General features: G+C 41.1%; 1 protein-coding gene across 2 annotated transcripts; it reads right to left on the bottom strand.

Moving 5' to 3' along the window:
• Nucleotides 1–42,671: 42,671 nt before the first annotated feature.
• LOC124777525 (macrophage mannose receptor 1-like) lies at nt 42,672–112,526 on the bottom strand. Of its 2 annotated transcripts, none has more exons than XM_047252973.1 (6): nt 112,408–112,526; nt 89,488–89,646; nt 69,523–69,553; nt 64,207–64,458; nt 56,008–56,400; nt 42,672–43,016 (listed from the first exon to the last, which is right to left on the bottom strand). In XM_047252973.1, exons 2-6 carry the CDS (start codon nt 89,623–89,625, stop codon nt 42,850–42,852), a joined length of 981 nt encoding a protein of 326 aa, XP_047108929.1. In that variant the 5' UTR covers nt 89,626–89,646; nt 112,408–112,526; the 3' UTR covers nt 42,672–42,849. The 2 variants fall into 2 exon arrangements, with proteins under 2 accessions (XP_047108929.1, XP_047108928.1); XM_047252972.1 differs by lacking the exon at nt 112,408–112,526 and adding an exon at nt 106,726–106,843.
• Nucleotides 112,527–144,179: the final 31,653 nt, after the last annotated feature.

Here is a 144,179-nt window from a genome sequence, read left to right as displayed (position 1 = left end):
TGAGGGAATGACTTCCATGGTACCAGAGGGAGCGGTAGAGGGCAAAAACTGTAGAGGAAGACAGAGAGTGGAATACGTCAAGCAAATAATTGAGGATGTAGGTTGCAAGTGCTACTCTGAGATGAAGAGGTTAGCACAGGAAAGGAATTCGTGGCTGGCCTCATCAAACCAGTCAGTAGACTGATGACCAAAAGAAAAAATAAACTGTAAAGAAAACACAGTGGAACAAGGACTGCTGAGTGCTAGTAAAGATGCAGGCCTCGTTCTGTCACAATGAAGAAAGCTCTACATCATTAAATTTTCTGGTATCTATAAATAATTCAGTTATCTATTTTTGAATATCATTGTGAGAAGGACATCTGTTTAGAAAATTTTTGCACCAATTTGAAGTACTTCCAGAAGACAGCATTCACAGCAACCTGTGTCATCAGTACCACAGCATGTCATCTGAATTAAAAATGTCCCTTCAATGTTTCAATGCTTATTAGACAGAGCACTTCACGGGCTGAAACCAAAGATATGTATGTTATCTTTTGACAACATAATACATTTTCAAGAAATGTAAAAGACCATCACTACAAGCACTTCTGAGAACCAGGGCCTGTCTGTTCAGTGGGGCCAGGATCAGTAAACTACACAGCTTCCAACAGTGTGGCAGAAATGTTCAGCAGACTCACAACAGCGTATCCTACACTTAGTATACATTAAGTGTCATTTTGCTCAAACAAAAGTTGATTACCTCAGGCATATTACCAGTCAAGAGTGAGTAAGAGTGGATAATCTTCTCATGTCAGCCATGCATGGTTTCGCAACACCACAGACAACAAAACATTTGCAATAATTTCTTGGCCATCTAACTTTGTAAAGGAGTTTGCTGAAAATGCATGATTGTTAGTTTGGTTACTTCAGAAGGAAGTTAACTTTCGGGGGACATCATAATGTCAAGGGCCATTTCATAAATTGAAGGATATACTGATATCTGATCCTGTATTAGTGTTTCCTGATTTCGAGAAACAATTTCATACTTCACTGTGATGCAAGTAACAGTGTGTTAGGCTGTAACCTGAGTCGAAATTAGAATAGAAAGGAACAACCAGTGGCGTACACATCTAGAAAGTTGAAAAAGGCTGAACGGAATAACTCAAGAACTGAAAAAGAGCTGTTAGCATTAATTTATGGAATTTTTTATTTTCGTTGTTATTTTTATGGTAAGAAATTTATAGTGGTAACAAAAGGTAGCCAAACAGTATGTAACATTTCACTTTGTGACTAGATGAAAATTCGTGTGTAGGTTTGCGACAAGTATTCACCTCAAGTCGATCCCTTCATGTATTTCAGAATGTGATTTTCAGGTAATTAATAGATTTTGTCACATCTAAGCTTCCCTCACGGCTCATATTACAAAATTTGCTGTACGCTGCGATTCCACTGTAACGGGATTAAGATACCTTGACTACAAGTTTGACAACGAGCTACAGAGTGATGAAGGTTCTCCACATTCCAACCCTGAAGTTAATTTGAAATACTCCTAACATCCCAATCACAACCGATCTGCACTTTGTGTCCAGTTTGCTGGCGACCGTTGTTACTGGATGCAGCTACGTTCAGGTCTTGCGCTTCTTTCATGATGAACTACGACTTCTAACTAGCTACAAGAAAAAGCAAAAAGAAAATTTCTAACATCAGAAATTTTAATCGTGAAAACTGAATGAAAGTCACACACATATTGGGAAACGGAGTGGGAAATTGTACTGAAGGAATTTTTTAAATGTGACTATAGGAGTAACCAAAACAGTTTCCACGGAATGTACATGATGGTTGCAAGATAATATCTGTAAGGTTCTACGATACAGTTGGCAGTTTTATTAAGAGGTATGACTGTTTACACGAGAGGGGCGGGAACAGATAAAATAAAAATATCGTTGCACCAGATGCTTCGAACTGAATTACCATTATTTTGAAACGCAGAACATTTATTTTCAAGGTACTGTACCATACTTTTTATTCGAATTTATCAGTTCTCCTACAGCACGACTTAGATGAAACAGTGGAAACCCATCTACAAAACGGCTGCGTGGCAGTGATATACAGGCAATGCATGTGGTGGTAACATTGTGCCTGCAACACCATCAGGTGTGTTTATAACCTATTAACTACAATAACAAACCAGGAAGTATCCTCTGAGAGAAGCCTGAAAAGAACGTCGGTGAGTGACAACCTCTCTGTGCCAAAGTGCAGAGTAACTGAGGGCACAACAAATGTGTTAGTGGGGATTCTACATTGCCTCTACGGCAGTCGTAGAGGCGCCCTGCAACTTAAAGTTCCATAATGCCGGAGACCCATTAAGAAATTAAATAAAAGAAAACGTCAAATAAGCTCAGATTTCTAGAAGACCCGCGCTGGATGAAGGAATTTTATTTGTCCGACGTTGCAGTTTTCGAAATGAAAGGAGTGACATTTATGTTGATGAAGGAAGTGACTGACAATCTGTAATGATGATGGGCTATCACCCGCCGACGCGTATGAGTGGTTTCTTTGAAACTGAATTTTCGTGGATCCCAAGTGACTGTAGAGGCCAATTCGGGAGTTACATATTTTCCACTGTTCTGTTGGGAACTGTCTGCGTAGCATTATTAACCCCCAGAGTTCCCGTTGTTTCCTAGAATTGCGCATATCAGTTAATGTTTTCCGCCTCAGCTACTCGAAGCGCTAAATTCCTACTCACATTTTGCGATACTATACTGGAAGATTAATTGCAGTAATTTCCCAGTAACCAGATTCATTTTGACAGCTTTTCATTTTGTCCTTTAATAAATCTTTTCTGTTGTCTTCCTAGTTTTCTTTGACCATCCTTCAACCGGGAACACATAATTTGTTATGGTAGACAGGATTCAGGTATGTGAACTATTTGGACCGTGAGACGGAGGTGCTGCTTCGTGATCATGGCTTAATGCTAGCAAAGTTTGCTTCTTCCAGAACACTGATGTCACTGCGCCGACCTTGCCATTACACCCTTAAGATCCTTCTCTCGCAGCAGTAATGGAATTTTTCCAGACATGGTTTGTGGCTTCAGTAAGTAGTCCAAACTTCACACCCATATAGCTGTAGTTTGGTATACTTAGACGTTAACCTGACGTCATGGTGATTAAAGAACCATACCTGAAGTCGATTAAAAGCCGTACTGGAACATTTGAGGTGATGTATTTCAACATCAATATTTGCATTTGCTGAAAGATGGCTGCCAAGGTGTGGGAGGAGTTAGTCATGGACTGTGATTCTTGGGTGTATGGCGATGGTACGTTGATATAGAATCCGCATCTTCTAGAAATTAAGGCTTAGTCCATTACTCGAATATGCTCCATTAAATGCATTTAGAATTGCTTGTACATCTTCTTCTGAGTTGGCAAGAAAGATATTATGACCTGCATATTGAAATTCAGTGATGGTTGTAGTGGGAACATCATTCTTGGCCAGCAGCCTAGTGAAGTTGAAGAAACCACCATCAATCCCGTATCTTAATTCTACGTGCTTTGGCAGCTTTCTCTCGACGAGATGAAGTATGTTTCTCACGAATATTGAAAAAAAGTAGGAGCTATCAGAAAACCTTGCTTCCCTCCTGTTATGACTTCGAAATTCTCTCCAGGGCTATTGCTGGCAAGAGCCATACCTTTCATGTTATCGTGCAGCAGACTAATAATGTTAATGTACTTCACAGGGCAGCCTATTTTAGCTGAGATCTTCCACAAGGTGCCTCTCTTGACTGAGTCGAAAGCCTAGACAAGATTTGTGATTGCCATGTACAGAGCATGTTGTCGTTCTTTGTTCTTTGCACTTCTTCTGCGTTTGGCCCAGAAAATAATGTCTTTGATACTGTGATTAGGTCGAATTCCACACTATGTACAACGTGTACATAGGGTGAAATCATTCAAAGTACTTTTGGACTTGATGTAAACTAGTGTTCCATAACAGCTTGCCGCGCTTTATTAGCCGAGCGGTCTTGGGCGCTGCAGTCATAGACTGCGCGGCTGGTTCCGGCGGAGGTTCGAGTCCTCCCTCGGGCATGGGTGTGTGAGTTTGTCCTTAGGGTAATTTAGGTTAAGTAGTGTGTAAGCTTAGGGACTGATGACCTTAGCAGTTAAGTCCCATAAGATTTCACACACATCTGAACATAACAGCTTAATATTAGGCAAGTTTCTGACAGTCGTTTGTTTTGTCACTGGAAGGTTAAACTACTCAGCAATGGGTTTTTTACTGAATTGAGTGGCAAGAGAAGATGTTAATGTAAGCTGGAACTACAGGCGACGGATTTTAATTTCTTCCTTCTCGTCAGCTGTCTTCCAGGATGGATGCTCCTCCAAGGTTCTCAGCCCCTTCTGCCCGACATCAATGCTCCTACGTTACCATAACTGTGTCTCAAAAAATGATAAATGTAGTTCATCGAACTGCTACAAAGTTTGGAGTTTGTATGGCTCTAAGCACTATGGGACTTAACATCTGAGGTCGAACTGCTACAAAGTTTGGAGTTTGTATGGCTCTAAGCACTATGGGACTTAACATCTGAGGTCATCAGCCCCTAGACTTACAATTACTTAAATTTAACTAACCTGAAGACGTCACAGACATCCATGCCTGAGACAGGATTCGAACCAGTGACCGTAGCAGCCGCGTGGTTCCAGACTGAAGCGCCTAGAACCGCTCGGTTACAGGGGCCGGCGAGTTTGCAGTTTTCACCACTGAAGGAAATATGCTTGCGAAGTTTAAAAACATGGGAGTGCATTGTAACACTACAAACTTTCATAATATTTTTTTAAAATTATGTTAATCACGAACAAAAAGCAATTTATGAATGTGCTACTGTATTAATTTGTTTTGATAACTAGTTTTCGGCTTATAAGGTTCGAAAGCAGCACTGGAAACGATATTACACATCGAGAGTGAGGCACGAGCCGACAGTAAATGTCATATTTGACAGAACAGTGGTAGTAAAAATATAAAGGAAAAACAAAGAAAACATAAAAAATATTAACACTAAACTCGAACAAACAAATGCGTATTTAGCATCTTCTGCTGGAGTCAGACAGAGGACGCCGTTGTATCCCCTCTAAGCATTCCCCACGAAAGAGGACCAGCTGCCTGAACGGGGCTTTGTTGACAAGGACTATGCATAGCCTCATATGATTTCTCATGCACTCATACTCTGCCCTGGAAGTGCACTGAGTCGCCAGAGCCCTTGTGACCCTTTTATCATGTTTGAATAGTGCTGTGGCGCTCTTTCTGCGTCCTTACTAATCGCACTCTGTGCCAAGCAATTAGTAGAGGTAAAGGTGTGGAACGATGGTTTCTTTACCGTGGACTGCGTACTTTGTTCTAGATGATATGGTTGTTAATCAGTTGTCGTTCATCATTGAATTCTCGAGTATTTCACTGCACTTTCTATGTCAATTCGCTGCTCCCACTGTCATAGTCAATGGTACCAACTACTATCAACACGTTGTTGTTTGTCGGAATTGACTTTGGTTAGGACTGGTTGAGATATTCACGGAACATATATTTGCTCAGAAAGACACAGAACTGGAGGTAGAATGCTGCAGTGTCAACCACGGGCACGCACGGGCGTTCTGCCTTAGAAAATACAACCCAGCCATCGCAACATTCTGAGGCGAGCTAGCCAGGCGAGGTATGGAAACAGTTGACACAGTAGTACCCTAGCAAAAGAAGGTGGAAGCTTATCCCCACAGGCAGCCATGGAAGTGTTGGGTTTATGAGCTACAAGGTTCAGCAAAGACCTCAGCAAGCTTAGTCCGAAAGCATATAAATACCTAGCTAAAGTGATCTGTTTTAGTTCTGCAACTCCACCACCACAGATTTGTGGCGCTTGGAGGCACCATCCAGAATGCTGTTTGTGGACAGTATTTCGATTCTGCGACACGACAGTCCGCCTTGAAATCCATGGGAAGTGAGGCTGCCGTCACACTGGGCCTGCACGGGACATGGGAAGCAGTTTGCTGGCCATTACAGCACTTGTCCAGTGCCTGCTCGACAGCGCTGGGGGCGAGCCGTGTATTGCAGCACTCACGGGTAGCTATTGCCCTCGAGTGCTGCAATACTCGGCTCGCTACAGCTGCCAGCCAGCGGGGCCAACGTCGCCACTGACAGAGGCATGGGCGTCATGCGCCACCACTCAGCTGACGCCGCCCTATGTCAAAATTCCCGGATGACACACACAGGGAGCGGATCGACATCTCAGCCACGCTGCTGTTGCCTCTACTAACCATGGCAGGGAACGGTAATGAAGATTCTTGTGAGCGTCTGGCTGTTTTTAAGGCACCACACGGTGTCCCCTTGCGCCACAAATCCGTCAGTCTCCTTCAACTGGTGTCAGAGGATTGACGTCGCCTTTTCAGTGCAACATCTTGATCTACAGCCCACAGTAAGGTGAGTCAAGTATTTTAATTGTTGTTAACAATGTGACTTGATCATGAAAAAGAGTCTTGACTATCATGCTCTCTGTAATGTGAATATTGTTATAAGTAACACGCCAGTGGATTTATTGCACTTTAGAGGTAATGGGGGTCACGGTTGTCTGTGTACCTACCAGAAGTACTAGACAACTTTGGAGGTCATTCACTATCACGTACAGAATCAGTAGCATTAGTGTGTATCGTGTGTATTATGAGCCATGGCTAGACGGTGTCGAGAATGGAAATTGTTAATGATTAGGCATAAGAATTAAGTTAATGTACAGTCTAGATACAGCCCTATAAATATAGAAGTGGTGTGAGGAATCATAATGGCGTCTAGGATGCGCTGTCTGTAGCTGGGGGCGCAACTTATACGAGCTATGGCGACAGCAGCAGCCATCTTGAAATGCACCATCTTGGATTTAGGGTGAGTGTGTGAAAGGGGAAGGGGGTCACGTGATGCATGATTTTGAACTACCTCTTTCTTAGGATTACACATGTGAAATCTGTTTAAAGACATCTTTGTTTGTGTAGGAGTTATGGTCTGTTAAAGTTTAGGACACTTGTCAGAGTTATGACCTTCATTTCGCTGTACACTTAGTCGGTGTCTATGTTTTTTTGTCTTTTTTTGCCAGGCCTGCTGAACATGTCGCAGGATCTGTGGGTCCATAGAGGTACACGCCTCCTCAAACGCCGGTAAAGATTGGCTACAATGTTGATTTTTACCTCACACACAATTGATTTTAAATGTCCCCACAGATAAAAGTGAAGAGGTGTAAGATCAGGGGGGGGGGGGGCATTATGTAGGACCTCTCCTGCCTGTCCAGTGAACTCCTGAATATTCATCGAGAAACAGTCTGACTTAAAGTTGCTTAGTGGGGAGATGCACCGTCTTGTTATAAGAAGGTTGGGAAATCAGTCTGAGGATTCAACAGCGTTGGAAGCACATAATCACGGAGTGTGTAGAAAACCTCTCCCCATTCAAGATTTCATCGAGAGACACCGGGCCCACGATTCTTGTGTCCCAAATCCCAAACCAAACCATCACTTTTTTCACCACCAGCATTCTTGCAGGGATCCACCCACGAAGGCTTTGCATCTGACAAATAACGATGATTCTCTTTGTTCTTTTCTCATTTCACATAAAAATTAGCTTCGTCATTGAAAACTACCTGTTATATGATGTATGGATTCTTGTTACACTGATTCAGAGTCCATTCTGCAAACTGCACTCGCCGGCCAGGATCATCCTCCGAGAGATGATGTTACAACTGTAACTTGTATGGGTGCCATTGTTGTGTGCGCCATACACAAAGAACAGGACGCTGACTGACACCCAATGTTACTGATAACCAGCGCGTACTGCCACAATTGCCGCTGCGGTAGCTGTTCTTGGACGTCTACTGCGTGGCTTGTCCACAACAGAACCTGTTGCAAGGAATTTGTCTAATTAACTTGGATACTGTCATAGGTGAAATGTCATTTCACTCAGCAGCAATCACGCTGATTAACACAATTTTAATCCATTGCTGCTGTGTAAGTGCCATTGTGGATCACCTGCAACAACAAAGAGAACTGATCATGTCTTTGCGATTTCAGATTTCAACAGGTCATAACTCCCACACAAAAAACGATATCTTAAAACAGATTTCACATATGTATTCCTGAGAAAGAGACAGTTCTAAGTGATGTGCCACATGAACCACTTCTCATTTGAAACACGTAACCCAAATCCAAGATGATAGATTTCCGCCGGCCGGTGTGGCCGAGCGGTTCTAGGCGCCTCAGTCTGGAAACGCGCGACCGCTACGGTCGCAGGTTCGAATCCTGCCTCGGGCATGGATGTGTGTGATGTTCTTAGATTAGTTAGGTTTAAGTAGTTCTAAGTTCTAGGGGACTGATGACCTCAGCTGTTAAGTCCCATAGTGCTCAGAGCCATTTTGATAGATTTCCAAACGGCTGCCACTGACGCTATAGCGCCTATAAGTTGCGCCCCCACTTACAGACGCCCGTACCATACGCCATTAAGATTCCTCACACCGTTCGACTTTTATAGAGGTGTATTGAGACTTATGCCTCACCCTGTATTTTACTTCGTGTGTCTTGTAATTGTTGGTGTTTCAAAATGGGCCTCAAGAAGGGAAACCTTAGGACGAATTAGGGACACCCAGAGATAACAACCAGAGGCAGTTCGTTTAATATTGTAAAAAGTGGCGTATCTGAGGGTGGATGATACGGTCTTGCGTAGTCTGGTGGAAGCGCAGTCACCACAGCAAAATATAGATACACCGAAGCAAGCTTTCTTGCTTCTATCTCTGGTCAATCCAATGAGTACGTGCCAGCTTTCGTGGAGGACTCAGGCAAGAGGCAGAGATGGTTCGGTGGGCTGCCGCGGAAGTTTGGAAACTAGCAAATTTAAGAGAAATAAAATCTTATGTAGGTCATAAGGAGGCTCTCACGCAATTTAGGAAGGGGCTACTTCAATGATACGCAAAGCAAAACAGTACATTTAGGGAAATGTTGGGCATGGTAATGATTAGGCAAATAGAATAGGAGAGATAATTTATCGTACATGCGAGCTGGGGCAGAACACCATGGTGAATGAAGTAATTTTAGCGAAGGCTAAGCAGACGGTGCTTGATGCATTTTTAAAAGGTTTTCCTTCGCTAAAGTCAAGTAGAGTATCTACAAGGGCTCTGGTCAGTTTATACTCAGCGGTTTGGCTGACAGAATGCAAGTAAACAGATACGTCAACTGGATTTCATGCTAGAGGGACATTGCTTTCAGCCAATATAAGATGTTATAGATGTGGGCGGACGTAGCATATGCGGAAGTAATGTCACCAACCACGAGATGCTAACGTAGAGGCAGAGTTCAACATAATGGCAACGGGAAAGAGACAGATGATTAACGCCAACGGGAGCCCGAAGTACATCTACGAATGTTACTAGTAAAATTAGACACTACTATGTCGGATGAAAAGGTGGATTGTGTGGTCACAGGAATAGCAGGGCACATGAATTGCAGAATATTGTTGGACGCAGGGGTGATTCTGTCGTTTTCCAGTGGAGATCTGGTGGAACATTAGCAATGGCACCTAAAACGCTATAGATACGTGTGTTGCGTGATTGTTTTCCTGAACGAACTCGCAGATGGATTGAGGAGAAACCTTAGCAGAAAGGGCTGTTGTCTGCTGAATGTAGAAACTTTTGAGATGGGAAGCCTCGAATCTTTGAAATCTGTGGGACGCCGCTGAATGTGTAGCTGTTACACAAAAACTTTGACCAAGAATATAAGACGGACAGACGGTGGTTCACAAGGAGCTTTTTCCCAGAGTGACTGCGAGCACGGCAATGCCGAAAGGAAGAGGCTGGAAGAGCGAGGAACTAAAATTTCTGAAGAAACTGTTAGGAAACATTTCCCTGGTAAGCCAACTTAAACATAGTCCAGGGTAGGGAAACTGGAACTCTTAGACACGCCTTTTTCCTGGTCGGAAATTGCAAGAAATAGAATCCAGACAGTCAAGGCAATCTCCTAACGAAACATGATTTAAAGCGAGGCTTCCTTGACGGACGACGTAGCGCGGGACACCTGACACGGCTTGATTCCTGGACGCCTTGCAGAGCTTCTCTGCAGGTTTTCAGCTTATGACGCCAGCTCAGAAAGAACGATTCTGGCACTACCACAGAATGTAGTCGCAGCACTTCTTCCTCACCAACTTCAGTATGGCGAGATCGAGCCGCGTTGGCATGATATGTGGGGAGAGGCATATCTGTTCACAACTTCAACGTCTTAGCTCTTCTGTCTATCGTTTTATCTCTTGCAAGTCATGCAAATTCCACAACAGGTGCGCGGTGCTATCTTTCACAATGCTACGAGTTGCCTACAGCAGTTCTATCCTTTACCAACCAATTTCAAGACGGTCACTCAGTAGTTAGTTTCAGTATTTTCACTGACCCTTACGTCAGATTAAGAGATCTGCGTATGCACAGGTTACCTTATAAGTAATGATGGCACAGGATGCCTTTATGAAATATTATTAAGGATTAAGCATTTTTAATATAATTGTGAACGTACGCTGAGGTGACAAAATCCATGAGACAGCGATAAGCACATATACAGATAGCGGGATTACTGCGTACACAAGATATAAATTCATTGGCGGAGCTGTCATTTGTACTCAGCTGATTTATGTGAAAAGGTATTTTGGCCGAACAACGAACAGATTATGAGCGCGGAATGGTAGTTGGAGGTAGACGCATGGGGCATTTCATTTCTAAGATCGTTGGGGAATTCAATATTCTGAGATCCACAGTGTCAAGAATGTGCCGAGAACACCAAATTTCAGGCATTATCTCTCACCACTGACAATACAGCGGCCGACGGCCTTCACTTAACGAACGAGAGCAGCGGCGTCGGCGTAGTTTTCGGTGCAAACAGACAAGCAACACTGGGTGAAATAACAGCAGAAATCAACGTTGGACGTACGATGAACCGATTTGTTAGGACAGTGCAGCATAATTTGACGTCAATGGGCTATGGTAGCAGACGATCGACGTGAATGCCTTTGCTAACATCACGACGTTGCTTGCACCGCTTCTCCTCGGCTCGTAACCAAATCAGTTGGACCCCTTCTGACTGGAAAACCGTCGCCTGGTCGGATGAGTTCCGATTTCAGTTGGTGAGAGCTGATGGCAGAGTCTGAGTATGGCGCAGACCCCTCGAAGCCATGGACCCAGGCTGTCGACAAGGCACTATGCAAGCTGGTGGTGGCACCATAATGGTGAGGGCTGTGTTTTACGTGCAATGGACCGCATCCTCTGGTCCGACTGAAGCGGTCACTGACTGGAAGTGATTATGTTCGGATACTTGGGGATCATTTGCAGCCAACAACGGTGGAAGTTTTATGGATGACAATGCGCCACGTTACTGGGCCACAATTGTTCACGATTGGTTTGAAGAACATTCTGGGAATTGCGAGGTATGAATCCCATCTGTAATTTATGGGATACATTCGAGAGGTCAGTGCGTGCACAATAGTACAACGGTAACACTTCCGCAATTATGGTCGGCTGTAGAGGCAGCCTGGCTCACTATTTCTGTAGAGGAGTTACAACTGAAACTTCCCCTTTGAATGTAAAGAAAGACTGTGCTGGTGAACTTCTACGTCATTTGATACAGAAACAGCTGAGTAAAACTGAACGTACTCAGACAGTTTTCTCTTTACTTATTCTGATCATTTCTAAACTGACGCGCAATATTTTAGCGCAACGCAATCTGACTTTTAATAATTCCTACAAACGAATAGCCCCGACTAACAATAACCTGTATCCTTCATGTATCACTTACCTCACAAAATTCTTCGTTACTCGAACTACTGCAATGATGCGAGCGCCAATGATGCCAGCTAAATAAAAGATTCTAACTACTGAAGACCCTATCTACTGATAGGCATATAGTTAGCAAATGAAAGATTTTGATAGAGAACAAACAACGTGTTTACCTTAATAGTGTTTAAAAGTCATAATATATGTATATGTTCTTGATATCTATTTTGACAAATTTCCTTTTTCTGACGAACACAGGTCCAGATCGTCCGCTCATATTAACATCTCAGAACTCTGGCGTCTCTCTCCGCACATCCACCACTGCTGGCGGCTCACCTCCAACTGCTCAACGCTACGCGCTGTTCACAATCAACAGCCCAACACTACACTAGCGAATGTTCCAACAATGAGTCCAACCAGCCACAGACTGCACACAGCACAGTCAGCGATTTTCATACAGAGCGCTACGTGGCGTCACCAACATAAAAACCTAAACAGCCTACTTACACAACTACGTTTTGAGTCCATGTCACTTCGCGCTGCTTCACTATGTCAGGAAAATGGAGATCCGATACGATATTAGAAGGAATCCCATGATTCTGCTCTCCTCAGTGTTAACTGCTCTCCTCAGTGTTAAATCAAATGATTATTAATTCACTTTCATTCGTTTCAAAACCACCTAAGCATGGGGTGGGGTATAGAGATGTCGCGTAGATATTGGTGTGGATACAATTCGGCTTAGACAATGTGTAGCGATAGTGCCAGGCGTGAGTAACAGCAATGACGTTTATGGGGTGGGATTTCTTGCATCAGCATTGTGCTAAAATCGATCTTTGGCAACACACGGTGGAGCTTGACGGAAAATGTTTCATTCGGTCCAAACAGCTGCCAGCGTAGCATTGTCGCGAAGTGTGTCTGTGTCTATCGAGTATCAAAAAGCATTTAAACCACGTACAGTCACACTACGATTAGACTTATGCAACTGCGTACACTCTTTGACACAAAACCTGGTCAGCGTCCGACCGCCGCAGAATGTAAATCCGCGCCAATCCTGGCATGTGGCAAATAAACTGGTTATGCTGATAATACTCAAAATCATGCCATCTGCCGGTAGTTTGTTTAAAGTACATTTTATGGAGAAAGCAGCGGTCTTGATAATAAGTATGACTAAAAATAAATACTGTAGCGTCCTGAAATATCTACAAATTGTCCAGTGTATAGTTGCTCTGTTCGTGCATATCCGCTAATATTTTTAATAATCCTGAAATGTACCCACTTTTTGCAAGAAACTCTAGAGCTACCAACCAGAAAAATTACGAAAGGAGAGTTACTTGAATTATAATTTATTTCAACGTACATAGCTAAATCCAGTAATAGCTAATACTGGACCCACAGTAGGTATATTTCTACCTGAGATACAGTGTCCCCAAACGTATCGTTGCTGTGCTGCTGACAGAAACATGTCAGATAATTTATTCTGTGCTTCTGTGTCTACCGTAATTATTACATTTATAATGAGCTATAACGAGACCTAGTCGCAGATCTCAGAATAGGAAGCGCAGTGGCAGGGAAATGAAAGACACCGTATGTACAGTGTCACACAATAGTAGGGTACGTTTAGCCTGTATCTTAACCTCCGACATTGCTGCCATTTTCATTAATAGCATACAGGTGTAATATATAATAGTCAACAACTGTTTATCAACTTGATTTCAGCTAACGGACATATATGTGGCATATATGTGGCAGGCCAAGAGTTCTAGTTCAAAGTAATACCTACTTGATATCCTGCAAAAGCCTTCGAAATGTGCACTAGGATTTTAGAAACAACCTGTATGTCCTTAACATTTTCTTTACTTTTTTAAAAAAATTATCGAAGAGTTCGGGAAACCTCATTTCTCTGCTGTTATTATTGGAGATTGATGATACATTTGCCACAAGACTAAAACACAAAATTTTACTACATTGCGAATTCTACGAACTAAGTGTAAGGCAAAATAAATGATTTCCCCTCGCTGCATGACTGTCAGCAGTATAAGACATTGTTGGTCCGAACCGCCGAGTAGGAGGTGTTGCTCGACCAGCAGAACACTAGCTCAAATTCAGGTGGCGGAGCAAATTTTTTTAACCGTATTTGGTGAGACATAGGTGGAAGGTTTGTCGCTTCGCAGTCCTGAATACCAGCCTGTATGCTGATCCTAGGGTTAAGACGAAACTTCGTCACAATGTCCAGTGAAAAGAGGACATGTGACGCAGTGTGTAGTACGTCGAATATGCACTTCATGTTCGGTGCTTCCGTTCAGGCTATAAGTTTCGGCCTGTTCTTCTTTGCCTTGCAAGGTACATATCATAAATGAGGACAATACAGGGCGTGGTACGGCATGTGGTGAAAAGTACATGCGATACGTATGTCATCATCATTTCCAACTGCATTATACGTGAGAAGCGTATTTTCGTTATACAGCCTTAGCTGTTGTGAAAGATGTATGTGGTGGCTGTGAAATGCTTTTTAATTATTTTGGTGCTTACGATCTCAAATGTACAAAAATAATTGTTTCCATAACACACGAGTGCTATTCGCAAGATAAGATCCGCTAGGTCGTGAAATGGAAACCGCATTGAAAATGAAAACTTTTTTATTTGCAGCAGTTTGCTACACCTTCTAGATACTTCTCTACATAGTAACCGCACCGATTCAGACATTCGTCGTAGTGTTGTATCAGCTTCCCAATACGTTCGTCTTTATGCTGCTCTGCTGTTTGTTATCTGCGCCAAAATGCCAGCGGTTTGTGTGACCAGAGATTAACGTCAGAGGAAGGCAAGTTCGGGTGTATGGTGGGTGGTAAACAACTTGTAACACCACAGCTCTACTGATTTAGTTTGCCTTTTTGTTTTATTTAATATTACATCATTGAGCTTATGTAAATGTTGTTGGATTGAATCCATACCATGGGAGTGGTTATTCTTTTCTCCGTTATAAACTTCATGTCTTTTGGAATGTGGGAAGTTTGACCTACGTAATATATACGATATGATCAAATGATATGTTTGTCTTTCTCACTTAATGTCTTTGGTTATCTTTGAGATTGAATAATTCTGATAAATAATTTTTTGTAGAAATACCAATACGTGCAAATGTTCTGTTTTAATTAACATGTTTGGCTGTTGTTATGTAACTGCTGATCCTCACTTAGGGTTCTTAGTTATTTTGTATGTAAAAGGTGTTGCGGTTCCCCTCGGGAACGGAACTGTGTAGCGCGTGCAAAGTGTGGTTGGCCTAGGTAGAAAAGTTGGAACAAAGAGTCAGTCGGGGACGAGCTACCAAACTAACAACTGCACATGTAAAAGTTGTATATTGTGCTGGTGCCGAGAGAGGCTTTCCGTGCCGCTTTCCAATTCCTCGGATGGATGGATGAAGAGCTGGAATTATTCTGAAATTGGTATCTATCATCGCCACCAAGAAATGACAGAGTCCAGCACTCTACCTGTAAATCCACCTACCAACATGCAATCGCCACCACATTGCGCAACCACTGTAATGGAACACTATAATAATGTACAGTGAAGGATCAGCTCATTGGATGTTCAGTGTACTCAAATACAAGATAATTTTTAACTGAACTCTTGTACCCGATTTATCCTCAGTCACATATCAACTTAGGGTCCCTCCCACGCTACAGTGCTTACCGAGTGTCCTTTAGTGAAAGAAAGTTAAAGTTAATGTGGCAATAGAGTGAGCTAAAGTACATGATGCTTGCTGAAAATAGGTTTTCTATTAAAACTGCTTATTAATATGTTGTTGCCAACTTCAAAATTAAAAGTTCTTAAAACTGAGGCTTATAAAGTTTTGCTTAGTAAATGAGCACATTACTGCCTGTTGTAAATCGCAAAAGGTGAGTCAGTTTCTTACAGATATGTCAAGTTGTGTTCTACTGCAGTAAGAGTTGAGAATTAATATCTTGTTTCTTTAGCGTATTGAAAGTGTGTTTGGTATGCTCTGCTACAGTGGTCAAGATTAAGGCCCCCTCCACAGAAAGTAGTTCAAATGCACAAAGTTACTTAATTTTAGCAAGTTTCAATTACTCTTACTATTCAAATCAAATTCTGTACAATATTGGGTTCCTACTGTGTAGTAAAAGTGCACATTAATGTTGTAACAGGATTCATAGTTTGCCTATTGTGCTCATGCTACATAACGATTAATAGAAAGACAAGAATCTATGAAAAAAGTAACTTCTTTATTCAAAAGACAGTGGGAAGTAATCCGTTAGTGAATTCCATTTAACTTTCATTCTAAATAGAACAGTATTTAGCTGAGAGAGACTTTAACCTGTAACCAGTTCATAATTTTGCAGTGAACTACATTTACAATTTTATGTCAGCTAGGAAAATGTTTGAAAAGTAATACTGAACCTATGTCCAATTTATGATTCTACATTGAATATTAATATTAACGTTGTAAAGACCATTCAGTTTGAATAAGCCCTGAAAGTAATAGTGTGTATTGTTATCTGTTATATTTATGCAAATAGTTTGTTCTGCTCTGTCAGCTTCCAATCTTACCATGAACATATGCAGGTGTCAGAGTTCATTGCACTCGCGTGTGGCGAAGTACAGGTTGTGTTTGTCCGTTAAAGTTACTCATACTTATTTTCTTGAACAAGAATGTTAATAATTATCTTGCCTAATTAGGCTGGCGATCGTTTTCTTTATTCTTTGAACAGTGTGGATAAGTAAAATATTATTTGTTACTGTTTAAATATTTAAGTAATTCCGACTTTCACTTCCGATAAGCCACCTCCGTTAGGCACAACACGGTCAACATAACGAAATTCCTCTCAGGGGGTAACAGTGCTCTGTTGCTTTATACCATAATTGCTTTAACAAGATAGTTTTATTTCACGACCTGCCTCCAACTTTAAGGTTATGGTATAGCAGTAACGGACGATTGTGTTATAAACTCCCATCGGAAACGCTTCAGAGACGTTCTCGTTTCCCCTGTGCGGTCGACAATTGTCGAGAAGGAGGAGGAAGTGCATGACAGTTACGTTATGTGGGGTTGCATGAAACCACGTGAAACCTCGCAGCAATCACCTATACTTGGGTGAAGACACTGTTGTTCTAGGCATCTTTATGTGCTCACTGTGTGCTCAGAACTGAAAAGAGTGACATGACGCGGTCGACAGGCATACTAGAGACACTGCCCAACACATCTGTCCAAAGCTTCATCGGATTTTCACCGTTTCCATTTCACGACCTACTGGATCTTACTTTCCTAACAGCCCTTGTATTGCGTCATTATTTTAGTGTGTCCTAATCTGATTTTGTTACATACATTTAATCTTTACTTACACGTGGCATATGGTGTCGAGGCCGTTCAGCCGATTACGACACTAACACACCATGCTGAGGTAAGAAAAGGGATACCACACGTCGTTTTTCATTAACTCGTACGTACGAAAGCACCTGAAAAAAGATCACAATGTCGAGCTTCAAACAAAAGATTCAGAATCATACAGCGTTGTCATAACACCGTACGTGGTTAGCAATCTTTGAAGAAACCACCTTCAACGGAATAAGTGCTGTCAAACATCATACTAAACGCGAGACATAGGTTTCTGAATCTGTGGGTCTAGAGCACAGCAGTCAATGGAAATGAAGGAAGAAAGATTCAACGAGAATCAACACAACATCTGCCTTAAGCGATTCAGTGCAACCAGAGAAAATCTAAATATGGACGGTCCGCCGGGTATATAAACCCATTCTCTCCAGAAAATGAGTGCAGCGACCCAACACTCATGCCATCAGACTCATGACAGCGTAAAGATAAGATAGCCATATACTGCAGACATATATACACTGCGCAACAGAATGAAAGGATCACTTTTTCTAAACCATGTAATTGTCTCCTACTCAGACGCATAAGTTTGAAATTTGGCTCAAAGATGCCTGCAATCTTCCTCTGCAGCGGTACAATAGCGTTGTGTCCTCTGGTCTTACCCTCGGGTTGGATGAGATTTCATACATCAAGGTGCCGACACATGTGAAAAAAGCGCCAGAGTTCAGAAGTTCATGTGACTTGTTATGTTGGTTAATTATGTACCATTGGCATCAAATTTGGCCACAGTTCTGTTCAAAGTCACCGTGGACTTGTCACTGGGTAGCAAGGTCGTCACAGTCTCTCTTACCCACATTTCACCTCTTCTTTTGACACCTCTGCGATGGAGTTCAGAACAGCGACGCTCAGCGTTGTAATGACACGGTTTATTAATGACTGGCTGAGGAAAACATTTAAACACAAAATGCCTGAAGGTGACATAAATGGCGTCAATGAAACCACCTCTTTTCTGGGACGTTGATTCCCATACATTCCGCAGTCGAAAAGGACAGTTCACAGTGCGCTGAGCAACAGGAAGACTTTCTAGACGACCTTTTGACACTGCTACACTCTCGGACGTTTCAACCTTCTGGACGGTTAATCTGGAGCGGCATCGCCACTGGACATGATCGCGCCACTTTGCAATGCAGTGCAATCGCAAGTTTTGCTCTCGTGTGTAGGCTGGAACCTATAGGGAGCATTCAAACCCATTCGACAAAATCCGAACGTGATCCGAAGCAGCAAAATGTCCTTATGCTTCTTCTGTGTTCCTGTTTCACGCCGTACTGTGGCGTGGCCATGGAGGGCTGCGACACTGACATATGTAGAAAGAAAACCAGTTTGTTAAAGCCCTTGGTGGCACCCTCTCAAATTTAATGGGAACTTCAAACATGTACCTCTACAGCAAAAACAATTCAGTAGCCCAGGACATCAGCAATGGTTGACCGCTTAACACACCTCTGAGGCCAGCTGCCTAATGCAGGTGCGTAGTAGGACTTGCAGGCTCTTTGCAGATTCTTTCTGTAGAGGCACATTTTTAAAAGATTCAGTAAGTGTGTGCGGGTGCCAATGAGGGTTTTGCTGAACCGGGAGGAAGAGGGTAGGGGTGGGTCCCTTTGTCCTCTTGCTCATGCCTCAGGAGGGTGTGAAACAGGAGCACTAAAAAGCGTCCTGGGTCGCGGTTTCGAACCTCGCCGTTGGTTAATGCGTCACCCTCGTTCTGCAAATGTCTTGTCAATTAGGGCAGACAGCAGATAATGTTTCAAGGCACTCTCTAGCTCTTGGAATGGGAAACTGGCCCTAAAACGCGGAAGAATCAGCGTTGATCAACGGTAAGAGAACCCGAAAGGAAATGGAAACCACTACATAAAGGACACAAATTTCTACATCAATATGACTTGCAGCCATGACGATCTCGATCTCTCCGTTGGCAATAAATTCCCGAATAGTTATCATTTCAGGTCTCCAGGAGGGGACTCCCAAGGGGGATGTGACCATGAGAAAAAGACTGAATATCGAACAAAGGGTAACGTTTAGCGAATCGTGGTGTCAGAAGTTTGAACATCGTAGGGAAGTTACAATATACGAAAAGGGAAACGCGAAGTATCAATCTAGATATAGTAGGAGTCGGTGAAGTGAAATAGTAAGAAGGCAAGGCTTTCTGGTCAGACGAATATTGGGTAACACCAACAGCATCAAAAAATAGTATAACGGGAGAAATGGGAGAAGAACTCTTTATGAGTGGGAAGGTAGGGCAGAGAGAGAGAGTTACTGTGAGAAATTCAGTGATAGATTTGTTTTCATCACAATCGACGGCATACCAACACTGGCAACGATGGTTCAGGTATACGTGCCATCGTCACAAGCAGATGATGAAGAGACAGAATAATTACATCAAGATGTTGAACGTGCAATTCCGTACGTGAAGTGAAATGAAAATTTAAGAGTCTTGGGAGACTGGAGTAGAAGAAACGGTTCCAGGAAAATATGGGCTTAGTATTAGGAGTGAAAGAGGAGAAAGACTAAATGAGGTCTGCAATAAATTTCACTTCTAATAGCGAATAGTATCTTCAAGAATCACAAGAGAAGGAGATATACTTAGCAAGACGAGATACGAGAAGATTACCTCAATGTCAGGCAGAGATTCCAAAATCAGATATTGGATTGTAAGTTGTATCAAGGAGCAGGTATAGAATCACAGCAGAATTTAGTAACGTGAAGAGTTTGCTGAAGTTTGACTAGTCGGGAAAAATCAGTGCTTAAAGCAGTGTTATGCTGAACAACTAAAGAATGAGGAGATACGTGTTTATAGGTATTACCATAATGAATAGCTCAGTAAGCTGTTCAATTGAAGGGAAACCGACGTCTCTAAAAAGGCTATCACATAAGTTTAAAAAATGTAGATACAAAAAGTTAACTGCAAAAGACCATGGATAACAAAAGAAATGCTTGAGTTGATCGACGAAAGAACTAAGTACAAAAACGTTCAGGAAAAACTGAGTAATACAGAAATACAACTCACTTACGAGCGAAATAAATGGCAAGCGTAGGGAAGCAAAGGCGGAACGGCTTCATGATAAATGTGAAGAAATCGAAAAAGAAATGGTTACCGGAAGGACTGACTTAGAATATAGAAAAGTCAAAACAGCCTTCGGTGAAAGTAAAAGCAAGCGTGATAACTTTAAGAGTGGATGGAGATTTCCACTGTTAAATTTAGAGCAAGGACGCATAACTGGCAAAAAAAAAAAAAAAAATTGAAGGCTTCTATGAGGGGGAGGATTTGGCTGATGTAATAGATGAAACATGAGTCAACAGGGAAGAGATACGGTATCCAGAATTAATCAGAATTTAAAACAGCTTTGGACGACCTGAGATTAAATAAGGCAGAAGAGATAGACAACAATAAATCGGAATTTCTAAACTCATTGAGGGGAGTGGCAACAAAATGAGAATTTACGTTGGTATGCAGAATGCATGAGACTAGCGATATGCCCCCAGACTCTCTGAAAAATATCAATCACACAATTCCAAAGACAACAAGAGCCGACATGTGCGAGAATTGTCGCACAAACAGCTTAACAGCTCATTCATCCAAGTTGCTGAAAAGAGTAATACACAGAAGAATGGAGAAGAAAATTGAGACTGTTAGATGACGATCAGTTTGGCTACAGGAAGGGTAAAGGTGCACAAGAGGAACTTCTGACGTGACAGTTTATAATGGAAGCAAGACGAAGAGAAAATCAAGAAACGTTCATAGGATTTTTCTACCCGGAAAATATCGTTCGATAACGTAAAACTGTGTAAGATGCTCGAAATTCTGGGGAGAATAGGGGTTAGAGGATGAGACGGGAAATATACAATATGTACAGCAACCAAGATAAAAAGATCAGATTGGAAAACCAAGAGCAAAGTCCTCTGATTAGAAAGAGAGTAAGACAAGGATGTAGTCAGTCGCCCCTACTGTTCAATTTATACATCGAAGAAGCAATGACGGAAGCAAAAGAAAGGTTCAAGAGTGAAAATAAAATTCAAGGTGAAAGAATATCAATGATAAGATTCGCTAATGACGTTTCTGTCCTCAGCGAAAACCAAGAATAATTAGAGGATCTTCTGAATGGAATGAACAATCCAAGGAGTACAGAATATGGACTGACTAAATCGAGTAAAGACGAAAGTAATGAGAAGAATGGAATAAACTGTCAAATGAGTACTGAATATGGATTGAGAGTGAATCGAAGAAAGACGAAAGTAATGAGACGAAAGTAATGAAAAGAATGGAATAAACTGTCAAATGAGTACTGAATATGGATTGAGAGTGAATCGAAGAAAGACGAAAGTAATGAGAAGTGGCAGAAATAAGAACAGCGAGAAACTTAACATCGGAATTGGATATCAACGATATCACATAGTAGACGAAGTTAAGGGATTCTGCTACGTAGGTAGCAAAATAATCCATGATAGACAGAGCAAGGACGACATAAAAAGAAAACCAGTACTGTCAAAAAGGCCATTCCTGGCTAAGAGAAGTCCACTATAATGAAACATAGGCCTCATTTGAGGACGATGTTTCTGAAAATGTATACGTTTGAAGCACCGCATTATATAGTAGTAAAGCGGGGATCGTGGGTCGACCGGAAGAGAAGAATCGAAGCATTTGAGACGTCGTACTAGAGACAATTTTGAAAATTGTGTGGACTGATAAATGAGGAATGAGGAGGTTCTCCGGAGAATCGGTGAGGAAAGGGATACGTGGAAAATACTGTCATGGAAGAGGGACAGGATGGTAGGACGCCTGTCAAGACATCAGGAAATAACTCATAGTACGAAACGGAGCTGTAGAGGATAAAAACTGTAGAGAAAGACCGAGATTTAAAGACATGTAGCAAATAATTGAGGACGTAAGTTGCAATTGCTGCTCTGTGACGAAAAGGTTGGCATAGGAGAGGAATTCGTGGTGGAGAGCCTCAAACTAATCAGAAGACGGATGACTCAAAAAGGTGCTAATTACATCGAAAAGAAATTGCTGATGAAAATTTTACAACTGTTTTTTTATTGTAAGTGTTGTGTCTTTTAATGAAAGACTGTATTTCAGTAACCAACTCTGTTCGTCTATAGTGGAATCAGGAAATGGCAATGCAGGTGCATCCAGACTGTAGATATGTGTCTCTTGCTACGATGCCCCAGAGACGGGCTTGCGTTTCGTCATCGTGCAACGAGGCCTGTTATCAAGCCATAGCACTGATAGAATAAATCATATCCTTCCTTGTCGCAGGTGGACAGTCAGCAAACACCCATTTGTCCAAACATTGCGTTTCTGGCGCCAGTTTCCATAGGTCGTCATTTTGATCTTTGAGTCGACTCCATTGCTTATTTGTCTTCTGCTCATCTTTGGCGGCTCGGATTTAACGACAGCGCGTGCGCTATGCTGGGGAGGTGTGTCGGGATCGGCGTGTTGAGTCGTGAGGGCAGATCCACCGCCCATGGTGATTTGGTTTTCCTAGAGGTCGGAAGGACAAGTCCCTTCGAGTCTGTTACAAGCTACGCCGGCCGATTGAATTGGAGTCGCCGAGTTGCGTCGGTGGGTTGCGTACGGCTTAATTGAATATGCCAGTGTACTAAAAATCCTTTGGAACTGATTTCATTGTTTATCACTTACTTCGGTGTCGTGACTAACTATCTTGACGGCAGTTGAGGTAGTGTGGGTACGCCCAACCAACCGACATGAAGCGTGGTTAAAGACGTAGCTAGAAGTCCAACGAGTAGTAAGTCCGGCTCTGGCGTTTCAAGACACGCCGAGATACGGCCTCTATTCTACCTTGTAGTTTATTTGGTAGTTTGGCGTGTAAATGTGCACCGAGATAATTCTTGTCATCTTAACTTTAGGGCATGATTTTTAGCGAGCTTGTTAATCAAAGTTTAAGGCCTGGCACAGGCCAAGTAACTCAGGGAGGCTAATTTGTTTCTGTTCGGTTGTATTGATCACCTGTACTCTAGATAAGATTGTGTAGTTTATGTCTCAGAATATTGTCTGCTGTTGATGTGTGTTGTGTTACAGATAACTGGCAGCGGTCGACGCGAGCATACTGGGAGCAGAGCACCATAGGGGCAGAGAGATATTTAAGGCCCCGTCCTCTCCTTTACATCTTGGGTTATGTTGTCACTGTTGCGTGATTCAATCTTTCGGTGGAGAATTATAGCATCTGAAGTTCAATTTCCGTGCAAAGTTGAGTACATTTCTCTGTCATTTCCTGTCTCGTGGATCTCTCGTATTGTTCTGAATCCTTGGTGTGCTCGCGTCTATCGCTAATGCGCACACAATATTGAAGCAACCTCATTTTAGGGGTATTGTCATATGGTCATGTTCTAGTTGTAATCATTCTAAGAATATTGTTGATTAATCAAATGAGTAAGTAAATTTGGAGGTCGGTTTGGTCAATTAAAGCACCTCCTTAATTGTTTTAGTCCTTTGTAAATACTTTTGTTTAGGAAAGTTGGCTAGCCAAACCTTAAAAGATCAGTGTTCTTACCCTTAATCTGTTCCTCAGCTGATTGGAAGTAATGAGAGTTCTGATGGGAATTGTATGGACATTTGTACTATTTAATTAAAGCTTTACCCAAGTATATTTACCTAGTCATATTCAAATTTCAAGTTTTATGGGTCTTGTTCCAGTTAAAGAAATTTATTTGTTATTTGTCCAAGTGATCTCGCCTTGTAAGGCAGTCTCCTGTATTATTGTGATTTTATAATGCTTTTGATTGTAATAAAATTTGTAGCAACTACAACGGATTAATATTGTGATTTTGGTGTGTCACTACCATTACACATATAGCTGTATTTACACAACTACAAATTTCGTGCTGTGAAAGACTTTCGTGAAGAACTATCCTTCAGGACAGTCTTCTTTTGACAGTTAGTGATTGGATAGCGATTTATTAATCAACTGCTTTCACACCAACACTTTTAATATGTACGTGTCTAAGCAAAGTAAACTCTTCAGATATTTCTTGTAGTAAAAAATTCTGAGTAGTTTCTTGCAGAGTATTAATAACTGCAATACTATTTTTCGTTTCTTACAAAGCTCCTAATGTACCTAAAGCATGAGAGTTGCAAGAATGGCTGTCAGTTTGTGATAAGGAGTACGACACCATTGAGTACGACACCATTTCTAGCAGCATCTTAAATATGCCAATGTAGGACATTCAGACAAAAACAGATTTGTATTTTTAGGTCTACACATTCTCGTAAGAATGACGCGCCTCCGCACCATAGGTCAGTAACTCGCACATCCGACAAGTATCTCTAGTCTCGGAGGTAGCCGGTTCAATCCCTATGCAGAAAGAAATGTTCACCGCCGGTTTTTGGCCAGGAAGTGATCACGTGAAGTTCCTGATCACCGTCACTATTAGTGATGATTCGTTGCTCACGTTTTTTGGTTAGGTTCGGCGGCCTCCTTGGTGCTATCCGGATGGAGATGGCTATGTGCTGGCATCAGATAGACCTCTCTCCGTTCTGTCGTCATATAACACGGACACGACGCCATTTCGACGTACTCGCAAACACCATTATGAATGGGGATATTTTGTGTGGAGGGAATATACCATTCAGGATATCCCAGCCAACAATGTCATACGACCATGGGTGTCCGCTAAGAGAAGCTAGATGCTGAGCGTTTAACCCCTCCTTGATTCTGGCGCTATGGACTTTATTACAAAACGGTCTCGCAGTTCTGACAATCATTGTTTGAGATGGTATAAAATCGCTGTAGTGGGAAGCAACTTTTTTCATTTTATATTTATTTATTTATTTATTTTTGAGAAGTACTCATTCAGCGTTTCGCTTCGTTACTTTTTATTGTTATCCATCAGGATTTTTTCAGACGTTCTGATTTAGTTTCGATTTCAGATTTTTAATTTCCAGTGACAGACTAACTTTATTGGTACACGGATGAAAATATTTCCGCTGAATAACTTGTTGAATACCCTGCAGTTAACTAAAGAATAATGTCATTTCAGATCGTTGAATGAAAATGCTGGCATTCATATTCATAATACAGATATATGTTATATTTTACTGAAATAGAAGGAATTTTAAAATCTTCGCCCTCTTGGGTGCATTGCTGCGGATGCCCATGTATACAATAATTTCTTTCTTTCTTTCTTTATAAGTTGTTGCGGATGGATTGACAAATTATGAATCGGTAACCCTGCGATTGTAGTTGTTTATGAGATACACAATATTTCAAAGAATACGAAAAAGTGGCACATTGTACTTCCACATTTAATATATTGTCAACGAAGCAACAAAGACTGGAATTTACAGAAAGTGTTATTGATAGTTACGAACTGCTGCGTTGTATTCAGCTTATTTAAGGCAGCACGTTCAGCGAATTTTAGTGACAAATAATTCCGTTTTTTGTGATGTTTTCGTTACTCTTATTCAGAACATGAGGTACATCTTGTCCTCTTCTACTTTCAGAACATGAGAAATCTTTTGTTCACTGGCACTATAGTTAATAAAACGCAGCCCAAACGACAAAACTTCAGTATTGGATGTGATACAATGTAATGGTGGCGAAAGAATTCTGTTAACCACGGTTCAATATCTATCAAGAGAATCATGTAAAGACGACAAAATAAATTCCCAGTCGTCAAATTTGAAGAAGACATCCCACAGATCCAGTGTATGGAATAGAATGCTAAACCGAGCTAACAATATGTGCAATAGGGAAACCTAAAGGTAAGAAACTGTGATGAATTAAAATGAGGGCGCGCAAAATACCTGATGACCTCAGATGTTAAGTCCCATAGTGCTCAGAGCCATTTGAACCATTTTGAACGTTCCACTTGTCACACAAACAATGACAAGAGAGAGATACAAACAACTTCTGTCCGTGATTCACCTGAACGATTATCTTTCTATACCTAAGAACAATACAAACAAATTGTATAAAATACACCCGCTATTACAGCGTTGAACGAAAACTTTCAAAAACTACGGCTTCCAGATCAGATTCAGAGTTTCGACAAGAGTATTGTTCGATATTCCCTAAAACAATACAGTCCGATGAAGTCAGTGAACCGTGGGTACAAGCTTTGGTGTCGTACAGATATGTCAGGTTACATCTACGAATTTGATGTCTACCACGGTAAAACGTCTGATAGCGGCAAAGAAAAGTTCGCACTTGGTGGAAGTGTAGTGCAGAAACTGACAACCCGCCTTCACTACAATAATTATGTAGTTGCGATGGACAGTTACTTTTCTTCTGTGGAGCTTTTTGATTATCTAAAAACTAACGGTGAATTTGACAGTCAAACCTCGGAAGAAGGAATTACATTTTTCAAATGAAAAGACATTAGGAGTACATGTTTTATATCTAATTTTCATGGAATTGAAACAGTTAATATAAAACGGAAACAAAAAGATGGTACAAAAACTGATGTGACGGCCCCAGTTACAATTCAGCAGATATGCTCCGATCCATTTATGACAGCGATTGTAAAGCTTAGAAGTGGTAGCACCGCCATTGATATAACACTTGTGAATACATACGTTATATATTCTGATTTCAGTGGGCGAATATCTATCCTTCAGTTTAAGCATATGTTAACTCAGGGACTTCTGACAAAGGTAAAACAGTTTTGAAGAAAAGAGGAAGACCAAAGCAAGAAAAGTCTCCCAGCTCTTTACTGAATAAAACGAAGAAGAAAGGTTTTCCACCTTCACATGAAATTCTGACACAAAATTTCGGACCTCATTGGCCAAATTTTGTTGTAAATCATGCTAGATATGCTATTCATAATATAGAGTCAAGGCCTCGTTCTAAATATTATCACTGTAAGGCATTTTTGTGTGTCAATGAAAGGAAAAACTGCTTTAATGAGTATCACTTTTCGTGAAGTAATGTTTGTTACTGTCCGTACCGTTCTGACCTGTAGGGATTCTCAAAAAATTTTAGAATAAATTAATAAAATTTGCACAATATTATTTGATTTGGTTTCCCTTTATTTCCTAACAACTAGAATATCACATAAAAATTTCGAAATGTCAGAGCCAAAAAATAAATCATCAAGCCATAGAAGATTAGTGGAAACGCATGGTATTCAGGCATTTGAAGTATATACAATGAAATGTTTGCAGCAACACTGGGCGCTGCATTGCAACTTTCGGAATGTAATTTGCTATTGCTACATTTCAGTAATCGTTGGTATGAGATTACAAAGATGTAACTCTGTACTTAGTATCTATTGTGGGAGCTACGTCCTCTTCGTGTTAGTCTGTGATGTATTGTTTGAGTTCTGGGTGAGCGGACAAAGGGTTACTGTCTGCCACGCGGAGAAGCCTGGGGCATAGGATTAACGTTTGCACAGTTGTGTTCCACAGTGTTGAAGTTACGTTCGCTGTCGAACCCTGCGATCTGCAGACGATTGTTGGTGAGGTGGTGAGATGAAGCTATGCCGTGTGCAAGAGGTGCACACTTGCTACACGATTTTGTTAGTTATTTTCGAGAAACGTGAGCGTCATTATTAACTGTTTGCTTGATTCGCATCGCAAATTTGCCATAACTTTCATGTGCCGGACCTGCGCCCCACAAGCCGACATCGGGTCTTTGTGTCTTTCTGAAGCGTTTTCGTTTCGAGGTTCAGTACAGAATCTGCTTGCTATTTATTCATCTGAATATTGGTATAGTCAGTTTATGCACCCGCCCTTTCAAGGAATCTTAGCGATCTGTATTGAACTTGATGTGTTTGATTTTTTTACATATTGGAACTCTGTGTACATGCACGAGTAGTAAATGCGTTACTGTGAACTGCTTACTTTTATGATTCCATTTATGTGAGTTCATAATTCGATATTCCTTAAATTCCATTTTCCTTGCCATTCATTTTCATATTTAAACTGTTTAGGCTAACTTTATAGTCAATATATGATCGTACAATTCTAAACGTATAATTTGCCTTCAGAAGTTGGTAGTATTTGGTACCTTTCTTACTGCAATTTACGAAAAATCGAACAGCAATCGCTAAGGATATTACACTCTATATTCCGTTGCATGATTTCCACCCGAACTGTAGGTCTCTATGATGATGCTGGTGGTAGAGGCTGAGTGCTCTGTTCTACAGAAAGTGTGTTTGTTCGATACTTCCTGTTTGACTACCATTATAATAAATTGCCTCCTAACTGTACAATGGCAGGATGTTAGATTTATACTTGGAAAAGGAAGGGAGGTAAGGGAAGATTCCAGTTAGGTTAGATTACGGGCATGCAGAGTTTCCAAAATCGAGTATTAGATTGTAAGGCACACCCAGGAGCAAATGTAGACTCAGAGCACAATTTAGCACTGATGAAGAGTTGGCTCAGGTTCAAGAGACTAGTCAGAAGGAATCAGTGCGCTAGGAAGCGGGATACAGCAATCCTAAGGAAGAAGAGAGAGATATGCTTCACGTTTCGTGAGGGTACAGATACTGCGATAATGAATGCCTCAGTAGGCAGTTACTTTTAAGAGGAATAAACATCTTTAAAAAGGACAGTCACAAGGTTCCAAAGAAAAAACGTAGATAAAAGGAAGGTAAATACGGAGAAACCATGTGTAACAGAAAAAATACTTCAGTTGATCGACGGAAGAAACAGGTACAAAAATATAAATCACTTAGAGATGAAACAAACAGGCAGTTCAATGAAGCTAGGGCGAAACGTGTACATGGAAAAATATAAAGAAATCGACAAAGGAATCATTGTCAGAAAGACTGACACAGCATGTAAAAAAGTCGAAACAACCTTCGGTGAAATTAAAACCAAGAGCGGTAGTATTAAGAGTACAATGGGAAATATACTGTTAAATGCAGAGGAGAGAGTGAGTATGTCAAAAGAGTCCACCGAAGGCCTTTGTGAAGGGGAGGACTTGTCTGATAACGTGATAGAGGAACAAACAGGAGTCTACAGGGTAGAGATAGGGGATCCAGTTGTAGAGCCAGAATTTAATGTATGACTTAAGATCAAATAAGGCAGAAGGGATGGATAACATTCCCTCAGAATTTCTACAATCATTGGCGGAAGAGAAACAAACCAGTTATTCACGGTGCTGAGTAGAATGTATGAGAATGGCGGTATACCATCAGACTTTCGGAAAAACATCATCCACTCATTTCCGGACATGTGCGAGAATCATCGCACAATCATCTTAACAGCAGGTGCAGCCAAGTTGCTGACAACAATAATATACGGAGAAATGGAAAAGAAAGTTGAGATTCCGTTAGATGATGATCAGTTTGGCTTTAGCGAAGGTAAAGGCACTAGAGAGACAACTCTGATGTTGCGGCTGATTTAGGAAGCGTGACAATAATAGTAATAATCAAGTCATGTACACTGAATTTGTCTATCTGGATAAACCGTCGGTCAATTTAAAATGGTGCAAGACGTTTGAAATTCTGAGAAAAGTAGGGATAAGCTATAGGGATAGGCGGGTAATATATAGTATGTATTAGAGCCAAGAGGGAGTAATAAGAATGGGAGACCCATAACGAAGTGTCCGGATTGAAAAGGATGTAAGACAGGGATGCAATCTTTCACCCCTACTGATCAATCTATACATGGAAGAAACAATGACTGAAATACAAGAAAGATTCAAGTGTGGGATTAAAGTTTATCGCAAAAGGATATTAGTGGTAACTGTAGGGCCCGGGTTTTAATGACAAGGTCATTTTTTTCTGAACTATACTGTGAATTTTAGAACAATTTATACACAAATCTAGGCATTTTAGTGTCGAAAAATGTATTTTAATTGTACATGTAAAGTCATATTTCAACAAATTTTAGTAATAGGTCATATTGCGGATAACGTTTAATATAATAGGTCATATTTCCGTCAACTTTTGCCAAAAATGCATATACCGTTTTTCTCATATCTTACGGGACACACGAATAAGAAAATGAATATGTTGCTCACGAGACAATATTTAACGTGCTATTATGAAAGACAAACAGATAAATTAGTACACAGCTTTATTTCTCAGGACTGTAGCAGATATTCGGTGTAACACAACAGTCGTTTCGCGAACATAAAACATTGTTGCGCAGAGTCGACAACACGCTCTCAGAGCCAAAAAAGGCGGCTTCTGCCGTAATAATCATCGCAGTCACACAGGTGGTCCCAGTAACCAGTTTGAATACAGCCTTTACCTTGTTCAACATGCCTAAAGCGAGCAAAAGATCTGGCTGCCTATAGATGAAACTACGGATATTAGTGGGCGATATATTGCAAATGATGTTGTTGGTATTCTAAAAGTTGATGGCCCTGGAGATATGTTCCTACTAACGTGTGAAGCTCTCGATAGAGTAAACAATTCGACGATTGCTGTTTGACAAATCTCTGAAGCTACTGTGGCCGGATGGTGTGAAAAGAGACAACGTTTTGCTGCTTGTAACAGATGGTACTTCATATATGGCTAAAGCAGCCAAAGGGCTTCAGATTCTCTACCCCACTATGGTGTACGCCACTTGCCTTGCACATGCGTTCCACAGAGTTGCCGAAGAGATGCGATCAAATTACCCTGACGAGGACAAAGTAATTTCCTGTGGCAAGAAAATCTATGTGAAGGCTCCGCTACGTGTGCAGAAATTCAAGGAACAACCACATTCAACACCCCTCCCACCTAAACCTGTTATTACACGATGGGGTTCTTGGCTTAATGCTGCTGAGTATTAATGCACCAACTACACCCAAATAAAGACAGCCTTCTGTGAGCTTGATAGCGATGAATCAAGTGCTATCAAAATTGTGAAAGACGTTTTTACAGATACATTGTCTCGAAACTTGGCATACATCAACGCCAATTTTTCAATAATATCAAAAGCCATCAAACGACTGGAAGCTGTTGGCTGTGCAACATGTGCAGAGTGAGTTGGGTCGAGCTCGTGGTCATGTGGCTGACAAAGTGAAAACCAAACTGCAAAGTGTTTTCCAACGGAATCCTGGATATTCTACACTGTGCAAAATTAGTGACAGTCTTTCAGGGAATGCTGCAACATTTGAAGATACTGAAACAAAACTGAACTCCAGTGACCTGGCTGCCTTCAAATACGATCCAGTGACGTCTTCTGAAGTGGAGAGGAGCTTCTCCAGGTACAAAACTATCCTCAGCGACAACCGTAGATCTTTGACAATGGAAAACCTGAAAATGCACCTTATGATCCAGTGCAACTTTGCAGATACTGAAGATTGACATAAGGTATTAAATAATGTGAAACGCTTTAAATACTACGTAGAAATAAAAACATTGTTTTACTGTTTCGATAGATTATCTTTTCACTGTACTTTGTGTTTAGAAAATGAAACATTCAGACATTCAAAAAATAGGTGCAAATTAGCCCCTAACACTATAGAAAGAATGAACTATATTTACAGTATTTTGAGAAGTGAGTTTTGTATTACTTTATGGTGATTAAAAAATTAAATAAGCAAACAAGAATGCTTTAAATAAACTTCTATTAAGTCATATTTTAATTTTTAAGCTCATATGTATGTAAGTTTTAGGTCATAAATGCTTGCATATTTCACTGTTTTTTAGGTAATTAAAACCTGGGCCCTAGTGATAAGATTTGTTGCTGACATGGCTGTTCTCAGTGATAATGAGGAAGAATTAACAGATCCGCTGAATGGAATGGAATGAATGAGTATAGAACATGAATTGAGAATAAATCTAAGAAAGACGAAAATCATGAGAAGTTGCAGAAATAACAATAGCGAGGAATTTAAACATCAGGACTACTGATCAAGAAGTTGGTGAAGTTAAGGAATTCTGGCACCTAGGCAGCAAAATTACTCATGACGGATGGAGGAAGGAAGAGAGAAAAAGCAGACTAGCAGTGGTACGCTATTCAGTGGCGCCGAAAATGTGGTAAATTGGAACATGTTCAATGGTATTTTGAATTTAGTGAGAAAACGGTACGTATCTGGATATGAGTTCTTTATACCAAACTTAACCGACTTGGTCCCACTACAAGCCCTCAACGTCTGCAAAGTAAATTTCGTTATGTCTTGTGTAAGTCAGTACATATGGATAGCCGTCGACGAAAAGACGAATTTTTCTCGTAGTTTCAGTGGCGGTTTCGTAGCTGGCGAACTCAAAGGGGAAGAGCCCTCAAAACCAAAACTGATTTCTGTCAAAGTGTTGAACCAACACAAATCACATCATCATACAAATAGCTAGGAACAACGGGTATAACACACATGTGGTACACAAGCTCAATCAAAAAATAAAAACACAAATAAAAAATAAACACAACAGTTCCACAATACAAAAGAACTCACAAGCTGAAAACTTACAAACACACTCAACAAACACACACAATGACATCACCACACAGAAAAGAACCAGATGGTACACCATGACCTACACACATAAACTAACACACAGAGTTGCAAACATCCTAAAGAGACAGGGCTTCAAAATAGCATATAAGCCTGGGCAAACCCTTCAATCACACCTAAGCCAGCCAGCTACCAAGAGAGACAAATTCCAACAATCAGGAATATATAAACTTGAATGTCAAAGTTGTGATGCAGTATACATAGGCATGACATGCAGGAATTTTCAAACAAGATACAAAGAACATATCAGATGTTGGAAGTATGAAACAAACCATTCCACATTTGCAGAGCATTTAAAACACTACAACCATCATCCTACAAACATGGAACAAGAAATGAAAATAATGAGGATAAGCAACCATGACAAAAATCTTATACAAATGCAAGAAAACTTCCACATCCAGAAAACCATAGCAGAAAACAAACATGTGATAAATGAACAAACACACATCAGCACAGGCTCCCTACTACACTTAGTAAAGGAAATGATAACATAAAACAAAAAATAATAAAAAAGAAACTCTTCCCCACATCATCTGGAGACACACACACACACACACACACAGCAGTATATAAACACCAAAATACACACACAGCACAAAAAATATATATCACACCAAAACACACACACACACACACACACACACACACACACACACACAAACGCACACACAAACGCATACACGAACAGACCACAGATACTTCAATAGTGACACTCATAAGTTTGGCAATAACATTCCATCTTTGGCAAAAACATTTGACAGTCGGCAACAGAAACCAAAACATTGCTTTAAAACAAGCGTTCAGTGCATAGTATTGTGGAATGGGGAAAAAATCCGCAAATTGGTGTTCATAAGAAGAAGAACAACACCAAAAATGCAACAGGAGTGTAATATGTAGGAAATTGTCCACGCAACCTGTAAGTACAGTTCAAAACATTACTACTTAATAGGAAATACCAACCACCAGAACTGTTTATAACCTATAGGCACAATGACAAAAATGTAAATAAAATAGCTAACATATGTACATATTCCAGGCCACTGATGATGCCTTGCAGAAAATAAAGGCGAAACGCGTATGCCACTAAAATTGTGTTTTATTCAGTTGCTGTCAGACGATCCATAAGTAAAAAATTATTAATATACCGTAATATTACACGCAACTGAGGAAGACAGGACTATAAAAGTTGAAGATGTCAACACAAATCATTTCATTGCAGTACATTTGTGAATGATTGTCTTAAGAGAGTTGTTATCTGAAGAAATTAATTCGTGTTTCGTGGTACTTTCAAGTGTATACTAAGGTAATATAGTAGGCTATGGTAGCTGATCTGAGTAGATATTACTGTTTTGTGTGAAATGTTCAGTAACATGTGTTCGTGGCGTTACACAACATTTCCTTGGATATTTTACTTATTTTCCTTGTATAGGTATGTAAATACTTTGTGTGTTAATGTTCAATAAAAATCTCGGCTCTAGTTATGACAAACAAAACTAAGAATGCAGGAGAACTCGTCAGTCAGAGTCCTGCGGCATTAGTATACATGTAAACGTTCTAACGTAAAATCAGTTACTTCTTGCTCATTGTTTTGTGCATTGCATGACTTGCCTTTAAGAGGAAAAACATATTGTGATTCTGTTTTTGATGACTTATTGGAGTTTATAGCACAAACTTTGCCGGGATATATATTTATACTTATATTTCTCATAGAACCAAAAAATATTTGCGAGGGGCGTTCAATGCGTAATGCAACACATTTTTTCTCAGTCAATTTCGGTTGAAGAAAATGCAGAATTTGTTGTGGGACATCATGGAATATTCCCGCTTCAGTCCCTATAGTTTCATGAAGTTCCAACAGGCGGTGACGCAATACGCAGCCTTCAAAACGGCCTCGGTAACAGAGGTGCGTTCCAAGGCGAGTGCTCTCTTTTGATAATACCAGATATTCATAGCGCTACAGAGACTTGGTAGTGAACAAAAGCACGGTGAGTCGTTGGGTAGGCGTCTGGCAAGATCGTGCAACATGCAAACCTGTCCTCATCCAGCCTACAGCCCGGATCTCAAACTTTCCGACTTCCATCAGCTTGGCCCATTCCGTGGGGAGCAGTACGTGGATAGTGTGAAGGTTATTGATGCAGCAAGACGTTGACTTCGATGTTGATCAATATAATTGTACCCTGCGAGTATAAAGACCTCCCAGTAGGGTGGCGTAAGGTCGTCGCACTGACCGGACATTATGATGAAAAACAGGATTTTATAGCCAAAAGAGTGGGAATAACATGGTGTATTGGAATCCTGAATAAAACCAACCTGCTTTCAGAAAGAAAGATGTTGCGTTACTTACTGAACGCCGCTCGTAGTTGAACAATGCTGCGAAGTACTAACTCTCCTTGCTCCATCAGCTGACTAATATGAAACAAACTGTACAGTTTTAGCCGCGCGGGATTAGCCGAGCGGTCTCAGGTGCTGATGTCATGGGCTGTGCGGCTGGTCCCGGCGGAGGTTCGAGTCCTCCCTCGGGAATGGGTGTGTGTGTTTGTCCTTAGGATAATTTAGGTTAAGTAATGTGTAAGCTTAAGGACTGACGACCTTGTCAGTTAAGTCCCATAAGATTTAACACAAATTTGAACATTTTTGTACAGTTTTATGGTATGTGTTATCCTAATTATCCTACAGGTTGTACGTAAGCGAGTACACGATGTAATTTGCACTCAGGTCGATTTTCAAAGTGATGCTTAAGCTTGTGGTAATGGTTCGAAATCACAAAATTTGGGAAATACTATCCACACAAAACTTTTAATGGCAGTAAAACATGTATTTGGTCAGATGGGTTTTCGACAGGACCAATAGAAAATAATAGAGATGGTAGAAAAACGTAAAATCTGGGAAAGAAAAACTGATTTTGCTGTTACTATGCTATTAGCACGTTTACGTATATGACACTGACCAGGCACTAAGAGTACGCTGTAGAAACTAATAGAGGAAAGGGGAGCAGACAGAATCACATGTATGAGACAACGCTTTGCTCTTTGTTTCCTACAGATTTCAACTTGCGGGCGCCCATGATTGCATTCGTGCATATTCCAGTCGTGAAACATGTTACAAATACTCCAAACATTACATGGACAAATGATCAGACCCTGGTGTTCGTTTTGTTGGCAGTGTTTATCACTGTATAAAGCTACTCTGAAATCTTGCGTTTTGTTCATAATGAAATAGGACGGATAACCAGCAGCTAGTATCAAGATACATCAAGAAAATATAATGAACACGCAGAGTGCAAAATTCACCAAGTAACTTAGAATAACTTATTTATTTTCCAAGGAATGAGCATGAAGGCTAAAAGACAATATGTGGAAAGTTCTACGAAATAGCAGGTAATTTAACTAAGTGCCACGGCTGTTGATAAGTGGGGCGAGGAAATAGAGAAAATAGGAATGTCGTTGAACCACATGCATCCAACTAAATAAACATTACCGTCAACTACAGAACTTCGATATTCAAGATAATTTACCAGAGTCTGTAATCAAATTTATGAGTCCTGTTACAGCGCGACTTTAGTGTAATCGTGAATGCTCTTTTGCAAAGCACCCGTGAGACAGCGATAAACATTACTACCATTGCGACTGCAACTTTGTCAAATCCGTTCATTTCCCATTGTCCATGCTGATTATCCAGAAAGTATCCTCTGTTGGTGTGTACTGCGAAGCGTGCAACCGTGGTTGACAGCATTTGTGTGCCTAAGTGAACAGTTGTTCAGTAAACATCCAAAAAATATTTTATTAGCAAAGCTATGTATCCCTCCATGCTTCTATGGTAGTTATTGGCCATGAGTTCTTCTACTGAAAATTCCGCGAGACGGGAGGCCCAATAAGAAGATTAACTAGAAGGGAATCTCAAATTAGCTCAGTGTTGAGCGAAGAAATTTTATGAACTCGTCAAGGGCTGTTGAAGAAGTGTGGGGAAGCAAGCCGGCTTCAATGAAGTGGGAAAGTATTGGTTTCTCTCCGAGTCGCTCAGCCAATCCCTGTGCAACAGAGTGCCTGACGTTTGTAGTAAGCTGCTTACAAAGAGATTGCACAGTATACTTATATCAAATGGAATCTCTAAATTTTGTTTCAAAACCTGATCATTTTATGTAAGACTATGAAATGATTACCTATTGTGAATCCCCTCATGGTTCACTAATTGTTTACTTAAAAAATCCACTTTCTGTAAAACTCTAAGAGGGGCGCAAATTAAATCTAGGAAGTTCTACTTTTGGAATTAGATGCAGTTTGCCACAAAGGTTTCAGGAAACTACCTCTTTTACTTTTTAAATTATTCCATTTTTAGATATATTTGAATTGCATAATATTAAAGTTAGTTTCTGTTTACCATAGAAACGTGTAGTAGAAGTTTCCATGAATACCTCATCTTCTTTTTGAATTATTAAACAAATTTCGTATCTAAATTTCGTAAAACGAGTTAGATTAACTAGTGTCTTTTATTAAGGGGCGTTGGAAAGCCCCATCCCGACAATGTTAAATTTAATGACATGGCTTCCCTGTATTTCCGGAACCACTGTGGCCATTGACATGATAGTTTTACAGGAAATTAAACTATATGTTCTGAGTCTACTGATCTAGAATAATTACATTTCAGCCACTGATTTCGGAAATATAATTTTTTAATTACATGGTTAAAATTTTGTATACTATTTTTGCACATTATCCTAAATGATTTTAAATATACATAAAATTATGTTCTTCTTTTAGTTGAGTAAACTCAGGACATGTATTTTATTACTCCCAGTAAATTTGAATACTCTACTCGACGTGGTTTCTGAGATTTAGGGAAAAATGCAATAGAAAATGCAAATTTTCAGGAATGGCTTCTAGAGTTTCAAAAGACTGTAACTCAATATAGGCTTTATTTTTTTTTATTTTTAGTCACTCAGAAGCACCCTGCACCATACTGTATATCATCCTCTTGATCTTTTTCCATGTTTTTTCTTCTTTTGTTCTTTCTGGACTCCGTAGTGGCCAATTGTGCTGCACACTTCAACCAGTGTAGATGATATTAACAAAATAAAATACTTACCACGTGAGTTTATACGTGAAATATATATCATTTTATCCGGAAAATTTCTAATTTTATAATGAGATAAAAATCCGAAAATGTCAACAAAAAAAAAAATAATTCCGTTCCAACTCCCCTTAAGCTACAAAGACAAGATAACAGCACTATATTCATTATTTGTAATAATCCGCCTAGAGGGTAAATATTTAGCAATGAGAAACCAGACCTTAGCACAACTTGGGATGCAAGCACCACAAAATGATGCTATCAGTGTGCTAAACTTCGAAATTACAAACAAAAAAAAAGCTACAATGTCAACGAACTACTTCAATACATTTCTCACAACAAACCACTTCTCAATGACAATCAAAGGAAATTTACGTTATCTCGGACGGGATCGACAAGAACACTGGCGGATTTATTTAATTTGACGCACCAAGCGGCACCTGGAAAACTTCTTAATCGCCTGTGAGGGCCATTTCTATCCTCCACAACACCGGGTTCTTCGTGCCGTTTCTCCGATGCAGGCAAATTTTAAAACAAGGATCTAAACTCCATGATCCACCAACGAGCATTTCTTATGAAATGAATGTATCATGTGCTTGTCAGCCTTCGTTCGCCAATATAAAAGAGACAATACTCACTGAATAATTGACTGGGAGCGATAGATACATCTATGATCTTTTAACATTGCTGCACCTGATGATGCGGCTTTACGCCGCGAAACCTTGAATATCAATAAAACAAAAATTATAGCAGCTGTCTGTGGAATTCTTCTTAACATCAAGCCTTTCAATAGCTGCGGATACCCAGAATATGAAATACTCCGTGGTACGTGACTTACCTTTCATCAGACAACTGAAAATTAGGAAAGCTTTTACTAAAAGCTACACGGATCGAGCTTCCTCTGTCAGACTCACTCACAACAATGATGTGTACGTTAGAATTAGTTTAACCACTTCTCGGCATGCAGTAGCACTATCCAAGACAAAAAAAGTTTGTCAGTTTTCCCGTCCTGGACATTTTGTAGCACCTTCCGCTATTTGTCGAGCCACAAATACAAAAGAAGAAAAAATATATATTTAGGTAAAAGTGACCAACTGGTTGTCAGGAGACTGATAATTTCCATGTTACTTGTTCTTTATTTTGGTCTGACAGAATCGTGGAAACTAACGACCACTATACTACGTTTTTCAGCCATGTTTGTATTGTGATATTTCCTTCTGGCAGCACTCGTTCGGATATGAGAAAGTTTTGTTGATTCTTTGCTTATGTGAGTATAACATTTAGACTTCTCTAGTGAAAAAAAACGGTTGCCTTCAAACGTCTATATTTGTCGCATCCTCTGTTGTACTGGCGTAACCTGTTAATGCGATCATTTACGAAGTCGCTAGCTGTCGCTTATAATGCGCAGGCCTCAGCTGAAGAACTACACCTCCACTCCTCTACTGGCAGTGGCAGTTGGCAAAAGAACGCGCGCCATCATTGTTGTCCCATCCTCTGCTGCACATTCTAGCAGGAGAGTGGGGTGCTGAGGAAGGCGGAGATTGGAGAGCGGTATGGTACTGGGGTCACACTGGTGAACTGAAACATTTCTAGTCAAAGTCAGTAACAAAATATTAGTTGTAAAGAAGGAATAACAGTTACTTTTACCTACATCATAAACAGCGTAGAAGTAGCAACTGAGAAAGAATGCGTGAAAATACACTCCTGGAAATTGAAATAAGAACACCGTGAATTCATTGTTCCAGGAAGGGGAAACTTTATTGACACATTCCTGGGGTCAGATACATCACATGATCACACTGACAGAACCACAGGCACATAGACACAGGCAACAGAGCATGCACAATGTCGGCACTAGTACAGTGTATATCCACCTTTCGCAGCAATGCAGGCTGCTATTCTCCCATGGAGACGATCGTAGAGATGCTGGATGTAGTCCTGTGGAACGGCTTGCCATGCCATTTCCACCTGGCGCCTCAGTTGGACCAGCTTTCGTGCTGGACGTGCAGACCGCGTGAGACGACGCTTCATCCAGTCCCAAACATGCTCAATGGGGGACAGATCCGGAGATCTTGCTGGCCAGGGTAGTTGACTTACACCTTCTAGAGCACGTTGGGTGGCACGGGATACATGCGGACGTGCACTGTCCTGTTGGACCAGCAAGTTCCCTTGCCGGTCTAGGAATGGTAGAACGATGGGTTCGATGACGGTTTGGATGTACCGTGCACTATTCAGTGTCCCCTCGACGATCACCAGTGGTGTACGGCCAGTGTAGGAGATCGCTCCCCACACCATGATGCCGGGTGTTGGCCCTGTGTGCCTCGGTCGTATGCAGTCCTGATTGTGGCGCTCACCTGCACGGCGCCAAACACGCATACGACCATCATTGGCACCAAGGCAGAAGCGACTCTCATCGCTGAAGACGACACGTCTCCATTCGTCCCTCCATTCACGCCTGTCGCGACACCACTGGAGGCGGGCTGCACGATGTTGGGGCGTGAGCGGAAGACGGCCTAACGGTGTGCGGGACCGTAGCCCAGCTTCATGGATACGGTTGCGAATGGTCCTCGCCGATACCCCAGGAGCAACAGTGTCCCTAATTTGCTGGGAAGTGGCGGTGCGGTCCCCTACGGCACTGCGTAGGATCCTACGGTCTTGGCGTGCATCCGTGCGTCGCTGCGGTCCGGTCCCAGGTCGACGGGCACGTGCACCTTCCTCCGACCACTGGCGACAACATCGATGTACTGTGGAGACCTCACGCCCCACGTGTTGAGCAGTTCGGCGGTACGTCCACCCGGCCTCCCGCATGCCCACTATACGCCCTCGCTCAAAGTCCGTCAACTGCACATACGGTTCACGTCCACGCTGTCGCGGCATGTTACCAGTGTTAAAGACTGCGATGGAGCTCCGTATGCCACGGCAAACTGGCTGACACTGACGGCGGCGGTGCACAAATGCTGCGCAGCTAGCGCCATTCGACGGCCAACACCGCGGTTCCTGGTGTGTCCGCTGTGCCGTGCGTGTGATCATTGCTTGTACAGCCCTCTCGCAGTGTCCGGAGCAAGTATGGTGGGTCTGACACACCGGTGTCAATGTGTTCTTTTTTCCATTTCCAGGAGTGTAGTAAGAAAGTAACTAAATCTTTCACTTCTTTTAATGTGATTACTCCAGTATTTATGAAGACAGGTTATACACGTTGCTTAATGCCGAATTGGAAGTTAGCATTCGTATTAAAATTAGTCGCGCGGGATTAGTCGAGCGGTCTAGGGCGCTGCAGTCATGGACTGTGCGGCTGGTCCCTCGGGCATGGGTGCGTGTGTTTGTCTTTAGGGTAATTTAGCTTAAGTAGTGTGTAAGCTTAGGGACTGATGACCTTAGCAGTTAAGTCCCATAAGATTTCACAAACATTTGAACATTTTTATTAAAATTAAAGTTTTACAGGTTTTGTGCAATTTAAGGGCATACCGTTAAGCACTTCATACGAAAATTTCACAGCAACTAAAGATATCGGGTGCCTGGAGCTGAAGTGTCTTTGCTGAATAGGGAGATACCTGCGATTTGATAGCTCGGTAAAGGTCTCTTGAAGTCTATTCTAGTCAACTGGTATTGTCCTTGTTGTATTTTTTTTTTTTTTGTGTTTCTGATGATATTGTGATATGGGCTGTCGATTTCCTGGTTGTTAGGAAGGTTGTGTAATTGGTCGTATTCTAATTACAGTTCCACGCTTGCCTCCTCTGTGCAGCCACCTTGTAACCTGTGGTTGTCCTTTAATGTTCGTTCTTCCTATTCTCGGAGAAAGTCGTAGTTCTTGAATCTATCATAGCCTTCTGTAGTTGAGGATAATCCTTTTCCCGTTGTTACCTGGCGAAACTGCTACCTTATAGTCGGGCTGGCCTAGAAAGTCTCGATTTGTGCAGGATAATATCCAAAAGACTTTCTTGACTGGGGAAATCCTTTATCTTAGGTGCGGAGAATTGGTTATTTAGAAATTGAATAATAAGAATTGGAGAAGTGAATGTCTTCTTACAAGAGTTTTCTGAATTGTTTTTAATTATATACATTGATGGTTCCAAGAACCGGTTATTAAATGTTTTGTCAATGTTAAGCGCCGTTGACGGCTACGAATTACGATTTGTAGCCCTCCCCTATACAGAACTGTTGCATTTAAAGTAAATATTTTCCTTTTTGTCACTTATTAGACATTTCAACAATCGCTGTAGTGCATAAAAAAAATTCTAATTCCCTTATGGTAAACCCAGCTCACCAAAATGATGAACTCGACTGAAATAACTAAATAATGGAAATGAGTACTGCCGCACATGCCTTTATAGGAACAATAAATACACTCTCAGGAATTAATAGTTTGGTAGCACGTCACACTTTTTCATTATATAAAAAAAAAACCAAGAGAAAGCGTCCAGGACTCGTCACATTACCTCAACAACTATCGCCACTGCTGAACAGCGACAAGTGTGACTCTTAAATGGATTCTCTAAATGTCTAAGTAAGTACTTCATCTAACGCTCAAGCCCTTTTAATTGGCACACAACACAACTGTTAAGCAGCAACGAACAATCGGTTTGGATACGGTCCGCCAAAAAAGTGATAGTAATTTTATGAGATGCGATTAGTAGATCTTCAGACATGATTAAGACAAGGCTATGATAATTTACGTATCTCCACGTAGTAGACATTAACAACATTGACAGAAATATGCTTAACATAACATCGGTGGTGATATGCAAGTTTTATGAGAACTTAATAATGAAAAGGAAGCTGAAAGTGAATTTACTCAGTAGCCATTATTTGTGGTAAGTAGAGACTGTATATAAATACGCAAATCATTATAACTGATATGAGTCAGAAAAGTCTGGATAATAGAACGTAGGTTGCATCTGACATTGTAACATTCCATTTACTCCACGAATTTGTTATATAAAAGAAAGTAAACAGAAATTAATAACGAAGTTCCATTGCTCATTCAATGAAAAATACTGATGACCATCATCTTGCCAGATGGAACAAATAAAGGTCAGAAACACTAGGTTAAGAGGTAAATGACAAGCACTGCTGTTTACAGTGATATCTTTATTCACATGTCACATACACGAGTTCCTCTGTGCATCAACCCGTTTAGTTATATCGGAGATTAGGTCCGCGCCTTCCGCGTAACTTTCCTTTATTCGTTGTTTGGAGGGAGAGCGGCGCTTGCGCCCTCAGACCTGTGTTCTGGGAACCAGATCGCATCATATGGGCACTATCTCGCAGATGAAGGGCAGTTCCGAATCACAGCGCACGTCATTTAATGCGCCTATACCTTGCAGAGACAGGCAGTTCTCGGGCCTCCCTTGGTCGTTGTTGTCCGGCTGGTTAACTCCCCACGGGTGGAATTCCATGTCTTTTATGTGCCTTCCTGTAAAAAGTAAACACTACATCACTCTCAGTAGAAACTACATAAATCTAACTGCCTCACGAACATCTTCCGAATGAAGCGAGAAAGAGAGAGAGAGAGAGAGGGAGAGAGACAGGAAAAAAATGGGCCTCTAGAGATATGACACGATACGTGCCTTCTCACAGCAGAAGCAATTCTTAACGCATTATTAAAATAAAAACGGGGTAACATACCAAGTGGGGTGTAATATGTAACGTAAGAATAGAAAACTTATTTATAGTTGTAGTAAACTCCGTGTTGACTTGTATGTGCCTACGATCTCCTGTGGCAATAATTCGAACTCATCACTGGTGCTCTTACAAGTGACACTCTTCTTAATGATATCTGCAATAGTGGTAGTCTAGTGTCAACAATGCATGTACTATGGTAGTGGCTGGAAATAACTGAAAGTGTGATTAAGGAGACTTCGAACGTAGAAATATGAACTCGCAGCCGTGATTATGTTCGAAAATGGTCGTAAAGCTAATTTTTTCCGATCCGAAAAGAACATATAGAAGTAGTTATCCCATTACTTAAGTTATCTTAAGTCACTGAAACTTTTTATATTATTCTATCTCAGTTCATACCCCTAAATCAATTTATATGTAACAGCAATTTCCTTGCCAACATGGCCCCAGATTTCATTGTAGGTGGTAAGTGATGGTACAGAACCTGTGAAGTATTGTGACCAAGTACTATTGGGAAAGTTTGTATGCTAGGTACAAATGCATCCGCTACAAGCAAACATTTGGAATATGTATACGTGTTCATAGATCAGTTTATATTTGCCTCGTACTTCTACGGATAGTAAATACTCAAAACCGTCACTATGTAACGACGTAGTTAGCTTAAATTAAGCATATGTATGAAACACAAAACACTGGAGCAAGTAAGAAACAATACTGTGGCCACGGTCGAATTTAAAAGGTAAAAGCAACCGCGCCGCAAGAGAATTTCGATGTTCGTCGAAATTACATACATATTTAAGGTAAACGATACACTTCAACATGAAGTACATCCTCGCGTGTCCATCTTTGGCTGTATTCTAAATAAGAACATAGATGTTACACGAAGTTGCAGCGAAAGTGTTTTACGAGAATTAATTCGACTTTGTTCCAGAATAGATAAAATAAAAATTTGAATATGTGTCTTAAAATGTAGAGGGTATAAATTCAGCATGTGACGATTTTCCAAGAGAGGAAAAATGTGTTGCGATTAAATGTGTCTAACACATTACCACCTAAAACAGGGTATGACTCGAAATACGACTCTGCAAAATGCAGACATTGGATCACACCTCATAAATGGATGTCAAGAGTTGTCACTAAGACAGATGACGAATCTACCCCGTCAAGAATTCTGGTTACTCCAGAATGGGAATCTGCTGACCCCAACACAGCAACATCTAGCCTCTTAATGTAAAACAAACTACGGGACCACAAAAATAGCAGCTAACCCTAACTGGTCCACTATAGACCATGGAAAACTAAAAGAAGACCAGCGACTATACAAACTAGAAAACAAAGACAGATTCCAGACTGTTTAGAAGCTAGCGATTAACACATCCACAAGGTGATAAAATTTGTTGCCTTACAACTGAGCCAGCAGAATGTTATTATGTGAAATATATCTACATCACAGAACTATGTGCCCTAATGGAGAACACTTATAAGGGTCGCTCGGAGGAAACAGAACTCGACAAAGTATATGAAGATCTTGTAAGCGCACTTGAAAGTTCATTTCTGCCATACCAAAACAACGCCTCACTGCGATGTCTTTAGAAAATGACAGTGACGAAAAAATGCACTTTAGAAAAGTCAGAAGAAGTAGGCTAATAAGCGTAGAACTAACGAAAGCAGCGGCGGAACTCAAGTGTGGACGTAATTTCTCTCCAAAAAACGTAGGCTTACTCCAGAGATGTTCGACTCACATGGGTTCCTCCAAGAACAATATCCGTTACCGGTGACCAAATCCAAATGACTGCCGTAATACGTATGGTCTAAAAACGTTGTAGTAAGTAAAATGAGACAACACTGTAACAAGCAAATAGTAAAAAAATCAAATAGTAACAATGGAACTCTTATGGGGACATACATTTGAGTCATAGCATTATATGTAGAAACGCGGGCACATTACATTAGGAAAGTTTACACAATCTGCGAGACACAGAAGCTTTTAGTGTTTGCATACATTAACTCAAAAAACGGTGTAATGGCTCTCCCATCACAGCAGACGACGGAGAAAGAATAGTAAACGATACACTACCTGAACAGAATCTACATACCCTGAAGAATGTACATATTCTGAACAGGGAGGGACGGACAGCCACTAGCTTTTCAAGGGAACGCTTGACGGCGAAGTAATAGATATTTCTGTCGTAAATAATGAAGCCCTGACATCAATAGGAGATTTAGACCTCTCACGAAGATTGCACAGAAAGTGACCACAATAAAATCAGACAGACAACATAGTAGAAGATGTATGCAACGAGAGACTGTTACTCCACAAACCGAGATAGCGAGAAATCATATCAAATTGTCCTCTGCAAGTCCGCCCCTGGTAGCTGAGTGGTCAGTGCGACGGAATATCAAACCTAACGGCCCGGGTTCGATTTCCGGCTGGTTCGGAGATTTTCTCCGCTCAGGGACTGGATATTGTGTTGTCCTTATGATCATCATTTCATCCCCATCCACACGAAAGTCGCCGAAGTGGTGTCAACTCGAAAGACTTGCACCAGGTGAACGGTCTACCAGACGGGGGCCGCGCGGGATTAGCCGAGCGGTCTTGGGCGCTGCAGTCATGGGCTGTGCGGCTGGTCCCTGCGGAGGTTCGAGTCCTCCCTCGGGCATGGGTGTGTGTGTTTGGCCTTAGCATAATTTAGGTTAAGTAGTGTGTAAGAATAGGGACTGATGGCCTTAGCAGTTAAGTCCAATAGCATTTCACACTACTTTTTTTTTTTTTTTTTTTTTTTTTTTTTTTTTTTTTTTTTTTTTTTACCCAACGAGAGGCCCTAGCCACACGGCATGTCCATTTATCCTCTGCAAAACGTAACAGGAAGCGTGGACTACACAATCCGTAAACTAACCGAAATGATACAGCCAGCACAAAGGACAGCAATACCACGAACAATAAATCAAAACTCTCAAAAATCCCATGGTCACACGAACACTCAAACCTAAGAAAAACAAGAAAAGCTGAAAAATACAACCAACGAGCAAACAATGCCAGAGAATAAGGAGGCAGACTGGATGAAGACGGAGGAATATATGTATAAACAAGTGGGGAGAGACTGTAGAATATTTACTGCAAAAACACCTGATGACAATGAATAAATAGACCATCAGATACATCTCAACCTAAGAACAGTACACTACAGCCTGACTAGTGAATTGAAATAGTCACTTGCGCATTTACGTGAGAAGAGGTCGTGCAAGCTATACCAAGACTAAAGAGAAACCGATGGCACCCACGTGGAATTCCTACAACATCGTAATGTTGGAACCAGCAAATACAATAATCGTCAAGAAAGTCACGGATTAAGAACCAGACGACCCAAAATCATACCGGCGAATTTTCTTACTGAATACAGTTGCGAAAGTCAAGGAACGCTTTCTTTACGACGGACCACAGTCATCCGTGAGCTAATGGGGCTTAGCCCGCATCAGAATCAGTTTAGGAAAAAATGGTTCAAATGGCTCTGAGCACTATGGGACTCAACTGCTGTGGTCATAAGTCCCCTAGAACTTAGAACTACTTAAACCTAACTAACCTAAGGACAGCACACAACACCCAGCCATCACGAGGCAGAGAAAATCCCTGACCCCGCCGGGAATCGAACCCGGGAACCCGGGCGTGGGAAGCGAGAACGCTACCGCACGACCACGAGATGCGGGCTAATCAGTTTAGGAACAACACATATTAACTGAAGGCGCGACAGACAAACCTCTCCGCCTAATGGAAAACACAGGTCGGAAATATGCAACTTATAACGACAGACAAGGCCCCGGGAGTAGACAACATTCCATTAGAACTACTGATGGCCCTGAGAGAGCCAGTCATGACAAAACTCTACCATCTGGTGAGCAAGATGTATGAGACAGGCGAAATACCCTCAGACTTCAAGAAGAATATAGTAATTGCAATCCCAAAGAAAGCAGGTGTGGACAGATGTGAAAATTACTGAACTATCAGTTTAAAAAGTCACAGCTGCAAAATACTAACGCGAATTCTTTACAGACGAATGGAAAAACTGGCAGAAGTCGACCTCGGGGAAGATCAGTTTGGATTCCGTTGAGATATTGGAACACTCCTGTGGCAATACTGACCTTACGCCTTATCTTAGAAGAAAGACTAAGCAAAGGCAAACATACGTTTCTAGCATTTGTAGACTTAGAGAAAGCGTTTGACAATGTTGACTGTAATACTCTCTTTCAAATTCTGAAGGTGGCAGAGGTAAAATACAGGGAGCGAAAGGCTATTTACAATTTGTATAGAAACCAGATGGCAGTTATGAGTCGAAGGACATGAAAGGGAAGCAGTGGTTGGGAAGGGAGTGAGACAGGGTTGTAGCCTCTCCCCGATGTTATTCAATCTGTATATTGAGCAAGCAGTGAAGGAAACAAAAGAAAAATTCGGAGTAGTATTAAAATCCATGGAGAAGAAATAAAAATTTTGAGGTTCGCCGACGACATTGTAATTCTGTCAGAGACAGCAAAGGACTTGTAAGAGCAGCTGAACGGAATGGACAGTGTCTTGAAAGGAGGGTATAAGATGAACATCAACAAAAGCAAAATGAGGATCATGGAATGTAGTCGAATTAAGTCGGGTGATGCTGAGGGAATTAGATTAGGAAATGAGACACTTAAAGTAGTAAAGGAGTTTTGCAGTTTGAGGACCAAAATAACTGACGATGGTCGAAGTAGAGAGGATATAAAATGTAGACTGGCAATGGCAAGGAAAGCGTTTCTGAAGAAGAGGAATTTGTTAACATCGAGTATATATTTAAATGTCAGGAAGTCGTTTCTGAAAGTATTTGTGTGGAGTGTAGCCATGTATGGAAGTGAAACATGGACGATAAATTGATTGGACAAGAAGAGAATAGAAGCTTTCGAAATGTGGTGCTACAGAAGAATGCTGAAGATTAGATGGGTGGATCACGTAACTAATGAGGAGGTATTGAATAGAATAGGGGAGAAGAGGAGTTTGTGGCACAACTTGACAAGAAGAAGGGAACGGTTGGTAGGGCATGTTCTGAGGCATCAAGGGATCACAAATTTAGCATTGGAGGGCAGCGTGGAGGGTAAAAATCGTAGAGGGAGACCAAGAGATGAATACACTAAGCAGATTCAGAAGGATGTAGCTTGCAGTAAGTACTGGGAGATGAAGAAGCTTGCACAGGATAGAGTAGCATGGAGAGCTGCATCAAACCAGTCTCAGGACTGAAGACCACAACAACAACGGCAGACATCGCAGCAGCATTTGACAACCTCTGACGGCTTCAGATATTTGCGCTTCTTGGGGAGCTGCTGATAGCGGCCACACTGTACCACAGCCCCCGGGATTACTGTAGGGACAAGATTGCTGAGTGGCCAGAAGAGAAACGGGATGCGGTCAAAAGAATTACAAAGGCACACTCACACCTCAAGCCCATCTTCTGGGGTCTAGCAACGGAACCTCTAGTACATCTCGTGGGGAGCATTGACAGCGGTGACGGAATCCTGGCATATGCCGACCACCTGCTGGTGGAGGTGTTGGCCAACTTCGGAGTACAACTTGTGAAGAAAGCCAGTGACGTACTTCAACACAAATGAAACTGACGACTGTCCCGGACAAAACACTTCACACGTTACTTAGAGCTAAAACTTGTGACACGATTCCAGAGAATTGCGATCAACAAAGGTCTTTCCTTCAAGACCCACATACCAATAGTAGAAGACCAGGCTGAAAAATGCTACAGAAACTGGCAAATGCAGGTTACAGACTTCCACTAACGCACCACAAGAATATACCTCTATGCAACTTCTGATTCCTTTATATGCTTCGCGGTAAGCAAATTGACACAGAAATTGCTGCTGGCGACAATCATGACTGCTGTGAGGTGCAGGCAGAGAGGTGTGCTTCTGCAGCTATGAGGAGCCACTGTAACTACCTCTCTTGAGTCCTCTGCGTAGTCTTTGGCGTCTTTCCAGCCGACATCGTCGTATTGAACGGTGATGCGTTTCAGGGACAAAATAAGCGCGCTCGCAGAAGAAAGTATCATCGATAAACCATATCTTAAGATAGGGCGGTTTAATACATAGCGAAGGTCGGATGAACAACCCGCCAGAACTTAGAACGAGCTTGTAGAGAAATTGGCTCCTCGATCATGTAGGAGTACACCGCACTGCGCATACAAATGCCGGACGACATAGTATGATACACGACTACTTGTACAACTCTCTCAGGAATCCAGACCCAGTCAGAACAATGGACACTATTTGAGCAATATTACAAAAAGAATAAGCAAGAGACAGGATGTATAGACTTCCACCCACACCAAACGTAACAATAACACTAAGTGGCAGCGTGATAATAGAGAAAATCGAAATAATATAGTATTAATATTAAATCGACACCCTAGCTGCAAACAGGCGATGATATACATCATATATATATATAGTTAAAATATGACTACCAGGCCACTGAATTTCTTGTGCGAACGCACACGCTACGCCCAACTCATTCCGGACTTGGTAGATTAATCTGCCACGACTAATGAGTGTGATGCGCAGACATCTGTTAGGAGCACTACGAATGTAGTGGTGTGGACATGCTGGGGGTCCCGGCGGAGATTCGAGTTCTCTCTCGGGCGTGGGTGTGTGTGTTTGTCCTTAGGATAATTTAGGTTAAGTAGTGTGTAGGCTTAGGGACTGATGATCTTAGCAGTTAAGTCCCGTAAGATTTCACACACATTTAAACCTTTCTGAACATGCTGGGAATGTGGGTTTCACGGGGAGCGTGCAAGCGATAAGTCCCTGCACGCGCACTATCCTCCGTGCCCTCGGTGACTCAGATGGATAGAGCGCCTGCGCTGTAAGGAGGAGATCCCGGGTTCGAGTCCCGGTCGGGGAAACATTTTCAACATGTCACCAATGATGTATATCAACGCCTGTTTGCAGCTAGGGTGTCGATTTAGTTATCATTTCATACATAATACAGAAATATAAAAAGTAACGATAAACCAGACATGTGCACTAAGCAAGTTAATACACAACACAAACGTAGCTACAAAGCTATATATACACATGAAATAATATTAGAGACACTTGAAAATCGAGAAAATTCCGGTCAGAAACGAATAACTCCATGACCCCTTTCCATAATCTGCGTTGCTGACGTGCTCCACGGAGTACTGACTGTAATAATTTCCATAATAAACTACTACAATAACAGTCTTTGAAGTGTATTTGATGCAGTGACCGGCTACTGTTGCATGTGAAAAAATGTAATTGTAAGAGATAAACTAAACAAAGACATGATAATTCATTGACCAAGATATAAAGGAATCGAAGAAGGGTCACTTCTTTTCATCTTGAATCTAAACTGCAACATCTAAGAGAATATTTGGTGAGTTATTTGTGGATAAACGTTTATGTGCTCACACTTTTGAATCATCTACATCTACTCGTACATCAATACCGCGTGGCGGACAGTACCCCGTACCAGTACTAGTAATTTCCTTCCTTGTTGCAGTAGCATATAAAACGAGGGAAAAAGACTATCTCTACACCTTTGGATGAAATGGAAATGAGCGTTTGGCGTCATTGGCCAGGAGGCATATTGCGGGGCAGGTCCGGCCGCCTTGGTGCAGGTCTTATTACATTCGACGCCACATTGGGCGACCTGCGCGCCGGATGGGGATGAAATGATGATGAAGACAGCACAACATCCAGTCCCTGAGTGGAGAAAATCCCCGACCCAGTCGGGAATCGAACCCGGGCACGTAGGACGGCAATCCGTCACGCTGACCACTCAACTATAGGGGCAGACTATGCCTTCGGGTGAGCTCTAAATACTGGTATCTTATCTTCTTGGTCCTTACGTACAATGTATGTTGGAGACAGCAGAATCGTACTGTAGTCAGCTTCGAATGTCGTTTCTCTAAATCTTCTCAGCAGAATCCCTCAAAAAGAATATCGCCTTTTCTCCAGGGATTCCCATTTGAGTTTCCGAAGCGTCTCAGTAACACTTGCTTGATGTTAGAACTTACCAGTAACAAATATATCATCCCATCTCAAAGCTGCTTCGACGTCTTCCTTTAATCCGACCTAGTACGCATCCCAAACACTTGAGCAGAACTTAAGATAGGCTCGCACTGGCGTCCTACATGCGCTCTGCTTTACAGATAAACCAGTGGAACAAAGTCGACAATTCGACTTTCCTACCACAATCCTCACATGCTCGTTGCATTTCATATCACTCCGCAACGTTACGCCGAGATATTGCAATGAAGTGATTGTGTCAAGCAAGACACTAATAATGCTGTATCCGAACATTACGGGTTTCATTTTCCTACTCACACGCATTAACTTACATTCTTTTACATTTAGAGCTAGCTGTCATGCATCACACCAACCAGAAACTGCGACACATTGCCGTGCGCCGCAGCATCATCAGCATACAGCCACAGATTACTGCCCACGCTGTCCTCCACATTTTTTATGTATGTAGAGAGTAAAGTCCTGTCGCACTTCCCTAGGACTCTCCTCACGATACCCTTGTCTGTGATGAACACTCACCATCGAGACCAACATACTGGGCTCTATTATTTAAGAAATCTCTGAGCCACTCACTTATCTGTGAAGCTATTCCATAAGTCCGTGCCTTCTTTAACGGCCTGCAATGGGGCACCGTGTCAAACACTTCCCAAAAATCTAGAAATATGGAATCTATCGGTTGCCCTTCATCGACAGTTCGCAGTATATCATGTGAGAAAAGGGCAAACTGAGTTTCGAAGCAGCGATGCTTTCTAAACTCATGCTAATTCATGGACATAAGCTTCTCTGTCTCAACAAAATGTATTGTATTCGAACTGGAAGGACTCTGCAGCAAACCGATGTTAGAGATGTTGGTCTGTAATTTTGCGGCTCGGTTCTTTTGCCCTTCTTATACACAAGAGTCAACTGCTCTCTTTACCAGTCGCTTGGGATATTGCCCTGGGCGACAGATTCCCGATAAATGTAAGCTAAATAAAGAGTCAGTGCCGTAGATTACTCTTTGAAAATTGATTTGGGATTCCATCCGTATTTGGTTACTTATTTGTTTTCAACTCCTACAGTTGTTTCTCTACGCCAGGGACGCTTATTATCATGTCGTCCGCAGCTGAGTCTGTTCGATGGTCGAACGACGGTATGTTGTACGATTCTCTTGCATGAACGAATGCTTGAACGTGAAATTTAAAACTTCGGCTTTCGATTTGCTATCTTCAACTGCCACACCAGACTGGTCAACAACTCACACTTAGCCGTTTTACATAGGACCAGAATTTTCTCGGGTTCTCTGTCACGTCGTTTGCTATGATATATGCTTCACGCATAGATCTGTTCACAGATGCACGAATCTCTACTAACCTTTGCTTGTTGTCATTTGAGCGTTCTTTTTTGAGGCAAGAGCGCAACGGACTCTTGTTTCCTCAGCATTTTCCGAAACCCGTAATTAAACCAGAGTGGGAGTTTTCTGTCCTTAATCCACTTACTAGGCACATTATTCTCAAGACCACAATATACAATCTTCTCAAAGTTTTGCCCATAATTCTCCTACGTCCATTTTTCTCGAACTAAGTGATCTCATTTCACTGTCCAATTGAGATGACAAACACTGCTTATCTACATTTTCTAGCAGAAACACTCTCATAGCCTTCTTAACTGATTCATTAACTTCCGCAACAATAGTTGCTATAATGACACATTATCGCTAATCCCCGTTTCTGTACTGACGTTGTCGATAAAGTCCGGCCTATTTGAAGCTACAAGGTATAAGATATAAACTTACCCGCTGAAAAGCACATAATTGTATTGAATTCAGCAAATATTAAGCAAGTCAGAATTTGTACAGAATCATTTATTTTGATTTCATTTCCCGCACAAGTGGGAGAGCGAGACTTTGTAGAGCTCTCAGTTCCATTTAGCCACCCACAGCGTTTCGTAAGTGCGACAGCTATGACTACGTTTGGGAACCTCTTAGAGTTGCAAAAATATCCTGGCAACCAAAGAAAGTACTCTGATTGGCCTTAAGCATTTTTCATTCCAATGCGAAGTATCAGGACGAGCCGCTCCACATCTATCTGTTTTTTTTTTCCAGACCACAATGAGTTAAGGGTTACGCTACGGGGAAGAGAATGATTATCATGGAACTTGAAATTCCTGCCTTTTGCCTTCAATCAGGAATAAACTCCAAAATAGGTTTTTCTACACCCTATAAAGGAACAGTAACGCAGTTCAACAGCATCCACTATGGATGAAATTCATTTGACCTCCAAAATCCTTGGTAAAATGTCTTGTTTGTTCGGCTATATGAAATACACTATTTCGCTACTACTGTACAGAGTTAAAATTTTAAACAAATGGTGCTTTTTGTCAGAAAACAAAAAATGGGAAAAACCGGTTGGACATTTTCTAGTAAAACCACCAAGTTAATTTTTCAGATGACATGTAATCTCAAAAATATGAGGATAGCGACGACATTGTAATCAGAAGTGTTCAGCCCGTTAATGAGGTATTATTAAACAGGAAAAGGATAAATCACTGAGGTTGACCATCCACTGCGTATGCGCGTTATCTGACAACAATTAAAAATACAATTAATTATGTATTACAGTGTCAGAAATTCGTATTTCTGTTCAGAAAGTGCGAAATCAACTCGTTAACTATTAACTTACATTGTGTTCATGAAGCCAAGTTTCACCCCATTTCGTTTATTCGAAGATGGATGAAACATTGCTTATCATTAATATTAAGTGCTTTTCCTGTTTTAGCTTATTCCATTGACAAGAGAGCGTCGTCTTCTGGATAATAAACACAATGTGTAGCTAGATTACTACTTCGATAGTTGTTTAACATTATCGTCTAGTTAATACGGCTTAAAATTAATGACAAGCAGTATTTAGACACCTGATAAGAAAGTATTTCAGTTCTTTCCAGAAACAGTATTATCACTACAGCATGAGGAACAGTATGCTGTTGAATTAATTGACTTTTCAGCAATTCAGTCAGAAATAGGCTTTCTTTATAGTTCCTTCCTGAGCTATGCTGTGATGATTATAGATTTATTTGGTGTCACGTTAATATATATTTCATAATTTTTCTTTCTCAAACTAGTTTATTCCTGTTTACGTCCTGTCAACAAATCAATGTTCCTAAGTTTTCAGAAGTGTACTTACAGCGTACACTGATCAGCCAGAACATTATGACCACCTATCAGTATGTCCACCTTTGGCACGGATAACAGCAGCGATGCGTCGTGGCGCTGAAGCAACGAGGCGTTGGTAGGTCACTGGAAAGAGATGGCATCATATCTGCACACACAAGTCACCTAATTTCCGTAAATTCCAGAGAGGGGGTGGTGAGCTCTGACGCCACGTTCAATCACATCCAAGATGTGTTCAATCGAGTTCAAATCAATTGGAATTCGCCACTGAATTACTCGAACCATTCCACCACACTCCCGGTCTTGTGATGCTGCGCATTATTTTGTTAAAAAAAGCCACTGTCGCCGGGAAACACGATCGTCACGAAGGGGTGTACGTAGTCTGCAGCCAGTGTGCCATACTCTTTGGCCTCCATGGTGTCTTGCATGAGCTCCACTTGCATGTTCACCAGAGTACAATGAAGCCGCCGCCAGCTTGTCTCCGTCTCACAGTACTGGTGTCAAGGAGCAGTTCCCCTGGAAGACGACGGATTGACGCCCTCCCATTGGCATAATAAAGAGAGTGTCGGGATTCATCAGATCATGCAACGCTTTGCAACTGCGCCAACGTCCAGTGCCGATGGTGGCTTGCCCGTTTCAGTCGTGGTTGCCGATGTCGTGGTGTTAACAATGGCATATGCATAGGTCGTCATCTGTGGACGTCCACCGTTACGAATGTTTGACACGATGTGTGTTCAGACACACTTGTACTCCGCCCAATATGAAAAATCTGATGTTAGTTTCACCACAGTTCGCCGCCTGTCCTGTTTTACCAGTTTCAAATGTTCAAATGTGTGTGAAATCTTATGGGTCTTAACTGCTAAGGTCATCAGTCCCTAAGTTTACACACTACTTAACCTAAATTATCCTAAGGACAAACACACACACACATGCCCGAGGGAGGACTCGAACCCCCGCCGGGATTTTACCAGTTTGTTCAGCCTACGACGCCCAACATCTGTAATGAGGGGTGGCTGCCCAACACGACGACGCCTGGACGTGGTTTCACATTGGTTTCGCCACGTGTTGAAAACACTCACCACAGCACTCCTCGAACACCCGACGAGTGGTGCAGTTTCCGGACCATCGCAGTCTGCCTTCCGTCAAATTCAGATCACGCGCCTTCCCGATTCTACAGCACTCTTATTGACACTATATGCACCGTGCGTGTGTCTGACTGGCAGTCACACCTTTCCACGTGACGCTGCTATCTACTAGCCAGGTTTATATCGATAGTGGATCGGTAGTCATAATGTTCTGACTGGTTTCGTATTTTTGCTTAAAATTGCAACTGGTTGTTAATCATGCAGTTAGAGGACAACCAGGGAAGATAATCCTAATATTGCATTCTCCAGACCCAAGAACAAAGGTAGTAGTGAGTCTTACTACTTCTCAGTGCAATGTCTAAAGTTGTCGGGCGCAAGAAATAACTAGTGCATTATTTTTGTAGTATTTATTCCGATCCGACAGTGGATGTTATGTTTTGCGGAGTAGCCAAGAGAAATACAAAATAAGAAGTATCTGTACCAACCTGTTTCAGTAACGAAGTCGCCTTCAACAGCCTCATCCTTGAAGCCCAAGAGGTAGCCATTGTAGGTCGGCTCCAAGAGACGCAATACCGTCAGACCTCGGCTCCAAGTGTCAGGTACAGCCAGCGTCGCGTTCTCAGAACGGCAAATTTGGGCAGCCGCCGCATACTCTTTTTTCTCCTCGTGGACCTTGTAGAAGCGCCCTGCTTCCTCGGACCACCTGTAGGAATTGGGTACGCCCACCGTAAGACGGCGCTCGCAGAGGAATGGCTCTACACCACCGCATTTGCCGTCGTTCAGCAGTCCGTCATTGCGGACGTCGACGCAGTCCTCACCATCGCCATTACCGTTGCTAGGCTCGTTAGGCATCCATGGCAGGTACGACACTGGGCGACCTGATGCAGAATAAGTGAGTCAATAAGAAACGGGATTTGGTTACCTATATACTTACGTCACGCTGTGTGTCCTGCGGCAGGTATTAGAGTGGAACAAGACAAAAGAAACTTCTCGACTGACTGGCCGTGGTCTGTGAAACAGTTTAGTTCCTCACGTTTCGTACAAAGCTGCGTGAACAAAAGTTTTCCATGGACCATGGCCTTACATACCGGAAGACGAACCAGCAACTAAATCATACGGTTGTGGAAGTCTTCATTTTATGATAGACAAATGAACTTAACCATAGTCTAGGAAAAAAGTGCAGTAGAGCGTAAATAGTCTGAATACTTTTGAAACTAAATATTTGTTGACAGATTACGTTCTTGTCGTCATGTTCAGATTTATAGGAGTTCCATGCATAAGCTCTGCTGGCGCTGAGCTCGTCGGCTCTGCAGTTGCCACCTCAGTACAAATCGCCGTTATGTGTATTCTGCGTTGACGTCTGAACCTATGTTTCTGGCCGGTAATGCTGTTTTTGTGCAGTTAGCAATGGTAACGAAAACTGAACTCTTCGTTCTTAGTTTTTCCTATAAACTTAAAGTAGTAGGCCAGGTAAACAAGTGTTAGTGGATCAAATTACCACGGAATATGGAGTTGGAAATGTATCAAATTCGGACATTAAAAACAACATTGATCCCATTACCAAATTTGTGAGTCTACTTGACAATGAAGGTGCAAGTTTGCACATGAAAACAATTAAAATGTCAAGAAATCGTATTTAAGATACCACAGTTAACACATGGTTAATACCGGCATGTACTCAAGGACAAGAAATAAATCGATAATTTCTCACGATCGTCAGCGCATGGATTGAAGGGAACCAAATTACACATCGTTGCTATGGTATGGGGAAATGTTATTAGAACACACAGGCCACATTTGCGCATCAGAGAAGCCTACATATTCCCCCTGCAATAATGGAATAAAAGTATTGCATGTCACAGATAAATACTAAAAGAATTCGTGGATGGAGACAAGAATTTCTATAGAATGGTGTAGCACTGTACCTGTCCTCGAACTAAAAAAGCATTATCTTGCAATCTCGAAATCATTCAAGACAGTCTGGAAGAAGATGATGACTTGCAATCAAGTATTTACGGACGATGAAATAATTCCATGTCGTCGCGTACCAAGACCAGTGCGAACGTCTGTGATAAAAAGGGATCATCCTGCGAGGAACCACTTCACAGCCATGAGAAAACTACGAAGTGCTCATAACAAACTGAGTAATATGACTCACACTGTCTCTAAAACATTTTTCGACATTTAGCGCAAAAAGAGAATATTCTCAACTTTAAAACAAAAACATATTTTCGAATTATTTTCTTAAATTGTACCATAACAGCAGTATTGAACTTTTCAAGCTATGTTGTGCATTCAGTTGTGTTAATTATAAAATGTGACACGCAATGTATATTTATACTTTTGTGTTTAACGTAGTATATCTGTTTCGTAGCATTGGTACAACATGTTTCAGTAAACGATCGGTTATTAAAAATATCAGTTATCCGATAACCCCTGTCCAAAACTGTTTCTGATACCTGGTGCTCTACTGTAACAAAAGGAAACTGGATACACACAAAAATATTTCAGTAAATGTGTTACATACATATAATATTTCATGATGTTTATTGAACAAGTAAAAATACAGTGACCAAAATACCGACCCATCCGTCTGATGAAAATTTAAAAAGCAACTTGAAAAGAACTTGATATCCTGAGATCGTAATAAAAGGAAAATAGCGTGTCCTACGTCATTGTTAGTGCTATAATGGTGTCCAGATAAATTTACTTGAAATTAGAAATACGTCAGTGAAACCGAATTTATTGTCACGTTTTCTTTCGTGGTGGGATTTGTCCAACAGCTACAAAATTTGCAACAGAATAAAATCACGTAGCGGCAATCTAAGATAGAAGCTCAAGCTTAGTACGCAGTCTCAGCAATGCTCTTAAAAGCATCATCTGAGGAAGACTCTTTGTAGAACTGCCACCTATGAGTAACTGCAGAGCCTGACAAACCGAAGCAGTGAAAAGGGGAGCAGGAAATGAAACGAAACTTTGCAGGTTGAGATGATACGTGATCACAACGTCGAGTCAAATTTTTAAAAGACTTGGCAGTATGATCCCACTTATCAATATGACGTTGCACCCCGTCTAGTGCATGCACTGATTCGGTTGGACCAAGCTATTCCACCAATATTTTAAATTGTCCTTGGCATCCTTCATACTGCCACTGGCACGGAGTTGATGTCCAAGCTGGCTCCACACACGTTCTATCGAGGAGACATCAGCGGATCTTCCTGGCCAAAGGAGTACCGCGACAGCAAGACAGCTCGTACAGGCACGTGCTATGTGCGTGGAAAATGTCAAAAGAAATGCTGTCGCATGTCAGGCAGCACAAGGACCTCTACGCCATTTTGACAGCATACTCGCCGACGAGTGTCGTTCGGTATGGTTAGAACCGAGCTTCGTCACTGAACGCAATACGAGGCCATACACTAGCAGTCAGTATTCCCAGGTCACGACCACTCCCAACGCAGCCGTTAGTTTGGTGGTGTTAACGCCTGGCTACACATGGGACTGTATTTTTTTCTTTTATAGCCTAGATGTTGCTAGTCTCCAACCAATGCTGCGGTATGACGCAGAATTTTACAGGGAGTTCACTGCGTGTCCCTGGTTCGTAGGCGTAAATGTCATGGTGCACAATACGGCGATACTGCCGTACGTTGGTGAAACACGATCGACCAGAATCTTGATGGAGAGTATGGCTGTCGTCACGTTTCGATGCAGTTCAAAATCAAATCACCCACACACATCAAGCTCCTACAAATCCGGATACTGCGCTTTTCGACTGGCGGGTCAAACAGAGACCCACAATGACGTTCCCTTCAGACTGCCTTCCGGTGCTGATAATGCTGTCTCACACCCCTATGTGGAATCTCAGTGGCATTGAAAGTGATCACTGAACATCTTTAGCTGTTCATACTCCTCATATATCCTGTCGGCGTGATAACGACATTAAAGAGGAACAACATTAGTGCACTCAGGTAGCTGCACACCTTTCAGAGAGAATTGCAAATCTACTTATTTACACACTCGCTGATGGTGAGTACGTGGACGAAGTTACACTGGTCGTGTCTTCTAGATGCTTCACCTTTTTTGCAGGTAGACTTGTTAAGCTCAGTACGTCAGACGTAAGACCACTGCAGAACACTAGATGTGGCCCACGTAACGTCGCAGTCTGCGCAGAAGTACCGCAAGTGCTTTTTTCTCCACATCGTCGGATTGGGAGGCCGCTCTTAGTGAGCGGTGAAGTACTGAGTGAGACAGAAAGTTCACACGCCGTAGCTCCTTGATCAGTCTACTTATGTGTGGATTTAAGTGAATTTTGTAGAGTCTTAACGAAATTATATTCCTCCCATCGATATTCTCGAACCGGTGGGAAGAACCTTCCTAACAGACTGGCCATGCCACGCACTCTCTGAAGAATTTCTTGGAAGGTATGAAGACGGTGTCTGCATTTGTAAACAATTCGATGCGTATGATTTGAGTAAGATGTTAGGAGTGCATAATTTTCAATTGCTGTTGGGAAACGAATATTCTACGCTTAACAAAGCACCTTTGTTCAGCCACATTTTTAGAGCTGCCGTTTCTGCTGCGGACAGATTTGCGAATTCAGAAATAAATTCGTTTGCCTATGTTCAGTCAGTTTTTGAGAATAATACGTACATGGAGAATGATTTCACAATATTCATTCTGTGGTAGGAATTGTTTGTATTGTTGGTTCTACAGCGTGTTCAATAGACTCTACATAAAGCTTAACAACGGTGCCGGGATTAACACCTGTCACAGTATATCTATTATGTCCGTTGTCGTTATCAGTACCCCTCGTATTTCAAAAACGAATCTGGAGCGATGGAGTATTAGTTGTTATCGCTAGTCAACAACGCTTTCAACAGAGCTACTATTTATTACAGATACACGGTGAGCCGTAGTTGCGCCCGGCTCTTCGAAAAGCACGCCAGGCGAAGTGCTTTCGCTTCGTGTCTAGTGTTTTCGGTGACGCTCTCGGTTTGGCGCGCTTTTTGGATCGCTACCGCCCTCTGGCGGGAGGTGGATCAAGTGTACGGTTGCGTGACGATCTAGGCAGTATGTACTGGGCGGTGACCGAGAGCGGTGGTGGCGCGAGCGGGGCCCTGTTGTTGGTCGTCAACTGCTCGCCATGTGATTTTCCCGAGCTCTTGGCTGTCAGGGGCTAAGTCTGCCTTACCCTCATGTACGTGGCTTATGAAGCTTAGTATCCGTGGTGGAGGAGATCAGCGCGTGGGACCGTATGTCTTCATATCGGCCGTTGAAACCACTGGCAGCGGTTGGCTCTGACGAGAATTTGGAAGTGCAACGTGTTCCCGGCGCTGTGGTTGAGTGTGAGAAGTTAAGTACTGTTGTTAAGTAACAGAGTTACAGAAGGTTTTCAAGTTCTACTGAAGTGTATGAGTTTCTTCACCAGTGGTTTTGTTGGGGTCGTCCGACCACAGTTTTCGTTTGCCTGTCCGCGGGAACGTGGTAATTGCTTCTTAGTCGGGCCGTTTCATTGACTCCTCGATTGGGTGATTTAGGGTCGGTGTCGCGTGTCTCTGTGGTTCGGAGTCTGTGCAGGCACCGCCCTTGCTACATCTTCTGGTTTTGGGTAACTCCGGGAGGTGGTGGCTTGTAATGGAAGTTTTGAGACTGATCTGCTGTGGCCCTGTAGACCACCAATAACTATTCTGCCTATTGTAATTTGGGCACTTACACGTGTCACTCCCTCACCGAGCAAAGGAAATTTTTTTTGGGAACTGCCTTTAATGTGAAGGTTTGTGTGCTGGCTTATTCACATTTATCATGTAACAACTGATAGGTGTAATATAAGTTATGTAACTGGCGAGAGACAACTATTTTAGCTTTAGTACAAACTAGCTACTTAAAGGTGCTTCTTTGAAGGAATTGCTCTCTTATAGATACAACAAGTTTAAAATCTTATTATTGGGAAGTTGTTAACGTCATACCTTGCAATATCCTTTACATAGGGAAAATTTGCCAGCTACTTAAAAGAGCTTTTTTTAAATTGTTGTCTTATATATGTGTGTGTCAAGTTAAAATCTTACTATTGGGGAGTTGTTAACATCAAATCTGGCAATCTCCTTTCATAAAGAAAATTTGTCAGCTATTCGAAATTATTTTGAAATGGTTCCTTTTAATGCCAGACTTAAAAATTTATTACTGAGAAAGCCTTAGCAGTGTGTGTTATTTCACCAGTACCTCCTGACCCCTACTTCCACGATAACGTTTTTGGAATAACATGTGTACCTGAGTTGTTGTTTGTAAATCGCCCTAATTGACGGTTCACACAGGTCAGAAATTCAGCCATATCTGTTTCATTGGTATCAGCCCAGCATTTCTCTCAAATGATTACTAGAAAGACTAGAGCCTACATCTGGGAAGTCTTACTAGAATTTGAACCCAACTCCTCCCAAATGCGAAATGTTCAAATGTGTGCAAATTCCTAAGGGACAAACTGCTGAGGTCATCGGTCCCTAGATCTGCACACTACTTAAACTAACTTATGGTAAGAACAACACACACACCCGTGCCCGAGGGAGGGCCCGAACCTCTGGCAGGAGGGACCGCGCAGTCCATGACATGGGTCCTCAAACCGCGCGGCTTCCAAATACGAGTCCAGTGTCTTAACCACAACACCACCCCACACACGCAAGGAGAAGGTGAAAGGGCTATGTCTATTAAAAAGAAAACATTGGCTACTGCCGGAAGACGTGATAATCGAGCCATGATATTATGGCATGCAAAACGTGTACGTCTAATACCCCAGTGTAACAATTTGGAAACGCTATCTGACTTGTTACTTTAAACAGAAACAGAATCTCTCTCTCTCTCTCTCTCTCTCTCTCTCTCTCTCTCTCTTTCTCTCTCTCTCTCTTTCTCTCTCTCTCTCTCACACACACACAGACACACATGCTTTCATAAATTCAACGCGGAGGAAGAAACTGGTCTGCTTATCTAGTACTTGCATACTGCACAGATTGTATTGGTTAGTGAAGGCAATGGACTAGATTGAACATGCGTCGGCGTTCTTTATACAGCGTCCATCGGCGGCGAGGTGGCGTGGGGTGGGGGTGGGGGTGACGGGGTGTCTACTAAAACTTGCAATCCTAGGTCTGGCATAGAAAAATGGTTGAATCATTCGTGTGTGTATCTAAATCCTAACTGACATTCAACATTCACACGTATCACCGCAATACTAACAGAGGTTACGTAGGATAGTGTTTGGCAAACAGCAATCAGCATAACGGCGTGTGTTCACGTAGCTGTATCAACATTTGAAAATTAATGGCAAAGAAACAGCACTCGTTATCACTGACTTATTGGAGTTCATTAACTGATTCTGGTTGACTCTGCACTGTGTAAAGATCGTACCAGTTTCAACGAGATGGAGCCTAGCCACATGACACACACAAGCGGCTCAATACTAATAAAAATGGTTCAAATGGCTCTGAGCACTATGGGACGTAACTTCTGAGGTCATCAGTCCCCTAGAACTTAGAACTACTTAAATCTAACTAATCTAAGGACATCACACACATCCATGCCCGAGGCAGGATTCGAACCTGCGACCGTGTCGCAGGTTCGAATCCTGCCTCGGGCATGGATGTGTGTGATGTCCTTAGATTAGTTAGATTTAAGTAGTTCTAAGTTCTAGGGGACTGATGACCGCAGATGTTAAGTCGCATAGTGCTCAGAGCCATTTGAACCATTTGAATCCACCGAAAACGTATCTGAGCTATCTTGATAAGGGTGGCGTTCTACGACACAGGGTGTAAATGTTGTCCTCGTTGCCTCTATACACGAATATTAGTATTTTCAGAGTGGAGACTGATAAGGGTCTCATCAGAAAAGAGAGTTGTATATCATTGCTGCCAATTCCACAAACAGCGGTTTCGTGCCCATGCGACACGAGCTTGTTTCCAAGCCAGATTTAGAGGGGGAGCCTTGAGAAGTGTTCCGGCATTAAATTCTTGCTCATGGAGCCTATTTCGCATCGTTTGTGTTGACACTTGCACTCCTGCAGCTGTTTGGAACTGCTACTGTAGACGAGTAGGATTGTGTCGTTGTGGTTTCTGCTTGCTCATATACACAGATATCTGTCCAACTTGTCCGTTCCTTTGGCTTCCGCGGTCACTGTACCTGCCTCAAAGCAGGCAAATTTATTATAGAATCTGCACCGTAGTACGGATCTCCGTCAGACAAATGCAATTTTCCCTCCAAACACGACTCCACCTAACAAGCATTCAACCGATTCAGAATAACACAGAAGCGAATCCAGCTCAGTAATGGCGAAGTCTCTTTCAAACAAGGAAGACCAATGGGCGAAAATTCGCGAATGATTTCCATTTGTCTAATGTCAACTGGATAATCAAGGACGCAAAACTGCTCCAGTGACTGATAATAGCAGACCCCCACGAAAGATGGCAAAGATCTGCTACTTGGTCGAAATGAAAACGTGGAGTTAACAACCATCATTCAAAGTGTGGGATATTATTTTCACTTGTGTCATTAAGAACTAATATACGATTAATTTGAGGGTTAAATTTCAGATATGTATGCATACAAATAATCAGCAATCTGCACACTTATTTCCACATTTAATGTAAATTGCGTTTGTAAACTCCACAGAAACAAAAGTATACCGACTAAAATCGTAGGCATGTTACCATCCAGCCCAACGAATACTCCTTCGCTGGCTTGATCGGTGATTCCGAGGAAGGCGTACCATATGCCCTTCTCTTTGGGGAAGATCTGCTTCAGGCCGTCATAGGCGTAGCGGTCTGGTGGTACTGCCAGCTGAGCTCCCTCTTCCTCGCAGGTCTTCTTGGCTTCCAGCCACTTCTTGTAAGTGCGGTGAAGTTTGATTAGAGCGTAGCCTGGTACATAATGGTAGCCTCGTGGTATGTCCGGCACCTCAGCTGCAACAACATAGGTCAAAAACACTGTGGATCTTATGTATCACAGCAAAAAGACGTTATAAGATAGGCCGAATTATTGTTCTACTGCATAGACAAACACGTGATTCTTGAGAACGTGTATTTAAGGTGTGAACGATTCAGCAAGTCCATCATCTTCCCTCTCGGTTTCCTTCTCATCTGCTAGAAAGGACTTCACAAACCCACATATGCTCTGTAATCTTGTTCTGAGACTGACTGGGCTTCTATTAAGAACTGTAAATTTTAAATGTGACTGTTATTGAAGCTCCTACCTTATTTCTTTTAAAAGAGGGTCACAGAGGTGGGTTAATTAGAGTGCTTTGATACTGCTTTATGCCTTGTGCAAAATGAGTTTATCATTACACTCAACGTTCAGATAGATAAAATATATTAAACATTTATTAATTGTGCAAACTGGCGCTTCTGCACCGAATTGTAAAGAACCAGCAAATCGTGTTCAGGAACTCAAAGGCCAGAAAATTTGCAGACACTATTTTTATGTGCCATGTGTCAACTAAGAACTTATCCTACTACCCTACTGGAAGGAAAAATATCACTATTTCACCTTCCCGGTGACATCAAGGTCATCATAGCCGGATATTAAAATCTCTCGAAGAGTAATGAGGACACCAACACTCCGTTAGTCACCTTATGGTCTGAGATGCAGGTTACTTCATGTACCACTTTCACTGCCCTCCTTTCCTGTCCCAGTCGCGTATAGTCTGCGGAAAGAAGAACGGCTCGTGAGTCACCCTGTGGGCTGTAATCTCTCTAATTATATATTCTTGGCCTTTTTGCGAGATATACGGAGAAGGAAGCAACATATTGGATGACTTCTAGGAACTTACGCTCTGGGAATTTTAACAGTACAGCTTATTGTGATGCAGAATGACTCTTGGAGAGCATGCCTTTGCAGCTGACAGCATCTCCGTGATGTTATTGCTCTTACCAAGTGAACCTGTAACAAAACGTGCTACTCTTCTTTGGACCTTTTCTACTTCCTCTATCAGTCCTATCTAGGAATGAACCCTAACTGTATGTAATCGGTATTCTTTATATTTGCTTTTTGTTGAGAGTAAATTGCTACTCCCTGCACCAAGCATCGACCCTCTGCAGTTTTTCCATCACTTCGCTATAGTTTTCTAGCGTTGCGATTTTTCTGTATGCAGCATCATCAGCGAGAAGCTTCATGGAACTGCAACGTTATCGACAAGGTCTTACATATAACGTGAAAAGTGATGGTCTTATATCGCTTATTTACGTCTGAAGACTTTCCTCTGTTGAGAATGACACGCTGTCTTGGTATTATATTTCGTACGCTTGATTTTGTTCATCAGGTGACAGTGCGGAACTTTATTGAACATCTTCCGTAAGCCAAGGAACACGGCATCCAGCTTGGTGCCCGTATCTTCTACTTTCTGAGTGTCGTGGACGAACAAACCGGGTTGGGTTTCAGACGATCTGTTACGAATATCAATCCCACTAGACATATTCACTAGAACACTTCAGAATTGTTCCGACAGAGCAGCGCCGAAGCCGGTTATGGTTAGGAGGCCATGCATCAATGTTTGGCAGTGATAACAGCCAGAGACGAACTTGTGGCGCCATGTGACCAATAGACTTACAGACAAAGCTACGTAGCCGGCAGCGAGCAAAAAGTTGGGCAGATCCAGGGAGGGGGTTTCCAGATGCAGTCTAATATGATAATGAAAACGTACTGCATACGTGACTAGCCCGAGCTAGTGAGTCACAGATTGTTCTGGCAACATCCCTGTGGTTGTCTACGAGCCATATAAATATGGGCACTTCACTGTACAGGACAGAGCAGGGAACGGCAGTATCCAGTCGACACTGTCTCTGTGTCACCCGTCGCCGGATGTCAATCTTTGGCCGATTTGCTAGCCTCGACACCCACGGTCGCTACCGAGGTACATTCATAGCAGTAGATGAAAAACTGATGGGAAGTCAGGCTTAGTGGTAGTGTCGGAGGAGCCTTCCATGTTGGTTAACAAGGTACTTAGAATTTCTATCTAGCTTCCTCAAAATATCCTCACAGTGTTCAGTACTCTGCACCACTTGCAGCTTGTCTATAGCAGCCCCTCGGGGCTCTAAATGGGGCCCACAGCTACTTCCACTCATCAAGAGATTCGGCTCAGCTAAGACCCATGTGTAACAGCAACGTTTCCTTCCACCTCCCTCTCGAGACAAGACAGATTTTTTATTTTCGGAACACATGTTGGTTCCTGTGGAGGAGATTTGCTATATCCATAAACGTCATAACACGCGAGGGAAAAAACATGTTTCAAAATTCTATATCAGACCAACGTCAGCGATACAGGCCTATAAGATTTGTTTGTTTCTCCACGTCTCCAAGCTGCTATCATCCTTCACAGTTTAAAGATGTGCCACGTGTGCTGGGATGATTATTGTCCTTCCTTCTCCTATAAAGGGACTGGGAGGCCTTAATGCACGAATCCATCCTGCGACTGAAATAACGCGTAGCCGTCTTAGTTCAACATTTGCATCATTCCTACATTACCGCTTAACACTCTGCAGTCAAGTTGCAGATCACAAATCTTAACAGATTTTATAAGGTGTTGCACAGTTTGACACACTAATTTGGTTTCTCAGCAATATGTTGAACGCCGACACACACCATATAAAAACCGCTCTCTAACTTTGACACAACACAGTGCCGAAACAGTGTTTCTCTGGACGTGGATTCTGTCTTGTAAAATTACCATGTTATCCTGCTTCACAAAGTAGTAAGCATTCCGCCGGGGATTCTGTGCACCCAATTACTCTGTTGGCTGATACACTGCGAAACTGATTATAACACCGAATAAAATCCGAAGAAGATCTGTCGCGACAATTCTCAAACTTCGACGACCAGAGCGATGAGACTATTAATTTCCGAACATAGGGCATTTCAGGAAAAAAATATGTTGCGTTACTTATTGAATGGCTCCCGTGTGTCCTCCATTCCGGAGGTCTGTGCCTCTATCGTACGACAATGTGTTTCTACATCCGTTCTGCTTAAGTGATTTCGTAAACGCGAAATATAAAACTTCAACTCTCTTTTTATCTGCTTCTGTGGCCATACCAGACTGGTCAACGAGTGACTGGATAGAAACTTTCGACCTGCTTAGCGATTTTACGTAGGACCAGAATTTTTTCCGTTTCTCTGTAATATTTTTGGACAACATGGTTGTGGAGAGAAGCAGCGATTAATATGATTAATGAATAATTCAAGAACAGTCTTAATCGCATTTATTATTGTTATAATACTGCCAACCGGTTTCAACCCGACGTAGGGGTCATCTTCTGGGCGTTTACACCATTGGTCGATTGCTGGTGGTGTCACTCCTGTCTACATAACGGCAGGGAACTAGTTATCGGGTGCTGTAATCTTTGGGGCGTTCTGGTGTCCCTTAGGGGAATAGCGTTCAGAGCTGAAGATCAATCAAAAGTGCATTCGGCAAGTCTGCTGGAAGGCCTCATCACAAACGTGATGTAGACGTTATGTAGACAGGAGTGACGCCACCAGTAGTCGACCAATGGTGTAAACGCCCAGAAGATGACCCCTACGTCGGGTTGAAACCGGTTGGCGGTATTATAACAATAATAAATGCGATTAAAAGACTGTTCTTGAATTATTGATCAATCTGTAATAGACGCCCGAATTTGTAACGTTCTCCTGCTATCATTGGTGCGTTTTTTTATTTTTTATTTTTTACTTTCAATCGGGAATGCAACAGTCTGTGCTTCATCAGATTTTTCCGAAGTTAGCTAATCCTCTTGCTCGGTACATACATTGTGCCCGCACGCTCAATTCCCAGAGGCAGGGCCTCCTCCACATCTCTGCTGAGGCCTCCCAGTAGACATGCCGAATGCACTTTTGATGTGTCTCCAGCTCTGGACGCTATTCCCCTAAGGGACACCAGAACGACCCAAAAATTGGAGCACCCGGTAACTAGTAAACACCTTATCCCTGAGTGCTTGCTCGGATCACGCTACGGAGCGTCTACCTGTCCACTCACTTGGTGAACGGGTGAGGCCAGACAGCTAGCTTCCACATTGACTCTCCACCTCAAGCCACGCGTTACCACCCTGCAGCGAGGGCGGATCCCCGCTTCGGTTACGCTACAAAGTGCCACGACAGCAGAGGCCGTGGCTGACACAAGCGACACTTAAAGTATCCCATGCGACGCGCCAGGTTTTCCTCCAACGTTACACTTCGTGGCTGCAGCCTGCTGACAGCTGACCGCATCTGCAGCTTTTCTCGAACTGAGGCCAGATCCTCCATCTTCCGCACAGTGCATACACACGTCCTTCCCATCCTGTTACTGCTAACAGGAGGAGGGCGGCTTACGGAGGCACCTGTGGATTACAGTCCATGTGTACGAAATTTTGGATGTAAAGATGAAAATCATATTTAAGGGCTCAAGAGTTCGCAGTTTACTAAATATTACTGGGGCTGAAACATTTAGATTCGTATACTTACCCTACACTGTCGTTAAGTAAGAAGTCTCTCTTAGAATATAGTTCCGAGATTCGACGTACAGTGGAGTTTTCCTCCTGCCACTGCGTGAAAACTCAGTATTTCAGAGAGATGGTGTTAGTAACAGAAGGCCTCATGTATAATTATATCAGCACTCTGGTGTCCCATCGCTAAGGTGCACTGTAAATTTCGCAAAGGAACGTCCGTTAGGAAATACGGGCATTACAATGGAAAATGATACCGTACATTAGAAACGTAATGTACTGAAACAAAGTATGACAATGCTTATTACACACAGTGATAGATACAAATTCGCGTTGTCGATAATTTGTAGCAATTGTGTTTTCCTTGCTATTATTAAAGTTAGCTGACACCATGTTTTATGACAAAATGTCTTAGTCTTAGACAGTGCTGAGAACGGCTAAGAATAATACTGCATGTGATCACTCACATAGATATTGCAGTGCCCCGAAAATGATGCGGTATATAGTAGCGGTAGTCGTGCGTCTCTGTTATTATACTCTTTGGTTCTATGAAGTACTCACCTTTCTCGCAAGAAATCCCAGCGCTACCACCCTGCAAAATTACAAATAGACATTAGTGATACAGTTCATTTTCAAGTAAATGGGTTTTCATAGCTAAGTGCAGTAAACATTGGATGTGTTAAATTAATATCATCCTACATTACGATCTATGGATCCAAATAAACTGAAGAACGTCAAGAAGAAAATTGCTCATAATAACATACCCACGAAAGCAGATAAAAATAATACATTGTTTATTATGGACAAAAGTGATTATGCTGAGAAAGTGAAACAACTCATCACACTCAATTTCTGCCATATCCTCACCAAAAGGTTCCACCAAACCTTTAACGGAGAAAGTATAAACTTCATCAAGATCAAGACCTGAATCTAAGTAGGCCTATTTGATCAACATTAACCCAGTAGCTCCTAAACTGTGTGGACTCCCTAAACTGCACAAGAAAGGCCAATATTTACGACCTCTTGTGCCAGCCTACACCTCATCAAACCACAAAATTACGAAATAATTACATTTCCATATCAAAACCAACACAACATTTCAATCTAGGCTTGGAATTGTAAATTCAGTGGACCTTGTTAAGAAAATTAAAGACAATTTCGAAAAAAGTTACTACATAATGAAGCTCTCAGTGATCTGGAATACTGGGTGAAAAATCCGTCAACTTCTTAAACCGCAACACAAATGTCCCTACGAACACACAAAGTCTCAGAATTTACAAAAAATCCACCACAATAGACACAGTAATACTCTCATGTTTACAGTTGTTGGATACTTGGCAAAACTTCCTTTCCCTCCTGCAATTAATGGAAGTTTGTGATTCATCTGCCGCAAGACCAAAATAAAATTTTATTCCACTATTGAAAGAGGTATCTGGGTATAACTTGTATGGCAAAAAAGTGCGGTTTATTCAAGTAAAGGAATTAAGATTCAACGATGAAGTTGTTATATGTGGGAGGAGGGAAATGGATTCGACTGCATCTTTTCAAACAAGAACCAACACGAGATTTCCCTTAAGCGATTCAGGGTAACCACAGGAAACCTAAACGTGGATGGTCACTAGGGAATTTTAACGCCTTTCCTCCAGAATGCGAGTGCAGTGACAAGTCATGCCATCAGACTCCTTGGATGGAAGTGGTTTTGTACAATGGAATAAAGTAAAAATATGATAGTCATTTATTTCAGATATGGTGGTGTATGAAGTAGTTAGCTTTAGCATATTAAACGAATTAAATTTAATCCCATCATTTTTAAGTATAAATTTACAACATGTAAGGATATTTTGAATCCTTCAGCGGCACTAGAAATAACAGCAGAAGAAATCGGTCTGATGAGAGATGCTGGGAGACATAGCGCAGAGGTATTTTGAAACGAGAATACGATTTGCTGAATCAAATATTGAAACATGTGATAGATACATCGCTTATGATTCTGTCGAAATCTGGTATAACTGCTCGTAATATTATAGATATGGTACCAACAGATTCATCAAAATTCTCTAGTCTAGTTTTACAATCTCGAGGGGATATAGATCTTGCCACTTAATCTGTTCTTAAAATACAGGGTATTTGAAAAAGAACTCTCTAGTTTTAAGTATACATGTAATGGGGAAATAAATGAAAAATTACATCAACGAGTAGATATTATGAAAGAGAATTCCTTCAAGTTTTGTTTAATGTTAGTAGACTTCAACGTGGGATCTATTTGATGCCATTTACATGCCTAAAGAATATCCCACATTTCGCCATATATTCACCAACAAATCAAGTGTAGCTGTCCCAACCGCCACGACGATTCTTTCCCGTAAATGACCGATGTCTCTGATATTTTCACTGAACACAATAATTTTTATGTGTCCCCAAACGAAAAAGTCCAGTGGGGTTAAGTCTGGGCTTCGTGGTGGCCAGCCCTGCCTATCCACTTTCCTGGAAAGCCTGTGTCAAGAGCCGCACGCGCATAGTTTAATGAGGTGGAAAAACACAAGCCCATTTTTCCGCCTCAATATCGTCCATTTGGGGAAAGACGTACTCTGTCAACATGTTACAGTAAATTTCCCCGTTTATTGTTTTTCCTACAAAAATGAAAGGACCAATCACATGGTTTTCCATCAAATTGGGAACCGCAAGACCGCTACGGTCGCAGGTTCGAATCCTGCCTCGGGCATGGATGTTTGTGATGTCCTTAGGTTAGTTAGGTTTAACTAGTTCTAAGTTCTAGGGGACTAATGACCTCAGCAGTTGAGTCCCGTAGTGCTCAGAGCCATCCATCAAATTGTACGAGACATTAACCTTGGAAGAGTCACGTTGATACTGAATAACTTCACGTGGATGCTTTGCCCTCAAATTCTGCAGTTATGACTGTTAACTGTTCCACTGACATGAAATGTAGCCTCATCAGAAAAGAGAATGTTTTTTTAAAAAATGTACACCATCATCAATTCTGTGTAGAAAGTCAACAACAAACTCATACTTTTCGATTTTATCAGTAGGTTATATTTCATTTAACAGTTGTAGTTTTTAGGCACGGAACTTACGTCTTTTACGCACAACATAATACACAGTACCTTTAGGTACTCCTAACTGTAGACTACGTCTGACAATGACTTCTTCGGGCTCCGAACATACGAAACATGAATCTGTTCAGCAATATCTTCAGAAGTTCTCTGTCTACCTAGTGATTTTGCTTTTAAAGCGCTACCAGTTTCCTTGATAGACTTTAGCAAATGACGGGTAGTTTTTGCTGCAGGTGGTTCACCACCATACTACTACTACTACTACTACTACTACTACTAAAATCCGTCTGAACAGGTCTTGGAAGGCCCAACGGTACCAACCGGCAGCCGTGCCATCCTCAGCCCACAGGCGTCACTGGATGTGGATATGGAGGGGTATGTGGTTAGCACACCGCTCTCCTGGCCGTTTGTCGGTTAACGAAACCGTCACCATGATACTGACGTCTAAAATTACGTTGCACTGTTGTAACTGACTTGGTTTTCACAAGCTAAGTAAACACTGCGCTTTCTGTTGCTGTGTACACCTTTTGCTGAGCTACTCTGCGCTGCACTGCACGCACGCCTGGACTGAACTGAGGCAACAGAGGAAAAAACAGTACTGGTGCCGTCTCAAGGTCAAGCACACCAGTCAACTGCAGGGGAGCCAAACTTGGTGAGTTGATGAATCAAACACCACAAACTGGAATAGTGTATGTCACTTTGAACAGGTTCTAGGACACATTAAAGCTAGGGAGTTGTTTGTCAAACACACTGTATTTCGGTGGATAACTTCGGTACTCACTTCATAAGGACTATGTTGAAGAAATATTATATCTGTTAAATAAGATTTTGCCGATTATCGAACATTTTCATTATGCTAGTTTTACAACCAAATTTGCAAACAGGCTGTTACACGGAAAAGATCAATTATAAAATAGACAAAATACATATTACATGCATCCAATTCCCAGTGTTAACAACATGGGAGTAGCCATTTTACTTCCAGCAACAAAACAAATTATGGAACTTACGAACTATGCAGTAATGTTAAATTATAAATTAAATTAGATTTTGGTAGTTTATATGACACCCGAAAGCTTAGGAGACAGCCGCTGGAAAACTGTCTAGTTGTCAGATCTATTAAAAAAAATCTGTCTTCGGAAATACCCTTCACAAGCTTGTAGGTCCTGTAGTGAGGAGTGACTAGACAATATTTTGAATGGGAATGGGAACTCATGTCCGGAATCATGCAGTTTCCGTGCTAAAACCATTTGAAAACATGTTGGTAACGCGACCACATTTACAAATACTTGATTAGGCGTGACCCTTTACATCACTTGTTTTATAGTCCCACTCAATAATAGCTAAAGAAATTGATCGTGTATTCGTTGATGGGTTACTTGTTGACGAGTTTTCTTCAAGGTGATGCCGTAAGGCCTCTTCTAAAGGAAAGTGAGGCGGAAAGGATATGCGACGGAGCCTGAAGTGATGGAAAACGATCTTTATAAAGCCGACGAGCAGTTCTTTCACTGCCGTTAGCTTCGCCATAGTAACTTACATGCAACAAATATATGCCTATGTTCGTCTGTGAAAATAGACTCGATAAGCAACCTGAGCTATCAATAATCGGAATCTAACCTGCATAACACTGTGTGCGTGTTGCAGTTTCAGTGTCATTAAAGCCCTCAACAGATCGTTGCAACCAAAAGTTAAAACTAACATTTGGATAAGCTATATGACTGCGTATATGAATATGAAAAACTACAGGTACAAATGAATCTCTAACAATGAATATCTAAGCTATCTGACTGCGTTTCTGAACAAGAATTTACAAGTGGTACAGAATCTGGCTTGTGCAACGGAATTTACTGGATTAGAGTCATGACATGTTGTCGTGTGTCAGTGTCTCTGTTTTGGGCCTATGTCTGCACTCACGTCGTTGGTGGATGACTTCCTTTTTTCCATGTGGTTTACAGCAATTCGCAGCAGCGTGCAGCAGCAGCTAAAGCATTTTGTTACTAAGGATTAATTTAATAAAAAGGAGTTTGCTTGGGTCCCGTTAACTACTGAATAACTTATGAGAAGGGATTTCATACATTAAGTCTATTTAAAACTTCAGAAATCATCATGAGCTATAATAGACAATGACATACGCATCAATAATGGCTGAGTGCCAAGTTAACAAATGATTTCAATTTAAAGTTACATTAACATTTAATAACCACAGCATATTGCAAGGTGTATGCTTCGCCGGCGATGGGCGAGGCATGACAGAATCCCTGACCATAGAGTAGTTTATCGTTAGTTGTTGCTTGAAGCGAGTCTCCGCTAGTCTGCGTGAGTCGACAGTAGAAGTTAGTCTGCGCTTGTCTGCGCGAGTCTGCAGTAGTAGTCAGTCGGATACGGTAGCAGGGAGTCGGCATGCGTCGGCTGAGGGCTCTAGTCGCGACTCTGGTCAGGACTCTGGAGGATGAGTATTGTTGTAGAAGGTAAAGAAGCAGCATTGCGCATATTTAATAATGTATGTTAATTGTAATTTAATTTGTTAAGAAAAATGCCCCAACAATAATTTTTTATAAAGTAACTCTTTTAAAGAAAAGTAATCATTTCAATTTAAAGAATTTTTCCTATGCATTCCTTCCGAGAATCAATATATATATATATATATATATATATATATATATATATATATATATATATATGACGCGGGGCGCTCTGTTGCAAAGAGCGCTGCCCAGCTTGACACACCCGGTTTGCAGGATTTACGTGACAAACAGATAAATTTTTCTAATGAAAATGAACAGTGTAATCAGATTACGACAGATTTATTTAATTGCGAGGTAGTGACTAACAGTGCACATCCGATTAGCAAACATTTTCAAGAATCACAGGATGTCCAAATGGATACACAAAACGTGACTTTTGCAGATACGCCATCAAACAGCACAGAGAATAGAGTAGGTAATGTTACCGTAGATCAAATTATAGCATTATTGCTACAAATGAATGAAGATGCCAAACGTCGGAATGAAGGACAGAAAAACCATTTCAAACAACTTAATGAAAGTTTCAAACAGCGGAATGAAATACTAGATAACCATTTCAAACAACATAATGAAACATACGACAAACTTAATGAAAGTTTCGACAAACATTTCAAACAACTTAATGAACAACTTAATGAAAGTTTCAATCTGTCGAATGAAAAACACGACAACCTTAACGAACAGAACAAACAAGTTAGTGAACAGATTACAGCTGTTACCGTGCAACGTCACGACACGAAAGAAAAATCATGTGAAGAAAGTAAGGCTCATGCTAGGGAAAGTAGTGAAGAAAATAGATCTGTTGCACAAGAATTAATTAATACACATGTAGCCACAACAGAATCACATAGCGATGAAATTAGTGCGGTCACTGAACAATGTTCAGAAAATGCAACACAGACGCGACGAGTTTACTTTAAAGTTACCAGAAGTTTCACACACTCTGAATACGGAAGTCGATAAGAAATTTGAACAACAGATCAGCCACATTGACGAACGTATTAAAGTAACAGAAATGAAAAATGTTTTTGCCTTAGCGACAACAGAATCAGTTAGAGATGAAATTAATGCAGTCGCTGAACAATGTTCTGAAAATGCGACACAGTTACACGACCAGTTTAATTTAAAGTCACCAGAACTTTCACACACTGTGGATACGGAAGCCGATAAGAAATGTGAACAACAGAATAGCCAAACTGACGAAAGTTTTAAAGTGACAGAAATTAAAATTGTTTCACTCAATAACACGTCACAGCATACGGCACCTTCCGATCACTTGTCAGACTCACACAGCCAGTATAACTTAAGTAATTTACAGAAACTACGTGACTTAAAATCCGAAAAGACACAGACAAATAGATTCTCATGCAATGCTGAACCTGTTCACAAAGTCAGAGACGATAACGTTGATTACGAGCAATTTTTATCCGTAAGAAAATCTAAGGAATTTAATAATGACAGAGCACAGGTACACGCATTGAACTGGATACGTCGATTTATTTTTGTACTTTCACCGCCATTGCCTGTAATGCAGAAACTAGCTTTAGACTGGATACAACAATTTACTTTTGAATTTTTACCGCCATTGCCTGTAACACAAAAGCTAAAATGTACTTGCAGGGCGTAATTGACCTCAGGGGATTCATTACGCTTTAATGGGTATGTGCTGTAGCGTGCACAGGGCCCCGAGCCATAGTAGTGCTGTTCCATCTTTAGTTTTCTGCACTGCTGCCTTCTCTTCTACTATCCTTTATATCTATCAAAACAGCTCTTTTACTATTGCTCTACCTAGGATTAAGAAAAGTGTCAAGAAAACCCGATATGACAAATTTTACCGAAAGTGACAGTTCTCTTTAGACACTCCCGAAATGACAACTATCACTGTAACATTAATAACAGATAAAATTATAATCATCAGTATGTGTAAAATTATCAGCAATAGGAACCACATTTTTAGTAATAATAGAGGTTTTTCTCCGCAACAGCAACAAAACCAACCGGTTAGCATATCTAACCAACAATGTAATGTACAAGGGCAACCAAGCTTTAATGTTTCGCCTCGTACACGTATAGCATTAGCTCCAACAAATAGTAACGCACAACAACAAGGGAATCAGTACGTAAAGAAAACACAGTATTTCAATTCCTATCGCAATGCACCGTATAGAAATGACTATCAGGACAGACGTAAAAGTAATGAGCACAATTTTCAGCGTACATTTAATAACAGTAGGTCTTATCAGCAGCAAGAACATCAGCAACAACATATTATCATGAATGAACCAGGTAGTAGGTATCATCCAGAGCGTAATACGTCAGGAAGAAATAACAGAACAGTGCAAATAGTTGAAATGCCACAGCATCCTACCAAAAATAATAGCACATCAGATAGAATTTGATTAAATACAGTACAGGTTGCATATTCCAGTAACGTAAGCAATACTTTTGACACACAGAATCTTGTTCACGAGAATGTTATTTGAAACATGCTTTGTTGAATGCACCACTTTTATCGCACCCAGATCTTAGTAGTAATTTTTCCATTGCCACCGACAGTTCTAACACCGCTTTAGGCGTACACATTTTTCAGGAAACTGGAGAAGATGGTTCTACAGTAATTAAAAACATCGGTTTTGGAAGTCGCATTCTGTCACCTGCTGAACGTAATTATTCTGTTACAGAACTTGAAACATTATGTGTTGTACGGGCTTTTACCAGATTTCGGCATTTTCTTTATGGAAGACATACCACCGTTTACACAGATCATAGAGCGATACAATTTTTTCTTTCAGCTAAATTTACACACGACAGATTAAGCAGATGGAAACTTTATTTGCAGGAATTTAATTTTACAATTGTTCACATTCCCGGCACACAAAATATTGTAGCAGATGCACTATCCCGTTCTCTCAGCAACAATCAGCAAGACATCGCAACCAACTTCTGCAAAGCAAATTTCAGCGTCATGTACATTCAACAAGTTGCATTTGAAAATTTCATTTCGTCGTCATTACAAGACATAGCACAAGAGCAGAATAAAGACAACGTATGGAAAGAGATTAACACCTTTGGCAAGATAGGAATAATGTTACCATTAGAAACCATTACACTGTACGCAATGACATTCTGTTTCGCCGCTCTCATCCTGACAGCAACAATTGGCTATTATGCATTCTTGACGAACTTGTTAACAAATTAATCTAGTATACTCATTTAAGTTATGCACATTACGGAGCTAGAAAATGTTTTCTTATACTGAGACAGAACTGTTATTTTACCAACATGAAGAAGCGTATTCGACGAGTTTTAGCGTCATGTAAAATCTGCCAGAGAGCTAAATCAGACACGACTTCACATATTCCTCCATTACATCCCATTGTACCTGTTAAATCAAGACACATGGCCGCTGTAGACAATTTTGGTCCGATTCCCAGAACTAACAGAGGTTTTTGCTACATTTTTATTGCTGTTGAACTCACTTCAAAATTTGTTACCTTTACTCCGTTACGCAAAGCTACTTCTAAAACTATTTCGAATGCATTTATAAAACATTTTCTATTTCATGTAGGGCATGTGTTGAAAGTAATTTCCGACAATGGACCACAGTTTCGATCTGTTATATGGACATGTATGTTACGAGCTAGAAACATTTCTCCGATCTATATATCCAGGTATCATGCTTCTTTGAACCCTTGTGAACGCTTAATGAAAGAAATTGGTAAACTGTGTAGAATGTACTGCCATAAAAACATATTGATTGGGACACACACATACTCTCATTCCAAGATGTAATTAATTCCATACCGAATGAATCTACTATGCTATCTCCGTCTATTATGCTGAAAAATGTTGAACCACCTAACAAAATTAAAGAATTAGTAACATTTCCTACATCTCGTCGACTACGTCACCATGAAATAATTGACATTGCCCTGAACAACATCAAACTTGCCGCAGAGTGCCGGAAAAGACAGCAAAAACAGGTTTGTACACACCGTGACTTTCACATTGGACAGAAGATATTAGTACGTACACACAATTTATCGAATAGAGGAAAAGGTAGGTGCAGTAAATTAGAACTTCTATACGCAGGTCCATATCGGATTCGCAGCATTCCTCACCCCAATGTAATACACGTCGAAACTTTGAGAACCAGAAAAACCAAAGGGAACCACCACGTATCCAACATTAAACCTTTTATTGAATGAAAATACTTTATGATATATCACACTGTAATGCCATTTCCTAATTTTTTATGACCGCTTATGCAATTATATTCACATGAACACCTACTGATGATTATCGTAATTTTTTCTTGGCAAGTGCCCGGCAAGGTAAGGTTAGTAGGTCGCTTTCTTTGTCGTTACACATCAGACCGTGCATATATTTCCAGATGAACTTACACATTTTTATGACAACTTATGCAATTATATTTATGTGTCTACTTACTGATGACTGTCGTATTTTTTCTTGGCAAGTGCTCGGCAAGGTAAGGTTAGCAGGTCGCTTTTGTTGTCGTTACACATCAGACCGTGCATATTTTCCATTTTTCATGTATGTATGATTGTTTTCCTGTTTTGTTTGTATGTACTATGAAATATTTAAGATATAACAAACACCAGTTGACTTTAACATTTTGCCGTATGATAGCTAAACATCGTGACTACTTTACTTTTTTTTTGCTGCTACATTGTGATACACTGTGTACATTTTTGCTTCTGAGCACTGTCGATGTTTTTGACATATTACGTTTTTTTGTCATGCTATGCTGTATGCTCAATTATGTTACTATAAACCAGTTTTTATGTAATGGGTACATGAATTAAATGCAAGACATTAATCTTTGTTCATCATTTTCAGAAAGAAATAACGTGTAAACGAAATAAATTAAACAGAAATGGGAATTTCACCTTCGGAATGAACGAAAGAGGATGCAATACCTCGTGATGAAGAGTAAATGGATCAGAATTAACAAGCATTAACAAGAATATACTATACACATCTAGAATAGCAGTCTTAACTAATTTTTTCTTTCAGAATACGAGTCGATTGATGCAGGATGTCAGACAGAACTACACATCTCAGTTTTAGTGATGAAATATGATAGAAATAAGGAATAGTTGTATAATGATTAATGAAGTGAGTCTTTTGCAGATGATAATGAATGGTGATGAATAATGATGAAGAATATGCTACTATGGATAATGAAGTTTTTATTTACAGGTGATGATATTAATGGAGTTATGGTGATATGGATAATGAAGTTTTTCTTTGTAGATGAAAATAATGATGAAGTTTATATATTTGCTGTTAGTTAAGAGATGCTATGTTGTTATTTAAGTATTTGTTGCAGTTCGTTTTGACAGTATGTTTTATATCGCATGGTACGATGACTGAAGGTTTTGGAAAGGACAGCTAGAGAACATATATATTTTTTATACACATTTCACTACCTGTTAATTCGAAGTTCACTACTTTTCAGCATAATATGCGTTTCTTCTTTCAGTTTCATAATCCATTTTGTATATTTTGCAGGAGAAATTATTCATGAAATTAATGTGCTATAAGCAGTTGTTTATTAAACCCATGTCGTTTATGAATGTGATCACATATACTCTACTTGTGTCATAACCTTGCTACAGCTGACTCATGACGAATGACGTTACACATCTTCATATGCAGCAATAACTCAAAAACAAACAAATTAATTACCAGTCCCATTATTGAGGTAAGAATTTTGCTTTTGTTATTCAGAATACAGGGCCGAAGGTCAGCGCTGCTGTCCTTATAAAATTTACCAGATATTATTATTTCTGTTAGGAGGTTACATTTCGTTCATGGTTCATTATTTAATCAAAATTATTTTGTGGTTCCATTTTCACAAATTTTCATTTAACAAAATTTCGTGTGGAGAGGTTACACTTGGCTCCATTTTCTTGTTTTTCATTTAATATTTCTGTGGGGAGGTTACATCCCAGCAATATTTTAATAAATGTTAATTTGAAATGGAGCCAAGCTTAAACTCCCCACAAAAATTAAGGAATGAAAACTGACCAAAAACCACACAATGGCTGAGTGCCAAGTTAACAAATGATTTCAATTTAAAGTTACATTAACATTTAATAACCACAGCATGTTTATTAATGAGATTTGGAGTTTAATTATTATTATTTGGAGGATAAGGAGGCTTCTCTAAGTGACAAGCAAAACATGGGACTAACAATCACGAGCCTGCCGGCCGTTATGGCCGAGCGATTCTCGGCGCTACAGTCCGGAACAGCGCTGCTGCTACGCTCGCAGATTCGAATCCTGCCTCGGGCATGGATGTGTGTGATGTCCTTAGGTTAGTTACGTTTAAGTAGTTCTAAGTCTAGGGGACAGATGACCTCAGATGTTAAGTCCCATAGAGCTAAGAGCCATTTTTTGAATCACGAGCCTAATTTTGCAATTGCGCTTTACGCTATGCTTGCGCATTTTACCTTGAATTCCATCTTCAAGCGTAGTTAAGTCATCTAAATCTCCCCTGGCTATATAAATTAAATCAAGCCTTGAGTGTGGTAAGACTGCCATCACCGACGTGAGGGCAGCATGACACGTCCTCTGTCTCCCATCTCTCGACCGACACTACAACTTCCACTCTCACAGACAGACCTCATCTCACAACAATGCTTAGAATCGCACTCCCATGTTTCACCCACACATTGTTACTATTGATATCTGTGTGCTTATTTATTTCGAATTTTACACAATGCGAAGAATATCGATAAGTTGGCTATATTATTTTCAATGTAATGGAGGGTTCTGACACACTCCTTAGCCATTCAGAAGGATCATGACGACGTGTTCTGCAAACGTGCACTCAACCATGTTGCTCCAACAGTCACGTAAATGAGACTCGAATCAGATCAGAGAGGTAGGATGGACATCAAATGACAACAGTCGAATTCAACCACCCCCACAGTGACTCCCCTGTTGAATATCTATCTAGCAAACATGTTTTCAAACGGCTGTAGCAGGGAAACGGTACGTTTACAAACAAACGTTCCTATCAAAATACACTGCTGGCCATTACAATTGCTACACCATGAAGACGACGTGCTACAGAAGCGAAATTTAACCGACTGGAAGAAGATGCTGTGATATGCCAATGATCAGGTTTTCAGAGCATTCACACAAGGTAGGCGTCGGTGGCGACACATACACAAACAGCAGTTGACCGATGTTGCCTGCGGAAACGTTGTTGCGGTGCCTCGTGTAAGGAGGAGAAATGCGTACCATCACGTTTCCGACTTTGATATAGGTCGGATTGTAGCCTAACGCGATTACGGTTTATCGTATCGCAACATTGCTGCTCGCGTTGGTCCAGATCCAATGAGTATTAGCAGAATATGGAATCGGTGGGTTCAGGAGGGTAATACGTAACGCCGTGCTGGGTCCCAACGGCCTCGTATCACTAGCAGTCGAGACGACAGGCATCTTATCCACATGGCTGAAACGCATCGTGCAGCCACGTCTCAAACTCTGAGTCAACAGCTGGGGACGTTTGCAAGACAATAACCATCTGCACGAACAGTTCGACGACGTTTGCAGCAGCATGGACTATCAGCTCGGAGACCATGGCTGCGGTTACCCTTGACGCTGCAACACAGACAAGAGCGCCTGTGATGGTGTACTCAACGACGAACCTGGGTGCACGAATGGCAAAACGTCTTTTTTCGGATGAATGCAGGTTCTGTTTACAGCATCATGATGGTCATATCCGTGTTTGGCGGCATCGTGGTGAACGCACATTGAAAGTGTGTATCCGTCATCACCTTACTGGCGTATCACCCGGCGTGATGGTATGGGGTGCCATTGGATACACGTCTACGTCACCTCTTGTTCACATTGACGACACTTTCAAAAGTGTATGTTACATTTCAGATGTGTTACGACCCGTGGCTCTACCCTTCATTCGATCTTGCGAAAGCCTACATTTCGGCAGGATAACGCACGACCGCATGTTGCAGGTCCCGTACGGGCCTTCCTGGATACAGGAAATGTTCGACTGCTGCCCTGGCCAGCACATTCTCCAGATCTCTCACCAGCAGGAAACGTCTGGTCAATGGTGGCCGAGCAACTGGGTCGTCACAATACGCCAGTCATTACTCTTGATGAACAGTGGTATCGTGCTGAAGCTGCATGGGCAGCTGTACCTGTGCACGCCACTCAAGCTCTGTTTGACTCAATGCTAAGGAGCATCAAGTCCGTTATTACGGCCAGAGGTGGTTGTTATGCGTACTGATTTCTCAGGATCTATGCACCCAAATTACGTGAAAATGTAATCACATGTCAGTTCTAGTATAATATATTTTCCCAATGAATACCCGTTTATCAACTGTATTTCTTCTTGGTGTAGCAATTTTAATGGCCAGTAGTGTATTATGTACGCACTCCCCTCTAGAAGTCCTAGAAGTTTATAGCGGAAATTTCCGAACGTCTTTCACGCAAAATGAGATGTGAAAAACTGCATCCAAAACATAATTGATTTATCAACCTATTTTTCCAAATTTATTATTCCCGATGCTCAACAAAGAACTTAATGTGACTTATCTGAGCCGTGTCACTTGATTGGAGGAATCGCTCTCCTGTTGGTTCGCGATTTTTGGCGGAGTTCGGCCGGGAAGGAGTGAGCTGTAGCTCGGGAGGAGCTACAGGTACGAGAAGTGGCGAAGCAAGTGAGGCCGCTTGCAGACAGAGGTAGGTCCGCGCGTTGCGTAGAGGTCCTCTCTGGAGCGTCAACCAAAGCAGGAGGTCACGTGCGCCGAGCCGGGCAGGCGCGCTGTTCTCCTGTCGGTCAGTTGCGACCTCCGTGTTGGCGTGTGTTGTGTTCGTAAGCCGATATCACCACTGTACAGGAGGAAAGACCGGCGGCCTTCACGTTCTGCCTTTCCATCCTAGACATAGCCGGATCACAAGTGGCCAATTCTGGCTTCCGAATCTAGTGAGGTGCTTGTCTGATAAGAGCCTGTTTTGTGTTTGTAAAAGAGGTCTTTCGGAGACTACTTTTGAAGTCCTAGTCGAACTTGAGGACATTGATTTGCTTAGTGACGTAATGAGCCTGCCCTTGATACGGGCAATCTTTTCGAGGCCGGACTTTGTTTTTGTCGTGGAAACGCTATATGATGGTACTATTAGTGTGCTTCCTATCTCTGTGTAAGCCTGTTAATCCATCACTAAGTTTTGTAGCTACTGTTAGTATTCGGTAACTAATCTATTTGCCTGATCTTTTTTAAAAAAAAATTCTCATCTCCTGTATTATAATGTTAATTCTGAGGATTGCTAAGTATTGGAAAGATCCTGCTCGCACAAACTAGTCCAGGAAGGTATTTATCGTTCCCTTCGAGCTGAAATGGTTTTCATTCCCTCAATTTGAAATTGTTGAATCTTGTAATTTAAAAATTATTGATTTATAATTGGAACCTGTTGTAGCTGAGTACGAACTATTGGCCTGTGTCATCCCCGAGTTAACGTGAAAAACGTTTCCTGCACTTTTCCACCGTCGTGATTGACGGTAAGTCTAACGGTCGCTATCTCAGCGACTAAGCGATCTCCTATCGATGTGCTACGATTTCAAGACTGAAGGTGTAAAATTGCACCTAATAATTTTATTCAGTGTTTTGTCTCATTTCTTAAACGTACTTGATTTTATTTGTACGGCTGTTAAGATTAAAACTCTGGGCAGTTTTGGTATGTGGCTTATTAATTAGTAATTCGAATGAGCACTGTACTACATTCTTCTTAAATACAACATTTGTATTTAAATTTTTCTGGATGATTTCTCTTGTTGGTCAAGTTTACGCTTAGTAATAATTCATTTTAAAGACCAACGATGCGTACGTTTGTTAAACAGGAAATTTTTATTTAAACTGTTGTGGATAAATTTTCTTGTTGATCAAGTTCTGTTTAGCAATTAATACTTCGAACGAGAGCTGTGGCGTATGTTTATTTAATTTTCGTGATGTGCAAGTTGCGCTTGGTAATTCATGATTCTAGTAGGTGCGATGGCGCATTTCTCTTAAAGACATAATCCATTTAAATGGTTCTAGACAGATTATATGTCGTTAAACAAACGCTGAATAATTAGTAATTCTACGTATCATGTAGACCAAAGGTTGCGTTTCATTGGCAGGACACTTAGAAGATGCAACAAGTCCACTAAAGAGACAGCTTACACTACACTCGTTCGTCCTCTGTTAGAATATTGCTGCGCGGTGTGGGATCCTTACCAGGTGGGATTGACGGAGGACATCGAAAGGGTGCAAAAAAGGGCTGCTCGTTTACTATTATCACGTAATAGGGAAGAGAGTGTGGCAGATACGATACGCGAGTTGGGATGGAAGTCATTAAAGCAAAGACGTTTTTCGTCGCGGCGAGATCTATTTACGAAATTTCAGTCACCAACTTTCTCTTCCGAATGCGAAAATATTTTGTTGAGCCCAGCCTACATAGGTAGGAATGATCATCAAAATCAAATAAGAGAAATCAAAGCTCGAACAGAAAGATTTAGGTGTTCGTTTTTCCCGCGCGCTCTTCGGAAGTGGAATGGTAGAGAGATAGTGGTTCGATGAACCCTCTGCCAAGCATTTAAATGTGAATTGCAGAGTAATCATGTAGATGTAAATGTAGATCATTTTTTGAAAATATTTTACCTTATTTGAATCGCTGTCAGTACTTAGATTCCGAGCAGTTTCCATGTCAGTTAAACCTTTGCTGGATAATCAGTAATTACTTGCGTTTTGTGACCTATTTCTTAAATAATATGATGTAAGTCCTTTCAGTCTGGAACCGCGTGAACGCTACGGTCCCAGGTCGAATCCTGCCTCGGGCATGGATGTGTGTGATATCCTTAGGTTAGTTACGTTTAAGTAGTTATAAGTTCGAGGGGACTCATGACCACAAATGTTAAGCCCCGTAGTGCTCAGAGCCATTTGAACCATTTTTGTAAGCCCTTACTGTTCTTAATTTTTTAGTGGTTTTTTAAGTGGAAGAAAGATTTGCTTAGTTTTGGGCCATATGGTAATTGATGAAAATGTATGTAAATAAAGTTGTTGTTATAATCGAAGATGCTCTCGCCGCCCTTCCACCCCACAGACTTGTGTGCTGACCCTTGTAATCTGTACTTGTTAACGTCATTTCATTATTCTTAAAAATTATAGAACTGCAATGCGCTGGTTTGACGAAGTCTGAAAAACACGGCCTAGGCAAATTAAGCGTACCATTGCCAACACAACATAGAAATTCATATTCTCATAAATATCAATAAAGACTGTCGCCAGTTCGTACTTCTTGCTGAGAGTCTTCTTAATTACATTCAATGCCGGGTCCCAATTCTTGCTGAGATTGTAGCCGCGAATTTCGATAGACTCCCTTATAACGCTGTCCCAGTATTTAGAGGTATGAGCCAGGATCTTGGTACTCTTTCAACTACTTACTGGCTGGCAAAATATCTGGCTGAATTACTTAGCCCCTATGTAGCTAAATGCCCTCACCATATCCTAATTCCGTGGATTTCGTGAAACGTCTCGACAACTTCAAACTGAAAGACAATGATATCCTAGTGAGCTTCGACATGGTTTCACTATTCACCAGGGTGCCTCTACGAGACTCAGTCGAGTTCATTGGACAGGAATTTGACGAGAGGACCACCGAACTCTTTAAGTATGTCTTGACCTCAACGTATTTTATTTTTTGTTTAATGGGGAATACTATGAGCAAGCGGATGGAGTTGCAATTGGCAGCCCACTCTCGCAGGTGGTCGCGAATCTGTACATGGAGCACTTCGAGGAGGAAGCCTTGGCGTCATCCAATTGGAAACCTACTTGTTACCCGTTATGTCGATGGCACGTTCGTCTTCTGGCCCCATGGTAGGGACAAGCTCCTGGATTTCCTTACACACCTAAACTCCATACATCCAAACATCAAATTCACTAAGGAGACCGAAGCAGAAGGAAGATTACCATTCCTGGACGTCATGGCCAAGAGAAGAGCTGATGGTACCCTGAGCCACGATGTGCACAGGAAGAAAACGCACACTGACCTGTACCTGGATGCAGACAGCTGCTAACCACCCTTCTCAGAGGAATGGAGTACTAAAAACACTAGTACACAGGGCACGCAGCATCTGAGACGCAGAGAATCTGCCCCAGGAATTGGAACACTTCAAAACCGTGTTCCGAAAAACGGGTACTCGGAAAGGCATATTAGACGCGCTCTCCGTCCCACCACCGCAGCACAACCTGTGGAGACTGATGAAGTCACGGAAGAAGAGGTAGCCACTGCCTTTATTCCGTACAATGGCGCACTACTGGGGAAAATCGGCTGTATATTAAAGAAACACCGAGTTAAAAACGTCTTCTGCCCGCCCAATAAAACATGGGCAATACTGGGAAGTGTGATAGATGACCTCGGTTTGAGGAAGGCCGGCATATACCAAATTCCTGTAAGTGTGGGAAGACTTATATCGGGCAAACAGTACGCACCATCGAAGATCGTTACCGAGAACATCAAAGGCACACTCGACTGAATAAGTCGGCGGTAGCAGAGCACTGTTTGTCTGAGAAACACGAGATGGATTATGAGCGTACCAAGATACTGGCTCAGACCTCTAAATATTAGGACAGCGTTGTAAGGGAGGCTATCGAAATTCGCACCAGGGAAGATCTCACAACCGATATTGCGTCTACAGTCTCACCCAGGCTTGGGATCCGGCATTGAATGTGATTAAGAAGACTCTCAGCAAGAAGTACGAACTGGCGACCAGGCCGGACGTAGCAAGCATATCGACGCTACGACAGATTCCGACGCCCTCGTCTTCGCGACCGCCGGCGCGCGGGCGCGGACGGCGAAGAGAGTGGCCCGCGGGGGGAGGGGATTTAAATCGGATGCCCGCCCTCAGGAGCTCAGTTCGTCAGCGCACCTGACGATGGCGACATGTCTGATTGCAGAAATATTGTGCCCCTTGGACACTATGAACTGGTAGTATACCCGTGGACTGTTCGAGCAACAAATATGCCGGGAGAAACTGAAGAATCACAAAATAATTTGTGTCAAAAAATAGGTCAATCCAGAAAAGAATTTAGGTGTCCTGCAATGTTGCAGAGAGCGCTGAAGAAAGTTCATATCCAACCCTCGACGGTGTTAGATATCTGTTCTACTCCTAAAGAGAAGGGCTGCAATTAAATTGCACCAAATTCATCCTGACGGTTTTTATTGATTAGCTTTTTCTTGATCTTCGCCCGTCATTGCTGGTTACGGGAAAGTAATACAGAGGTTAAGTCACGTAACAACCATTTTATTTCCTGTACGGTGGTAGTTTGGTGAGGAGTACGTAAGTTTTTGTATGGACAATGCTCTGAACTCTGGTATCAACCTAAATATTGAAACTGGTATATGTTGTTGTTGGTTTTTTTTTTTTTTTTATGGAACCGTATACTTCCCATAACTGCGTTCGTTACCTCTTGGAAATACAGTTACTGATATAGCTCTTGTTAGCATTTACGTTGAAAGCTTTCCCAAAAGAGTCCGAGATATACCTTAAATTTGGAAGCAAGGCTCTATAGTTATATGCAGCAAGACGGGCCTACGCTACTAAGACAAAACGCATTTTCCGTACGACATAGACAAACGGTCAGCTACAGTTTTTCTGTATGGGATTATGACATATGCTAGCTTCTGGAGCATCAGGTGGTGGTTAGGAAAACTATTTCATATGTGTGTACTTTTCTAGGTTTTTGTGGAAACAACTAGAGTTTCGTCAGGCAGTTTTCCATTACCATTTCCACAGCAGTTGTGTGATATTCGCTGCAAGAAAGTAGCATGTCTAACTTCTCGATATTGGTGTACATGTCTGCAGGCAAGAGATGTTGAAGCAGGAATGACATGCCGATAGATAACATCGTTCCTGCTAGTTCTGCACTGCAAACAGGTAAGCAGTCAAAAGGCTTCATACAACGACGTTGAGTGACATGAGCGTGTTAACAACACGATAGCCGATTTCGGACTGTTAGCTTTTCAGTTTTGGAATATTTCTCGGGTTCTTCTTCGAAGAGTTCCAACTTCAAAACTAACACGCATTATACCACTGTACTCCTTTTTTCCAATGCTTTCGGATGCCGTTAAAAATATGTCATTCTATTTAAAACATTGTACTTGCTGCAATATACTTATCGATAAGATCCTTTCTTACATATCAAAGGATGTTCCCCTTTGCGTACTTTTACTTGCCGAAAACCTCCATGCAAAAAAGGGTGTTACGTCCTACGTGACTCAAGCTGCATACTTTTAATTTTAGCCAGCCGCGGTGGTCTAGCGGTTCTAGGCGCTCAGTCCGGAACCGCGCGACCGCTACGGTCGCAGGTTCGAATCCTGCTTCGGGCATGGATGTGTATTATGTCCTTAGATTAGTTAGGTTTAAGTAGTTCTGAGTTCTAGGGGACTGATGACCACAGATGTTAAGTCCCATAGTGCTCAGAGCCGTTTGAACCATTTTTTTTAATTTTATTTACTGTTATCCCTACTATTCTGTTTAATAACTAACAGTTACTCGTTTTTGTAGGTTAAAACTATACACCTTGCTCATATTCCTTTTTTAAAATGAGGTTTTTAAAAATGAATCTCATAATCGTGCATGTTTGATAATCCTTTGTTGACAGATCTCCGAGCGTCACGTTTTTAGTTCGGAGTGGAAACCATAAATCCTCATAGCCTCATATAGATTTATTACCCCATATGTATATCCCTGAACATGTGAGATTGTCAGTTTTTGATAGCTATGGAAATACTTGTAAGATTTCAAACGATAAACGTGAGAATCGCGCAGTACATAATGATGCATGAGCTCTTCACCTACTTACTGTTATCTATAAGGAAATAGCTGTTCAGTACAGTACCTGCTCCCTTGTGCAGTGGAGGGCGTACTTCCAGTCCTGGTGGTGGTTCACTCGGCAGCCGCAGAACAGGTCCACGGTGGCCAGGCCTCCCGTCACTGCAGCTGCCGCCAGCACCGCACACAGCGCCACCAGCTGCATGTCACCCACTAATTCCTGCCGCTGCAACAGCACACGTACTCTTTGTCATCTCATCTTTAATTTTACTAAACGAACAGCCAAAACCATCAACGAGTCCAAAACGCTTATGTAATTTACCTATTTAAGTTACAGCACACGGTACAGGACGAACTCATGTCGTATATGTTTATATTTTTATTGGGATCTAGTACCAGGAGGAACGGAAGAGAAGCAGCCAAAGCCGCTATTGCATTGATCCGAAGACTACATACATCATATTCTCCTCAAGATTAAGAGTGTTTATTTTTTATTCTTGCAGATCCAATTCACTTGGTAACAGTTGTAATCAAAGGGTGAAGAGTGCCAAAGATGTTGCTGCCTTAGGGTCAAGGCAAATATCAGTGGAAGTAAACCTGCAGCTGCAATCAGGAAACCGAGCCTCCTATTTCTCCTTTGCCTTAAAAACAAACAATTCTGTTGGGAATTTTTCTACATTTGTGGACTCAAACCTTTGTTATACGTTTGATGTGACATCAAGTGCTAGCTACCATGTCAACTTGTTCCACTTGCACTTTAAAAATACATCACGAACGCTGATAAAAATAGTTCTCCTGCTCTCTTAGCGTAATAATCTGTCGATGTTCATTATACATGGTTCTATATGAAATACGATATGATGCTTCACAAATCATTTTCATTCACTGTCAACCGCTGGGTGCTATGTGCTACCCGCATTTTACTGTCTGAACTGTCGTTTAATATTATGTTCACCTCTAGCCACGTTGGATACATTTTTCAGGTTATATCTTTAACAGGGCTTCATCTCTGAGCTCGTAAGTGCAGTACGTTTCTTAGTTCCCAGAGGTAATTGCAATAATATTCCCTATCTTAAAATATGGTGTGGACTTGGAAAGCGGCGGGTCGGAGTGGCCGTGCGGTTCTAGGCGCTACAGTCTGGAACCGAGCGACCGCTACGGTCGCAGGTTCGAATCCTGCCTCGGGAATGGGTTTAATTAGTTCTAAGTTCTAGGGGACTGATGACCTCAGAAGTTAAGTCGCATAGTGCTCAGAGCCATATGAACCATTTTTTGAACTTGGAAAGCTGTAATAGATGCTGCGAATTTCTTTGGATTCAACATTTTCATGCTATGGCATTTCATTGTCTGCAAATTTATTCAGATACAGGCGGATTACTTACGAATCATTAACAATGTGTAGTTTTAAGAGAAATCCAATGTAATCAGTGACTAATTACACAGCATTCACCTTTTTAGCATTAGTTGGAATTAGCTCACAACATATAATAATATTTCTTGCAAGTGAAAGAGTACTTCCGTATTCCGCTGCTTACAGGTGTGTCAGTTGCAATTACACGTAAATTCACCTCCAGAAACATTTCTTCTTGGATACGTTGTAGCTTTCGCCATTCCATTAGTAAATGTTAACTCTATCCACTACTACTTTCGTATCATTTCCAGATATTTGACTAATGACTGGAAGGTATAATAGAAAAAATATTTCGTAAATTACAGTAGTCGGGTAATGGGGTCGTCGATTCAATGTTGATTTCAAATTGATATGCAAATTAGTCCGCACCTCGTGGTCGTGCGGCAGCGTTCTCGCTTCCCGCGCCCGGGTCCCCGGGTTCGATTCCCGGCGGGGCAGGGATTTTCTCTGCCTCGTGATGACTGGGTGTTGTGTGATGTCCTTAGGTTAGTTAGGTTTAAGTAGTTCTAAGTTCTAGGGAACTGATGACCATAGATGTTAACTCCCATAGTGCTCAGAGCCATTTGAACCATTTTCTTATATGCAAATTAATTAAATTGATCAATTAACCACCTCCGCCCCGACCACTGCCCCCCCCACCCCCCTGTACCTGGATGACATAACTTGTTTTGTTTTCTCAGCTGCACTTGTGCCCAAGCCCCCTTCTCACTTCCTCCGCCTCCCCAACCTACCTTACTGTTGGGAATTTCGAATTTAGCGGGAATTTCTTTGTTCCAGGGCTGTGCTGACACCCACCCCACCCCTAAGCCAGTAATTGATGGGAAATTAAAAATGGCGATGCCCTTCCAGGACTAGAACCCTGGTCCTCCTGGGCAGAAAAACCAATTGTACCCCCTTAACACAATTATACCACCAGAGGTACTTGGAATGGGTGGGAAATTAATAACTGACGGCGCTCTTTCTCGGACACGAACCCTGGCGCACCAGATGAGGGAGAGGAAGGTTAGGTTAGTGTACTTTATCTATTTTGTTCCGGAAACTGACGCAAAAATCGATCCTAATTACATAATTAATCACAAAGATTGGGTCTAATTACACAACTATATGCATAGCGCTACTCAAGGACGGCATTAAAGCACAATACACCACAACAACTGACAATACCATACAACTGGTGTTATCCTGCTGGGAAAAAAATTTCGCAATGCCACTTGAAACTAGCGACAGACACATTCAAACTCTACCACACCTACAAGCCGGTGGGAAAACGGTGGGGTGTATGGTACTATCTTACACTTGGGGGTGGGAAATACCTTCAACTGACGAGATGCTGATGTTGGACAGAGAGGAGTTTAAAAAGGGTATTACCTGTAAGCATACAGTATCTATCGCTTTTTGATGTCAGAGTTCGTTACAGATGGCTGCCTATAAACCATCCAGCAGCACAGGTAATCGAAGCCAATACACGCTACCACAACTGATGGAAGAAAAATTGCGTCAAAGTTATAATTACATTTCGACATTGTCATGAATAAACTGGCACTCGTAATGAATGGGTCATAACGCAGCACATATACTAGGGAAAATTGTCGTCCTAAAAGACTGCAGAGGAGGTGGTAGTTGAATGTGCATTCTCCCCGATAGGCGTCCACAAACTGCCGAAATTCGAGGCCCCCTTCCTCTCTCCCTCCACCCTTCCTGCCTCCATCCACCTATGATGGGGGAACACATGCTCCTTCAAACGGCCAGCTGCTCCGCCGACCGCCTTATGGTGCGGGCAGGCCACTATCCACCCTTTGCCGCCACCCTCTGCGCTCGCTGGCCGCACTTGGCTTTCCACCATCTTGGACAACACAAACTCCAGATGGCTATTTGAAAAGTTGGCTGTTTGCGAAACAGAAAGCCGCTCCCGCAGAGCCTTCAGTACAAAGCGCGACGCCGGCATCGCTCAGAAGCGTGATAAATGAGCGCTGTCCCGACCAAGGGAGAGCCACGGCCTGGTACAGAAGTCGCCCGCGGTTCTGCACTGCACTATTTAACATCATCTCGACTCCTATAATAAAGCAACTATTAAGAAAGAAAAAACATTTGCGTCTATAATAAATGTCCTCTTTCCACGAAAATAGGCAAAGTCCATTTTCTTTTAGTTTCATCAGCAAAATCGGTATAATTTTTGCGTTATACTGCAGTTGCATCCCATTATTTTGTGACGTCCAGTGACGTGAACCACCACCGATCACAAATGATCGGCAGGGACATGCCTACCCTGCGTAAAATCGTGAAAATACAACTATTTTGATGCGACAACTACCGGTCACCGCAGAATGTCCTCCTTATTTCGAAATCATCACCAGAGTAAAGAGAAAACGAGAATTTAAACTCCAAAGAAACAAAATCGATATTAAACAATTTCTTCCAGCTTGTTGAACAAATTACACGATCTGAGAGCGTCTCTCACATTCAGTGTCTGGAAATAAACTTTTGTGCACGTGTGTATTACAAACATTTGAGACAATCTTATACATCATTGGCACACACGTCGGAAAAAAAACACATTCATTTAATATTTGACAACAAGCAACTATAATTCAAGAGAACATCGCTGTTTTGTACACTACGACAGATACACTTTTACCAATGCGATGCTATATCATACTAGCATTTACGAAACAAATATTGAGAGCCTATCTCGCGCTGTGTAGGTGAGAGATTGAAATTTCATTAAAAGATATCTCCGCAACGAGAAAAAGAAACACTTGGCAAGAACCATTCCATGATGCCCTAGCCATCTCTTCAACCCTCCAGGCGGCACGTCGTTGATATCAATTTGATAGACTAATTAATTAAATTGGTCATGAGAATCACTTTGCAGGGCGAGTAATTTTTTTTCGCAGCAGTCGTATTACACTCGCCATGTAGGACAACTGGGAGGGAGCACGATGTTCTTTTCGAGGAACACTATTGAGAAATACATCTGAAGCTGACCACAGAAGAATTCTACAACCCACATCATACATTTCGAATGAGAACCGACCTATTAAAAAACACGATCATAACACCTATGTTACCATCACCCTGCATAAAAACTGTCTTGAGTCTACAGGCACACACGGTTGCTGATAGTGCTACACTTTCAGGCGCAAATGCCATCCGCAATTTGGAATCAAATCTGTCCAATTAACCACATATTTGCTTTGGATCCTGTGGAGATGTCTTTTAATGATTACAGGAACTGGTGAATCATATTCATGCCACTCTCGTGTCTCTAAACGAGTCACCTTTTCTGTTTTTGAACCTATCTGCTAAGGATTCCAGACACCAGACACCAAGAACTCCAGCGCTGCTCTGCACCTTGTAACTGCTCCTATGTCTCTGCCCCGCCGTTCCTGCAGCTTAGTCCATGTGATCGTCCCAATTTAAGTCCGACTTGTATGGAAGTCGGAGAGCGCTGTATCTAAGACCTTCTGCATCCTGTGGGGAAACAGGACGAGCTGAGTTAATCCGACAGGAGCGCGTTTCGACCACTCGGTGGAAATGGGAACATGGTGTCATAGCTCAGCCAACCGTGTATAGTGTGTAAGGCCAACGCCAAACGAAGCTTTCCCCTGCAACACGAGGTAGTAAAAGAGATAGCACGAGCAGTTACGGTGGTGTTCCTTGTTGGGAAAATTAGGAAGACTACATATCATACATGGCATGGAGGAAGGACGAAGATTTGGCAACACATCTCCAAACTACATACAGGTGGTACAAAGGAGATCTGGGTCTCTCAGGATGCATTCATGTCTATCACCCAAACACATATGGCGATCCTATTAAATATACAGGTACTTGGTTCATTGGAGCGGGTGGTTTGTGATTGAAGTCGCTTCCACAGACTGATGTAAAGTTGCATCACCTGTACCGTAAGATGACTATATCCAACAGACTATCTATCACACGAGAGGGTTCCCGTATTGCTCCTTCATAAGCAGTTTAACACATTGTTTTTTTTCAGTTGTAACACACCCAATTAGTGTACACCGCCATACACTTTATTTTTCTACCATGACCCTTGTCAGCTTCTGCTAAACCGGCATTAATACGTTTCGATCCTCGGGCTCTCACAGAAAACTAAACCTCGCATGGCATAAACTATACAGCTACCATGCCACAGGTTGGTAGAAATAAAACACAGACGCACTGTTTCTCATCGACAAAAATCTGGAAGAAATCACAAAATTTGGAAACTGGAAGAGTTTCTGGTATTATAGAGCGCTTCCAACAACTATTCGAAGGTGGTTACCTGTACAATTAATCTCATTTTCCCATCGAAAGAGTAGCGGATGTCTCAGTGCTCCGTTTCCAAAAGCATTGTTCCTTCATTTTGCAGTCATGTACATGACTGCTGTTACAATGTTGACCATCGCCAGAAGGTGCTGTTCAAAACACGCGAGATGTAGCACAAATAAAAAGAGGTACTGTTATCTTATTGGTGAAAAACAAAGTAGAAACATGTGTAGGTTACCACAACATATGGAAATATAATGAGTCTGTAGCAATGAGTAACACTTCCAAACAACTGTATTAAGGTGATGACCTTTACATTTAATCCCATGTTCATCAGCGACAAATAGCAGATATCCAGTGTTCCATCAAGGTTGCCTCCATCTCAACGGAGTAATGTCAATCATTATGAGGTAATCAACAGCGTACCCAGTGGATAGTGAGGACTGGAAAGACGCCATTGATATGGAGCGATGTACTTTAATACACACTGCAGTTGATAGCGAGATCAATTTTAGCAATTTTACCGAGAAGTCGGAGAGAGCAATATCCACCACATTCTGCAACCTGTTTAGAAACAGAGTGAGCTGAGCTAATGCTGTAGGAGCATGTTTCGACCACTCGGTGGAAGTGGGAACGTGTTCTGTATCATCACTAAACAGCCCCTACACTACTTTGCGAGTACCATCGCGAATGTAAGTAGATGACTGTGCAGTATGTTCATTCATTATTATTTCTCGAACAAATACACCGTAGTATACCAGACAGCGACCTACATACCTCTAGCACTTCGATCATAGTGGGTAACTTAGAATGGGAGTCACAGGGCATTCTCGCATTCTTAGGATAAAGTTAGAGACCGAAAGAGCTCTTCGCATTGTCTTTGACCAACGCTCCCTGCAGCTGACCAGAAGCAGATGGCTACATTCCACGTTTCGTGTAGGAACCGGGCGAACCGAGGATTTAACTGCTGTCCCGCGCTAATCCAAGAGCACAAGATTTTATCCAGATGCGCGAATGTCGAGGAGGTTAGCGCCCCTTACCGGTGTACAGTAGATATGAAACTGTTTTGATGATAAACAGACGGTTAAGAACAAGAAACGGGTGTCTTTTATGCATGATGGAACTCCAGATGGACGAAGTTTGCTGTGTTTTACGCAAATCAACTTCGCTGGCAATTTTGAAGTATTGTTCTAGTATCCGGGGTCATTACCAAGAAGGTATTGGTAAGAGAGAACATTAACACATGCACTCCTAAGGCTACAATGTTATGCGCTTAAAATACGCTATAATGTTAGATCTTTGCGGTTTCCGAACTATTAGTGGTGTGTAATTTAACACTCTTACTATCCCAATGTAAGGAACATATTTCTAGCGCATTACACGCATTCCCCTTGCAGGTTTCTCTACATATAAACTATTATGATAAACTATAAAATGAAAAACTACTTCCTTAAAACATCAATTCCTTGTGATACACGTACAATATTGCTTTACAGAGGTGTATAGCCCCCACTATTCACATGCGATCACGGTCCAGAAATTATACAGTACTATGCTCGCACCAGTCCTATGAAAATGATCGATAGTAACGGGGAATGCCTCTTACGAAGAAAGGGACAAACGCATGGCAGCGATGTCTGACATGTGAAATAACACGTCATTTCACCACTAACTCCGTAAACAGGACATCTGTCTAGCAGATGAATAAACGAAAACTGTAGTACCTCACAGACACCTGTCGCTTAGAATCACCGTACTTATGAAACTGAAGACTCGATTTTATGCCCAAGATGCAGCAGGGGAATGGAGTGCGACGCGTAAATCTTTGTTCGTCTTGAGGTATGTGTCGAAAAAGGATGGAAGTCCTCTGATGGTGTTAACGATCGCAAGTAGACGGTCCTCTACGTCACACCCAAAACACGCAGTTCTATGCGAGTCGAACGCAGGTTATGTCATACAACTGAAGCATCCCGACAGAGCAATGGAAAAAAATGGTCAAATGACCTGCAGCGACATGTCCCTCTCTCTCTGGAATGCATCATTAGTCTACCATTAAATCCTACCTCGTTACAGCTCAATCTCACCCTATCACTCCATCCACACTCTGTCATCCTTTAACGCTTATGCAAGCAAGTTTAGAGGCAGATGGTTCTCTTTTTTCCAGGAAAGAATCGAAGACAGTATTTAAATTGCGCGTTTCACTATTAACTCAATAGGCATACAATAGAATGCTGCCTCGACGAAAAATAAGAGATTGTATCCTCGGTTCCCGGTGCTTCCATCTCCCCGTTTTCCCGCATTCGTCTTGCTACCGTATACTCGTTCCCATGTACAAGAATTGTTCTGCACCAATCCGAAGACATGCCAGTACTCCTTCAATTTCCCGGCATTTCGACGTATTTTCGCTCAATTTATACGTACTTTTCGCAATTTTATCGATTTTTTTAATGTCAGTTCTACCCATGCGGTCATAACATAACCTCTCATTCTGTGTTCTAAAATTGCTTGTAAATGTAGTACATCTGCCAACACCCAGCGCAAACGCACTATTTTTCTGGTCGGGCGGCTTAGTATAGCACTGTATTCGAATGCAACCAGTCACCTCCAACCGCATATTCTACAGTTGCAGGACGTTTGGTCTGTTTTCTGTATATCTGGGAGCCATCTGGGACACTAGCACATACACAGACATACAGAAAACAGAGCAAATGCACTGAAAATGTGGAATATGTGGGTTAATAATTACATTTACATTTACAATATTTACATTTTGATAATTGTTACTGAAAAATAGAATTTCATCTTTAATATTATAATGCTTACACCGCAGGGAACTGCACAGCATATGAAGCAAACTTGCCATCAGTAGTAGCTGCTTTACCACGGTAGTTAAATTCTACGTTTATCATCTCAACAAACTGTGTATGCCACCGACACATTTTCCCCAAGTCATACGCGGCTGGCTATGATTCCATCGACTCCTCCTGCGAAATGGCACTCCGGACTACACGGGGACAGTGAGGTATCCATCTCCTCTTTCACAGACAAACAATGACCGATGTGACAATTAGCGTGAATAACGTTCAATCGCGACAAAAGAGACTCTTCACCAACAGCCATTTCATTCGACACAAGTAATACAAGTCCGATATGTATAATTGATAGGTCTGATTTATTTTTAACGTTTACGGTTACAGGCCTACCTTCAACAATTCTTTTTAATGTACCAGCGTTTTAGCTACCAAGAATTTGATTCTACTGGTGTACCTTGGAGGAGGTATACTGGTAAAAATTCGTATCGCTTTGTCACGTATAGTAGGCAAGAGAAGTCAGTACCTTTGGATAAAGTAACAGATTGGACTAGTACTGAGAAACAATGTGGTGCTCGTAATACTGTAGTTCAGACTAATCCATTATATGTTGGAGTACTTGTTAGTGGTAGTGACTCATTAACTGCATACACTCTGTGACAATTCATGCACGAGCAGGTCCCAGTTTGCCTTACCGGACGGCTTGCATTCCTGGTACCTGACCCGGAAGCCTACATAGAATATGTATTTATGCCTAATTGTATAAGATGTGCTAATAGTTGTTATGATTTTAGGCAGGGTCGTTATCGACCTCTGTGGTATACATATTAGAACCTCAATCAGTTAAAACCTCACAAGTCATATTTTAGACGCACAGCCGTAGGCCACCCTAGAAGTCTGCCTCGTGGTTAAGGAGCTGTCCTATATTATAGGACCTCAATAAGTTAAAAGCTCCGAGGGCGGGGGTGGGCGTGGTCGAAGGCGAGGGTGGGCGGGGGAGGGGGTGATTAATTGATCAAATGAATTAATTTGCATATGTTTGATATCAAAACTATATCGAGCACCCTACTACCCTTCTACTAATTATATACATAACACATACAATAGGAATATTATTCTTACGGCATGTATTACGTCAAAAGGTGACTGCTACTATTGCCCCACATCGGAAAGGGAAACATCTTTCACAGCAATGAGTGCCGTGACTGTCTATGTAACGCCCCCTGTCACACAATAACAGAAACAGAAACCTGTGGCAGAGGACTAACGAACTGTTCACTTACGCTCGTTCGCCCACATTCGATTCCTTTTCTTCTGGTGCACACCACAATTTCAAAACGCATCATGTGAATGGCTTATTTCAATAGTGGTACAAGTCGATTTTTGTTCATTCTGAGGTACAGAGTTCTAAAGTTAAATAAGGGTTGAAAAATCTGAAGTTGAGATACCAGAAATATTCAAGCTTACTGCTTCTTGCTAGAGATGAATTTCAGAAGCATTATAGGCAGAAAAGTGGAGGTAATGGACTTGTACCACTATTGAAATAAGCCCTTCATATAATACCTGTTCAGCTAGCGCAAATCATGCGTTATATCAATGTCTACGGCACATAAAATTAGACACGATCGGGTGCTTATGGCTCTTTATGAGCACTTATTTGTCAATAATGTTTTCACTCATTCCAATTCAAAATACACTTTCGTTACCTCATTTCACCCGCGAGGGCTACGGGAACATATTTAGTTCAGTGCAATTGGTCTGATTATTATGAAGGGCTATTTCGAAAGCAGAATATGTCTCAGTAACGAATGTTACAGAGAATTTTGAAGAGCCTCTTTGTAGTGAAATTTGAAAAATTCTAAAATATTTTGCCGCTTAAAGTTATTTAAAAATAACAAACCCTCTTTGTAAGGAACGAAATATACATAAGTATACTTGGTCCACTAGAGTTATTAGGTCACCAGCTGATTACGTCTTAGTAATTGATAAGCTAGCAGGGTAAAAGGAACACAGTTTATAGAGGACAAGATATAGGATTATTTAATGTTTAGTTATTTCCAGAATAAAGAGAATGATAAACAAGTAAATAAGCAACAAAATCAAAGCCTTTATAAAATGTATTTACCTAAAGAGAACAGCATCAAACGTTTTTTTACCAAAGCAGATTAAATAAAGAGCTAACATACTATCAAACTAAAGATACAGAAGACGAAAGGCCAAATCTAAAGTCTGTGGTATAGAGTAGCAGGACAAAGTCTCAGAAACCAAAATTAAAAGGAAAGTTATAAAATTTGGAATGAGTGTATACAGAAAGCTTTTAAAGAAAACTAGGATGCATACAAGGAAGCGTGCTGAAAAGTAAGCCCTCCGAATTTTCTACTCTGTTCTTAGCATCGGTTGATGCATTACATGTCGTGGATATTTCATAGTCGCATTTGCGATTCGCTGGCGCAAGTTGCTGCCCTCTGTCGTTAGAGGGCTCCTAGGTTTAGCATGCAACATTGTGGTGTGTGACGTAACTGTCGGTGCGTCAGAAACAGCGTGCTGTAACTGAGTTTCAGCTGCTAGCAATACACGCTAAGGAAGGCGTCTCATCAATAGTCGCCGAAACGTCGGAATTGTATGGTTGACAGCGGCCTTAAACCCAGAAGAATTTTATTGAATGAGTTTCTTACCATCTACAAATGGAACACCTTCTCCATCAGCATAATAATGCCACACCACACACGAGTGCTGCGACATCCGCAACAGTTCAACACCTCGAGTTCATTCTCATCGATCATCCTCTATACAGTCCCGACATGGCCCCATCCGATTTTAATCTGTTTCCAAAACTTAAAGAACTCCTACGAGTACTTCACGAGGACTTCGGTTCGATAGCGATGAAGCGGTGCAAGCACTTGTTAGGTTATAGCTCCGTCAACAAACAGCCTACAGTGACAGTGTCAACAAACTGGTCTCTCGTTGGCAGAAATGTGTTCGTCGCCAGGTTGACTATTGAGAAATAAATATGTACACATGAAGAATAAAGATGTGCAATGTTGATAAAAATTGTTTTATTAAAAAACTCTTAAGAGTTTATACGTGTAAAAATGTGAGGCATTACTTTCCCACATGCCCTCGTGTAAATATAAATCGGTTTTCCTTCGATATACTTTCTACGATTGGTCGTAGGTTCATTATTGCCTCCTGAGTCCCTGTATTTCTCCGGAAACCAGATTTCCTGTCAAATATCAATTGGGCAAACCATTTTGTATCTAGTTGAAGCATAAATTGGAGCAGTACTAAGTTTCGCACAGCATCTTAACAGGCTACTTGCACCGGTAGTGCCTTTCATTGACTCTGTGAAGTTATCCATACGTCATCTAATTTCGAGGAGAAAGGAAGTGAAGCAGGCGATAAGTCAACAAATCCTTGCATGCCTCAGCGCCGGTGAGAGATAATTTGGTGATGACTCACTGCACGATGGTTCCTTCATAATGGAACATAGTGGAACCTTATCACGTACCATGGTTCCAGAGATCCTATCTGCAATCCTCGACTCTCTCTCTCTCTCTCTCTCTCTCTCTCTCTCTCTCTCGCTCTCTCTGTTTGTCTACCCATATAGTCAGCACATTAGCTGCTTTAAATACAAAATCTCATTGCTTGGTTGTACACATTATTAATTTGCATTAGTTTCCTTTGGTCTTATTTCTAGTTGATTTTCATACAAAGAAATTTTAGTAACAATGGTCTTACATTGCTTTATGAATTCTCAAATAGACATTAAAAGTAACATGAAATCTGGAAAACTGATGTGGATCATACGCGCTCAATTAACGTAATTTCGGTCTTCGTTCCTGCAGAAATAAATATGCAGACATGAAAGGTGTAGAATGTTAACAAAATTTCTTTCAGTTAAAAAGCTTTAACAGTTTTAATATTAAAAAATCCGGAGCATCACTTTTCAACACGCCCTCGTATAAAAACTTAAACAACCCCACAGATGAGATGAAGCAATACTGTAAGTAGAGAAGAAATATCGCTAAATATACAGTAAAAAAGCACACCAGACTTATTGGGATAGATTTCTTTCTAATATCGAGAATGATATTCACGGGAGACGGAAAGATATGAAGTTCTATCAGTGGCGAAGCGTGGCAATTTTTGTAAGGTATATTGCAAATCACGAATTTCTGAAGAAGAAAAAAAATCTTAAAGCAAAAACTTGTAAAACAGAAACACTGCAAAAGTAACTTAGTTACATATTTCTACTAAGAATGGAACTACTACAGAATTTTTTATAAATAAATGCGTAAAATATTAAACAGCTACACATTAATGAAGATACAACACATAGTTACTCAGTGTTAAATCTTTTTGTAGATTGTTCTATCCTCCTGTTCTTTTTCTGCACGTAGACATCCACAACACGAGATATGAACTCATGCCCTCTGGTTGGAGATTTCATAGTTACCTCCTCTATAGTCAAAGGTGTCACGTTTGACAATCTGTCATTTGTCTTGTGTTGCGAAGGTAGGTTAACGCTTTTTAATGTACTCGGGCTTCTTTCGCAATATGCAGTGGTTGCTGGAATTGGAAGAATCGACGACATTAATTTCACACATTCACAGAACACGTTTTTAAATTCGTTGTTTATAATGGATTGAAGGAGGTCTAGAGGCAACAGACGTTTACACATAAACTTGACTTCTCATTTCAGATTTTCACTGTCAAAAAAGGATAGAATTTAAATAGTTTTCCAACTTCACATATCGGGAAATTGTTTGTCCAACTGTAACCTGAGAAATTTTCTCATCTTCAAGTTCTGTAAAATCTGTTTCGTGAATGTCCTAGAGTCTAGTTTCCCTGTGTCCTACTACTGTGTCAATTATTTATAATGTTAGTTTTCTCTCTTTCTGAATACTTGCTTCTGTTTCGTTAAAATTAATTGCAGATACTACTACTTAATTTTTAAGACTCTTAGCTTCCACTATGCGTTTCAGAACAATTTCCTCACACCTTAGTCTTTCAGCAGCCTTAATGCAGTTTTCAATTTGAAGCTTACAGCGTGTTATGCCCACAGCTTTACTTTGCAAGACGTGGAACAAAATATTAGTATTCTGAAATATCGAACTGTGTATCTGCAGCAGCACAAGAAACGTTTGATCATCCATCATACTTAAGGCAGTTGTATCAAATGGCTTTATGTAAATAATTTCCATCCCACTCTTCATTGTCTATCACATCATTAGCTGCTGCTTTCAGGTATGTATAGTGAACAATAATGGTTTGTACAGTGCGTGAATGAAAATTCCACCTCGTTTCACAATGCCTCTGTAGTTCCCTTTCCCTCAGAAGTTCACTTCTTATACAGGAAGGGCTAAAAATGTGTGGAATCCTGGTAGATTTTCCACAAAAATTTTCACTTGCGTAGTTCTTTAATAAACATAGATCAGGGCTAGATTCAACAGACGTGCATGGCAGTGGATAAAGAGAGCCTGAGGATATGCTTATTTCACAATAGAATGAACACTGTAATTTTTCCCTGCCATTGCACTGCAGTCGTCGTATGTTTACGATACCAATTTGTTTTTATCAATATTCCACCTGCTTAGCACTTGCAACAAAACTGTGGCTATGCCATGTGCACACTGGTCTTTGGATATGTCTTAAAACCCTACGAATCCCTCTTGTACTCCTCCTCATTCCTTGTTTGAAAACGAAAAATTACACTGATTTGACTTCGAGTTGAGGCATCAGTTGTTTCGTCGGCTTGTACTGAAATAAATGGACTATTATTAGCGTCACTTGAAATTTGTTGGTGAATAACATTCGTAAAACAAGCTATCAATTCATTCTGTGTGTCAGAGAAAGTGTCTAAAACTCCATCGGATGCTAAATGATTTTTTTCATGTATTGTTCTTCTTCTGCCAAGAAATCCAAAAATGCTAAATAATTTTCTTTGTTTACTGACACCTCAAATTCGTCCTGATCTCGAACTCTTGCCGTGCTAACACGCAGATAGTCGAAATAAGTCTCTTCATTACACTTCTGTGTCGGTCAACCTTTCCGTTCTGTTTCAAAGCTTCCAGGTGAGTTTGCCCCTGAAAGATCATTGTTAATTCTTACTATACATTGTTGGTTGTACTTAACAGCTGCTGTGGTATGTGAAATGGAAAATTCTTGTTTTTTAGTTTTCGAAAGGAAATTTTGATGACTCTCTTTACCTACTCCCTGCTTACAGCATTCAAAACCGTCATTACCCATCCCTAATAGTTCACAGTAAACACAAAAAAGTTTGTTCGTACAACGCTGTCACTTAACCACCGTTCTGAATTGTTCTATTGTGTTTGGAAATGTCTTACAAATTTTCCAAAATATTTCGTTCTTTCACCAGGAGTTTTATCTCCCAAAGAAAGGCGAGAGAAAAACGTAGGGTTTTCAATCAAAAAATTCAGTCGATCTTTTGATGAAATAAACGCGTCCATGGCAGTTAGTGGTAGTCAGCAATCCAATGCGCTAAGAGATGATTTAATTACACAGCTTATAGTTTTCCTTTCGATAACGCAATCACAAGACAAATTGATGATGACACCTCACACGTGACAGGGCACACTGAAATATACTTCACTTATCATTTAATCGCTATCACTACTTACTACATTTTAAATACGAAATTCTTCTTGCAGGTTTCACCATAAGTACGTCTAGCACTGTTGATACGTAAATGTACAGACATGTTGCTGAACTACAAACCTTTGAAATAAGTAAGTCTACTATACTTCAATCTGAGGAACAATGAAAATACATAAGGGATTTCCTATCATCCTGCAACAACATCCAGAGATGTATTCACATTTATTTTCTATGAATTATCGATGACTTCTTGCTCTTTGTGTTTTAAATAAACACTTAAATTAAGACTTAATGGTTTCACATTCTAGCCGGGTTGCTGTTAGCGTGCTAGACGCGAAGTAGGGCTATATGTTAGGAAACTGCTGAATAACTTTTCATTTTACTTATGCGTGTATTCACCTGCTGGAGAGAAGTAGAAAGAAATCAAACTTCAGCTTTTAAAAACCGGATTCACGCTGTAGAAACCCCAGTTCGCCACATGAAAGAAAAGAGGCTTACAGGCCATGCTCGCAACAAGCACGGAATTCTGAGCTTTTATTGGTCGCAAAGCTAGAGGTGTGATTCATTACACTGGCGGGTACATATACCAACTTCAAACGTAAAATATTTGAAAAAATATGTCAGAGTGCGTGATTACATCGGATTAATCCAGTTTGGTCCCAATATTTTGGAATTTTTTGGGTAGATTCAGCCTTAGAGCCCTAATAGACGCTTCGCCGCTGGGTTTTGTAAACTAAAATACAACAAAAAAAGAGAAGATAGAACTAAATAATGCTTAGAACAATAGGTAAGCCATTAGGAGTATGGTATGATAACATAGGGCAAGAAACTGAAATTGAACCAACAAATGCGAAGGGATCAGAAGACATGTGTCCCACGAAATAACATCTGCCTTAACAGCACTTAAGAACATAAAAGCCACAGGAAGAGATTGTACAACTGCTGAATTGTTAAACTATGGGAGAATGGCGCTACACCAATGACTGGCGGCTTTTAAACGAATTGTGGAAGAACAAGAACATGCGCAAAGATTTAAAGTTTGCTAGAGTAATTTCAAATAAAAACATGGAGATAAGAGCCTATCTAGCAACTACGGAGGAATAAAGTTTGATGTACTCTGCATGCAAGATATGCTATGATTTTAAACACAAGACTTGAAAACATAACGGAAGAAATACTGCATAAGGAAGAAGTAGGTTTTAGGAAAGGACACTCTACGATAGATGCAGTTTTTTTTTACAGTAAATAATACAAGAACGCAGAGAGTATAATGAAGAAACACACATTGCTTTTAACGACATTAGAAGCATTTTTGACAGTGCCAATAAGCGAATTATGACAAACCGCAGACATCCGAAACGCCTAATAAATGCAATAAAACGTTTACATCTGAAGACAGTCACTATAAATCTCAACGGAAAAATGAGACACAAACAAAGATGTTCGTCAAGGTTGCTGTAACTCCCCAAATTTGTTCAACATTTCAATACGTGAAATAACGCTTAATTGAGAAACATTATTTGGAAAAGGTATATACCTAGACAGGAAAATCTTAAATAACCTACTGTATGTTGACCGTCAGAAAGTAATTTACTTCCTGAAACAAATAAATGCAAAATTTGACTTGGAGATCTCTACAGAAAAACATAAGGAGAGATAACACAGTAGAACCAAAACAGTGACAGATACGAATATTTCAGAACAAGTAAACCAATGCACTTACCTGGGATGTAAGGCGACGTGTGGGTACAGCAAAGATACACACAAGAAACAGAGTAAATTCTGGCGGGTATGTGTAAATATTAGCAGAAACCTTAAAAACAAAACGAGGAAAGATACTAAAATTAAGTTCTACAAAACTGTGTCAGCCACCAAACTGCTTTATGGAAGCGAGCGAGACCTGGGTGATTACTAAAAAACTTGAAGGCCGTCTTCATGAACAAGACATGAAATTCCTGAGAAGTGTTAAAGGTTGCACAATAGAACACAGCCAAAAGAGACAAAATACTAGAAAATAACTAAAAATTATAGTTACACGATAAAATTCTAGATTACAGAATAAACTGAAACGAATACAGAGAAAGAATGAAGAGTGACAGATTCCACCTAAAGGCTAGAAACTGTGAGTCAAAGAGGGAACGGTAGTAGAGGAAGACCCCGCAAAGATGGCTACCGTAACATATAATTTAGCTAATACCTGAAGAGAAGAGCAAGACTTGTCCGTCTTCTCCTTCTACAGCTGACATACTAGCGGGCACTCGGCATCTCAGAAGCAACTGTTCTTCTCAGACGTCAAACAGTGGAAAGCCATTTGGTGCTGATTGCGCACGGGCGAGGTTGCCACAGCTTTCACCGTACGGTGAAGCGTGTGGTGGCGTCTGCATCAGAAGGAAGTTCCGTGACGATGTTGGCCTGTCACTGCCTAACGGTCGGTAGGTCTGGTTATGTGATCTGTGGTATCACTGTGTTTGCATTACCTACATCATTCCACAACAATTGTCAACATTTTGACAAGTGTAGCAGGTTTTTTTCTTCTTTGTGATCGTAGATATCCTTCTCATATAAGCTGCTTGGTTCATAGCCGAGTCAAATCAACATTAATACTCAAACTTTTAATCCCATAGCAAACAATACGCACACTGTCATGTTTAGTCTTTGAGGGTATCAATTGGTGAACTATAGTGTTACCAGTCTTCATGATTACGTGAATGAAGTTAGAAAGTTCGTATCACGTTTCAAAGAAACGTAAAAAATGCTATATCCTAGGAAATAATGCCATCTGTATAGAATTTAACACTTCGATATCGAAAAATTTGAGTCGTAAACTGGTGTTTTTAAGACAGTGTTACCCACGGAACGTAATATTACCTTCTCTTCGTCATTTCTCCCTGTAACCACCGCTCACTGAAGAAACTACAATACAGAAAAATATGTTTTCTCATAATCCGCCTGCAGCTGGTACCTGTGAACCAGATAATCGAGATGTTGGTTCCAGAATAGTGACGTTAGATGCTGTCTCTCTCTCTCTATTATATTCTAAGTATTTCTTGTTGCCGCCATCTTCGACAGCCACACAGATAAGTTAGTTTCACTGCTTTGGCCTCTATAGTTTTGTTTTTCTTAACTGATTTTTTACCTGTTGTTTGATCTTTACTATTTTTTGTCGATAGTTTAACTTTCATCTATAAGAAACACATTAAGACGGCCGCTTGTTGTTCGCGACTTGCATACAGAATGGCAACCTGAGGTACTAATGAGTGAGAAGCCCAATGAAACTACGCAGTGTGTTCGTCTAGAGTACATAATTACGGAATAAAGCTTAGCCCATAACATTGTTTTGTATGACTTTATCTGACTTTCAGTTCTACAGTTTTTTCCTCGCATGCGTGATATTCGACCGTAGATTTAATTGTAATGGAGAAGAAGAAACACGAAGCGAAATACATTTATGAAAACATGCAGTATTTTCTCCTGGAGTTTCATAATCTGTTGGGAATATCAGGCCATTATAAGAGCTTTGGAGGATTTAAGATCAAATAAGGCAGAAGGGATAGATAACATTCCATCAGAATTTCTAAAATCACAGGGGGAAGTGGCAACAAAACGACTATTCACGTTGGCATATAGAATGTATGAATCTAGCGACATACCATCTGACTTTCGGAAAAATTTCATTCACACAATTATGAAGACTGCAAGAGCTGACAAGCGCGAGAATCATTGCACGATTAACTTTACAGCTCACGCATCCAAGTTGCTGACAAGAATTATATACATAGAAATGGAAAAGAAAATTGAGGATCAATTTGGCTTAAGGAAAGGTAAAGGCACCAGAGAGGCAATTCTGAGGTTGTGGTTGATAATGGAAGTAAGACTAAAGAAAAATCAAAACAAGTTCATTGGATTTGTCGACCTGGAAAAACCGTTCGACAATGTAAAATGGTGCAAGATGTTCGAAATTCTGAGAAAAATAGGGATACGCTATAGGGAGAGGCGAATAATAAGTACAAGAGCCAAGACATCATAATTTAGCAAGAACGAAATGCTCGGATTAAGGAGGGTGTAGGACAGGGACATAGTCTTCCCCCTCTACTGTTCAATCTGTACATCGAAGAAGCAATGATGGAAATAAAAGAAAGATTCAGGATTGGAATTAAAATTCAAGGTGAAAGGATATCAACGATACGATTCGCTGATGACATTGCTATCTTCTGTGAAAGTAAAGGAGGATTACTGGATCTGCTGACTGGAACGAACAGTCTGATAAGTACCGAATATGGATTGAGAGTAAATCGAAGAAAGACGAAAGTAATGAGAAGTAGCAGAGATGAGAACAGCGAGAAACTTAACATCAGGATTGATGGTCACGAAGTAGATGAAGTTAAGTAATTCTGCTACATAGGCAACAAAATAACCAATGACGGACGGAGCAAGGAGGACATCAAAAGCAGGCACACACAGTCAAAAAGAGCATTCATGGCCCAGTGAAGTCTACTAGTATCAAACATTGGCCTTAGTTTGAAGAATAAATTCTGAAAACGTATGTTTGGGACACTACATCGTATGGTAGTGAAACATGGGCTGTAGGAAAACAGGAACAGAAGAGAATCGAAGCATTTGAGATGTGGTGCTACAGACGAATGTCGAAAGTTAGGTGGACTGGTAAGGTATGGAATGAGGAGGTTCTACGCAGAATCGGAGAGGGAAGGAATATGTGCAAAACCACTGACAAGAAGGCACAGGATGATAGGGCATATGTTAAGACATCAGGGAATGACTCTCATGTACTAGAGGGAACTGTAGAGGGAAAAAGCTGTAGAATAAGACAGAGATTAGAATACATCCAGCAAATAATTGAGGACGTAGGTTGCAAAAAAAAAAAAAAAAAATGTTTCAAATGGCTCTGAGCACTATGGGACATAACATCTGAGGTCATGAGTCCCCTAGAACTTAGAACTACTTAAACCTAACTAACGTAAGGATATCACACACATCCATGCCCGAGGCAGGATTCGAACCTGCGACCGTAGCGGTCGCGCGGACGTAGGCTGCGAGTGCTACTCTGAGATGAAGAGGTTGGCACAGGAGTGGAATTGTTGGCGGGCTGCATGAAACTGATGACCCAAGATTGGTGACTCAAGAAAAAAATAAGACTGGAATTCAGGATTTTGTTATCATCAAAATAAGCTAACGAAGAATTTGGGATAGCTTCCTAGATCGCACTTCCTTACTGAGTGAAGAATTTTTTCTTCATTCTTTTAAATTTTACAAATCCTCACTCCGTAACTGCGTTTCAACGAGCACTGCGCTGACACACACTGATGTTTCGAGTGAGGATACCTTTTCATAATGGGTCCACAAGCTTAGCATCCTTCGTTATTCATTGAAAAATTTTGTAAAAAATATAACAGCGTAACCGCTCTTGCTGGAAAATGAACATATCTTAAACGCTCTTGCTGGAAAATGAACATATCTTGAAATAACAACTGCGAGAAAACCACATAAAACAAGTCATATGCTTCTGTAATTCAACATTCCTTCAACCCATTGTTTATGAACGAAATAAGATTCGCTGAAATAGGCATCGTTTCTATATTGTTAAAAGACAAAGAAGAGTTTGGGGCGGTTGTGTGTTAACTTCGGCTGGTATGTAACTATATTTGTAGATTCCGCAATAATTGTTACAAATATTGCTAATGCGCGAAAATTTCATTCTGGTTATGTCTCTCTACCGACGTGTGTTGGGCATGTAATGCGTCGTTGGTACGTTTCATTGCTCGGGTCGAGAGCCGTGCATCTCTTAAAGGAGAACAGCTTACAAAGCAATACGTCGACATTAACTCGCAACGTTTATTTGCGTGGTCGTCTCTATTATACGGTTATCTCTCTGTCTGAAGAAAGGCACCGATCGTTGGCGGAGGTAGACCAAGGCCGTAACACAAACCTCTTCTTCTGCCGCTGACATAGCCATTCACAAAACTCATGGTACGTAAATGATTTACGAAAAGTCAGTAGCCCTTTCTTGTTGTATTCAACTTCAGTAAGGTGTGACAACATTCCAGCTTTAGTCTGTGAATGCTGGCAACCAGCGATAAAACTACAAGGGGATACTGAAGTGCGCCTCATGTCGACGAACCAAAATGCGTAGTCTAACTTCCACTACCAATCTCAATCCAGTTACTGACGTTCAGCATAACAAGAACTGAAGCATATCCCATTATGAAATGTTCAGATGACGGGCTCAAACTGTTAGCTGGACCGGAAGCGAAAACCGAGTTCCAGAGTTCCTGTCTTACTTTATCTGTTAGGCGAGTTGTGAGCCGAAACTGGATAGCTGAGATATTAGCGATAGTGATCTCGTATAGTGACACCTAGTAAGTATTCCGGTCTGGTACACGGCCAGGGAGCTCCACAGCAGCGCACGTTCCATTATGGAACGAAGGCTTTATCACAGAAATAAGTCTTTGTTACTTGGACGAAGAAGATAAAGTTCGTTGAATGTTATAATTATGGTGCAATAATATCGGACACTGTGGTTCTGCCGGCACAGTTTCACTGTGGTAACATGTGAATCCCCGACTCATCAAAATAAACAGTGAGCCAGTCTTATCGTGAGCCAGTCTTATCCTGACTCTCAGTTTTGCTGTGGACACCAATTTTGGAACTACGTTGTGCCGTTCCCAACAGGCCACTAGTCGGTTCTAGAACATTTTAATACATTTCTGTTCTTAAATTCCAGTTGTGTATGACCGAAATTGTTTCAGTTTCTCGAAAGATGAGTTTTAATATTGATAATGATGTGTTCCTCTATATATGATAAGAAAAACTGAGTTCATATGATAACATATTTCTTAAGCACGTATTTCACGTTACGAAGCCACCCGCAATGAGTACAGAAACTACTTTTGGATAAAAAGAACCACATAAACGTTAATTATTCATCGTGGTACATTAAAGCATGTTCCATCTTCTCATCATAGAGTCAATACTCAACATTACACAACGACATAGTCATGTAACCCTCTGGGCATCACCTGAAGAAAACCGGTTAATGGAATGAACAAATATTTCAAAATAGTGGCTGGGTCCAGTTTCCCCTACTTACATTGAAAAAACAGTTCTTAAATATCTATAATGGATATGCTTAATATATATCACGTATTTTGTTTCCAAGAGCTGCCGGTATCTATAAACTTGTGATCGATTTGAGTTTCGCTCTACACAATCATCTGAGTAACGTGATCGAATAGCGCGATTTCTCCCTGAAGATGACAGTGTTACAGGAGGTAGCAACGTTGATTACTTCTATGTCAGTAAATGAGACGCTGTGGCTCTGCTTCATGTGATTTGGTTGGCTCTGAGCGCTATGGGACTTAACTTCTAAGGTCATCAGCCCCTAGAACTATTTAAGACTAACTAACCTAAGGACATCACACACATCCATGCCCGAGGCAGGGTTCGAACCTGCGACCGTAGCGGTCGCGCGGTTCCAGCCTGTAGCGCCTAGAACCGATCGGCCACATCGGCCGGCGATTTGGTTGGGATAGTGTTCTTTTTCCCCGTTGCAAGACATAGGTTCTCAGATGCAACTCTCTGAGTAATCCTTAAATGTAAGTTATTAATGTCTTCAAGTCCAGCAATCGATTACGGTACCAGTCATCTGAAAAAAACAACTATTTACTACTTTAGTCCGATTCTAGCAGACATAGCATCTCCTACATACACAGTCTGTACGAATACATGCAAGAGATTTCAGTGGGGAGACCATAAATATCCTGCAGCCGCTACGTGATACGATAGCGTAAGATCAGTAGCACAGTGTGGGGGCCACAAAGCATTGCGACTGCTAATGTACGCTACAGCGGCTGTACTCACGTACCAATACGGACTGAAGGCGTCTCGTTGTCACCTTCGTCGGAAACAATTCCTCGATGCTGAGCCGTTCTAGGGCACTGAGTTTTTCCCCGCCGTTTCGAAAGCGCTATCTTTATCTCGTACTACGTACGTCTGGACTGTGGTCAGACAGCTTCCTCCGCGTGTCGGAGAAATGGCGTTATTGGGAATTCGCAGTAGTGAACATTTCTTTATGCAGCCGAAGCTTTTCGCAATGTTCTTACTCATGTTATTTCTGTTTAGTAGACTGGTCACCTGTAGCGCTAGTCGCCAACATCAAATTTATTTTTCCGTCATGTCGGATTCCAGCGTTCCAGAGCTAAAAACCAGTATTTGGCAATTTTCGTAGTACAGTTTGCGTACTAAGAAAATGCCAAATGTGGATACATTGACCTCTTAAGGTCCCACCGAAAGATCACTTTTAATTTCTTTTTAATTTGACAGAGTTAAAATTTGTAAACGTGACGTCGACATACCGGGTGATCAAAAAGTCAGTATAAATTTGAAAACTGAATAAATCACGGAATATTGTAGATAGAGAGGTACAAAGTGACACACATGCTTGAAATGACATTGGGTTTTATTAGAACCAAAAAAATACAAAAGTTCAAAAAATGTCCGACAGATGGCGCTTCATCTGATCAGAATAGCAATAATTAGCAAGACAAAGCAAAGATGATGTTCTTTACAGGAAATGCTCAATATGTCCACCATCATTACTCATCAATAGCTGTAGTCGAGAAATAATGTTGTGAACAGCACTGTAAAGCATATCCGTAGTTATGGTGAGGCATTGGCGTCGGATGTTGTCTTCCAGCATCCCTAGAGACGTCGGTCAATCACGATACACTTGACTTCAGGTAACCTCAAACCCAATAGTCGCACGGACTGAGGTCTTGGACCTGGGAGGCCAAGCATGACGAAAGTGGCGGCTGAGCACACGATCATCAAACGACGCGCGCAAGAGATCTTTCACACGTCTAGCAATTTTTTTTTTGTTCTAATAGAACCCTATGTCATTCCAAGCATGTGTGTCAATTTTTACCTCTCTATCTATATTATTCCGTGGTTTATTAAGTTTTCAAATATATACTGACTTTTTGATCACCCGGTATATCTTCAATCTATCGTTTTTGTAGTTCGACTCAAACTGTATTCTCCTTTAACCATGTACACTACGAATCCTGCTCTGTCTCTTACATGACGATCATAAAATACCTGCAGGAAGCGCTTGCAATATGTAGAACAAGTATTCTGTTCAAGCGGAGCGGCACGATGTTCCTTCTCATTGTTTTTCTTTTAGTTGACCAAATCTTTTTCGGAGCAGCTATGCATATCCAGGTGTTTTATGATATGAGAGATGTGACAGATGGCACTCGCATAATATATTACAGATTGTATGTCTTCAGTTGACTGAAAATTAATGCTAACACTCTCACTCTCTTTCAGAAGTTTTACTTTTTGCTTATTTCTCTTACTCGAACATTGTTGATGACATATGTAATTGACCTAATATGTAAAAAAAAATTTAAAACCACTTACCTAATATACCTTTCAAATTCTCGCTAAACAAGGATAACACTTTATTCTATGTTGGCAAATTTATAATGTAATTCCTTGGCCAAAAAGGGCTCTTTTCTATAAAGGAAGGTTTCTGTTATAAGAACGTAGGGATTCATTTTATGTATTGTACTTCGAGCGCGAGCATTGATTTTTTCGCTGTTACTTCCAACAGACTTGATTGTTCTCAGTACTCGAAGACATTGTCAATATTTGAAATAGAAGAATACTAGTATTGTCTTCGACATGCATCTGTTGACAATGTATTGTTCACTGCGCTTTTCCGACTGAGAACATCTGAGCTAGATGGAGAGAGCAATCACAACATGAATTATGGTGTTAAACCATAGTACAGTGTCAACTGTCTCTGATGGCGTGCTGTGTTATGCACTGTATTACTCTTAATATTCGTTCTAAGATATTAAAGTTGAGGGAAGTACTTCTACAAAGTTTCAAATTGAAATTAATCTGCTGCCTCATTAAATTTTCAGCATCCCAGTACAATGTCGGTCGATTATGCAGAGTAGCAGCAGCAGCAAAACAACTCCTAGTGTGTGGTCCTTGCAAAGAGTTCAGGCACGGCAGGTGAAATGACAGAGAAGCATACCCCGCCGAGGTTGACACTGCATCTTAATGGTCGCCGTCGGCTACTGCAACAGAGCGGTTCTTAAGATCAAAGCCTATTTCCTACTGGCCTCATGAAAATCGTCAAGGTTGCCATTAAACTACTGCAGTGAGAAAGTAGTTTACTCATTACAATTTTAATGAGCAGAATACAAATCATCAAACACGCACAGTCGATAAATGGGAAACATTTGTTTATCCTCCTTTCACAACCTCCAGCAGTGGAAAAGTGTGCATTATACGAGACCTGTCACTCGGTCCAGAAGCCATTTAAAGAAGACCTCAGATGACAAGGAGTCGCCAAGTGTATGCTACCTGTATATACTTTACATACATTAAACCTGTTTCTGCAGGAGGTCATGTGTGGCCTGGGGTTGGCGATTACTGAAGGGGAATTGCTAGTATACTTTCTAATTCAGGGGTAGTCAAACTTTTTTACCTACCACCCACTATTCTACCTTTGGTAACAGTTGATCGTTCTAACCGGCCATCGGTACCACTGTAATGGTGACATAAAATAAGGTATTCGGTGAACTTGATGAAGTATGTAAAACAGAGTTACATTAAGTTAAAGGATATAATCATTATTATTTAACATAGACTTTATATCAAAATTTTATGAAAATCAAACGCAAAAAATTTTAAAACCTTTGCTTTATTATAATTCCAATCCTGGATCACAATGCTAATTTGTAATCATGTTATTAATTTTGATTGGTAATGACTATCTTCAGACGAAGAAAATTTAGGCATATAGAGGTAGAGTAATTTACTAAACACACATAACGATACGAATGTAAATCAGAAAAAAACTATAAACCACTGTGTAGCATGTCCGTACCTAAGTAAAAACGTGTTACGTTATACATATCACGCTACTACATATGATGGAGTATTCAAAAGCATTAGTCATTTCGGCTTCGGAAAACAAATAAAATTAGATTTTGTAAAGAGCACCACTGAAGCGCACATACTTCACATGAAGAGAGAATAAGTTACACGCCTGTGCAGCAGCCAGGAAACGTGCCTCCATCCGATCCGGATGATGATGATGATGCTGTTATTTACCATTTTGTAAAGTTATCAGATGATCAAAACCAATTGTAAAATGCTAACTTCCAGCATGCTCGAGTAGCTGTGGGTCAGGAACTTATGTTAATCAGTAGAACAAAAAACCAGTCAAAAGTTGCAAATTTTAGTTTTCTTTATTCGCTCGATGACTAGTTTTAGGCAGAGAGCCATTTTCAGATCATCGTAACATAGTCGAAAGTGGCATTCCCTAAGATGTCAAAGCCATGTCAAAAACGTGCAACGAACAGTTACATCGTATACAGATTCTACCAATTGTAAAATGGTTTTGACCAGATATCTCAATGGTGCGAAAAGTGGAAATTGTCTCTAAATAACGCAAAGTGAGTGCCGAAATGAATCCACTAAATTTCGGTTGCGCGATATGTCACACAAATCTAAACGCTGCGATTCAACTACTCTTAAATACTTTGGGATTACAATTATGAATATTCTGCAGTCCAACAGGTCAGATTGTTCGCTAAATCTACTAAAGAGATCAGGAGTACCAGGGCCTTTTAAAACTTCCTTAGGGAACTCCATATGTTACATATGTTTTAGTCTTTGACTTTCCGTCAAGTACAACTAACTGTGAGCTTTCTGACCGGAAATAATGAATCCAGTAGAACAGCTGACACGATTTTCCGTAGGCACGCAATTTGGTAAGAACTCGCTTGTGACGAACGATGTTAAAAGCCCTCTGGATATCTAAAAATAGGGAAATTGATCCAGTGTCAGCACTTATGAAAGAAAAAAGAAAAAAAATCTGCAAAACTACTCACTCTCATCTGTCGTTGATTATGACACTTCTTGACACTAACAGATCTACTCGAATGGATGAATGGCTTTAGTGGCTACCTTTGCTGGCTGGTGTTGTAGAATTTTCAGGTGAATTCATGATGACCACTTCAGACGTTCTGTGATGGAAACAACCTGTTTCACTCAGCTTCTTGAAGAATAGTGAGAGCTAATTTCAGTAAATAAGCTGTGGTATTGAGGCAAAAGTTTCCTAATTAAGTGGCATCAAGTTTAAGTGTTTGCAGTAGGCAGGTCGCTGTACATTTAGTTATTTAACTGTTAAGGTATATCCTTTATGAGAAGATTAAATCTTTTACTATAGTGAATGTGTGGACTGGTCTGAAGATAAACAGAATTAGGTTGTGGCTTATCCACAATGCAAAAATTTTGTAGTATCCTTTGTAATAGCATATTTAATTCACTGAGTAATTAAGGAAAATGGAATTTCTGCCAGAGAAAATAATTTTCAAATAAAGAAATTTTTTGAAAGCAGCATTTGAATTCACTGATATGTTATCTGGAACTGTATGAGGTAAGGCAGATGTGAGGCATCACATTTCTGCGAAGAATACTAAATATAGATTCACTGTAGCATCTACATCAAAGGCTATTTACACAATCATGATTAAAGAAGATCCCCAGGAAGCACTGCTCCTTGCTGCAGCAGAACAAGCAGCTTATAAATTTGTCAAGCATCATCTGTCCTTCAGTTCTCTTGACTGTACCGTAAAACTGAATGCCGCAATGTATTCTGACTCCGAAGTAGTTGACTGAAGCAGACGGAATCCAACAGAAGCTGATGAAGTTTGATTCACTGAATAACGAAACATCGGAGACAGCTGCAAAGTTTTCCCTAGACGCTTTAAGATGACTGCAGTTTCCATTAGATGAAGAGTTAAACGCTTTTCGTGGAGACAATACCAACTTCGGAGGGCTTCACCAAATTAAAGAAGAACTAGGAAAAAATGTTGAAGGAATTGGATACTCTGCTCACATTCTCCACAGTAGTATATCAAGCGGAGCAGGAGGCTTAACTGCCGACATTAAAATAATAGTCATAAAAATATTTTTCAATACACTCGGAAAGAACAGAGAAGCTGAAAGCTGCTTAAGCGTTGCTATCAGTCATCTGACGCTTCCATCTCACTCAAAAGCAAGATGGCTGTCGTTAGTGCCCGCAGTTTACGGGTTTCTTTAGCTCTGGATTCCACTAAAAAAATTTTTGCCGTTGAGGACAGGCCACCTAAATTAATTTCAGATTTTTTCAGTAGTCTGATCAGTGAAATTTACTTCATGTTCCTGCAGTTGGTCCTGTTTGAACAAAATATAAAGTGTGGAAAAGAATAAAGTCTCGATAACTTAAATAAGAAATATATTAATATACAATCAAACATGTCTGAGTGAAAATAAGGCACCCAATTTATTGGCATGCAAACCAAGATCAATTTGAAGAAATTAAAGAATGAGAACCTTAATCAAGAAATAATTAATTTGATTTCGAAATATGAGGGTGAGACAATGGCTTTCTGTACCACAGAAGTTGATTACTTAGCGAAATGGGCTATTTCTGTTAACAAATATCAAGTATTTGATTGGATGATGCTATCTAAACCCCAGACTGGGTGATGACTGAAAACACTGTTATGCAACTGGCTAAAAATGGTGTGAACATTTCAGACTACAACTGTTTACAGCAGTATATGTATGTGAAGAGATGTTTAAAAACCAAGCGTGACTCGATAGAAGAGAAGTCTAAACACTCCGTGGAAGGATGGTGGATGTACTTCCTTAAGGAAACCGAAAACCCTGAACCTAAATGCCAACTACTAACATTGTCCGAGCACTTGTTTTCTAGCCGGCCGCGGTGGCCGTGCGGTTCTGGCGCTGCAGTCCGGAACCGCGGGGCTGCTACGGTCGCAGGTTCTAATCCTGCCTCGGGCATGGGTGTGTGTGATGTCCTTAGGTTAGTTAGGTTTAAGTAGTTCTAAGTTCTAGGGGACTTATGACCTAAGATGTTGAGTCCCATAGTGCTCAGAGCCATTTGAACTTGTTTTCTATTCCCGCACACAACGCCGCTGTGGAAAGAGTACTTTCGCAGATGTCAGACCAGTGGAATTATGAAAGAAATCGACTCTGCCAGAGACTGAGGAATCAATCTTACAGTGCAGTTTAACTACAAGCTGACTTGCATTGAGTCTTATAAATATGTAAAATCGAAAAAAGATTTGTTGAGAAACGTGAAATCTTTCGAAAAATGTGATGTACCAACTACTTCTACCGCAACAAGTTCTATGTAATTGTATTCTAAATAAAAAGTAAGCACCTTAAATAAATATTTTACTTCATTTCTGCACCCCCATCTCAGTGTCTCGACGGGGCCCCAGCCAGATATGGCAACCCTGCTTGCAGACGTTGCTGACTAACATCAATTGATCACGTCCAGTGTCAAAGGTAACTAACGCTCACGACCGTTACAGCGTGCATTGAAAGCAAATTTGATTTGCATCCTCATAGTGGTGCTAATAGCGCCACTCTTAAGCGACTGGCGGAAATCTGAATAAATATCATGTTTCAGATGTAGAAATACGACGACCAACTTTAGTTTATGTCGCACAACTCCTTCTTGGTGTTGACGTTTTTCTCGTGTGTGTAAAACAAAAAGCGAGTTAGGCTCAACGGTTTGGTCTATTGTGTACTGAAACGAATTCGTAAATTGGCATGTTTACTGGAGATGGAAAAAAGTTTTGAAGCTATTGCTATACTTACGGCCCACCACTTGGGTGTTAGTTTTTCCAGGTTTCTTGAAGAATGTGACTCGAATAACGAGCTTATTATCAAGGTATTTAATGTTAAGAGGGCCATTGGTGCAATGTGAAATGTGTATAGTCATACCATTTCTGAAAGTATATTATTCTTGTCATCAACTTGAATGCATGAGAAGTTACGCTGATTGTGCGATAATTCTCGCACTTGTCAGCTCTTGCAGTCTTCGTAATTGTGTGGACGATAATTTTTTGAAAGTCAGATGGTATGTCGCCAGATTCATACATTCTACACACCAACATGAATAGTCGTTTTGTTGTCATTTCCCAGAATGTTTTTAGAACTTCTGACGGAATGTTAATTACCCATTCTGCCTTATTTGATCTTAATTCCTCCAAAGCTCTCTTAAATTCTGATTCTGAATCCCTTTTCTCTTCTAAATCGACTCCCGCTTCTTCTCCTATCACGTCAGAAGAATCTTCCCCGTCATTGAGGCCTTCAGTGTATCCTTTCCAGCCTTCAATGTACTCTTGTCACCTTTCTGTTCTCTCCTCAGTACTTGCCAGTGGAATTCCCGTTGCACTCATAATGTTACAATCCTTCCTTTTAATGTTACCGAAGGTTGTTTTGTCTTTCCTATGTGCTGAGTCAATCCATTCGACAATCATTTCTTCGATTTCTTCACTTTTTCCTGCACCCATTTCGTCTTAGCTTGCCTGGACTTCCTTTTTATTTCATTCCTCAGCGACTTGTATTTCTGTATTCCTGAATTTTCCTGAACGTCTTTGTACTTCTTTGTTTCATCGATCAACTGGAGTATTTCTTTGGTAACCCATGGTTTCTTCAGTTACCTTCTCTGTACCTGCTTTTCCTTCCAACTTCTGTGACTGCCCGTTTTAGAGATGTCCTTTCCTCTTCAACTGTACCGCCTACTTCGTTTTTTTCTTAGCAGAACAATGTGCTAAGTTCATGAATAAATCTAATTTGTCTCTGAATGTATGTTGGTTCCTGATGTATGCAACCTGCACTAACAAACTGTGCTGGAATTGGCTTTGCCCTCCCCCTCTCGCCCCCCCCCCCCTACTGGCGCTAACCCCTACCTAGTGACAAAGACCGCTGGGTTTCGTGAGCTTCCATCAGTGGCGACTTGACACGCACAAGCTAGCACAAAGCTTTGAATGCCCATGACACACCCACCGCATTCAGAACAGTCTGCAGGCTTTGCATTTCTCACATATTCACAGATTGTAACTATTAGTCCCTTTACAGAAGACCATAGAAATCTTATGAAATACATTTCTCTGTAATAAATCTAAATAATGAGACTTTAAGTGGGCGTGTCCTTCCTCTCGCCAGTCGTGACAGGGGCAGATAAATTTAGTACCAATAGAGGGAGACAAGGCAGATAGCTTGTAATCTTCAAATGTGTGTGTAATGTTTACTGAAGTAATACAGCCGGCCGGAGTGGCCGTGCGTTTCTAGGCGCTACAGTCTGGAAGCGAGCGACCGCTACGGTCGCAGGTTCGAATCCTGCCTCGGGCATGGATGTGTTTGATGTGCTTAGGTTAGTTAGGTTTAATTAGTTCATAGTTCCAGGCGACTGATGACCTCAGAAGTTAAGTCGCATAGTGCACAGAGCCATTTGAACAATTTTTGAAGTAATACAATGAGCAATATCTCTCATTCAAACTGCTAAACGTTGAAACTTTATATCTGTGATCCTTAAGATACGTAAATACCGGAAAGTCAGACTTCGTCCTGAACATGATTGTGCTTGCAGATTTTTAGCGGCGTCTTCCACGGATTTCTTGGAAGAATCTGGGACTTAAATATCACTCAGGACAACCGGAAACGGTAGCCTCATTAATTGACCTGACCCCAAAAATCTTTGGACATGGTCAGTATTTCCCCGTACTTGACGTTTAAAGCCATATTTAAACCCCCCTTGCACATCTGTGATTGCCACTTCTTTTTACAGCTACACCGTATATGCTAGTTCGCATTTCATTAGTTCTATGTCATGTAGCTTTAGTTTTCTTTTTCACGCACGTAGCACCTCAACTGTACAGGAGGAATTTCTTTATTAGAGAGTGGTTTAAGTCTGTTCGACACATTGGTTCCTCTCGTTAATACTTGCAGGAACAAACACTGTTTGCTCTAATTCGGTGATATCTACATTCGATGGTATAGTGGAGAACATTGTCCTGGGTTTGACGGAAATGTATATCACCTGTTTTAATATACACTTGTATATTGTTGTAGTCGGTGTTATGAATCCCAAAGTGGTCTACAGGTGGAGAATTAAAACTGAATACAGACAGAGCATAATTTATAATCTTTTCTCGGTCTTGAGTGTCTGGAAGGTTGACGTTGTATCAAAAAGCTACCAAATCGCATGAATATGTATATAAAAATACATCCAAACTGCAGTAAACTGTTTCAGTCATCACAACTCTCAGCTCTTCCACCACTACAAGAAACCGCCATACTGAATTGGTTTTTCTCCAGTACAGGTAACAAAACTTAACGCAGCTCTTCGATACATCTACGAAAACGACTTCTGTCACAGACCCATACATGCAGCATGTTAGATATAATCCCAAGCAGTTATTCTGTGAGCTGACATGTTCCCTCCCACTACACAGCACCGTTGGGCTATTTTGTGTGTTGGATCCCCAAGCATTGACCTGCTACACCCCTCTCCCTCACTCCATTGACACCTGAGGTGTCTTCATCCTCGTCATCTGCGATGCATGCAGCTCGCAGATGAGTACCGAGATGGATCCGCCAGTGTTATGCATGACTTTGGAAATATTTTACCTGGTGGATCCGTGGATCCACTCGGGTGTACTCTAGGGTATCAGTTTGGGTAGGTACATCTGTTCAATGATTCGCAGATAATGTTTAGTATTGGCCCATTCCACATATGATCCGCGGCATTGCCAGAGAAGCGGCTCCACCAGTGTTACGTGTTCGGAAATATATAGCGAGGAAGATCCTTCTGCGTATACCCCGGGGTGATGATTGGGATGAATCAATCTGCACGATAATTTGCAGATATTGTTTAGTCTGAATCCACCCCACGTATGATTCAAGGTATTGAACGAAAGTTATATGCCTTTACATTTGCTCTGATGACTCAAGAACCACCACCGACAGCCCCAATGATGTCTACACAACAGTAATATGTGCATGTAGTTCAATATTCATCGAATGTGGGATGTTATCAGGTAATCTAATTATTTCTTTGAGCTGTGTAAGTTTTTTTAATCTTCTAAACTTTTCGTTTTTATTATGCCCGCTCATGTCATACTTTTACCACTTTTATACCCAGTATATAATGTACGAGACTCACTCCAAAAGAAATGCACACAATTTTCTTTAAAATCCATCTTTTATTCCACATGTTTGAAAGTTTTACAGTGTGTAGATACATCCTTTAGGAACAATATTTTCATTTCTCCTTATAATTTACATGAGTCTCAACTGCCTTACGCCATCTTCGAACCAGCGCCTGTATACCCGCACGGTAAAATTCTGGACCAACCTGTTGGAGCCACTTCTTGGCAGCGTGCACAAGGGAGTCATCATCTACAAACCCTGTCCCACGAAGAGAGTCTTTCAGTTTCCCAATGAGATGATAGTCACATGGAGCCAGGTCATGACTGTATGGCGGGTGTTTCAGTGTTGTCCATCCGAGTTTTGTGATCGCTTCCACGGTTTTTTGACTGATGTGTGGCTGTGCATTGTCGTGCAACAGCAAAACATCCTGCTTTTGCCGATGTGGTCGAACACGACTCAGTGGAGTTTGAAGTTTCTTCAGTATAGGCACATATCCATCAGAATTTATGGTGGTCCCACTTGGCATGATGTCGACAAGCAAGAGTCCTTCGGAATCGAAAAACACCGTAGCCATAACTTTTCCAGCAGAAGGTGTGGTTTTGAATTTTCTTTTTCCTTGGGTGAATTTGCATGATGCCACTCCATTGATTGCCTCTTAGTCTCTGGTGAAAAATGGTGGAGCCATTTTCCATCACTATTCTTCCGTCTCCACCATTCTCGTACTATTCCAAAAGTTCGCTGCATGCCATTTTTCTTCTTTCTTTGTGAGCCACTGTGAATATCCTGGGAACCCACCTGGCACAAACCTTTTTTAACGCCAACACTTTCAGTATTCTGCAGACACTTCCTTCCCCAAGCGTAGCGTGACAATACGCTCACTGTTATGCGTCTCTCAGCAGTCACCAATTCGTTAACTCTCTGCACATTGTCTGGAGCAGGGCTTCCCAACCTTTTCAGCTGGCGGACCCCTTCGTCAGTCGAAAATCCATGGCGAACCCCTAGTCAGTCAAGAGCACAGTAACTTTGAATTTCAGAGCGAAACCATGCGAACTGAAAGCATCCCAATGACGCCCCCCCCCCCCCCCCCCCAAAGTATCAATAGTATTTGGCTTAGAGAAGAACGAGAACAAATGAAAATTAACGATCCAATTTGAATTCCCACTGTATCCAGACACGTACTAGTGGATTTACTCTCTTTGTTCAACATACTAGATTAAAATTACTTGGTAAATGACATGTCACACCTTGGAGCTTCCTCCCTCCAAGAGCAATCAACGTCACGTCCAAACTGTTCGCTGTTGACAAGCTGCCGCTTGTGGCCTGTTCACTTCCACTGTTTGGTTACTGTTGTGTAAGGAGCATTCACATTTAGTAACAGTCGTGTGTGTGTGTGTGTGTGTGTGTGTGAGTGGTTTTTCGTGAAATCCGAAGAAACATGTTCAACTGTATGTAAAGTCTATGGCACTTAACTGCTGAGGTCATCAGTCCCTAGTCTTACACACTTCTAACTTCCGCTAAGGACAACACACACACACACACACACACACACACACACACATGCCGGAGGAAGGACTCGAACCTCCGACGGGAGCAATCCACGACGACACTGCACCTTAGACTGCTGTGAAGAAAAGAGGCAGACCCATGATTCGGGATACAAACACATCACGAAAGAAAGGAGGCCAAGGAATACATTCACCCAGTTTACATGCGTTTCCAAAACCAGATTTCGTAAGCCGATGTCCCAGTTCTGCTTTTGGTTGGTCAGGTAAACACTTGAAAATCGTTCTGGAAATTTGCTTTTATAAAGCCGTTTTCCAGTTCCACAATCGACTTTCGAGCCCATGTAAACAGCTCGGAAAGTCTAGTTATTTTTACGTCTTTGCGCATCTATTGAACGGCAGCTGTCAGTCCGTAGCCGGCAGCTAGAAGGTGGCTTTGCAACAGTGTACTGTCAGTTGGTAGCTGGCAACTGGCAGGCGGAGTGACAACAGTTTAACCACAGCTGACGACTTCAACTACTACTTGGACACTATATCGTGGCAGTCAGCCTTGACTGTAAACAAATTAGGAAAACAAACAAACAGACTCTCTTATTTCTATATAAGAAGACAAAGCATTTCACAGAACTTCTTTTTTTAAGGAAACAATTCTAGAAGAGGAGGTTTACCTTTTACAAAGTGGCACGTGAAAAGTTCTCATTTGTTCACGCTCGCAGCCAGTTGCCACAATATAGTGTCAGAGTAATAGCAAGTAATTGTAATTAACTGAGAGGACGGAATATATTATAAAGAAAAGAAATTAGCTTTAGAGATTATTTTAATTTTCGTAACAAAAATATCAATGCCAACAGAATTCAATTAATAATTATTTTGTAAATGATAGAAGAAAGAAACAAAAGTCCTGCAGATTTATAGTTCAGGTACGTTCACAGAGCATCTACGAAGAAAAATGCTTTCTTCTTTACTATAGATGAGTCTGTAGGAATAATAATGGAATCCTAATGTGATGGTTGAGGGTGCTTCTGCTGACACAATTTTGAAAAGTTGGGCTCAGTTCTTGACACCTGGAGACGGATGCCTGGTTCCGCATCTCGACAGCTTCGGTACTAGGTTTGTGGGCAGCATAGATCGAGAATCCAGATTCACACATGTTTGTTGTGGCAAACGGAAGAAGTACACGTTTTGCCTTTTCAACAAGGGGTAGTATTTCTTGTTATCCAAACGGATCCAATAGTGTGAGAAACCGTCAATGTCAAAATTTGATTTCAAGGTAGGGTCTTTGGAAATTTCTGTGAACAGCTCATATTCATTTGATGATAGAATGTTCGGATTTTTGGATACAGTGAATGGGTGGTCAATGGGATGGATTTCTGGAGCTTCTCATCTTCATCTGTTGGAAAATAATGCTCCAACAATGACATCAAGCTTCGGAGATGATCCAGGATTTGATGAAACAAACTCTTCCCTAGTGCCAATGTTTTGTTTTTGAAAAACTCCTTGAGAAGAGGAAAACACTCGACCTCCCCCCTCCTCGACACTCTCTGCGCCAAAAATTTATTTTCCTCTTGAATGCTCGAACTTTGTCGATAGCAGTGACCTTTGTTTCACTTTGACCTTGGAGTGAAATATTCATTTCGTTCATTTTGGAGAAAATATCTGACAAATAGGCAAGTATACACTGCCAATTTTCGTCATTAATAAGGTCTCCTAGTTTGGTGTTATGCTCCAAAAGGAAAGCTAAGATTTCCAATCCTAATTCGTACAACCGAGAGAGTGCATTCCCACGTGAGAACCACCTCATTTCTGCGTGGAGAAGCAGGGAACGATGAAGGCTTCCCACATCTTCACACTGTAAAGGATGAGCCAGACAGTAGATTTTACTTTATTATATGTGCTTCCAAAAGGTAACTTCATTTTTCCATTGCGGCCAAGCTACGGCCGGCAGTGTTAGCTGCCTGTAAATTCTTTCGTCCCACGGTCTAGTAACAGGAAGTCAGCACCGAGGAAGGGCACCTTTATCACGCGCCTCTTTCATGTGCTTACGAGGTAACGCCGCCCCAGGCGTCGCTTAGCAGACACGGCTCTGGAAAGTCCCATGCCGCCCGCACGGTTTCCTCGGTCCTGACCAATCAGGGTGGAGAAAGCCGCGTGGTGCGTCGAATATACCCAGCCGCCCGTCGCCGGGCTCGCTCTCTTGTATTCTTGCTCACCCGCGAGTCGGATGCGCGCCCTGTAGCGTTGAACATCTCCCGCTTCTCTCAGTGCTGCGGCACTGTGGACTTAGTTTTGGCAGACAACTTTCGGTAGCTTCGCGAACAATGTTTCGCCAAACTCTAAGCTCTGGCTCACCCTCATCTCCCTAGGCCTATGTAGCCCCTTTCAACATGTTTTCGCCAATAAATGGCCTTTCTCTAAAAATAATCCTAATCATTCCATAACGTCCACCGCCTGCCCATTCGCCCATCCTGTACAAAAGTCTTGACTTCAACGGCCTTGATTTTATGTAGTTAATGATTTGAATGGATTCGTCTAAAACTTTCTTGAACGAAACAGGCACTTGTTTCGTAGCTAAAGCGTATCTGCGGAGAGCACAATGACTACTGCTGCAATTCCTGGCGTTTTCTTTTATTTTCGTTATTGCCCCGACTGTAGGACCGGTCATTGCTTTTGCACCATCTGTGCACACATCTATGCAATTAGACCATGAAACTTCGTTAGTCCTAAAAAAATCATCCAATAAGCTGAATATTTCAGCACCTGTTGTATTGGTAGGTAGTGGTCTGCACAATAAGAGGTCCTCCTCAAAACATCCAGAATATTTATAACTGACAAAAGCCAATAAAATCGCTAATCCTACAACATCAGTGGATTCATCTATCTGCAGAGAAAATTAATTGTGTGGGATGCGAGAAACAAGAGTGTCTTTCACATAATGTGACATGTCAACAATGTGTCTCTTGACAGTATTGTTTGATAATGGCACCGAAGATACAAGCTTTACTGCCTTTTCGTCTAGCATGCAAGGAACAATATCATTAACACACGGCTTTACGAGATTTTCTGCAATGGTATGAGCTTTGCCTGTATTTGCCACTCGATAACTAACCAAGAAAGAAGCTTTTAATGAATTTTCATTAATTGTTTTTGCATGAGTTTTCATGTAATGCTGAGAAGCAGCTAGTTCAGCACTCTTTCTTTTGAAAAAAATCGATGTCTTTAGCTTGGAAATCCACGCGAGTACCTTCAAAATGAAGGCACAATTTAACTGGAACCATTGAACTGTTCGGAAGGACTCGCTCACAAATTACACATTGAGCTTCACCGTCCTTTGTTTCCATAAAGCCCATTTCTAAATACCTTCCGTTGTACTTACGCTTCTTGGTTATTTCACTTCCACAGGGTATTGCAACCAATGGAGTACTTGCAGCGTTTTCACATAATAAATCCGGCTGCAGAGATTCTTGTGTTTGTTCTTCCTTTGGTCGTCCTCCCTCATTATTCATTTCAACTGGAAACTTCCCTTGTTGTGAAGGCGGTGGAGAAATTGCACCCTTCTTCAGTGATCCTGACTTCAGCCACCGATGCATGTTTCAAGTAATAAACTGGTCAAAAATCGACTAATGAAATAGGTAGTGCACTGACAAAGCAAGTTTAACATTTAATGATGCCTGGGGCCGCATACGTGCCAGCGAGCGCTGTGATTGGTCGACAAAGCTCGCTCCGCGCATGCGTAAGACGTTTCAGCGCATCTAGCGCCGTGATCCGGCGCACAAACGACCCCCGTATTGTTGCGAAACAGTCGATCAGAGAAGCCGCATTCTCCGGGACTAAACCGTGTATGCGTTCTCACTTGGGAACCGCAAAGGCTGCTTGGGAATACGACCTGAAGTAAAAGTACACATGTTTTCCACACGAAAAAAATAGTGATTTTTATTCAATAATTTTACTCATTATTTTTCAAGATTGGTGAAAGGTGGCCGCGGCCCCCTAGAAACAGCAGGCGGACCCCTTAGGGGTCCGCGGACCACACGTTGGGAAGCCCTGGTCTGGAGTGTGTGCAATATGAGGCCTGCCGCTGAGAGGACAATCCACAATATTGCTCGCTTTCAACACGTAACCTGCTTGCCCACCGACTAACTGTACTGCGATCGACAGCAGCATCTCCATACACCTTTTTCAACCTCTTGTGGATGTTTTCCACTGTCTCGTTTTCACAGCACAGGAATTCTATGACAGCACGTTGCTTCTGACGAACGTCAAGTGTAGCAGCCATCTTGAAGACATGCTGTGACAGCACCACTCACGGGAACAGGTTGAACTAAGTTTGAAAACAAGCGGGAAGGATGTATCTACACACTGTAAAACTTTCACACATGCAGAATGAAAACTTTATTTTTACAAAAATTGTGTGAATTTCTTTTGGAGTGACCCTCGTATGTATTTTCTTACTTACTGTAATATAACATGACATTCGAACATCCATCAGGCAAATTAATATAAAGGTAAAATAAAAACAAAAAACAAGTTAAAATTGTTGTATTAGAGAAACAGGAAATGCATAACAGTTATTTTGAAAATAAATGTATCTTAATAAGGAACATCAATCAGGTACAATTTAAGGAACACAATTTACAAAAACAGAATCATAAGTGGACTTACATAATTTTATTTTTTTATTTATTTATTTATTTTTTTTTTTTTGTACACTGCAATGCACTTAATTTCGTAATATTAAAACAGTGTAGGTCTGAAGAACGGTGTTATGTAACGTAAGACACTGTATAAACACAGACACCATAAGAATCAGTGATATTAAAAATTACATTCAATGTATTTTATAAACGTAAAGTTTCACAACTCATAATATGCCACTCTTCTTGAACGACCCATGCACACCTGACGGTCGAAACGCTGAAGTTGTAAGTAGGCTGTTTAGGTTTTCTTATTGGTAACGCCACCTCTGTATGAAAATCACTGGCTGTGCTGTGTGCAGTCTGTGGCTGCTTTGCATTGTTGTAATACTCGCCATTGTAGTGTTAGGCAGCTGGCTGTGAACAGCGCGTAGCGTTGCGCAGTTGGAGGTGAGCCGCCAGCAGTGATGGATGTGGGGAGAGAGATGGCGGAGTTTTGTAATTTGTCATGAACTGCTATATATATTATGACTATTATGGTAAATACATTGTTTGTTCTCTATTAAAATCTTTCATTTGCTAACTATGCCTATCAGTAGTTAGTGCTTTCCGTAGTTTGAATCTTTTATTTAGCTGGCAGTAGTGGCGCTCGCTGTACTGCAGTAGTTAGAGTAACGAAGATTTTTGTGAGGTAAGTGATTTGTGAAACGTATAGGTTAATGTTAGTCAGGGCCATTCTTTTGTAGGGATTTTTGAAAGTCAGATTGCGTTGCGCTAAAAATATTGTGTGTCAGTTTAAGGACAGTCATGTATAAATAGTTCTAAGGGGACGTTTCATAAAAAATTACATTCAATGTATTTTATAAACGTAAAGTTTCACAACTCATAATATGCCACTCTTCTTGAACGACCCATGCACACCTGACGGTTGAAACGCTGAAGTGTCCCTGTTCTTGAAGCAGCCCTACAGTGAAACTGACACATCTGTACTGAACTGGGCAAGCTGCGACACAAAGACGTGGTTTTTCTTGCACGTTGAGCCATTTATCATTCATTTTTCATGACAGAAATTAAATACTGCCTGTATTTTCTTGTGTCACTTTTGTTGTAGTGATGCGGTGTCGAAGCATGAATCTTTGTAAGATTGTCAGAATACTTTGCTTTGGAAACCTTTCATAAATTGTGCTACTCACACTTCTGACTTCAATAAGATCGACTAACACAATGAGACACTTGACTGCAGTCCACTCGCCACAACAGTTTAAGCAACTACCTGCTCATAGAGAGAAATTGGGCGACACAACGTAATTATTCTGAAATGGTTAAGTCCATATTGCGAATTCAAACGAAATAGGGGAAGAAGGTAGATATTTCTCATTTTCTAAGAAGGGAAATGGGATGACCAATACTGAGAAGTGTAACGTGGAAGGAAGAGTTCGCAACAGAAAATTATTTTACTTCTTGCAAGAGTGAAAATCTAACGGATATTACTCACTAAAATGCTATCTGTCAGAGAGAAATTCCCATATTTGCGTAAATAACTTAACAAATGGCAATTAATATTATTTTTCGTAACAATAATTTATATGTATTTAAGGAAAACCTTATGCACTATCATAAAAATCGTAGTCGTAGTAATGAGAGTGTCAGTGATGTTTGTTGCTGGGTTCTGCCGCTTGTGCCATTCAACCTGCATTGTTGCTAGGTGCGATGTTACGTTTGCTTACAGTGTGCTTGACTGCTACTTGAGTGCATTAGGTCGTGAGTGGACGATGGGACTTACCAATGCAGAAAAAGCTGACATGCTCAGGGTGCATAGGGAGTGTAGGAAGAATGCAGTTGATTCTCGTACTGTGTATGCCACGAGATATCCCAACAGATTTCAACCATCTGGTGAATTATATATCAACCTCTTCAACCACTTACGTTAAAATCGTAATGTAACACCTAGACAAAGTAACAGATGAAAACAAATAACGACGGAAGATGGGGAAATTAATGTTCTTACTGCTGTTGCAGTTGATCTGCAGGTTAGCTCCCGCGCGGTCGCACGGTACGAGTCAGGCAAGTGTCTCACTCATTCTCCATGGACTTCGGTTCCATCCCTATCACGCTGCCGGCCAGAGTGGCCGAGCGGTTCTAGGCACTACAGTCTGGAACCGCGCGACCGCTACGGTCGCAGGTTCGAATCCTGCCTCGGGCATGGATGTGAGTGATGTCCTTAGGTTAGTTAGGTTTAAGTAGTTCGAGGGGACTGATGACCTGAGAAGTTGAGTCCCATAGTGCTCAGAGCCATTTGAACCTATCACGCCTCTCTCCATCGAGTGCTGCTTGGAAGCTATTATGTGGTAAATGCTGTACATCCCCATCAAAATAGAACACTCCAGACGTATCACGTGTCTTGTTTAGTTATGAAGGAGATTTACCAATCATGGCCAAGTAAACCGCCGAAACATGCACTATTGGTCTGTTGACATTCCCTCTTGGCTTCTTCAGGTGTAACGTCAGCGTCCATAGAGTGTAAGCGTGTGGTATGGGATAGTGAACTATCAGCTCTTGGGCTCCTGTTTCATAGACGGAACACCGTGCGTGCACAAATATTGCAGCCTCTTAACATACCGACTTCCAAGGATGATAGAAAACGTTCCTGTGCAGGCGAGGAGGAACCTGCGCTGTCAATGTGATGGCAGCCCAGCCAATACTGCACTAAGTACTACAGCATGTCTTCACGAATGGGAAGAAGAAGACCTGTTCCTTGTGCGGCCCTTCCCCTGATTTGACACCTGTAGACATTTTTGTGGGTCAAGTTGAAGGACGCTTTCTACAAGGACATATTAACTACACGCGATGATACGCTACGTCGTATTACTGCAGCCTGCTCGGACATCTCCGTAGAAATGCTAGCACGTGTGCAGCAGTCTTCCCATGCTGGTCTAGTAGTCTCTATTTCCGCTGCCGGTGGTTAATTTTAACACAAACTGTGATGGCCGATTGTCTCGTTAGCAGGGTGTATATTTGTGTTGTTCTTTAGTGTGTGCTATCACTGTTCTTATTAGACCTCGGACTTTAAGGTTCTAAAAATCTTAAATTAGGTGCCTAAAATAGGTTCTATCACTTACAAAAATGGGTTATAAAAATCATAAAATATGTGACCAAAATCTGACATCTTATTGTCTAGAAAGATAAACATATAGACAAAAATCCACATTATATTATTGTCCATGTCCATAGTCACTGTAAATAACTAACACTTTCTCCTGTTTTTCCGTTGAGAAACAGCATCTCTTGTCTGTTAATAGCACCTTACATGCCCAGAATGAGCATTCCACGTCAACAGATGTCACCGGAGCGTATTTAAATGACAGACCGCACATTCATGTTCTGTTGATTTACCTGATAAGATGTCAGCCACTGTGCAGAGGGTGGTCAGTCCTGGATTTTTTTGTGGCACTTTCAAACCAGGTTGATTTTTTTCTTCCGTGCGGGATTAGCCGAGCGGTCTTGGGCGCTGCACTCATGGACTTTGCGGCTGGTCCCGGCGGAGGTTCGAGTCCTCCCTCGGGCATGGGTGTGTATGTTTGTCCTTAGGATAATTTAGGTTAAGTAGTGTGTAAGCTTAGGGACTGATGACCTTAGCAATTAAGTCCCATAAGATTTCACACACATTTGAATATTTGATTTCTTCTGTCAACTCTTCTGTCAATATCATTAGCTTGTAGACTGGTTTCCCTGAACACTCCAGAGCTTTAACAGTAGGGACTAAAAATGCATAATGAGATTTTATGTATGCAATGTCGCTGGAAATTGTTGGGCCCTTTAGAAGATCTTTAGCTGAATTAATGCTCACTGCTTCCTCCCGCAATTGAAGTACAATGTTCTTAATGTCTTCCAAATCCTTCCTGTAATATTCCACGGCCTCTAGCCACGTTCCCCAGCGAGTAAGTATGGGTTGTGGCGGAAGTGGTACGCTAGGAAGTTCCTCTCGAAATAACTGGATTCTTGTAGGTGCTTTAATAAAACCTTTTTGATGGTTGAAACTAGCTTATACACATGTGGAAATTCGATACGCATCGTGTCAGCTACACGATTCATGGCATGGGCAAGACATGTGGTATGGAGCAAGGTTGGGTAAAATACTTTCAACAATTTAACAGCGGCAATCATGTATGCAGCTGCATCAGTGTAGACTGCAAGTACTTTATTTTCACCTAGACTGATGGGGCAAGTATTTTCAGGGATTTATTAGCAAACTGAGCAATTGTGGAAACAATTAGTCTTTAACTCCTAGCTGCAGATCCGATGAGGCACAAAGCGAGTGTCAGGATCTACCTCTCCAACAAGCAAATCAGCCACACATCGACCTTGTCTGTCAGTTCTCTCATCGACAGAGATCCACGTGTATGATTCACCTATATCGTCCCTAATCCTGCTCAATGTATTTCCGTGTAAAGTATCCAAATAGTTCTTTCTCAGTGTGGATTCTGATGAAATGGCTGGTTCAAATGGCTCTGAGCACTATGGGACTTAACTTCTGAGGTATCAGTCCCCTAGAACTTAGAACTACTTAATCCTAACTAACCTAAGGACATCACACATCCATGCCCGAGGCAGGATTAGAACCTGTGATCGTAGCGGTCGCGCGGTTCCAGACTGTAGCGCCTAGAACCGCTCGGCCACCACGGCCGGCATGATGGAATGCTGCGGTGACAGTATTTCTCTAGAAAACTTTTGAACTGACTGTTTTCAACTGCATTGAATGGCATGTTTGCTGCAACAATGGCTAGACACAGGTCAGGATGAAATTCGTTTTTGTTTGTTGTATTTGGTTTAGTTACAAAATTTTGTTTCAAGTCTGATTTATTAAATTTGCCTGCAACATGCTGACTTAAGTGCGACCTCTGTGCACAACATACCTAAAAACAAAAAGAAATGAGCAATACTTTGTGGAAGAATTAACGTACGAGATCTACTTAGCAAAATTAACCTATATTAAGTGTTTAGAAACATTATTTTGGCATTCGTATGTGTCTGGTCCCAGTTAATCCGGGAAAATCAGTGGCATCACTGTTCTATGAGTGGGCGTAGCAGATAAAAGGTTAACACTTTAGTTACGTCTTTGTTGTACACAGTGCAGTGAATAACTCTTCCTTCTGTAGAGAAATCACAAAATTCTTGTAAACACTGGCGAATCAGAGATTATTCAGAGTTGGCTACCTTCGGCATGCTTGACTTTCCACAAATATACTGTCACCGTGAAATATTTTACCACATCTAAGCAGCACATTGCCACTGAATGGAGACAGTGCATGTGTTTTAAATAGGCTGTTCCGACAGGAGGGGAAGGCGCCGGAGACAGGTTCACAAGGCTCGTCGGTGGCCTGCCGGCCCATTTGGCGGGTCAAAGCGAGCGACGAGGCTCTGCGGAGCAGGGCGGGCTGGAACAACTTGGCTTATGGTGTCGTCGTCTGACGCACTATTGGCGTTCAAGCATGCAAACAAACCAGTTATCATTCCATTACTGTTTTCTTAAGTAGCTTGGCCGGCCGGTGTGGCCGAGCGGTTCTAGGCGCTTCAGTCTGGAACCGCACGACCGCTACGGTCGCAGGTTCGAATCCTGCCTCGGGCATGGATGTGTGTGATGTCCTTAGGTTAGTTAGAGGACTGATTACCTCAGATGTTAAGTCCCATAGTGCTCAGAGACATTTGAACCAATCTTAAGTAGCTGGGAAGACCAGAAGAGTAGTTTTAGTCGTACAAAATTTTATTTGTCTGTATTTTTAAAAATCAGATACAGTCAGATTTTAACATGAAATTAAGTATTTTTAGGACTTTTAAAAATGAGGTACAATCAGGTCCTAACACGAAATTACATATTTTAGGTACTATAAAATTACAACCTTCGATGAAATATTTGCGTACTTCTTAATTGCGAAGACGACGAGAGAATGTTAGCCATAAAAAAATTTTTTTAATTGGATTTTTTAAATTTAGGTACAATCAGGCACTAACGTGATATTAGGTGTTTTTACGTGCTATAAAACTATAGTTTTCGATATTAAACTGCCGTATGTACAATTTCATTGCCTTTACTTAATAAGGAACAAAATAGGTTTTTACCTTAAATCCGATGTCTAGTTATTATTCAAGTGGCGGTGTGAAATCTTTCGAAATACAGTATCTCGTAAACGACTCGCAAGTGAACCCTGCAACAGACACTGATATTACAATTCACCCCTCTTTTAGTTTGTCAACATCAGTAGACATTGTCCCATTTAAAATAGTGTATGTTTACACAAGAAATACACTTTCTAAGTATTATTAAAGCCTGGTGATTGGCTAACAATAAGAGCCCCTGACTACCAGTCATTCTGTGTAAACTACCTGTGCAGTAAGTTTTAGGTGATTTACCCTGTGGTGTCTATTTTTTCAGACTTTTCCATGCTCGAACTCTTACAAGAATCGGCGGGATTTCGCTAATAACAAGGCTAATGAATAGGGGCTGTACATCAATAGTGTGCCGTATAAGCTGAGAATTTGGGTCTGATTTGAGGCGTGCTAGGGTAGTCCGTGCGCTTGTGTAGATCACTGTGTCCGGATGGTATAGTGGTCAGAACATTTGCCTAGTAAGCAGGAGAACCAGGTTCGCATCCTGGACCGCCACAAATTTTCAACTCTTCCCTTTGTTATAAACCAATGCCCACTGGCCGCTGATGTCTTTAATTCCCTTGCATCTTTATGTTTTTCATTCCTGTTTTGCTTCAAACTTTTTTTCGTAGCTCTGATTGCAAATAATTTGCAAAAACTGATCCTTAAATGTAATCAGTAGATAAATATTCCAATTAGAGTAATGGTTTGTAAATGCTACGAATCTAGAAAAGTACTTCTGTTGTGTCCGTTTCATTTAAATAAGACTTTCCTTTAACGGCAAATTTTAATGCTTTTATTCATGTTAATATTCGTGCCATAATATAGGCAGATATACGGTAAATTCTCCTTTATAATAACGTGTATATCGATGTCTTTTAATATCAGATATTTTCTAATAGTTGATAAATTGAACTCATTGTTTTAATTTTTTGTACTCTGTTTCTCGTCTACCTGTCGTTATCTTCATAAACACGCGACCATCTGTAACAAGTGTTGCACTATCATCTCCCAATTTCCCCTATCTGATTTCACATATTCGTGCCCACCATGTGTTCCAGACGCATCTCTAAGCGCATTACCATTGACAGTCCCAGATTGCATCGGAGATAGGACTAATCATTAATTCAGCTGTCCAGGTATACAGCGCGTTTCCCTGTGACCACGTTCCTCACTGGAACATGCTACCACAGCCAGCATCAATGAACGACGTTCAGATCACGTTACAATGCGAAGGAGAATAAGGTCGCCTTCCACAGTTGAAAGTAACAAGTGTTCTGTCAGGCCGCGCGGGATTAACCGAGCGGTCCAAGGCGCTCCAGTCATGGACTATGCGGCTGGTCCCGGCGGAGGTTCGAGTCCTCCCTCGGGCATGGGTGTGTGTGTTTGTCCTTAGGATAATCTAGGTTAAGTAGTGTGTAAGCTTAGGGACTGATGACCTTAGCAGTTAAGTCCCATAAGATTTCACACACATTTAAATTTTTTGTTATATCAGGCATAATGGTAGGTGATGAAAGATGTACAACGTGTAGGGGACTACAGAATAAAGGCTTCAAATGGCTCTGAGCACTAAGGGACTTAACATTTGAGGTCATCAGTCCCCTAGAACTTAGAACTACTTAAAACCTAACTAATCTAAGGACATCACACACATCCATGCCCTAGGCAGGATTCGAACCTCCGCCGGGACCAGCCGCACAGTCCATGACTGGATCGCCTCTATTCCAAGAATAGAGTGACACGAAGTTTGACAGTGCTGCAGGCATATATATTGCCTCCTGCACCATTTTTATCACAAGCGTCGGGCTGAGCCCTTGGAAGTATATTTTTTGTATTTATTTATTTTTTATTTCGCAACCCACTTCTTTGGACCACGCCACACAGTAACAAGTCGACACCGGGAGAGGAGCAGAACATTTGCGTTAAACAATACATTACGGATGAAAACGCTGAACAAGTGCATTGAAATATAGCAGACAAACATATTATAAAGGCACTTTGTGTCTTCACTCGAAATTCGCAAAATAAACGTGAAACAGGACCACAAAAATAACTCTTAGTGAACAAGATTACCACTAACCTTAATTAAAACGCTTAGCGGTTAACGTCCTTTGGTTCAATGGAACATCACTAAACAATTTTAGGTGAACATTGTTGGAATGTCAACCCTATCATGGCGCTAGTTCTTAACGTATCCCAATTCTTTCATGTACAAATAAAAAACGATTTTTCGGAAATACTGGTGGAAATTATTAGTTATATTTGGGACATATATCAATTACAAAAATTGTTATTTTTCCAGAATAGCATTAGCGTCTTAAAATAATAATTTTCTATCATAATGCTCACATTGTCAAAAATAAGAGAAATGACAAGTACACATATAGTGTTTTAATTTAGTTGTAATGTATAGTGTGCTTATATGCTGTTAGACAATGTGCATTCGAAGCATTCTTCGTTACCGAAGCACATTTTACGAAATGGAACAACGTATTCTAAACACAAGAATTTACTGCACGTCAGGCACCGAGTTTAGTTTTTCTATTTACGGGTCTAGGAAATGTGACAAACATTCTTTCTGCTGTTCGTTATAGGAAGTTACATTGGAATGTGGGAAATTAAAATATGAATTTGTAAAATTAAGGGAAACAAATTTAGATGAAAATTCCATAAACTATATAAATTTTCTCTGTCAACTTTTTTGAGAAGTTAGCGCTCAAAACTACTTACTGAACGACGCACTTATAAATAACCAACACAGTTTATATTACAATTTCAACTCATCATATTTGTGAAAAGAGAGAGATAAACCCCAGGCAATAACACGCACTTTCTTCGTCCGCAAATTAAGCTAACTGGCGTTAATTACAATAACGCAATCTAGAAGCTGTTAAAGTAAGCTACCGAACTGTGCAAGTACGAAAAATTGCCTTTCGCATGATAACGTTGAGAAATACATCGACTGGGACTGGGACCATGTCTAGGCCAGCAAAGGGACGAAGGGTTCACAATGATCAGCAGACCACAAGCAGACCACATTCCAGCAATTTTGGTATGTAAAATATTGACTGAGGAAGTAGCATTACAACGAATTTATTCTTCGAGCTTTCGTAAACATAAACTTCAATGCAAGGATGGCGGTTATCGCTGAAACATCGGGTTTTCGTTATATAGGTTTCTCTCCACGCCAATTTAACGCGACAGCTCAAAATAACCGGTTTCTGAAATAAATGATTTTCGCTTTTTTATGCTGGCTTCGGTGGCCGAGCGGTTCTACGCGCTTCGGTCCGGAACCGGGTGACTGCTACGGTCGCAAGTTCGAATCCTGCCTCCGGCATGGATGTGTGTGATGTCCTTAGGTTAGTTAGGTTTAAGTAGTTCTAAGTTCTAGGGGACTGATGACCAATGTTAAGTCCCATACTGCTCAGAGCCAACTGAACCAATTTTTCACTTTTTTATTGCTACAATTTGTCGTAGTAAACACAGAAAGTGAACAAGCGTTGAAAAATTTTGACTCTGTTTCACGATACATAGAATTAAAATGCTAAATGAAATAGGGAAATGAAAGAAAACTTAGTGCGTCCTGTTCGCTGCTGCTTTTCTCGAAAAGTGATAAATGGTTGATTACTATAAAAAAAATCACCGTTATTCTCCTATTCACTCTAATGTCTTTGAACTCCGGTCAAAAATAACGATGTAATCGGCACTCATAACACTATCGGGGTATTACCTACATTGAGTGTTAAGGAGTGAAAACTGAGTTTGAAGAACTCTGCTTTTATTGTTACTTCGTTCTCCTTTTTCAAGGGCAACAAACAGCTAAAGGCATATTATGCAGACACAAGTAGCAAGTCAGCTGCTTTCTATTTTTATTGTGTACTATGAATGAATTGTTGTTAAGTTTTTGATTTATTAATGTCACGATAATTTCCTCTCTCTTTTAATATTTCCTAGAATTTGCAGACAAATCTGTAAGCTTCTAAAGCAACTGAAGCATAGCACTTTATTGCAACGCTACTTCGCGAAGTATTTCCAGGCTAGCGTTGGTCTCATCCTGCAATACAACTGATGTGCAGCAACGACAGCGATGAAGTACCGTACAGACAGGGCGAGGCGTGTCTTGCACACTGCAAGTAGACGCGTGTCTTAACACTAGAATGCCCATTCACTAGAACGCCCAATGGAGGTCAATTGACTGCTGAGGTTTTTGTCACATTTTAAAAAGCTTCATTTTACAAAATGTAACAGAATTTGGTATTTCTTGTTCTTAATAATGAATTTACTATTTTTCAGATAAAATTATAATGTGGGCACATTCTTATCTGAACCTAGTACATTTTATTTTTATGTTACACAATACAAAAATAAGTCACACCATATTAGTGTTAGGTAAAATTACTTAAATTTTCAATGCTTGTGTGTTACTCTGTATAACGATGGTGACAAACGTTATTATCTTAGGATAGCTTAGCTATTCACTGATTATACTTGTATTCTGTAACAGTGCTAGACAACTCAAGTGCACTTTTTGCTTATCCTTTCACTTGGACATGAACCACACAAAAATTTTTTACATATAAAACAACTATCTCCAGTTTTCTTATTGTCGCACAATCCAGGCTGGTAAGTTTTGCATGTAGTTCTCTTAGATGTTCCTTCCTGTCAGCAGTGGAGTCTGGGGTTGTTGAGGGCGACAATTTCTGACATATCACTAATTCTTCTACGACGTTCATTACAAAATACTATCGAGAGATGATACAACCAGTTATCAACTCGTACAACGTGTGAGCGTTGGTCACAGTCAGGTCCAGAATGTTACAGAAGACATGTACTGGTCAGCGCCTTGTTATGGTTTTGCACTATATTTGCGTGACATTTGATCTATCGCGTCTCTGTCGAATTTGTCACTCCAAAAATCAACTGTTTCTGGAGTGTTCGTTTCTGCAGCCTGATTGGCTACTGCATTGGAGTGCATGGAACTAAGAACAAGCAGATTTTTCTTACTCTTCCCTGGGTAAGATGTTATGGCAATGCCGTCACATTTATAAACAACACCTGAGTGAAGTACATCTTGTCCCTTCCTCACACGTGGTGTCATTTCCCTTCAGATCCTGTTCAATGCGCCAAAAATGCTCGTATGCCTCTTTTTCAGCTCTTTTGCCCGCTTGACAGAAAAGTTCTCCCCTTTGGCACAAAAGGTTCCTTGAGACGTAAAGTTATATGTTCATCCAGGCTAGTACCCGCAAGTATCGTTTCATTTTTCCGCAAATAAGGAAAAACCTTTAGAATATATCTAACCTTAGCGTTATGGGCAACAATACTTAATGCCGTTATTATCAGGTTTGTCACTCATGTAGTGAGTAAATGGACATCGGCGTTTCGTCGTATATAACTTCTCATTCACAGTAAGGAATTCGGCTGGTTTGTAACATGCAGTACGGTCATCTATAAACATGTACCAAACTTCAGATGCTGAACAAAATTTGTCTGCTTTTTTACGTTGTTTACGGGTAGCTATGTTGTCACATGATTCCTAAAAATCTATTTCTTGCCATGTTTGAGCAAAACAAGTAGTACCCACTCACGACTCCACAAAACTCTTAAGACTCGAGCACCATTTGCCCCTCCAGCAAACAATACAACCACAAATGCTTCCACCTCCTCCAAATTCTAGCCGGCCTCTGTGGCCGAGCGGATCTAGGCACTTCAGTCCGGAACTGCGCGACTGCTACGGTCGCAGGTTTGAATCCTGCCTCGGGCATTGGTGTGTGTCATGTCCTTAGGTTAGTTAGTTTTAAGTAGTTCTAAGTTCTAACGGACTGATGACCTCAGATGTTACGTCCCATAGTGCTCAGAGCCATTTGAACCATCCAAATTCAAGTACCACAAACTGTCGTTGAATACAATGCGTTCTTTTGTTTCAGTGCACTTTTTCAACAGACGCAACGTATTTTTGCTAATGAACAGACGAAGTGCACTGCCTGGGGACGTTTCCGTAACAGTGCGTTTTGCATACCCTGAAGGTCCAGCAGTCTCTCGAATAACATTTTGCTGACTCTTCCCTCTTCCAGAGTTTGGAGAAGTAACGCGTGTCCGTGACGTTCCATCAGTCCCAAACTTTCGTTGACCAATGTAAGCTCTCATTCGAATATTCTTTTTTACTGTAGCACCTGCAAAAATTTGGATGCTATGAGATAAAATCAACGTAAATACAATAAAAATAGTTTATAATTATAGGTAAGACAAAGAATAAACGCGTGTAATATTAATAAACCTTTATATTTGACAATTATTCTTACTGAAAAATTTTACTAGCCTCTTTTTCTCCCCCTGCGACGAGTCGCAGTACTTACATTTCGAAAAGCAAAGCCACATCTATCTACAGAAGTTACAGCATCATTGTGGTCATAAGAAACTCTGGGTTGGTCGTTATCATCACTGCTTTGTATTGAGACACTATTGAATGCACATGGGGACCATATTCATCGTCCGTTGTGCCACTTTCATTGTAATTAACCTCAAACCCTACTACTTTGGACTGTGTTGGTAATATCTGAAGAGTTTCTATAATTCCAGCTTCAGAAACTTCGCGACTACGATTTAAGCCATTATAGCTGCCAGTCAGTATGCCACTGACAAGTAGCAGACGTATAATACCAGTTATACGCAAACTGATCAGTGTTGGCTAGGAAAGGAGCCAAATAAATTGCAAATTGCATAGTCGTGAGAAGTGGTCAATAGCCCGCCACTGGGAACTAAAACATATCTGAATAAATTGTAGTTCCAAAGCAAAATTATTATGGAAAATTAAACAGGGTCTAAAACTATTAAAAGTCAGAAAATAACAGGAACGGAGTATTTTTAACACAGATGACATTTACGTCTCAAAATTAAAAAATGGTCAACTGACCTCTGCCCGGCATTGTGGAGTTAAGCCATGACACACGGCAACAGGGACAACAATGCTGCACCAGTTCTTACGCCGTGTGTTCGTTGCTCGTTTCTGTCATCGTTATCATCAAAATCGTTATCATCAAAACAGCACCGATCACTTTTCCCATTTTTTTTATATTGACACCATATTTCAAGTTACTGCAAATTTTATGAACAAATCTTTCTCCTTTTTTCAAAAATAAGGCTTTTTAGTATGAAAATTGAAGCACTACTGCTATGGCTAATTGATATTTCGTTTCTTTACTCGGTTATTACTGCCTGTTATAAAGAAATACTGAAAAACACCGCTTATTCAGAATTAAAATATGGGTTCGGTTTTAACTGGTCGTTCTTTCTCATCCCTACGTCAATGTCGATAGTGTATTACTTCCAGTGGCTTAAAAGTAGCTCATACGCATACAATCGTTAACAATATTATTATCGGCCACAGAGACCTAGTTATTGTTTCTATCGAATAGCATCCGTGACCTGTACAGTATTAGTTTTTTCCCTGTTTTTCATGATCAGAAATGGCCCAAACGATTTCAGAACTGTTATAAAGCAGAAGTTATTTTTCACAGTTTATTTTGGTTGATAGAGGTCCCCATAATGTAACCAAGAAGGAAACATTTAAAAAGATAAAATCAAACATTGACTGAGATACCTTTCTAGAAAAAATAAAGATATGTTCAGGCATTAAACTTTTCTTAATTCCTCGCGTTGGATTCACGGTAGTTTATTAACTATTTTCTGTGCTATAGTGCAAACATTTTATCATCCGTAGAATTCTCTTAAGAGATAAGGATACGTTTCATCGACCCGCACAAGTGCATTTGGCGTACACCACGCAACTATACACCTCGCAACTGCTAAACAATAATGATGTATCTCTTTATTGATGCTGCCGTTGGAGAAAATTTACAATAATATCACGAGATCGTATCAATATGTTTACTTCGGACATACAAATGTCAATACAACATCTAGAAGTAAAATAACATGTAGGAAACAGCAACAATGTTGAAAACAATTTGCTTAACATAGTGTCAATAAGATCTACAATTTTTATAAAAAGCTTTTGATAATAAAAGTCAAGCTGAAACAAAATTAATTTAATAGCCTTTTTTGTTGGCTATTAATATCTTTATAGAAATACGAAGTTTTCTATGTGTGTTCGAGAGCGAAAACTATTACTTCTTCCTGAGAAATCCACAGAATATATCATACATACAATTCGTACTTTAATATTTCGACTTATATTTTATGGAATTAAAGAGGGGCAAAGAATATTAGTAAAAATGAGGTATCTGATACAGCGGATTATACGAGGGTCGGTCAAAAAGTAATGCCTCCCATTTTTTTGCTACTTAAAGAAATTAAGTTAAGTGAAAAATTTGAATTTGGCGCCATCCCTCAAACCTTCTTCTGCAATCCACTGCAGTAGTAACTTTCTGTGTCAACAGGTGGCAGCACAGCAGAAGTTTGTAAGATGGCCGACATCGATGTTCGTTTGAGACAGCGTTGTGTGATTGAATTCTTGAATGCAGAAGGTGAAACGCCCATACGCATTCATGAAAGACTGAAGAAGGTGTATGGTGTTGTGACAGTGGATGTCAGCACTGTTAGACGATGGGTTCGTCGTTGTAAGGAAGCTGAAGGGCAAACACCGTTGACTGACGAAAAGCGGAGCGGCAGGCCGGTGAGTGCAGTGACTCCACACAACATTCAGCAAGTTGATGACATCATTCGTGGTGACCGTCGGGTGACTGCAGATGAAGTGTGTCGCATTATTTCTCTTAGTAAAGGCAGTGTGATCACGATTATTAAACAATTGGGGTACTCAAAAGTTTGTGCACGGTGGGTTCCAAGAATGTTAACCGATCAGAATAAAGAGGCAAGGAAAACAATAGCCTCCCAACACTTGCAGCGCTTCCGTTTGGAGGGAGATGAGTTTCTGAAAAAAATTGTGACCGGGGACGAAACATGGGTGCATTTTTTTGAACCCGAATCAAAGAGGCAGTCAATGGAGTGGCGTCACACAAGCTCGCCGAGGAAGAAAAAATTCAAAACTGTGCGATCGGCAGGGAAAGTTATGGCAACAGTTTTCTGGGATACAGAGGGTGTGATTCTGGTTGATTTTTTGGAGCAGGGATGCACAATAAATTCTGTTCAATACGTCACAACCCTCAACAAACTTAAAGCACGTCTTCAGCGAGTTCGCCCAACAAAATCAATGGCAGATGTTCTTCTTTTGCATGACAATGCAAGACCACACACCAATCGTCACACCTCTGACGAGATTGTCAAAATTGGATGGGAAGTTTTGCCTCATCCCCCATACAGCCCTGACCTGGCACCATCAGACTTCCATCTGTTCGGGCTACTAAAAGAAG

The sequence above is a fragment of the Schistocerca piceifrons genome, chromosome 2 (genome assembly GCF_021461385.2).
Source record: "Schistocerca piceifrons isolate TAMUIC-IGC-003096 chromosome 2, iqSchPice1.1, whole genome shotgun sequence".
In the NCBI taxonomy this organism is placed as follows: domain Eukaryota; kingdom Metazoa; phylum Arthropoda; class Insecta; order Orthoptera; family Acrididae; genus Schistocerca; species Schistocerca piceifrons.
This window is presented reverse-complemented; position numbering and strand designations above follow the sequence as displayed.

Excerpts from the sequence above, each read along its gene's own strand:
- LOC124777525 (XM_047252973.1), bottom strand. The coding sequence starts at position 89,625 with ATGCAGCTGGTGGCGCTGTGTGCGGTGCTGGCGGCAGCTGCAGTGACG. Across the intron at positions 69,554-89,487 it reads TCCACTGCACAAGGGAGCAG|GGTGGTAGCGCTGGGATTTC; the intron begins GTACTGTACTGA and ends GTAATTTTGCAG. Across the intron at positions 43,017-56,007 it reads CGACTTCGTTACTGAAACAG|GAAGGCACATAAAAGACATG; the intron begins GTTGGTACAGAT and ends TACTTTTTACAG.